Source organism: Nyctereutes procyonoides, unplaced genomic scaffold (genome assembly GCF_905146905.1).
Source record: "Nyctereutes procyonoides isolate TBG_1078 unplaced genomic scaffold, NYPRO_anot_genome, whole genome shotgun sequence".
NCBI classification, from domain to species: domain Eukaryota; kingdom Metazoa; phylum Chordata; class Mammalia; order Carnivora; family Canidae; genus Nyctereutes; species Nyctereutes procyonoides.
In genome coordinates, this window is record NW_026575035.1 from 21,666,921 (window position 1) to 21,782,257 (window position 115,337).

Below are 115,337 nucleotides of genomic sequence, written 5' to 3' on the forward strand. Positions count from 1 at the left end.
ACAGCAATAGATCAGAAGCTGTCAAATTCTCCTGTGGCTTACCAGGTCCCTCCACATAGTGAGATGTGGATTCCTTAGGTTGCTCACCTCCGTCAGAGTTGAAGGTCCAAAATACCATGTGTTTAGCACAGCAGGGCCTCCGGCAGCCAGGACAACAAATAGCATATTTCCAAAAAGGGGAAAAAGTGTTTCTTCCTCCTACCTGAGGTTACATTACTCCAATATCAAATCAGCATCTTAAGTATTTTATAGTAGCCTTCTGATCACAGTTCCAAGCTTGACTATGAGTACACAGTGTAATGTCCTGGAGAAAAGTGAGAAACTGAGGCAATTATCAAGGGGCTTGACAAGATGGCCATGGACCAACTAACTGAATTTTTCACCTAAGATCTTAGGATCCCCATGGGGAGAGATTTTCTTCAGAGGTGGTTAGCATTCTGTAGATTCAAAATGGGAAGTGCTTTTGAATTCCAAAACTTCATGCACAGTCTTTATTTTTTTAACTTCATAGGCTTTTTTTTTTTTTATTGTGAAGCAAAAATCCATTTTCTAGAATTTGAATCTAAACAAGAATAAAATTAGGGACTCCTGGGTGGCTCATTGGTTGAGTGTCTGCCCTTGGCTCAGGGCATGATCCCAGGATCCCAGATCGAGTCCCACATTGGGCTCCCTGAATGGAGCCTACTTCTCCCTCTGCCTGTGTCTCTGCCTCCCTCTCTCACTCTCTCTCTCATGAATAAATAAATAAATCTTTTTAAATAAATAAACAAGAACAAAATTATACATTGAGCAGTATGAGTATCCAAAGAGTTTATAATAAGACATTGATTTGATATGAAGTCTTTGCTCATTTTATGTATGACAACAGCCCCTATTCACTCCTTGCTGTGACAGTTTTAAAGTTCATTGCACTTACCCATTGTCCTGATCCCACTGTTTCCTTTGCTGCCTGGATCCCAGAAAATTTTTTTTAAGATTTTACTTTCACATCCTAAAACCCAGATGTTCATTAGAAAAGCAAAGTCAGACAAAATAGCAAGAAGCAAGCTCATCCATTTGTGTGGTGGCCTGAACTGCCAGGGAGGACTGAGCTCTGTTACCCATCCCCCCAGCCATACCCAGTAAGCCCTTGCCCCACCCCCACATCCCAGGGCTCCTCCTCCTTCTCTTGCCTTCAGGGTCCTTTCATTCACAGGGCTTAAAACTTTCTAATATGCTATCTAGTTCATTGATTGTGTTCATTGCTAATTCTCTTTCTCTAATCAAATAAGTCCCAGGGGAGTAGGGGGCGTTGCCTACTTTGTGCAGTAATAAATCTCATTTGCTTTGAAACTCTTTAAGGAATTCGATAAATATTTGCTGTACAAACGAATAAGTTGCCAGAAGTTAGGTACTCCTCTAATGCTTGGTTCATAAAAACTTCCTTACTGATTGCTAAATCTTTTCCTTGCTTACTTTCCTCATCCCTAGGTGCTGAACTCCGGCAAAATTTTAAACACTGTCCATGTCATTCTTGTACAATTCCCTGTGGCCCAGAACTCTTTCCTAATCTAAACACACCTATTTCTTTGATCCATTCTAACCCATATTCCCCTGAGTACCTTATGTTTCAATATATAATTCATTTACTCTTGGTTATTCACCCCTTCTAAGTAAATCCATCCTTTGTTTTATTGTTTAGGGAAACATTCAGAACCTCAGAGCCATCACATTTCAGGAGAAAGGTCTCTATTAAAATTAACATAATGCTCTATGCTTTGTAAATACACTACTGTCTTCTTGAAGATTACTGAGTTGCCAAACCATACAATCTTACGCATCTGGCCTTCTCCCTTAAAGATATCCAGATAGTAAAATCACTATAATTAGTTTGGTAATCACTCAGCACTAAAAACTCTTACTCAAGAGCTCTATTTGAGAGTATGAGGAGTTCAACAACATGGAAGTAGATAGTATTGATCTACTATTTGAGCAGATAAAAGACGAAGTATAAGATTCCTGATTTTTGAAATTAAATTTTTTTGAAATTTTTGAAATTTTGGGGGTTTTGAAATTAAAACCCCATTATTTGAATGGAGATTTCATTTTTTTTTTTTTACTTTTCCTTCTCTTGAAAAAGTAGGGATAGAGAATAAAATAAATAATATTTATTGGGGCTTCCTATGTTTCAGTCACCGAGGTTGGTATTTTACAGCTGCAGAATTAGATACTTTTGCGTTGAGCAATTTGTCCAAAGCTCATGGCTAGGATAGCTTAGGATAGTTAGGAAGAAGTGGGGTTCTAAATCTGCTCAGCACAAAGCAAAGCACACATCTTCAACCACCAGCTATATACATCCTATTCCGTACCTCGTTTCCGCAGCTTTTCACATCTTCTCTCCACTTCCTCATACCAAAATTATAAATAAAGGATTATAAATTATAAATAAAGGATTTTTTTAAAGAGTGTAACCCTAACACTAAATACTCTTGTGCTAGATGTTAGGGGTCACAGAGTTGTGAAGGGCTGGGACCTTAGCCCCTGTGGTTGACAGGACTGCAGAAGTAACCAGTCCAAGTTTCACTGTAGTGTCATCATTGTTCAGTGTTGTTTTCCCAAGAGGTAAAGAAATGCAGTCTACTGAGGTTGTGTAAGACATTTTTCAAAAGTGGGAATTATGCACAGAAGCTGTCAAGGGTTTGGAATGCTGTTATACAAGATGACATATACATCTGAAATGAAAGAAACAGAAAGACAAGATGACACTCTAGTTGCCAAGTATATGAACTATAAATTGAAAACACCCCACCCCAATCCACTATTCCCTGAGTCTTTAAGGAGCCTATGTATGTGTCAGGAAGCTCTTTAGTACAACAAAATGACAAAACCAGCCTTTTTATCCAGGAAAAAAAAAATCCACTCTGCAGATCACCCGGACCCTTTGTGTTCCTCTTCCTTGCTATTTCCTGACAAAGAGCACTGTCCTCTCTCACTAATGTCACATCTCACTATCACCTCAAGAGCAGAGAGGGAGACAGGGTTGACAGCGCACACAGAATCAGACATTTTAAAAGAACTCGTTCGAATCAATGAAAGGTTTGGTAGAGAATCTGCTATACAGTCCATGATGCTGATTAATCTGTAAATTTTCTCCTAGATTATAAATTTTCTCATTCACTTTTACATCCCCTAGAGAAGCCTTTTATCTGCGTGCAGACTCAGTAAGTGCTAAATGGCAAAATGAATAGTAATCTGAATAATAGCCACAGTCAGGAGCCACAAAAAATGGAAGGGCATTGACGAGACAGGGTCCAGCACAGGGAAAACGGGGGTGCGTGGGGCCAGGCCGCGGAGCCCTGCACTGCATCGCAGTTCCTTAGGCTCCAAGAGTCTCCTGTCTGCAAGCCACGGAGAATGCCGGTTTCACAGGGTTGGGGTGGGGTTTACATCCCCCCACCCCAACTGCAGGGTGCTGCGCCAGCATGGAGGACCATAGCAGTCTCTGCTTTTGCAGACCAGGGCGTGACTGATACAACCTGTGTGTATGATGCAGGGACAACACAATAGGCACCAACATATAATCGGGGACGGAGTCAGCTAGAGCTGCACACAGTGCCAAGGCACAGGGAAGGTGCAAAGAGGGGACACTGCATGTGAGGTTAGGGAGTTACCTGGGGGAATTGGAGTGTGGAGTACAGCTGACACGCACAAAGATTTCAGGGTGTCCGAAAAACTAGAGGTGATCCCTAAAGAGAATGGAGGACAGTTTTTGAAGGGAAGAGAAAGGAGAGGGCTCTTGATCATGGGTAGAGGGACAATCAAGCAAATAGGCAGTTTTATTCATGCATGTCATGCCCTGAACATAGATGGACAATATTTTCTTCTGAGTGACTTGGTAAATATTTCCAGTTCTTTTTATAATCTCCCTCTTCCAAAATGGATTGTCTTGTTCTTGCTGATTGGGGACTTCAGATGTATATGAAGCATCTAGGGTAGTGTGAGGGGGTGAGTGAGAAAAAAAATTATAAGGAGAAAACATTCTGAGCCAAATTATACTGTGAAATTGTAAAAGTGAAGGAGTGAAATAAAACAACAATCAATTTGGCTTTTTGTAACGGCTTCTAGCATAGATGAAGTTTGGGGAGTTATTCTAGGGGGGATTTTGAGAAGGGATCAAGTAAGAAGGTTATAGCAATTGAGATCATAGCTTTACCAAGTAGACCAAGAATTAGCTAGGCTTTCACTTATTACAAATAAATTCAGTATGTCTATTTTTTATAGTAATCTGAATAATAATCTGAAATCTTCTTTGGGTTTCACAATAACCTATTAGGGCATTTAAAAAATACATCTTCATGGTAGGAAAAGCTCTAAAAGCTGAAGCAATTTACTGTACAGGCAATAAGTGGCAGAGCCAGAATCAAACCCAGATATTTTGACTCCAGATGCAATGCTGTTTCCAATCATGTCATGTTTTACTTCTGTGTATTAAGCGGGATTTTTTGGTTTAGGTTCTGGCATTGGAAGCTTTATTTTCATCATTACTAATCTTTTATTTTTTTATTCTTCAATGCTCATTGCAATCCAGAGCCAGCGCCCTGCACCTATTAAATCACTCCCATCTTTTCTCTCTGCTGCTCATCTGTCCCATCAGCCACCAGTCCCCTCCACCCCCGCAAACTTCCCTGCAACCTGCCATCTTTCCCTCATCCTGCCAATACTGGAATATGATGCTGTGAAATGACCCTCACTTTCTTTTCATTTCTCTGGAGGGCTGTTGGTGTTGGTGGAGGAATCTGTGTTGGTCCCAAGCCTATTTATTTGTGGATTCTAAACACAGTGATAAAAGAAACCGAAAAATTAAGCCCCTGGACCTAGGTGACAGTTTTTGAGATAAGCAGATTTTTAAATGTCAATTTACAAGTTTTCCTGGAAGAAAGCAGGCGCTGTGAAACAGACTTTGCATTTTGGCGTGCTCCACCCAGCTGACCAAAGAAAAGCTCAGCATTCTGAGAGACATCCAGCAGGCTTGGGAAGTCTGGGAGGGAGGCAGACCTCACACTGACCACTCTGCATGTTCAACCACCACCAGTAGAAACCACTGGTAATCTTCCACCTGTCAAGGAAAATTTTGTCCTGTGTTTGCAACTGAAAGGCAAACCAAGCCCACCTCTTTTTAGCTCCTTTTCAGAATAATGCATTTGAAACTTAAGGAACATTTCTTATTTTCTTCTGCAAAATAAAAACAGAAAGTGAGAAATTAAAAGAGCGTTTAGGTGACTTTGTCTCATGTTACCATGTCTGATTACGTAAGTGGCTACCCAGGGAATACACAGTGTCACCATAGAGGTGGGAGGGGACTGAAGAGGAGGTGACATTAATTCTGACTAGCGGTGCTAGAGATGGGTACTAGAGACAATACATGTGAGCTGAACATAAAAGCAGCACTTAACTGCAGCTCTTGAGAGATGGCCATTCAAATTGGGAAAATCGGGTGTCTTCGGGCAATGGAGAAGGTGGCAGCAGGACACCCCACAGGGAAAGGACACAGTCGGACATTTCCATGTCTGCCTCCCTCACTGAAATCCAAGGTCCTTGAAGACACAGTCTTGGTCATGTGTGTCTAAAAGCAGACCTGTTCCCAACTGCCACAAGCCTGTGCCCTTCACAAATGTCCCCAGATCTTAGAGGACCTTGTAAACCAAGGGAAGGAATTGGGACAAGTATCCTGAGGCAATGGACAGGTCTTGGAATTTTAAGTGGGAATTATGGTATTTGCATTTTGGGAAGACTCTCCTGGCTGCAGCATTAAAAAAAGAACCGGAGTCAGGCAAAAATTTATGGAGGAAAACAGTTGAGACAAGTTGTAGTGATCTAAGATTGTTTTAAACCCTGTCTCAGCACCTCCTGAATTATTCTGCACACAAACTGGATTGGACCCTCTCCATCACAAAACACTTTATAGCTTTCCTTTATGAGTCGAATAAGGTTTAAAGTCCCAAGCATAGCATTCATGGCCCCTCATAATGTGAACCTACTCTTGTCTACATTTCTTCCTTCACCTACTCTGGTCTCAGTCAGTAAAGACTAATCTCCAAATACCCCACATGTATGTGTCCCTTTGTGTTTATTTATTTTTTCCCTTCGTGTTTATGAAGGCACTTACCCTCTTAGAAGTTTGTTCTTGCTCCTGCGGTGGCTTTCATTTCCTTCTTCCACTCAGTATCGTCAAGTTCTTTGAGGGCCAGATGGTGACTTATTCATGCATGCTCCTCCACCCCGTTTAGCCTAGCACTTTGCACATTATAGGCACTTGGCAAATATTTGTGGAGCAGAACTGAACTGTAATAGCAGTACTTGTACTTGGATTCTTTTAATATTTATTGAGCACCAGAAACCATAAATAAGAAGATCGGTCCATTTAATTACATTAAAATGTAAATCACTTCACAGAAATTTTAAGTTCAAAGTCGAAAGACACAGAATACAAATGACAAAGAGGTAGTTTCCTTACAACATCAAGAGTTCCCCAAATCATTCACACTGACAACCTAAAAAAAAAAAAAAAAATTGGGTAAAGGAAATAAATACACCCATTCCATTTTTCATTCAATGATTGTAAGGATGAAAGGGTTTTTAAAGTACCCAAATGGGGGGGCAGCTGGGTGGCGCAGTCCTTTAAGCATCAGACTCTTGGTTTGGGCTCAGGGTCTTGAGATCCAGCCCGGTGATGGGCTCTGCACTCCGCCAGTGTGGAGTTTACCTAAGTTTCTCTCCCTTCTCTCACTCTCAAATGAATAAATATTTTTTTTAAAGATCGTATTTATTTATGAGAGACAGAGAGAGAGAGAGAGAGAGAGAGAGAGAGAGAGGCAGAGACACAGGCAGAGGGAGAAGCAGGCTCCATGTAGGGAGCCCGACGTGGGACTCTATCCCGGGTCTCCAGGATCATGCCCTGCGCCGAAGGCAGGCACTAAACCGCTGAGCCACCCAGGGATCCCTAAATAAATCTTAAGAAAAAATAATCATAAAGTACCTAGTAGGATTGAGAGTGTGAGAAAAGAAACACTCACAGGCTTTGTTCATTTTGCCGGAGGGGGTGGTGGGGTGGGGTGGGGTTGTGGATACCTACAATATTTAAAATGCATTAGCCTTTTGGATAGAAATTCTATCCCTGGCATGTATTATAGAGATAAAAACAGAACAGGCAAAGAACCATACACAGTGATTGTTGTTGCTACCTCGTCTTTAACAGCGAATCCATCAGTGGGAGACTGGTTCAATGACAGTATAACTACACAAGGAAAACCGCAGCCATCAGAAGAAATGGAGTAAATCTATAATCACTGGTGGAGAATTACTCCAAAGTCTATCACTAAGTAAAAAAAGTAAGGTACCTCCAGTTTATGCACTATGCTGTTCCTTTTGTGCAAAACAAATTTAGAGGTATCCTTCATATGCATAAAAACCTTGAAAACTTTTTGACATGGGCTGTTTCTAGGCAGATTTATTTACACTGTATACCCTTTGCATTATTTGGACCTTTGAACATTACATACCTTTTTGCGTCATTAGAGCATGTTCTTCAATGTGTTCAGTTTAAAAAGCCATCCTTCCCCCAATACATACACATTTTTTAGTCAATTACCCACACTTGAAGCTTGCCAGGTATTAGGGATATAACCATGAGTAATATTACTTATAACTATATATATATGTATATATATATGACTTATATGTAACTATGAATGATACTGCTTATACTTTCGAGTAGGTAGTGATTCTCAAAAGGATTACTTTTACATATTGCACTCAGTGTGCCACTCTCTCCCACTGCATAGAGAACCTGCAATGAGATGCTTCCTCAGAGATGCATGTGAACAAGTAATTCTCCTTCTACATATTCTGCTAGTTGATAGTTGATATCAAAGGCTTGTCAGATTTGAAAATTCTCTCACTGCACCAACAAACATCCTGATACAACTGATTTATCAGGGTAATTAGATTCACTTCTCCTGTAGTGTCTTGGAAAGAGAACTACAATAGTGGCAAATTTGACAGTGGTGATGGGACTCTGCCCCTCCAGAGTGGTGCAGCAAGGTCTTGCACAATCCGGTTACAAGAAGAGTTTGCTGAAGTTATCAGGGTATGTGTAAAGATGCAAACAAAGAATTAGGGAATTAGTGAGGACAAATTGAGAATTGAACATCTTTGCCTAAGTGGAGCCACATTATGATTACATACATTAAAGATTTGCTGGTCAAAAGTCTCCAACTAGTTTGTCACCAGGAGTACTGCATAGAAAACACACTTCCAGGGATCCCTGGGTGGCACGGCGGTTTGGCGCCTGCCTTTGGCCCAGGGTGCGATCCTGGAGACCCGGGATCGAATCCCACGTCGGGCTCCCGGTGCATGGAGCCTGCTTCTCCCTCTGCCTGTGTCTCTGCCTCTCTCTCTCTCTGTGTGTGTGACTATCATAAATTAAAAAAAAAAAAAAGAAAACACACTTCCAGAAACCATTCATCAAAGAGCTATGCCCTTACCACAAAGCTACAGTAATCAAGAGACTGTGGCTAAAGACAGACATACAGATCAATGGAATAGAATTCAAAATCCAGAAATAAATTCTGACATATACAATCGATTTGCAGGAGTGCCCAGACAATTCAACAGGAGAAAGCATAGCCTTTTCAACCAAAGGTTCTGGGGACCTGGGCAGCCACATGAAAAAAAAAAAAAAAAAAAGAAGCTGATTCCCACTTCATACCATATACAAAAATTAACTCAAAATGGATTGAAGACCTAAAGAGCTAAAACTACAAAACCTCTTAGAAAAAAAAAACATGTAAAACTTTCTGAGCTTGATTAGGCAATGCTTTCTTAGATATGTCACCGAAAGCAACAAAAGAAAAAATAAATTGGAGTTTATCAAAATTAAAAACTTTCATGTTTCAAAGGACACCATGAAGTGAAAATACAACCCAGAGAAGGGAAGAAATCATTTGTAAACCTTTATCTGATAAGGGATTTGTATTTAGTAAAGAACTCTCACAATTCACTAATAAAGATACACTACCCAACTTTAAAATAGGTAAAGGATCTATCTACATGAACACTTCTCCAAGAAGATATTTGACTAGCCAATAAGCACATAAAAAGATGCTCAGCATCACTAGCTTTCAGGAAAATGCAAATCAAAACCACATTGAGATGCCAGCTCACACCCACTAGTATAAGTGTTAATGAGGATGTGGAGAAATTGGAACCCTCACACATGGTAAAATGGTGCTGCCACTTTGAAGAATAGTTTGTTAGTTCTCCCAAACGTTGAACACAGTTACCATATGACTTAGCAATCCAACTCCTAGGGACATATACAAAAAGAAATGAATGCCCACATAAAAATTTGTACACAAATGTCCAAGAAACAGCATGACTCATAGTATCCCCAAAATAGAAACAACCCAAGTACCCACCAAATGATGAATGGATACATAAAATGTGGTAAATCCATACAATGGAATGTTATTCAGCAACAAAGAGGAATGAAGTACTGATACAGGTAACATGAATGAGTCTTGGGGAAAAAAAAAAAAGTGAAAGAAGCCAGTCACAAAAGACCACATATCATATGATTCCATTCATATAAATTACCAGAACAGGCCATTCTAGAGATAGAAAAATAGTTGCACAGGTGTTGGGAGAGATGAAAAGGGAGGTGTTAAAAGGAAACAAAAAAATGTGTGCTTATGGTTTCTTTCTGTGATGGCTACCCAACTTTGTCAAATACTAAAAACCATTGCACTGTACACTTTAAATGGATAATTTATACGGTATCTGAATTGTATCTCAATAAAGTTGCTATTAAAAGAAAAAGAGGTAGGCCAGGACAAATATCTCTGGGAGCAATGTTGACATTGGTATGTGCATTTAAAGAAGCGACATTAAAATTCCAAACCCTTAAACAGCACTCTTAGATACTGAAATGCTTGTCACACAAGTATTAGTTTCTTGTCAGTTCCTATTTTAATCCATCACTTTTAGAGCAATCAATACAAATCAAGGAATTTCTCAAACAATCCATCTTTTATTCAAATAGAATCACATTTAACAATCAGGGTCATATGCCTTAAAAACATCTGACCTGGGTTTTGGACAGAGACCAACGAGATAGTTTGTTGTCAGCTGCCTTTAAAATAATACACTTGATCCAGCACCAGAAAAACAGAAGGGACACAGGCTATTTCTTTCGTTGATTTTTTAGTAAATGTTAAACTTTATTAAATAATGTTATAAAACTGTTCAGTATATGATAGACTGGATTAAAAGGTAGTGGCTATGAGAGCTGCCACACAACCCACCTCAGTCTGAATATTCTTGTTTATAGTATAAAATGAATTGAAGCTCCAGTCTCATCCCAGTGTATCACCTATGAACCCCCATACCCTTCCTTGCCCATCTCTTCCAGCGAATAGAAATCCCCATTTCTAAGAGAATCACCCTTTTTTCCATTACTGTGCTGCAGGAATACCATGCTTTCAGGTTATCCAATATATATGGATTTTAGTCACAGAATCTTTTAACTAAGCCTTTGCCTAAAAAAAAGAAAAGAAAAGAAAACCAGTTCTTTTGCATGCCATTTATTTAAGATAATCCTCCTGCATCTCTGCTTCCCTACCCAGTCATTGTGCTAACCTTATTTAAACAAAGATAAGGGAGTGAGGTTAGAGGTCTTACTTAGTACCGAGCCTGAGATTTGAGGGCCACCACACATCCACTCTCAACTTACCTTCCCAGTTTCTGTTCTGCCATTCCATCGACCACCTTAAACTCTAGGTAAGACAGTCTACAGACCGGTCTCCAAAGTTATCTTGAGCTTCCTTTCCACTATGTTGTTGCTGGCATCATTTCCCATCCTTGGGAACACCACCTTCCTTTCATGGCCAGTGTTCATTACCCAGCAAAAAAGCTCCCCTCCTTGTGTCCAGACCTTTCCTAATGCTCCCTACCTTCAGGAAGTAATGTGAACTCAGCAGCATGGCACAGCCAGCCATGCCGGACAATCGTCATGGCACTGAGAGCAAACACAGAGGACACAGGGCTAACCTAATCTCTCTTTGCAGAATTTAAGATCTGTCTGGGCAAGGCCTAGAAAGTGTTAAAAGATTACAGTAATCATTTGCTTAAAATATTCATCTGCTTCTAAATTAAATTAAAAAATTTAATGTAGTCAGTAAGGCATCTTTCCCATTGCCCCCAAGATCTCGTCTCTTTCTGCTGCTGTAGGCATAGATGGCTTCACTCCTTTCTGTCTTCTCTGGACCATGATAGAATTCTGCATGAAGGTATAAAAAGAAGAAGAAACCAAAATCAATCATATACTAAGTGCTCATCATTTGCCAGTAATTGGCCACCTCAAAAAGGAAATTCTAAAAATCAAGTGTAAAGAAGAGCCAAAAAACTAATTCTAGTACTTCAGATAATGTTTTCAAACTAACAAACAGAAGTGATTATTGCCCTAAGAATACATTGATGCTAATTGGGAAGGGAATATACTTTTAAGTATAAGAGCACAAAAGTGCGGTCCATCAAGAGGCTCTACTAAGTAATTGCTATGTGAAAGCAACAGTTAATATAGAAAAGGGAAAGGAAGTAGCTGGATCCAGTGCTCAAAGAAACAGAAATCATATACCAGCATCTCAAGAAAAATGGCACCTTTTTACCAACCAAGGGTGGTGTTGGGAAAGGAGAAGGCAGAAACGGAAGGCTAAAATGGTTATGACAGAGCAAGCTATCCATTCTGTTCATCTCCAGGAGAACTAAAGTTATAATAAGGTTATTATTTTAGGGCTGCAGCTCTTAAATATGCATAGGAAGACCCACCTATAGGAGAACTGCATTCTTACAGCCTGGAGGAGGGAGGGGAAGCAGGGGGAGGGAGCCAATAAGAGCTCTCCAGGATCCTCAGGACACACAAGAGGAGGGTCAAACAGTTAAGTTTCCCCAGTCATCACTACGAAGGTATTGTGGGTACTGACTCAGTTTGGGCTTCAGTTTCAGGCCTAAGAGGTGAGTTTTAACACAAAGCCAACCAAGTGAGGCTTACCCAGAATTTCCGGCAGTTTTTGTACTTCAAGAAGTAAGTGGAACACCTTTCCCTGTCATGGTTATTTTCATCCATACATCTGGTAGAAGCATCAGATTCCTTCAAGATGTAAGATAGGCATCATTTAAGAGAGTGGAATGGGATCTTAAAACCCCAAAACTCCAAACTTCTGAAGCCACTTCCCCCAAAGCAGGCATATGAACTCATTCCCTTCAGTTTGTTTTAATGAACATATAATGAACAGAAACTGAATTATCTTTCCAACCATCCCAGCACTCCTTCTGCCCAGAGCAGACATCTTCCTTTTCATAGTCTGGGTCAGTTTTCTGAGTATCTGATCACGGGAACTTGAGCTGGAGCAGTGACTGAGATCATTTATCCCAGTAACCATTTAACAAAGAAGCTGAGGCAAGGTGCAGGGTGCTGAAAATCACTACTGCACAGGGAGAATCAAAACCCAGTCTCCAGACGCAGAGCGCAGCTGTCCTGCTTTTCCAAGTTCTCACTCTGACTTGACTGTTTGATGTTAAGCTGGTTTCAAGATCCTAAGTAAGTCACTAATAACTGGTCTACATCAAGGCAACTTAAATTAACACCACTCATCTCAATGTATTTTTGGCTATCTCTCCCTCCATTACGTAAGTACATATACTATTATGTACGCAGTTTTAATAGATATCATTAATATGACTTCAAAACCTAAGTGAGCAACACAGGGCTGTGAGTTCAAAGGAAGGTAGGAGCCATTGGGGAATTAAAATTAAGCTGTCTAAACGGAAAGTAGATTGGATAACAAACTTCAAAGTGAAAAGTATGATTCTGAGAGGTCATCTAAAGGAAAGCTTTAAAGGGGTAGGTAATTTGCTTCACAGATCTAAGAAACACGGTCTATCTACAGAGACTTAATAAAGCTGTTGAAAACAGATCTAACATATGAAACAAAGCTAAATTTCTATGCCAAATATTTAACGAAAATGTGCATATTTGGAAAATGCATGTAGCTTCAGGGAATAGCACAGCCTGATGACTGCATTATTCCAGGGTGACAAAGCCACAAGTCTATATTGCTAGTCATACCAAAGAAATGCCAATAAAACCTTATTACTACCGCAAAACATTTTGTGCATGAGATACCTTTGTAGAAACCTTCAGGCTTTAAATAGGCAAATTCTATGGTACCCCTTATTGCAGCCAGGCTCTCTCAAGGACAAGATGAAATTATTGCCATTAACACATAAATTTCAGTGGCAGTTGAAAATATGCTGTGCAACTTTCTACTTTTGGACTAAACATTTTCCTTGGTGTTTACATATGTCTGTCTGATACTACAGCAGCAAGTAAATGCTTGCACATTATGTAAATGCAAACCTAGAAGGGATGGATTTTTGTTAGCTAAATTATCAATACCTAAAAATGCTCTAGTGAAATAAGGATACACTGGCCAGGAATATTTTTTGAATAGAAATAACTTTATTCAAGAACTCCAGAAAACAGATGCCCACAAAAATAGAACAAGCCTGTTTTTCCAAGTTAATACTCATGAAAAGTGAAAGCAAACCATCTTACCAACAAGCAAGGGTTTATGTCAGGATCTCTCAGCCTCCGTGCTACCATGGGCATCCTAACAGTTTTCTTACTGCAGGCAGATGTTGGAGAAAAGAGTTACACAGTGAATGACAGAAAATAAATCAGTACATCTCATTAGAACCATGAGTACTTAAAAATTAATTTTGGTATAATGATTATCCAGTAAGGAACTTCATACATCCTCTATATCATGAGAATAAATATTTGAATGGGTTTTTCCTTTGCATTGCCATGGTGCCTCAGGCCATATTTAAATTCATCCACTGAAACTTGATTATAATGTCCAGGAAGATAGTTCAGCTATAATTAAGTTTTAGTTTATCTTTATTTCTAAATGTTAAACTGTTAAGTATACTAACAAAACCTAAGAATATAGCATGCATTCTTTTTTTTTTTTTTTTTTTTAGATTTATTTATTTGCAAGAGAGACAGCACGTGCACAAAAGCACAGTGGAGAGTACAGAGGGAGAAGGAAACAAGCAGATTCTCTGCTGAGTGGGAGGCTTGCTTGGGGGCTCAGGTGCTAGATTCCAGGACCCTGACATCATGACCTGAGTTGAAATGCTTAACTGATTGAGTCCCCCAGGTGCCCCAAACACAGCATGCATTCTAACGATTACTTATTATATATTTGATCATTATACAAAATAAGTGTGGAGTAATTGGTACAACCCAACTTTAGCAGAAACATTTTTTTACTAAACTTACAGTGTATACTCTGTAGCCAGCACCAGGGGTGGCCAATATACCAAAAAAAACAAAACAAAACAAAACAAAAAACCCAACTTATGGCTTAGCTGGCATTCTAAAAAGCTAAAAAAGAAAAACTGAAACTTTACTTCTAGTGGCATCTTCTATTTAACCGATACATCCCTGGGTTAAAGGAAGTCACAGAGTGCTGGTCCATTCATCTTCCAACTCAAGTCTTACACATGCAACTCTGCAGAAGTCTTTATCAATTAAAGATTATCACAGTTCTCTAAGAGCCAACTAGTGATTCGAAGTCACACAGTACTCATATACATCAACTATATTCCAGGATAACTGCTCTCTATAATGGAGTTTAACTGAAATTGGTATGCCTATTATCTTCAAGACATGTCATAGAAAGGAACTAAAAGAGAAAAATTAAAAAACAATAATCGACAAACTGTTACTGCCAAGTGATTTTTTCATTTCAATATATCGGTATACTATTGATGAGCCACCCACAAATATTTTTAAATGCTCTGCACTAAGTTTAAGGGGCTGAGTTAACTTGAACTCTTGAATCCTGTTCTAGCTTCATCATCTTCCACCTAAATTGGGGAAAACAAGCAATAATGTAGTATGACCTACATAACACCATCCAATAAAAAACTGTGTCAGTCTGTATAACCAGACAAAGGTCAGAATTTTTGTATGAAACGGTTTCTACTTTTCTTGCCCTAGATGACACCATCAAACAATATCAGTCATGTTTAAAGAAACAAGGCATATTCAGGAAAATCAATCAAACCCCATGAGCTCCTAAAAAGTGGAGGTACTTCCAATCAAGACTCACCTAGTTAAGAGACCAGGATGTCCAGGCTAAACGAGATTAATCTTTGCAAAGAAGGATGGAGAAAAGTTTAGTCATTCCAGGATCCTTTAACTTTCAGGAATCCTCCAAGTAATCCTAACATTTTATGATTTTTGTTGAACAATACATGTGTATATCTAGCTAACAGAAACATCTAGGTAAAAGGGAAATTCAAGGTGCTATTCAATTATATCTAGAAGCTTCTTCCTCTCCTAAACACAATTCTTTTGGAGGCTTGACTTCTTACTAAGAGATGATGATACTAAGTAACTTACACCCTCCTTTTTTCATCCATCCTATGATGTGAGCACACAGAACTCGGCTTAGCTGTTCACATTCCTTATATATAATCTCAACAATGATCATTCACAGACAAAATCAGGTTGCGTGCCTTACATGAAAGTACACTTTCGCTGCATTGTTGTTATCATCATCAGCCAAGAATTCTTTAAAAATAACATGTAGGTAGCATCACATATAGGCAAATCAGGCTTGCAGCACGAATTTATTCTGACTTCCTTTCCTTTCCCTTCCGGATTCTAAATACAGGTCAATAGAAATTCGGATTTCTAAACGTCACCTTTGCACGAGAATCCTCACACATCAACTGGAAATGAAGAGGAAATGTCAATTTACAGTGAGGGGAGGGGCGAAAGGGAAGATCTGCTGGAGAGGACTTATCTGCTTACTTTCTGAAGGCACTAAACAAATATTCTAGAGCTCTCTACTTGCAAAGGACAGCCAGAAAGAAAACCAAAGATTTGAGGGAGGGCCGCAAAAGCCCGGCACATTTGAGGAATAACTCTAACGTCTCTTCCAAAAGGCGAACTGCTTTAAAAAGTATGTCTTGATTTCCCATCCAGTTCACATCCCCACTCTCCAACTAGCTTTGAAAGGTGAGGGGAAGGGAACGTTATTGGACACGTCCATGCCCACATGCTGGTCCGAGCCAAGGCAGGGTCAGTGGCTCTGATAAAACGCAGATGCAACTAGCAGGAAGCTGCAGCACGTTACGCGAGAACCTGAAGCCCCTAACCCACTGCTGGGTGCAGAAAGGCAGGGTCAGGAAGTCGGCATGGCCCGGCGGGGCGGGGCAGCCCGGGGAGAAACTGGAGCTGGGAGTCCGCGGCCTCGCTGTCCTCCGCGCTGCTGCCGGCCCGTCTAACGGTGGACAACCGGCACAGGTGAACACACCTTGCTCTGACCTTCAACGGAGCCGAGTCGGGCAAGGGGAGAGGGGTACGCAGGAAATTGGAAGTGGGGGTCGGCAATCAGGTCCCAGAGGCTGAGAAGCGGCGTGAAGGAAGAGCTAGGGGTGCCCAGGCAGGGCGGGGGTCACCTTCCTCGTCCCCAGCCCGAATAAGCCCGTGTCGTGGAGAGGAGGAGCGACAGGAAAGGGCCCGCGCTGAGGCGAGGCCTGGCTGCAGCGGCTCCACGCCGAAGAAGGGGACTCGGGCCCCGCCGTGGCCCAGGAGCACCCGTCTCTTCTCGCGTCCCTGCAGCCGCCGCGGAAGGAGGGGCGGGGGACCACTCACCTCGGGCGGCCGCTTCCCCAGCGCCCAGGCCGTCTCCAGCTCCAAACACGTCAATGGCTCACGCAGCTGGACCTTAAGTAGCGCGCATCCCAACGTGCTGCCCCCGCTCCCCGGCGGCCGCCGGCCCAATCAACGCGCGCCGCCGCCTGACTGACAGCCGTCCGGGGCCGTGCCGGGCGGGGGCGGGCGGGTCTCGCCCCGCCCCCAGCTGGCGGGAGGAGGGCCGAGGCGGGGGGAGTGGGCGGGGCCGAACGCGCGGCCCCGCCCCCTTCCCCCGCCCCGCCGCGCCCCCCGCGCGGCGGCCCGCCTCTTAACACTTTGGTTTGACGGACGGCGCCGCGGCCCAATCGGCGGGCCCGTCCGTGGCGGCGGCGGCGCCTAGTGGCGGGCCCCGGGGCGGAGCGCGCGCGGGGGGCGGGCACAGCGGCGGGCGGGGGCCGGGGGCGGGCCGGCGGGAGGCGGGGGCGGCGGCCGAGCAGGCCCGGGGAGGCGGCGGTGGGCGCGACGTCGGCGGCGGCGGCGGCGGCGGCGGCAGCGGCAGCTGCAAGTTGGGCTGCAGGGGCAGCGCATACACTACAATGGCTGCTGGAAAGAGGCGTAAGGAAACAATTTCCAGGCCCGCCGCGTCCAGCCCGAAATATGAGAAAAAAATTATTAGAAATTCCGCGGGCGGTGTAAAGGCGGCGGACGGGCCGGAGGGAGGATGTTAAAGCCCCGCGGTGAGTTCTCCCGGGGTCCGGGGCGGCGGAGAGGCGTTTAGCGGGAGAAATATCAGGGTTATTTAAATTATGGGACTAGCCGAGGGGGCAGAGGAGCAGCAGCGGCGGCAGGAGGAGGAAAAGTTTGTGCTACTCTCAGCCCCTGCTCAGGACCCCAGAGAGAAAAATAATAATAAAAAATAAAATAAAATAATTAAGCGGGGGTGTGAGGATTCCCGAAGTCGCTTCTGACAGGGCAGGGGGCGATGCGGCTGTAGACCCAAAGGTGAGGTCGGTGGGAAAAAAAAAAAACCCTTTATTCAGGGTCTGGAAAGTTTGAAAAGTTTTCCTCCTCCTCCTCCTCCTCCTCTCTGGTGCTGTGAATATTGTGACAGCGGCAGCGGCAGCAGCGAGAGCGGAAGACATTAGAGACCCGAAAAATAAGGGAAAAATTAATATAAATTCAGTTTTGAGAGTAAACTCTCCGCATTTTCCACCAAAACATCCCGGGGAAGGTCGCTTCCCAAAGGGCCTGGCGGAAACCCGCAGTCGGCAATATTTGGGGGGCACTTTGAGTGACTTGGGGTAACTTTGCCCCTTTTTCAAAAGAGGTTTTTCTTTTTTGGAGAAATGAATTTGTTTTTGCCCTTTCCTCAGGTGGGCGAGTCGGGGTCGGGGTGCGGGGTCTGCGGGGAGGTGTGAGCCCTGGATGTGTGGCTGCGAGGGGGGGTAGGGGGAGGGGGTGCTAAATGAAAGCAGGAGATCTGCACAGAGCAGGGACAGCTTGTTGTCAGTATCATAAACAACCAAAATGGAGGGAGAACTCAGGCATATAACCAAATAAAAATTTTTTAAAAATCGCAAAAAAATCCCTAAAAATCCGGGATGCTCCCCCTTTTCTCGCTAAAGGTAAAAGTATGAACCGCCTTTCCCCTGAAGTCCATTTTGACTTTGCAGGGACCAAGGAGTTAATATTTATTTATTTTTTAAAACTTTCGAAGGGCAAAAGCCTTTTATAACTCAACCGACAATGAGAAAACGTGAAAATCCGATGCAAGAGAAGGAGGGGAGGGAGGGGGGAGGTGGTAGTGCAGAAACTGCTAAACTTATTGGTAATGTGGACTGATCTGAGATAAGATAAACACTATATTTGCTGTTTTATAACTCTCTTTTAATGATCTTTGTGGGGTGGGTTTTTTTTTTTTTTGGTGGAAAAAAATGTGATGCCATTTTCTTAATAGAGTTAATATGTGTGATTGGAAGAATAAACCTTTCCGGCTCTAGATTGCATTTTCGTCGCATTTATGTTTCAGGTTTTGTTAGTGGCTCCCTCCTTTCTTTAAACTGGGCTCTACAGAGGAGGGGTAGAGAGGTGATGTTGCACAGAGAGACTGGAGTGCAGGACTGGAGCACCTTTTGGGGAGGGGTGGGGAGTTGCTTGGTTTCTCCCTTCCTGACCCGTTTGCTTCACCTGTTCGTCCTCAGTAAAGAATATTAAGCTGAAGTTTTCTGGTTTTACGTGTATAAAAGGATGGTGCCTCTTGCATCACATTGAAGTTAATGGGAAAGTGCTGCTGATGTTGGTTCCACGTGGGATATGGGACAGAGCAGGGCATTTTAAAGGGACAGCTTCTCTTTTCTTATGATTTTCATCACCTGCACAGAATCACTGTCTGAGGACCAAAGGCAGAGGTGCTGGGAGGGTGTGGTGATGGAAGAGCCTTTTCTTTCCATTACTCAAGTGCACCCACCTTTAGGAGTGATGGAGGGAAAAGGAGGGATAAACAGTCTCAACAGAAGATGGATATTGCGTAGATTAGTTTGTATCCAAGCTGTTCTTTTGTGTAACACACCTCCCAGGAACTTTTCATGTTACATTTCTTTGCTTTGGAAGCTGATTTTGGAAGGATTTGTGGAAAAATGGAAATAGTTTAAGGTGTGTGGTGTAATGGTATAGCATTATTGAACAGTTATGAATTCTGTGCAGTAAGATCAAAGAGCTGTGTATGCCCATAATGTGATTTTACAGCCATTTTGTAAAAGCTGTAAAATACCTAATATTCAATTTGGCTTAAGGTACATTGAGGACTTCTGGTTGAAAACTGCAGGCAGAGTGGTGGAGATTCTTTTACCCTGTAAGCAGTAGGCATTTCTTTAAGGGGGAAAAAAAAGCACATACACCAACACCATGGAAAAGTTTACTTATACCCATCCTATACATGTGCTGTAACTCTGCTACTTTGAAATTAAAAGGTTTTAAAATTCTGAGACCTATCAGTTTGCATCTTTTAAGTTGAATTTATTTGTGTTACTTAACAAGAAATGTTTACTGACCATAAACTACTCTTGACTCTAATGGTTTACATTTTCACAGTATTTTCAAAATTTAAAATACGCCAATTGTTAGATGAATTCTGTTTTAAGATTAAGGTTCATCTCAAGTAGAATTTACTTGTGTTCTGTTTTCCACAGGTATATGGAGTTCTGAAATAAATGCCTCTTTTCCTTTGTTTTTATGAGTTAGAGAAATGGATTTAAATTAGAGCTAGATTTTTAGACGTCTTATATAGAATATTTTTTACTTCCCAAACTGTACAAACAGATTATTGTTTTGAAGCCCATTGTATGTTAACATGTGTTCACAACTGAGCTCCTATCTGCACGTTTCTGTAAATACCTCCCTAACAGCATTACATTGGTGTAGTGTTTGAGTACATCATCCTGTGGTTTCTGATTTTGGAAGCAATTATAACTTTCTAAGAACTCTTTAAAACCTATTCCTATGAACCACTGTTAAATCAAAACTGATTGGAAAGTGATTAAACTATCAATGGGAAAGAGAAACTTCCCCTTCCCCAAAATAATCATCTCTCCAGAAGTTTCAGAATGCCATTAATATTTGAAATTTGAAATTTCTCTTACATTTTTATTGTATTTTGGCTGAAGAAACTTATATTAACTATAAGTAGTCAGAATTAGCCTCTGTGTTTGAAATAAATGAGACGTTTGGATCTTGAATAGTTGCCACTTTGACAAACTAGATGCAACTATCAATAAATTCAGTTTCTGTGAAAGTGAAGGAAAAATATTTCTTCCAGGTACATTAGACCATTGAGTTATTTAGTCTGTTTGGACACTTAAAGTTATGATTAGTTTGTCAACCTAAATAAAAGTGCTGATATTGTGATTTTTCCCCCCCTCTCTCACAAAGGGTGGTATAAAAGTTTCTTCGTGTTTGGGTTTTTACACAGCTACTTATGTGAATTAGAAAATGCACTGAGAGTGCACAAAGTATAAAATCTGTAATTCCTTGGAGAGTCTTATTTAGATAGGACACAGCACAATCTCTAATTTAAATTGGTTATGTTGAGCTTTTTTAATGTCTCAGATATACTGCCTATTGAACATAGCTTTTCTGAAGCTACTACTAAATTGTACCAATTTACAGAAATAACACAAGGATATAGAATACTCAAAATCTTTATTTCAGTTAGCGAAGCCTCCTACTTTGAATTCTTACTTGAAATTTATATGCCTAATTCTGCTATTCAAAATTCTATAAGGAGTTTAGCTGTTGTGGAAGATAATTTATAAATATGGGCTAATACTGATAAAATTCCCTATATGTGTGATTATTATAATCAAAATATTTTAATAAGCAGACATCTTACAGCTAAATAAATTAGTGAATTTGCTTTTATCAATATAGTTTAAAATTTTTAAGAGTACTCTTTGATTTTAATATCCTTTGATTTAATATCCCACAAAGGTGGGAATTTTTTCCTTCATTTTTAACATAATCCTGGTTGTTACTATACACATTTTGGTTGCATTCTGGAAATTTTCCTTTCTAAGGATTAAATTGTTGTTTGCTAAATGAAATGTAATGCTTCCCTGTCTTTGACATTTAAAAAGCCAGATAACTGAAACATATACCTATAGTCATCTTGTAAATTTTGTTTCAATGATCATTTGCCTCTTGAGCTGTGTAATCAAAATATTGACTCCTTCCAGGAATGTTTTAATATTTTTTATTTGGAATCTTGTTCTTTGGAAAATTAAGATATACAAAAAATTACCTGTTACACAAACATTTACGTACACACACACAAAAACCCAAGAAAAAAGTTTTACTGAATGAGTTTACTTACACTGCCTGGAATATTTGTTCTTTTTGATGTGTTTCCAAATGTATAAGGAATAAATATATTTTTTTTCTCTTTGTATTGATAACATCTTAGATTCTTTAGTTATTTGAGTAAGGGAAAAGTTTCAGAAGAAGGAAAAAGCAACTGAATGTATTCAACAGAATCCAAGATAGTGAATATGTTAAAGGTAAAAGGGCTATATAAATTGTCCCTTGAGCTGTGTTTTAAATGTTTTAAGAACCTGATAAACACCTTTTCTGAAACATCAGATACTTTGAATGTATATCAGCCACTGTGAAAAAACAAAAGGGGACCTTTAATTTCTTTAATTTTAACAGGAATTAATGTAGGCAGCATATTTAACCAATTAGTAAGTGTTTAGGTAGCCTTGTGAAAGTATTTACAAATAAGTTAAATGTGAAGGCAGGGTACATCAGATTGATAAACTGCAAAGTTAACTATGATTTTAGGATTCATGTGTGGGAATTCTTTTCCATTTTATAATAAGATCACTTGGGAGGTAACTAATTTTTACTTTTTGCATTTATTTCAATGCCTAATTTTTTTGAAATGCCTGAACCTGACATCTACTGTATTACTACTTCTCATTTATAACAGGACAACTTTGATATTTCCTTAGCAAATTTAATTTTCAAGCTTAATTAAGAGAAATTAAATGAAAATGTTTAGGTCATAATATTTTATAAAAGTATTGGTGTGTAGTTATTAACATTTGATGTTATAAGAAATATACATGTATGAAAGCCTTCTAGAAATTATAACAGAGGCATAAGTTGATTTTTACTTTTAAATCACTTGGCCTGCTGTCCAGTGGTTTGCATTCTATTCAGTTTGTACACCTGTCCCTGCCTCCACTTCCCAGAGTGATATTGACAAGGATAGAGTGTTGGGGAATTACCAAGGGTGCTTTGGTATTTTTGTTTTCTGTATGTTTGGTATTTTTGTTTTCTGTATGTATTATTGTTTGTTGTCCTTAAGGTGTTAGGGCTTTTGCTTTTTTTTTTTTTTTTAATGTTTATCAGAAAACAGAAATCCAGTTTTATAAAACAAATAATTTCTTATTTTAAAAAAGTGAAGTGGTGTGATATTGCATTAAAATTGTTAGTGTTTAAAAGTCCCAGGATGTCTTGTAAACAGAGTTACTGCAGGATCATGGTATTAAAACTAACCACAGTGTGTGTTGGGAATTTGAGATGACTGCCTAAGAGATGTGTGTCCATATGTAAAATGAGTGAAATTAGGCAATTAGGTCCTAGGTTAATAGGATAAGCAATTTGCTTGAAATGTTTCCTTGCAGTATTTTTTAAGTGAAATTTTTTCCTAACCTAAAAACAGAAAATCTAGAACTATGAAGGTGTTAGAAAGTCTTTTTGATGCCTTTTAAAAACAAGAGTTTAAATAATGAAAGTGTGTAATGGGAACATAAGAATGAACTAAAATGTCCAAAATTAATGGGAAAGAAGTAGGGAGATGAAAATTTTTGAATAAAATAAAAGTCATGGTAAATTGAAAAATTGACCTATGTGAATCAAGAATAACTAACTACAAAGCAAAAATGATAAATTTACCCCCCAGAAGGGGAGAGATAATTGGGGGGGTATCTATAGGAGAGTATTTCTGATACAAATTGCTGACTTTTGATAGCCTTTTAAAAATAGATTCCCCCAAAGCCTTTCCTCCATATCTTCTTAGCTTATGAATTAAACTAAATTAAATTCTAAGAATAATTTGTCATGGTTATTTGCAAATCTTTATTTTTAAGTAAGGAAAATTATTTTTTGCTATGTTTAAATGATTTTAGAGATTATTTTAAATGTGTACCTAAGTGAAGTGTTCTGAGAAACCTTAGAAAATATTGAGAATTATTTTCTTCATTCTTCATCAGAAAGTTTAAAGCTTTCTCTTAGGTTAGTGAAATAGATTTTAAAAACTTAGTCTAAGAACAGGGTACCTTGTGGACTTTTTTAGGGCCATTTCAATAATTTTCTACAGACTTAATAACATTTGAAAAGCTTTTCACAAGGTAATGATAAGAACATTAAGCATAGTTCTTAACTTTTGGAATGTTTTTAAGTGTATGCTGACAGTAAAAGGAAAATTTTCTTTTCTATTTATTAATTAGCAATTGATTTTCTGAAGGAGGATCTAGACTTATTATAGTGTTATGTTCCAGTGTAGAGGTTTCCTTTGGTGTGAGAAAATATTTTGAGGGTAGAGGAGGCACCTTTTCCTAAAGGACGACCGAATTCTCCATAGATTGTGAATGATGATCTGCCCTTGGCAGAGTCTTGAACTCTTCCTTTTTTGAGAATGAGAGACTCATTTTAGACTTGTAATTATCGAATATTTGAATGATTGTCTCAAGCCAATATTGAAATTGCACATGTGCATATTGATTACTTATAACCTATCTTTTGGTTTTTGAATATGAGAATATTACTTCTCAGATTAAGTGCTACAGCCAAAGGGCTGCCATCAGGTTTTTAAATATATTCTATCATTTTAATTTGTATTTAGACTTTAGAGCCTTTAATTTTGAGAAACATTTTTAGAGACTGTTAAACTAGAAATCAATCAGATAATGAGGGATTTAGTTCCTTTGGCTAAAAGGCAAAATAAAAATATGTTTTAATCAGTTTTGTTAACTTGAAGGTATATTAGTAAAAAGTTGATCGAATTGTTCTCCATCAGGAGAATTTTAAGAAACTGAACCTGGAAGATTAAGGTAGTTCAAACGTTCAGGCTAAAAAATAATACAAGTTGAATTTTAGTCTGCTACATTTTCTCAGTAATTTGATTTTATTTTCTTGTATTGTCTTAAAGCTGGAATTACATAGAGCCCACATCACTTTTCATCATGCCCTAAAAGAGTTAGAATAACAGGGTTGTTGTTTTTTTAAATCAACTTTAGTAAATGAAATGAAAATACAATTTTATTTAAGAGTATATTACCTTTTCTAAGCTTTTTGCATTTCCTAACTATAATTTCTATAACTGTTCCATCGCAAAGAAGAGATATTAGCTCCTTTACTTTCAATCGAATTTGTTCTAAATTTGCAGTTTATGAGAGTTGTCTCTTTATATAGCTGAATAGGATCTATTATAACCTTAAATACTACCAGTATATCTGATTATAAACTCCATCTCAAACATGAATTTACTTTCCTTGTATTTCTAAACTTATTTTTAAAGTAAATCTGATAAAATGTTTTTAATGTGTTTTTCTAATTTGTTACGGAGTTCATTTAATTGTATAGAGTTTCAACCTTTGTTATGTTACTTTTCTAATATTAGTAGTAGTTTATCTGCAAATTACTATTCAGATGCTTAGCGTTTCAGCTCTAAAATAGAATTAGATCTAAAAGAAAATAGGTTAATTATATCAAGAGTGGTGGAAGCAGCTCTAGTAGTTCTTATTTGGAAGAGTTTAAAGTGTTTGAAAGAAGGAAGGTGCCTGCAAATACAGGCACTCTTTGAACAGCATTTGGTGATATTTTATCCTTCTCTTTTAATGCTTCATAAAATTTGAGCATCTTCAGAGCTCCTGTCTTATAAACAAATAACTGATTTAACTATGCCTTGTGTAAAGTGTATGTATCAGGCTTAACTTTTAAGGTAATTTGCTTTAGTTTCTTTTTAAGGAAAAAATAGAAGACAAATATTCCTTAGCAATAATTTGGCATACATACATTTTAAAAGATAATACATGTAAAATACATCATCATAAATCAAAATGAAAGTAACTATCAAGTAACAGATTTAATTAGACAAAGAATGAAGGTTATAAGTATTTGGATAACTTGATGTATTGCTAAAATTAGGGAATTTTAATTGAAAGTTGTTTTTGTACCTGAATTTATTTTTATATGCCTAGAAGTTTGTAAACAAGGTGAATACATATAATTGACAGTTTGTAGAAGTTTATAAAGGTCTATCTTTTGACACAGTGAGAGTATATTTTTCAAATACAGGCACAAAACTACTTAGAGAATTTAAAATATTCGATTATTGTAGGTTTTTTTTGAAGGAAGAATGGTGACAAGTGGGTTAGAACTGTTTTTATCTATGTCACTTGAATATCCACTGTAGTTGAAATTTTTTAATCATTAAGCATTTAAGATTCTTAGGGATATTTTAGTTCATTTTAAGTAGCATTACAGATGTTTTCCTTAAAAGTCTCTTTTTGGATATTATAATTAAGACAATCACTTTAAATCTTCAACTGCTTTTATTTAATAGCAGTTTTGTTCCCAAGATCAGATTATTCTTAAAAGAAGTTTCTACCTTGAAGCACTTTTAATTACAGCTCAAGTAATCTTTTTAAATATGCACGAGGCTGCTCTTGTTTCTTGAGGTAGGCATTTATCGCTATGAACTTCCCTCTTAGAACTGCTTTTGCTGCATCCCATAAATTTTGGTAGGTTACATTTCCATTTTCATTTGTCTCTTTTATTTCTCTTTTGATTTCTTTGACCGGTTGGTTGTGCAGTAGCATGTTGCTTAATCTCCACGTGTTTGTGAATTTTTCCAGTTTTCTTCATGTAATTAATTTCTAATTTCATACTACTGTGGTTGGAAAAGATGCCTGATATGATTTTAATCATCTTACGACATTTTTTTGTGTGTTCCAACATATGATATATCTTGGAAAATGTACATGTGCACTTGAGAAGAGTGTGTATTCTGTTGTTTTTGGTGGAATGTTCTGTGAATATCTGTTAAGTCCGTCTGGTCTACTGTATCGTTTTTAAGGCCAATGTTAATTTACAGATTTTCTGTCTGGATTATCTATCCATTGATGTTAGTGAGGTATTAAAATCCCCCACTGTTGTATTGCTGTTTATTTCTTCCTTTATGTCTGTTAATATTTGTTTTACATATTTAGGTGCTCCTATTTTGGGTGCATAAATATTTACAAATGCTATATCTTCTTGTTCAAATGAACAGCCTAAATTTATACCTCAAAGAACTAGAAAAAGAACAAACGAAGCCCAGAGTTAGTAGAAGGGAGGAAATAACATATATTAAAGCAGAAATAAATGAAATAGAGACTAACTAGACTAAAAAGACAACAGGAAAGATCAATGAAACTAAGAGCTGATTCTTTGAAAGGATAAAATTGACAAGCCATTAGCTAGACTCACCAAGAAAAAAAAGAGGACTCAGATAAAATCAGAAGTAAAAAAAGGAGATGTTAAAACTGATACCACAGGAATACAAAAGATCATGAGAGACTACCATGAACAGTTATACACCAACAAATTGGATAACTTGAGAATAAAACAGATAAATTCCTGAAACTTACAGACCTCAAAACTGATTCATGATGAAATAGAAAATCTGAACAGATCCATTACTAACAGACCGATTACTCGTAAGGGGATTGAGTCACTAATCAAAAATTTTCCAGCAAACAAAAGTCCAGGACCAGATGGCTTCACTGGTGAATTCTACCAGTCAAGGAAGAATTAATACTACTCTTTCTCAAACTCTTCCAAAAAATAGAAGAGGGGGGAATTCTTTCAAACTCACTTTATGAAGCCAGCATTACCCTGATACCAAAACCAAATAGAATGCCATAAGAAAAGAAAATTACAGGCTAATATCCTTGATGAACATATTATAAAAATGTCCAACAAAATATTAGCAAACTGACTTCAATAATACATTAAAAGAATGATGATCAAGTGGGATTTATTCCAGGGAGGTAAGAATAGCTCAATAGCTACAAATCAGTCAATAATCCTATTAACAAAATGAAGGATAAAAGTCATACAGTCATCTCAGTAGATGCAGAAAAAGCATATGAAAAAATTCAACATCCATTTATGATAAAAACTCTCAGCAGAGTGGATATAGAGGTAACACGCTTCAACATAATAAAAAGCCATGTAGGACAAGCCCACAGCTGATAGCATACTCAATGCTGAAAAGCTGAAAACTTTTCCTCTAAGGTCAGGAATAAGATAAGGATGCCTGTTCTTGCCGCTTTTATGCAGCATAGTATTGAAAGTTTTAGCCAGACAAATTAGGCAAGAAGAAGAAATAAAAGACATCTAAATTTGAAAGGAAGAAGTAAAACCATCCACTATTTGCAGATGATGTGTGTGTGTGTATGTATGTATGATACAAAAGATTCCATCAAAAAGCTGTTAAATTTAATAATGAAATTCAGTGAAGGTTCAGGTTATAAAATCAATATATAGAAATCTTTTGCATTTCTATACGTTAATAATGACCTATCAAAAAGAAAAAACATTGCCATTTACAATTGCATTAAAGAGAATACCTAGGAATAAATTTAACCAAGGAGGTAAAAGACCTTTATTTTGAAAACTAGAAAATATGAAATAAATTAAAGAAGATACAAATAAATGGAAAGATATTCCATGCTCATGGATTAGAAAAGTTAATATCATTCAAATGTGCATATTACCCAAAGTAATCTATATGCAGTACACTCTCTATCAAAATTCCAATGGTATTTCTCACAGAAATGGAACAAACCTAAAATTTGTGTGGAACCACAAAAGACAGCAGATAGCCGAAACAATCTTGAGAAGAACAGAACTAGAGACATCACATTCCCTGATTTCAAGCTATATTACAAAGCTATAGTAGTCAAAACAGTATGATGTTGGCATAAACACATACACATAGATCAATGGAAAAGAATAGAGACCCCAGAAATAAACCCACATATATAGCCAATTAATTTATGACAGAGAGAGGAGCCAAGAATATACAATGAGGAAAGGACACTCTTCAATAAATGGTACTGGAAAAATTGGGCAGCCACATGCAAAAGAATGAAACTGGACCACTACCTTTTACCACATACAAAGATTAAGTAAAAATCAGTTAAAGTCTTGAACGTAAGATCTGAAACCATAACATTAGAAGAAATCATAGGCAGTAAGCTCCTTGACGTAGGTCTTTGGTGATGATTTTTAAAATATATTAAAAGCAACAGGAAAAAAATAAACAAGTGGTACTACATCAAACTAAAAAGCTTGTTTACATCAACAAAATGAAAAAACAACCTACTGAATTGAAGGAAATATTTGCAAATCATTTATCTGATAAAGTACTATTCTCCAAAATATATAAACACATACAACTCATTTGTAAAAAAAACAGACAATTCAAGTTAAAAAAATGAAGAGAGGATCTGAATAGACATTTTTGCGGAGAAGATACCCAGATGGCTAGCAGACACATGGAAAGATGCTCAGCATCAATCGTCATCAGAGAAATGCAAATCAAAATTACCATGAGCTAATCACCTCACACCTGTTAGGGTGGCTATTTCAAAGGCTAGAAATAACAAGTGTTGGCAACGTTGTGGAGAAAAGAGAACCCTGTGCACTGTCGGTGCAAATGTAAATTGGTACAGACACTGTGGAAAATAGTGTGGAGGTTCCTTAAAAAATTAAAAATGGAACTATCCTGTGATCCTGCAATTCCACCTCTGGATATTTATCCAAAGAAAATGAAAACACAGTAACTTGAAAGGATATGTGCACCCCTGTCTGTATTCATCGTAGCATTATTTATAATAACCAGGATATGGGAACAATCAAAGTGCCCATGGATAGATACATGGATAAAATGTGGTATTTGTGTAGAATATGTAATATATAATTATATATTATTATAAAATCAAATTAATATAATGTATGTTGTATATAATGGAATATTACTGAATCATAAAAAAGAATGAATCTCACCACTTGTGACCATTTGGATGGACTTTGAAGTTATTATGCTAACTGAAGTTAAGACAGAGAAAGACAAAACCCTATGATCTCTCTTACATGTGGGAAATTAAAAACAAGAACAAAGCCAAGCACCCATATATGAAGAACAGATTGGTAGTTACCAGAGGCAGGGAGTGAGGTGAGGGAGGGAGAAATAGGTGAACTGTTTTTGTTTTTAGCTTAAATAAATTTGGGGGGGAAAAGCCCCCCCAAAACAACAATAACAAAAGTGTGTATGTGTGTGCGTGTTTGTACACACATACATATACACACACACACACTTGAGATATAATGACTCTACTTAAACATTGAGTATGATGTGGTGCTTAAATTTAATCCTACTCAGTTTACCTTTTATCAGTGCAGAAGAGGAAGAGAAAGTTTGTTTTGAGAAAACTGCAATCGATCACATTCAGAGGCCGACTCAGAAGAGCTTTTCTAAAATTCAGGATACCTCTGCCAGAATTAAAAGGAATTTCTTAATTAAAACCAAAATACCCGTGTATCTACGAAGTGTTTTCATAATCAGATTCCAGACACACTTGTGAGGCTGCATTGGCCATTCAGGCAGTCTGCCGGCCACCCGTAGCTCTCAGTGCTGCCACCCTGTGTATGGCACTGCCTCTGTGCCGGACGTACTTTTCCTGTGCTTTGTATCAAGCGATCATGTCCTGAACCACTTCTGAAAAATAAGCATCCATATTACTATAAATTTTAAAGACGTTTTAGTATCCTCTGCTTCTGTGTCTAAGGCTGTACTAAGCTCGATGTTTGAAATGACACAGTTCAGAAGGATAGTATTCAGCTGCCAAAAAAGGAAATTTGGGAATTTTTAAAGGTAAACACCTTTATCTGGTCCATCACTTACTTCACTAAAATAAGGTGAGATTGTACTAGTATTTTTAAGATAGCTTGGAACTGATCAAATAAGAAAGCAGAGGTTTTGATCCTTTAAAAATGAGAGCTATTCTAAATTTTTTTTTTGTTTTAGCCAAGTTTTAGTTAAAAGTTCTTCCTACTAAAAGCAAAACCAAAATGAGCACAAAAAAGAGACTGTTTCTGTTTAAAAGAAAAAGAAACTTAACTTGATTGGTTAAATTATTCCCTGAATCATTAGCCAACATGACTTTTAAATTATATCACCCAAAATATTTTGAGTATTAATGCCATGCGTCCGTTATAAAGGACTTTGGCTGGATAACAGTCTTTGTGCTCTTACCTACAGTCTCTCATTTCATTCTTAACCACAGTGTTGTGAGATAGGAAGTGCAGGTATTATGTGTATGCAAGGAGCACTCGTGATTTCAGAAACTGGAATTCTGTAATTTTGTGTAAGTAAGTCTTTAGAATGGACAGACCATGTGAGCTAGTTATTGATACATCAGTTTGCTAGTGTAAACCTAAATTTTATCCAGATTGGAATTTATGTATTTATTTAAAAACAATTTGTAAAAAGAAAACTTTCAGTCATAACGTTGACACTAACTCAAGTTAGAAAGTACTGTATGTCTATTTATTTTTAAGCCATGTATTAGGAATAGGAGGGAAATTATAAATTTGCTAAGTTAAAGGAGGTTTTTTAAAATATAAATCCAAACTTTGTTTTATAGGATTTAATGATCTCACTAGGGGTAGTTTTCTCAGTTTTTGCTTTAAAACACATTTATGGCGAAGCGCTCCAGCTTCAGAATAATGAGTGTCTCTTTTTGAATTTTTGAGTGGTTTTAGCTCAGTAAACAATGTCATTCTTTATTGTGACAATTAAAAATAGTGTTTAGTTGATTTCAGATATTGGACTTTTGAGATAGAAATGTCACTGATGATCTTACCACTCTGGAGAATTGAAAGAATTTAATGCAGTATATGGTATCATTCCAAGTTCTCCAAAATTCCAAGTTAAGCTCCAAATCCCTATTTTAGTAATTCATGCACTTACCTCCACAGATTTAGGGAATCTAGAGACACACCCCGCATTTGACTGTGCCCATGTTTTTTACTTTGGCCGGTCCCTGCAAAGCTTTTCTCACATACCTCTCCACATCTTACCTGCCCAGTAAGTCCCATCTCAAGCCATCTTCTTTTTGATGTTTCTTTATTCTCCAAATGGGAGCCAGAAGTACTTCCTCACCCTATTAGGGTACTTATATTTGCCTTCTACCTTTTTCTTGCCTTTCTTTTATGCTTTGTGGGTGATAGGTTAATTATGAAAGAGAACACAAAGCAGTATATCTTAAAATGCGAAACAAATGGTCCAGACAGTAAAAATTATAGGTATTCCAGGGAGGAAGAGGTGGTACTTGAGGTGGACTTTGAACAAGTGTGAGTTAAGAATGGGCAGAAAGCAGGGAGGGCCTTCAGGTGAATGGTTTCCCCAGAAGTGAGGAGGCAGAAATGTGCTTGTTGTCCTGGGCCACCGGGAATACCAGTCTGACTGGGTAGGATGGTTTGTTGGGGGCAGTATAAGGTGAGACTAGCAAGGTATGCAGAGGCCTGACTGGGAGCAGCCTTGATTGCCATCCCAAGGAGTTCCCACTCTACACTGTGGAAGGCACTGTAGCTTTTTGAGCAGGGGAGGATGAGTTAGGAAAGTAAAGTCAACTCAGAATCCAGAGTAAGTGGAGTTCTTGGACATGTGACGAAAGTTACAGAAATGTTACCGTCATCCGGTAACACTGAAGCAGTGGTCCACTGCTGTGCAGTGACTCAGCAGCTTATCACTGCTAGTCCCTCCCTCACTGGCAAGTTCTAGATGTACATTCTCAAGGGACTCTTTTGCCCAAATGGAAAGCTGGCATCTCAAACTCTCAACATCTCTAAACTAGCAGTTCAGATTTCAGTAGTTTATTAACGGCCCTACCCTTCCTCCAGGCCCCTGGCCACCTTTCCTACATTCAGTTGGAACTTCAGACGTAGGTCTAGTACTTCCATTGCAGAGCCATAAAACAGGGTGGACATACAGAGGAAGAAGGAGTTTGATACCAGTAGGTTATTCTCTCCACCGAGGAGGTGGTCCTAGGGCAGCGAGTGGAAAGGGAGAACTAAGAATAAGGGAGGGGTGACCTTTCTGGACATGTGGCACACACTGTGCCCTCACCTGTAACTAGAGTCTCCCGTGTCAGGGGTGAACGGAAAGATGGTAGATGACGCTGAAAAGGGAGACTGGGACCAGCATGTCGCAGAGCTTGAATGCCACACCGAAGGGTGTTTATGCTGTTGCAAATGAGACCTCCCAAGGTTCACAGTTGGGTCCTTAGTGATACAGAGCCAGTCTTTTGGCTGTGTATCTGTTCCTCATTCCTTTGTTCAGTCTCTTCCTCACTGATTCTTAGCCCTCAGACCTTGTTCCCCCATCCTCGCACCCAGTGACCCGGCCACGGAGAAGAACTGGGGCCATCAGCACAGTCTCCCCTTTGCCGCTTGCTCTGCCTCTTGCTCTTCCAGAATAGTGGGCAATCTCCTGTGGGTAGGACTAGGCTTCAGAGGGGCCTGGGGAGTCTGCCTAGGGAGGCTGGGCCTAATGGCCTTGTGAGGCATGTATGAGTTGGCTAGAGCCAACTGAATTACTCCCATTCTGTTATTTCCCATCCCTTCCTGTCCACCTGCAACCACCTGCAAAGTATGCTCCAGTCTCCCCCTGTCAGAGGCAAAATATTGTAGATCTTTGCCTTCATCCCCCCACCATGTGTCTTATCTTGCTTTCCATAAGTGCCAAACTCACTGAAAGAGAGGTCTCCATCCAGTCTGTTTCCTTCATCTCTTTCTGTTTACATGATCCTGTCCCAGTATTTTGAGTCTGTGTCTGAAGAGAACATCCATATCCCATCAGTAGTAGCATCTTTCCATTTTGTTCCCACTGGCTTTTCTGCAGGACTTGACAGGTTTCTGAAAACTCCCTCCTCTCCTGCTCTTCTGGCCTTGCTGCTCCTGCTCTAACATGTCCAGTGTACTTTCCTCTGATGAGGCCCATTCTTTTCTTTTTTTTTTTTTTTAAGATTTTATTTATTCATGAGAGGCACAGAGAGAGAGAGAGAGAGAAAGAGAGAGGCAGAGACACAGGCAGAGGGAGAAGCAGGCTCCATGCAGGGAGCCTGATGCGGGACTCGATCCTGAGACTCCAGGATCACGCCCTAAGTGGAAGGCAGGCGCTAAACAGCTGAGCCACCCAGGGATCCCCCAGGCCCATTCTCCTAACATTTCGGCATTTCCTAGGGTTCCTGGGTGCGCTTCTCCTCTCAGCATACACTACCCCATTCCTGAGCACCGGTTTCCACTCACACCGTACCTTTGCTGGCAGCTTTGTACTAAGAAAGCCTCAGTCTCTGCCCCCCTTCCTGGGCCTCCATGACTGTGTTTCTGTTTCCACAAACATCTCCAGACCTGTGTCCAGGACACCTTTCCTCATATCTCCTGGTCAGAGGACTTTACAGAGGGCCTCTCTTGGGCCGGGTAGTATGCCAGATGCTAAGCCAGATGGGACAAAGGAGACAGATAGTAGAAACAGTTCTCTCAGCTCGTGGCAGGTGGTATGAAGGAAATAAAGCATACGAGGATGAAGAGTTGGGGGACTGGGGGAGAAGGGACCTTTAGAGAAAGTGCTCAGAGAAGACATGTTGTTAAAGGAACCTTTGTATAGAGGCCCAAATAATAAAAGGGAGCAAACCAGGAACAACCTGAGAGGGGCACTTCCAGAGAAGACCCTGACAGAGGAGCCCAGCCAGGCAGAGGCAGCGAGGTAGGGGGTGAGGCCAGAGAGCCACTCTGCAGGACTGGACTGTCTTGTGCCCTCTTTGGGGACAGCTGGCCCACACAGTGCTTAGAATTCCTCTGAGTACTGCATGGGTTGCCGTTTGCCAGCTGGTTAACACCTCGGGCCTCATTCTCATTCATGACTATTTTCCATGTAACCAGAGGGCCCGGGATGCAGTGAAGTCATCCCCTCCCTGGCATCTTTGAGAGTGCAGCTCCCTGGAACTAGTGACTCCCAGTTCACACCTTCCTCGCCTCCTCCCTCTGTTCCTCCTCTGGAACTTGGTTGCTGGGTATGACCCAGAGCAAGGTTCCCAGCCTGCCTAGCTCTTGGTTGGGGTGACACTTCTGTGCTTGCCTAGCTCTTGTTGGGTGACACTTCTGTGCTTGCATAGCCTATTCCATTCCTTGTTCTCAGACACTGTTCCCATCCTGTGCATGTCCAGCTTCCTCACTAGACTGAACCCCAACCTTCTCCTCCTTTCTCTCTCTGGAACTGCCTGGTAAATACTCCAGTAAATATCTGGGAAGGTATGCTGTGCCCTTGGGGCCAGACTGGAGGGCCATAGTGGAGGGAAGCTGGAGGAAGCTGAGAGCAATGGCTAGGCGCTTTGTTACAGGAGTGTCCTAGGACAGCATCAAGGAGGGGAAGGGCAGCAAGAAGAGGCCTGAGTGTTGCCCTCAGGAGTGGCAGCCAGCCTCTCAACTGTGAAGTGCAGGACAGCAAGTTTGGGAGGTAGCAAGGTGGCTTGTTGCATCTCTGCTGCCCCCCTCTCTACCCCCCCTTAGACCCTTCCCTTCGCAGCCTGAGCCCTCCTTCCAAGACATATAGAAGCCCCTTCCTCACCCTCAGCAAGCCTTGTGGTGGGGCTGTGGAGACAAGTACACGCACACCCCAAAGACAGACATGTGTATGGGGGGAGAGGACACACAGACACACAAACTAAACACAGTGGGGATGGGAGACCTGTACACCCAGGGATACTCTGTCTTTCTATGTATGTATATGTGAGTTAAGGTTTACTCTTCAGGGGAGGGAGAGAAAGCAGCACACTCAGCTCCTAGCCAGAGAGGGGAGAAGTACAGAAACTCTGTGTTTGTCTCTCCTCTACCTTGGGGACACCGATAACTGGGTGAGGGGCAGGGAGTGGCACACAACTAGAAGGTGGAAGCATGGGGGAGAAAGAGACAGATTCCAGGATGGGGAGGGGGAGATATGCATACCTAGAAAGGTTGGGGGATGGTAGACATAGTCATACCAGGATGAGGTGGAGACGCTCGCTATGGGGGGGCAGGAAAGACACACATACCTCCAGAAGGTGGGAGAGAACAATAACTCAGGCCAGGATGTGAAGGGAGATACTTGCACATGCACTTACCCAGCAGGTTGTGAGAGACACACTCATACTGGGATGTGGAGGGGGAGGCACCCTTATACCCAGAAGGAGCTAGACACACAACAGGCATCTGGAGAGTAGGAGGGACACTCCCCAGAGTCAGAGGAGAGACACCATATCCTCTTACCTTTAGTAGGAGAGACAGACTCCTAGAGGGAAGAGAAGGACACACACCCACCTAGGGACACACAAATATACATAACCAGAGGGAGAGGGAGTAATAGTATACCCCCAACTGGGAAAGCAGAACAATAGAAAAATCCAGGAGAGAGTGGGCACACGTGTGCACACAATGCATGTGTGTTCACACACGCGCGCGCACACACACGCCTAGGGGAAGCCACACCTACCTACCAGGAGGGCAAAGAGGCAGACATGCAGGAGGAAGGGAGGTCCACACCCAGGGGGGATGATGGTACACAGGGCAGTGAGAGGAGACATGGTGAGGGAGATGCCCATGGTGCCTGAGAAGTCACGAGACACACAGCTCACCCACGCTATTGGTGTTTGCACAACCACACCAGAGACTCAGAGTTGGGAAGTATTCACTATGCCCCTCAGTCCTGGGGAGTAATGTGTTCTGATGCCCACGCTGGGTTTTCCCAGAGGAAGATGTTATCACTTGACCACTGAGGGCACCCGAAACTCCAGTCTATACCCTTCAGGTCACACAGCTCCAGAAAGGTCACACCTTACTCCTTTTACCCCAATTAAAATACTAAAAGTTATTGTATGTGCACACAGATGGGGGTTTTTCCTTAGTATAACATACTAAGGGCATTTCATTTTTTCTGACCTACTGGTTACCTTTCCTTTTGTTCCTCCTTAAAATTTATTTAAGAAGTGGAATCTTTTTGGTTTGGTTTAGTTTGGTTCTGTAGAGTTTCCCCAAGTCTGTTTCTTGCTAATTGCATCCCTGTAGGATTGTTTGACATGTTTCTGTGGCCCCTCATTTGATGGAAGATTCAGGTTCTGCTCTTACCTCCAAACATGTTAGAGTTTCCTAGAAAAAAATGTTGGAAAGGTTGAATTTGTGGAAGAAGTGAATAATGAGTTAAGTGCTGTAAGCTAGAAGAATGACATCGATATGCATATAGTAAATATAGATATATGAAATATTTCTGGTGTAATATTTAAGTTCACATCATCAAAACTATGTTAAATACAAACAGGCTTTTTTTCCCCCTTTAAACTACCTAGGTAGTACCCAATAGAATATTACTCAGCCATCAAAAAATGAAATTTTACCATTTACAATGACATGGATGGAACTAGAGGATATTATGCTAAGCGAAATAAGTCAGTCAATCATCATATGATTTCACTTATGCGAAATTTAAGAAACAGAGGATCACAGGGAAAGGGAGGGAAAAATAAAATAAGACACAATCAGAGAGGGAGACAAACCATAAGAGACTCTTAACTCTAGGAAACAAACTGAGCATTGGTGGAGCGCAGGGTGGTGTGACCGGTGGGGTAACTGGGTGATGGGCATTAAGGAAGGCACTTGGTGTAATGAGCACTGGGTGTTATATGCAACTGATGAATCACTGAATTGTACTTCTGAAACTAATAATACACTATATGTTAATTGGATTTAAATTAAATTAACGACTTAGGCAATACCTTTGTAAACTAAATCGAAATCTCCTTTGTTTTGTATCCTACTTTTTGAAAGCCTAACACTGTGTAAATGTTATTTGCCATGTACTTTTATGGTACTTCTTCATATTCCTCAAAAGCTAGACTACTGGTGAATGGGCACCACGATTTATTTATTTAGCCTTCTCCCTTTACTGGCCATGTAGCATATTTCTGGTCATTACATAAGCAGTGATGAATGGCCTTGTACATAAAGCTTTAGTGCATCTCGGGTTTTTTGTTCCAGATAAATTCTTATGTGTGAAATGGATGGTGAAAATGATAAATGCTTTCTCTAGCTTGGCAATTGCATGGGCAGTTTGACCCCCAGGAGGACTTGAGTCACTAGTAGCAGGTGGGAGTGCCCATTTCCTTAACCCTCCCCCAAGTGGGCCATGACCACTTAAAGAAACCATGCTACTGGCTATGCTTTATTTCTCTTGTACATATTTCCCTTTCGTATGTTTCCCATCCTAAGCTGTCACCTCCTACTGCCATCATTACATTTGCCTTTGACGCCTAAGGCTACTCATCTTCCCTGTGTGAAAACTCAGCATCATTTTGCCTGAGAGATTGGCACCGGTGAGGGAGGGCACATGGCTCTGCTCCCATCATAAAAATGCATGAAATGTATGCACTTGTAACATCTGCTTTGGCTGTTCAGACCCTTGTTCCTCCTTTCTGTTTTTTCTCCCTGTTTCAGACATTACAAGACAAATGAAACATCACTGTGTAAACATACTACAAGTTCATGCTGTGGTGAGGGAGAAAAAACTCACCTGCCAAATTCTGAAATAATTGGAATTTTCAAAGCAAATAAACTAAAGAAGTAATTATTCACATTACCTAGTTCTTTTTTTAAAAAAAAATCAAAAAAAATAAAAAAAAGTAAAAAGATTCAAATCGGCACCCTTTTTGGTACCTCTAGGTAGCAACTTGGGGGGCAGATGTTGGTTGAGAAAATTAAATATTTGGAAGGTTCAAATGTCATAAGATTCTCTGACAATATCATATAAACTAAAACCACCTCATGCTTACATTACACTTTCCAGAGTGTCGTCGTCACCTCAGTGTGCTCACCTCTGTGCCTCTGAACCCCAGTGGGTCTTGCTAACCACAACTTGTGTCCTTCATTCCACTTAACTGCCCTGCTCTGCTGGAGGTGGTCTCCTCGCACTCTTGATGCCCTCAGCCTCTCCTTTTCTCCTAATGGGTTTTCGTGTGCTCTCTGCCACCCCGTCATGCTCTTGCTAGTGCTCGAGAATATTCCACTGCATCAACTGCCCTCTCCCACCTTAGTATTCCCAACCCTGGAAGAATCCTCTCCCCTTGTTTTTCCTTTTCTTGGGCTTTCAGGTGACTGGGACAGTCCCATCACCAGGTGCTTTAGAAGCAGCATACATAAAGTGGTCCTGAAAGGACAGCTAGAGTCCAAGGCCTGGTGTGATTTGGTCCTGGGTTATGCCCCCACAGCACCAACTTGAAGTTCCTCAGGCTCATCAGTCTGGGTTTCATTTGCCTGCCCTCGTTCACAACATTTCCTCTGCTGGAATGTTCTTACCTCCTTTTGCCCACTTGGCCAATGCCTGTTCATCCTTGAAAATTATGCTCAGATGTTCCCTCCCCTCTGAGGCAATGTTCATTTCTGTCTTCTCTGCCCTCCGCCTGTGTGTTGTCCGGTCTTTGGTCAGCATCTGCACATGGCCCATTTTCCTGAACCTACTCTTGTGCTCTGGGTTGCATCCTCACTAATCCATTTTCCTTTCTCAACCTGATCCTGTCAGCATGTAAACATGCCAAACCTCTGCCATCTTAAAAACACAGGGACAGAAAGCTCTGTCTTTTCTCTACCTTCCCCTTCAGCTGATTCCATTTCTCCAAAGAGCTTAGAGCCTCTGATTTCTCACATGGCACTCCTTCCTCAACCTCGGCGTCCCGTGCTGGTTCCTCCATCCCCTGACACAGTTCTTTCCAGGATTACCAAAAGCCTACATGTCTCCAAATCAAAAGGGAGTAGAATTTAGTTCCTATCATGACCACCGTCTCCATGAACTTCCTTCTTTCTTTTGCTATTATGACAGCACAGCTACCTGGTCCCGCCCCCATTCAGCGGCGGTCCTTCTAGCCTTACACTGGCCAGTCTGATCTGTCCATTCTGCAAGTAGTAGAGTTCCTCCTTTTGCCCCTCTCCGCACTCTTTCCCCTAAACACCTGTGTGTCATGAGCCGTCTGGCTCCTGTGTCTCTGTCACAGGCCATAGTCTGCTCTCATCCTTCCCCTGCTTTTCCCCCCACTCTTCAGAACCTCTGCTGGTTCTCCCTCATCTGTTAAAGATGCTGCCATTCAAGGTCTTCATATTATTGGTGTTCCTCAACTTTAGTAAAACTCTTTTGAGTGCCAACGGCTGTGGCATATGCTTTGCATGTGATTATCAGATACCATCTATCCCTTGTGCAACCTGTAAGGCTTAATTATCTCACTTTTTGGCCAAGAAAACCCAAGCTGCAGAAAGGTAAATCATTTTTTAACCACAGCATCACAGCTGGTCTGCTTGGTCCCCATAACCACCAGGCAATATTGCTTCCACAGACAGGCACAAGTGAGTCTGAACTTGCCCACCGAAGTGCCTTTTTCCTCAGTGAGCACTTCCTTTAGCCTCCTGGTCCCTCTCAGCCTGCCGTTTCTACAACCTCATTTCCCACTCCCTTCTTGAAAGCCACTGTAGGCTGCAGTCAAGGAAGAAATAACTGCACCTGCCATAGTGTCCACAGGCTCTGCAAGCCCTACCTTTGTCCCTGTTCCTCCACAGGGGCTGCACCCTACCTCCCAGCTGCCCCCCACAGGTCCATGTCTTATCTCTCTCCACTTGCCATTCGCGTGGCTCTTCCTTTCCTAACTTTGATCTCCAAAGCTTGAATGAATCATTTATCTCTAGGAATTCCCCTTATTCTTAATCTACACTTATTTGAGGACATTTTCTACCTTCTATTTTGTGTTGCTATTAATTGCAAATATTCTTTTGAGATAGCGCCCCTTCTAGATTACACACATCTTGGTGGTAAGACTGGTGACTGATTCATCTTTTTATTTTCCATGATAGTTGAATGAAATAATGGAGATCTATTTTTCCAAAACTTTATTCTTACAGCCCGTCCCAAGAGCCTCTGTGCAGATAGGGAGACTGTAATGGTGTATGGAGGAAGACGAACTTGCTAGACATGACCACAAGATGGCACAGTGACTGCAGCGTCCTGGTATCTGTTGAGGGTGGGCCAAGAGAGGAAAGAGAACGAGGTGTTCTGATTGCTGGATCCTCAAGGGAAATCAAAGAGGATTTTCAAATTTAAAGTATTCAGGCAATTCCTAATCATTCACAAAGGTAATCAAGTAGGTTGGGCAACTGTTTTGTTCCCCAGATCTGTGTGGCAAGAGGATAGAAACCTTCCTGCCCTCCCTCTTTTCTCTTCCTTCTCCTATTCATTCAACACATATTTGAGTACCTCCTTGTGCATCCACTGTTCTTGATATTAGGGATACAGAAAGGGACAGTAAAAAGCAAGATCTCTGCTGTGGTAGAGCTTATTCTCTATCCTCCGCTGAAACTCAGTGGACAATATTCAAGACAGGCCCAAGAGTTTCTTTGCTTTTTTTTTTTTTTTCCCTTGGAGTCACTTTGCCCCCTTTTGCCCGACACAATTATCTGTAGCTTTATATTACCAAATGAGTTTCAGTTTAAAATGCAAAAGGAAAAATAAATAAATAAAATGCAAAAGGACCACCAATCAGTGTATTGTTATGATCAATTTTGTGTTAACCATAATCTTCTCCCTTACTTTCCGGGTATCCCACTTGATTGTGTTTTCTTTGCACCTCAAGATACCGAGGCTCAGAAAGGTCAAAACATGTATATTGCATAGGTTAGGTACATGGGAAAATACATACTCAGGTCTCTGTATCATTCATTACCTCATGACCAAGATCAATGCCAGTAGCATTCTTCAAAACAAAAGAAAAAAACAAAAGCAAGTCCAGTATTGTGGCAGGTACCTGTAGATATATTTGACATAAACTGTGATATGGCCAAAGGTAACTGCCAAGGTGGACCTAGTATAAATTTATTCAGTTCAAATTGTGTCTAGTGTTGAGAAACATTTCTTCTGCAAGAGGAAAGCAAGAATGCAAAAGTCATACATGTATAATCATTTGGAGATCTCAGAAATCACACACTGCTTACCTTAAAACTGTGAGAAATCCTATCTACTAGAGCAACCTTCTTTGTGGTGTGTCGTAGTCAAACACTGATTTTTTCCCCCCAGTATTGGATCCCTGTCTTCTCGCTGTGCCTTTCCTCTCTACTTAATCTCTCTACCAGCCTGGCTCTGCAAGACAGGATTCATTTTCGCACTCCTGTTGCCAACCCTTGCTTCAATTTCAGGAGGATGAGGTTAGGGGATTAATCTGAGATGCTGTGTGAAAGAGACATTCCATTGTTGTTATTAGTGTAGAATTTTGGTTTACTTTTCATGTACTTCAACAGAATACATTTTTCCCTAATATATAGCTTTTTTCTCTGATTTTTTAGTAATTAAATATTTTTGGAGGTGCAATATAATTTTTTCCCACAGTTAAGCCACAGGCAAGGGGCATTCCATCCCTGGATCGTCATGATCACATATTACCAAATTACCATTTAGCTCAACATGCAGAATGACTGTTGGGTCCACATGGATCAGTTTTGTTTTAGCTGATTTGGGGTTATATGTGACTATATCCACCTATGTTGCAGAGATGAGAAGATCAAAAGTAAACTACTAACCAAACATCATTCTTAATAGTCATCTTGCATCACACGTGTGGAGTCTCCTTTACGTGGAGTATTGCCGTTGTCCTTCAAAGATTCTGTTGGCTATGATTCTAAGGAGGTTGTGCCAGGGAGGAAACAAACAAACCCAAATCCCTTATTTTTAAGTGCACATCAAGCCATTTTGGGGTAGCACTTATTTCTGAGTAACACACTGAGTATAGTAGCTTTGCATTTCGAACCCTCAGAACTATGGCAGGGACTGGACATGCATGATTTTCACCACAAGGTGAATGTTTATTCCCATCTTGCAGAGGAAAATGCTGACCAGAGATTAAGTTGTCCAGTTACACTTATGGTAAGGCTCAGGCGGGATTCAGACACTGTTGTGATTCCCAACAAGCCCATTGTCTCCATGCACTGTTACCTGTAACACCCTAGACTCTGTGATTCCGTGTAAGGTTTGTGGGGCGATGCCCTCTCTGAGTTGCAAAAGAGCTCCATAAAGACAGTTGCCAGAACCGTACTCGTGCAACTCTATGTGTACTGCTCTATGGGCAGGCAACCTTTCTGTAATATGTGTCCCTATCAGAGTGGGGTGAGGGGAGCAAGCGGGGGTGTGTCCTGCAGTGGAGAAGGGGCTGCACCAGATCCTGGTGGAGGCTTCAAGAAAGAAGACCCTGAGGCCTCACAGTGACAAATTTAAACCCCCTTTTGTTAATTACCCATCAGTAAACACCCCAAAGGCCTAAGTGAATTTATAATTAAGGAAGGTCAGCTTTCTTTGAAAAAAATGTTATCCTAAATAAAAACTGAAAAGGAAAATCCCCACTTAGTTCTGTTTCAGAAAGCAACAAAAGCACACCAAGATTGGTCATTTTCTGAATTATCTAAAAATGTGGCTGGGGACGGGAGTGGCGGGAGCAAGTTGTACAGGTACCAACATTTAGGATACTTCATAAATTAATGGTATCATTTAAAAATTTTCAGCCCTTGGGGGATCCCTGGGTGGCTCAGCGGTTTAGTGCCTGCCTTTGGCCCAGGGCACGATCCTGGAGTCCTGGGATCGAGTCCCACGTCGGGCTCCTGGCATGGAGCCTGCTTCTCCCTCCTCCTGTGTCTCTGCCTCTCTCTCTCTCTCTCTCTAGGTCTATCATAAATAAATAAATCTTAAAAAATTTCAGCCCTTGGTAACGTGACTCCTGTGAAGCTCTTCCACCAGTCTCTTTGCTCAGTCTTTCACTCTGGCTCCAAAAATAACAAATTGCCTCAGGTTACCTAGACCCCCTCTACAGTTTCTGACTCCCTCTACCTGAATACCTGCCCAAGCTGGCTAGTACTTATTCTTTTGTTATCTTGGCTGGAGTGTTACTTCATTTATTCTTTTTTTTTTTCTTTTTTTAATCAAAGGCAGGCCTACCAATTAGCTCAGCACTCCTTTCTTTTTAAGGCTACCGCTAATTAACATATTTAAAAGGTCTATACAGAGGCTGCATTGAATTGCTTCAGTGGGTACTTCCTTTGGTATTTGATAAATGGAACTTATCCCAGAACTATTTATTATTTGTAAGTCTCCGTTCCAGCTAGTATGTATTCCTGGAGGCTTTAAATAATGCAGCACGATGTGCAAGTCTGTAAAGCAACAGGTGAACTGCACTGGCTTCCTCCATGGGTGACAGCTGAGAATGTGACTCTCAAAACTGCCTAGACAGAGCCTTTCTAGCAAGGACTGAATGTGACTCTTACATTGAAGCCAGTATTCCTCTTTTCCTTTTTTGCCCCTGTGAATTGGAAGGAAAGATTGTAGTCATTTTGAGTCATTGCCCCCATAAAGGATGTTAGTGTATCAGTTCACAGAAAGTGGTTTGGGTTTTGTTTCATCTTTTTTTTTTTTTTTTTTTTTTTTTGGCACACTTCGGTAAATTCCTGAGTATCTGTTTGTCATCCTCATTAGTTTTGTTTTTTCTCAATGTGAAAACTTGGGCTTTTCTTCTCTAGCTTTACTGAGATACAACTGATGCTAAATGAACTGCACACATTTAACGTTTATAATGTGCCAAGTTGTGACCTGTATCCACATCCTTAAAACCTTCACCACAACCGACATAGTGAACATAACCATCATTCCCAGAAGTTTACTCATGTCCTTTGGTGAGTTGTCCTTCCCAGCCCACCCTCCCTCCAGTCCCCAGATAACCGCTGAGCTGCTTCCTGTCATTATAGATTAGTTTGCATTTCCTAGAATTCTATATAAACAGAATCATTTTATATGTACTCTTTTTCTGTCTGACTTCTTTCATTCAGCGTCATGATTCTAAGGTTCCTGCATGTTACTGTGTGTATGCGCATTCCTTTTGACTGCTGATTTGTAATCCATCCTATGACTCTACTACAGCTTGTTTATCCATTCACATCCTAATGGGCATTTGGGTTGTATCTGGTTTTTTTACTATTACAAATAAAGCTGACATGAATATTCATGTACAAGTCTTTGTATAGATTCGTGTTCATATCTCTTCAGTAAACACAAAGGTGTGAAATGGCTGTGTCATACGATAGGCACATGTTTAACGTTTTAAGAAACCGACAGACTTTTAAAAAGTGACGTTAGTATTTTTACCTTCTTGCCAGTGCTAAGAGTTCCATTTGCTTTACATCCTCACCCGTACTGATACAGTACTTCATTGTAGTCATTCTAGGAGGTAGACGGCGAGATCTCACTGCATTTCTGTAATGACCTATGATGTTGAGCATCTTTTAATGTGCCTATTTGCCATCCATGTACTTTCTTTGGTAAAGTGTCTATTCACATATTTTTCCCATTTTTCAACTGGGTTGTTTTCTTATTGTTGAGTTTTGGAAGTTCTTAATATTTTCTGGGTACAAGCTCTTTATCAAATCTGTGCTTTGCAGAGATTTTCTTCGAGGGGCTTGTCTTTTCATTCTTTAAACATGGTCCTTTGAAGAGCATTTTCAAATTTTGATGATATCCAGTTTATAATTTATGGGTTTTGCTTTCAGTGTTGTAGACAGGCAGTTTTTGAGTAACTGAATGTCACAAGATTTTTGTCTATTTGCTTCCAGAATTTTTATAGTTTTAGATTTTACAGTTGTGTCTATGATCCATTTGGAGTTATGTATATATATTGTGTGAGGTATGGATTCAAGTTATTTTTGTTGTTAATAGAAAACTTTTACAGCACCATTATTTGAAAAGCCTTTTTTTTGGTAAACTATTTTTTTAATATAAAAGTTGGACATTTGTAAAATACAGAGGAATAAAAAGCCTACATCTTGCTAGTCTTTAAAAATAACTTACCTAGATGAGGGTATTGTAGGAAGAGTAGTTCTAAGTGTGTACTTTACAAAATTGTACTCAGTATATCCTGTCTTGCTTTTTAAAATTTTAGCATTATATCAGTGTTTTCCTGTGTGAATTAATATTCTTTAAATGCATGGTTTTTAATGACTACATAGTAATTCTGTCATATAGACGTATATACCCCTTTTATTAGACATTATCAATTTTTATTCTTAAAATATACTTTGAACCTGCTTTTACTTAAAATCTTTGTTTCTCACTTTTTTTTTTTTTTGGCTTACATTTAGAAATTTATCAGGTCAACATATATGACCATTTAAAAGGCTTTGATTACATGTTTCCACAGAGTAGTCCAGAAAGTTTTAATGGTTTATACACCCACCAACAATGACTAACAAACTTAATTCTTATGGCAAATTTTGTTTGTTTTTTAAAAAGCATCAGGGATGCTCCTGGACACCCTCTCATGTTCTCCATGGTGTCTTTTTCACCTTTGCTCTGGCCCCGGCCAAGTGTCCCACTCCCCTTCATTCTCCTCACATGACCCTTCTACGTGGCCCTGGCAAAGTTAAGCAAACTTCTTGCATCTCTTGCCTCTTTTACCAAGACATTTACGAAGTTGAATATACATTTCTTCCAAGTCCATAAAGAAGCCCCTCTTTCATCTAAGATGAAAACTTCTCCCCTTACTTAGGCTCCCATTTTGCCCTGTCTCCCAGAATGCTCCATTTTTCTTCGCTGCCTCTTTACCCTCACTCAGCACCGAAGCTGTCCCAGGTCTTCCCCACCTGGCATCCTGAGATCCCCCTTAGCTGCCAGCCTGTCTTTTTCTTCTCTTCCAGTACACAGCTCTTTGGAAGAAAGCACCCTTTTGTTGGAAGTCACTTCCTTCTTGCTCAATTGGCAATTCACATGGGGGTATTTCTCCCACCTCCTCCTTCCCCATTCTTGCCCTCCCACCCCACCTCACCCCACCATCTTTCTTATTGAAGTGTATTGTCTTCATGCCTAAGTGGTGAGCTCTAGGCAAGAATTGCAGGGTGGTTCTAAAACTCATAGAAGCTTTGTCTTTTTGTGGGTCTCGCCATCTTTTTCTTCCTTCTCTTTGAAGCTCTATTCCTGCCTATCCCCTCTTTAAATTAAAATGGCAGTCACTAGGCACCAACATGAGTTAACTAGTAATTTGGCTTGAGTCTCTCTGTTTAAAAGTGAGCCACACAACCCTGTCTCCCTTCTTTGTATCTCCCTTGTCACTCTGGTCAGACACTTAAGGACCATCCACTTTCCTCTAGGAAATGCCCATTTTTGCTGGTTTTCAGCTCTCTGCTGTATGCTACTCCAGCACCCAACTTCTGTATCTCATTTGCACAAGCATGCCCTATACCTTCTTCCCTCCCCCATACCCCTCCCACCGCCCTGAGTGCTTGTTCTCAGGGCTTCGTAATCGGCCCACTTCTTGTCATTAGTACATGAGGATACAAGTCCCAGCCACTTGGGATTCAGTGAACTTTTCTCATTTGAATCTTTACAATGTCTATACACTACACCGCACTCCAGCCAAAGCATCATCTTAGAATCTGTAATAGGGATCCCTGGGTGGCGCAGCGGTTTGGCGCCTGCCTTTGGCCCAGGGCGCGATCCTGGGGACCCGGGATCGAATCCCACGTCGGGCTCCCGGTGCATGGAGCCTGCTTCTCCCTCTTCCTGTGTCTCTGACTCTCTCTCTCTCTCTCTCTCTGTGACTATCATAAAAAAAAAAAAAAGAATCTGTAATAATCTGTGGTGCTCATCTGTGAGTTCTTCTGGCTAACTGGTGTGCCCCCACCACACCCCTATGCCCCCCCTTTCTTTATTGTACATTCTTCAAGATAAAAATCACCAAAACTCCATTGTATTCTTTTCCTTTTCTGACCTTCTCAGGTACTTGTTTATACCATATAATAGTGTTCTTTACTGTTGATTTGTCCCCCTAGTACTGCCTTACAAGGGCAACTTTTATTTTAATTAGCAGTCACTTGGACATAAGGTATCTATCTGTCTTGTGGCCACAACTATCTTGTAGGCTCCTAGAGAACAGACACCTTGTATGTTTGCATCCTCAGGAACTTCAGATTGATGCCATATGTAATAAGTGTTGGTAAGATGCATCACATTGGTGTCAGCTACTTATCTTAATAGAGCAGTAGCCATGTATCATTGGGCATTGATTCTCTGGTCTGGGAAAATGAAGCAGATGACTTCTGCATAGAGCTCCCGGCATCCTTTTTGTCTCTCGATTAACGCCTGTAGTGGTAGGCGTTCCTTACCTGTACCAACAGAATGAAGCTGTGAGTAATCCCAAACCTTGAGTACTTTGGAATACATGTTGGTGTTTCTTTGTGTGTTGTTGAAGATGGACGTGCCACCTGTGAATTCTCTTTGAAACAAGTAATAGCTTCATCATAAAGACACACCCTTGCCTGTGAACACATGGCTAAAGGGAAACACTCATCAGGAAGGGTTTCTCCATCCGCTATTGTTTAGAACAAGATATACACCTCAAAAGGTTTTTCTGAAAATTATTATAGAGAAAATAGTCCATGTGTTTCAAATATAAATGAAGGATATAAGCAGCAATTTTGAGGAGTGACAGTAAACTGAGAGTAGTATTTGAATAAAAATATGAACAATCTAGATAACTGGTGATTCAGGGGGGGAAATATATAAACCTAGGGATATTGATTAATTTACTTTTCACTTCTCAGTGTACTGTAAATGTATTGTTTCACATTTGTTTCTAATGGGAATTGAGATAGGTTTTCCAATAAAGTAAAAAATATGATGAATAAAAACCAATTTGACTCATGTGCCATTAACCAGATTGGGTCACACTTTTGGAATTTCAAACTAATTCTTCTTTTCTTTTTAGGTTGCCCCTTGGTGCTGCATTGGCCGTTATTTGGCACCCAGAATGCTTCATTCTGTGATGGTCTATTAATAAGGGTGCCTTGTAGAGTTTGGAGCAGGGCCTCAGGTAGGTGGCTTTTATCATTATATGGCATGGCTTTCAAAGTGATCCATTATTTCAGTTTCCAAATAATTTAAGATATCGTATTAAAAGCTTTGAAAAGCATGCCACATAATAAGCATGCCACTTACTATTTTAAGGTCTATCAATATGTATTGTGTTCAGCAGGACTTTATTAAGAGTTTTAGTCTAATGGAAGGATTAGAAGACTGGCAATGAGCAGTAGTGCACAAAATGCCTACCTACCATAAAAGCTTATTTGTTCACATTCCCCCAGATAGCCTGCAGATGAACTCTTAAGCTCTTCTTTCTCCAAATCTTGCTCAGAGTAATAGACTATCCCATGTTACCACTGTGTCTTCTTTCTGTCTCCTGGGAGGAATCTGATTGACTATGGGCAGGTGGGGAGGGCTGCTCACTCTGCTTGCTGGGATGGGGCAGATACTAGAATAAGGAGCTCCGTGGGACAAGTACAGTTTGCTAGCCTTGTTGGAAAGGGGACACAGGGAACACTCTGGCATCTAGACTTCCCAGCCTGTAGGTGCAGCTCAGTGGCACAGAACCAAGGTGTAGCAATACTGGAAGTCCAGGCACCCATGGATGTGATACCAGGTAAGTCTGTCAGCAGGACCTCACACACAGGATTGAGGTTTAGAGGTCAGGACCCTCAGCACTAAGAAAGGAAGAATGATAAAAACAAATATCGCAGTGCCAAGTACCAGAGGATAGTCTAAAGGTCATAAACTCCACTGAGGGCAGGCTGGGAAGGGCCCAGCCCTGGGGACAGGAGGTCATGGCCCAAGAGTCAAGGCAGGATCTCACAGTATAATACACCAGCAGAGCTTTTATAATTAAACAAAAGGTACAGAAATTAATCTGGCTAAAATTCCTAATCACAGTATTCTATGAAGATTAAGCACTAAAATCTACTTAGCATAAACTTCTAGTCATTTTTATATTTGGTCAGTTTTTAAACATATGAAGAGATGTTAATGGTTTTTTTAGTGTTACATATTCTGAATGTTTTTCCTTTTCTACCTCACTGTTGTTTTTGAACCTGTTTTTGATGAAACTATTTTAGCAGCTGGAAAAAAGACAAAAGTTTTTCACTACTTTTATGTAGCCAACGACATTTAAGTAGATTTTTTCTCTTTTGATTCCTCTCATATCAGTAATCCCTCAGACATTTTCTCTAATATTTTCAACATCATCCTCACATTTGAATTTCACATGAAGAACATCGTCTTTCAATATTTGAATGTCACTTTGTTCCTTTTTCTTTCCTTTGAAACTTCACTGGCAATTTCCAAATGATAGGTGGTAATTGATGCAGGTTGCATGTGCTTAAGGAGCTATGGAACAGAGTATTTGAAAGCAGACATGTTCTGAGAATCCAGGCTGGCTGAGTGCATCCCAAGTGTGGGTCACCCTCTAGCCTCTGAGTAGTACCTGCCCATGTGTTCCTAGCTTTTGGCACCCCCTGATGGAAACAGGAGGGACCCCCAGGTGGTTGTAATGCTTCCCTCAGATCTACTGCTCTGCCAAAGCAAACTAACAGCTTTATCCTTCAGGGTTTGTCTTCTGAGCTTGCTTTATGCTGATTTGAAATGGCAGAAACGTCAAAACATGTTTACCTGCTTGTCCTGATTCCTGAAATCCCTTATCAGGACCATAGTTATGTTCAATAAATGTTTATCAAACATCTGCTACATGCCAGGACACTGACTGGGTGCTTGGGGTATAAGGATAAATAATAGTCTCCCTGCAGATGAATTTAGAATCCCCTGGGGAGAGACAGGTAATCTCAAGAAGAGCTTTTACAGTCTATTAGTGGTAAAAGACACCCCGAGAGGTAAAGATGTGAAGCTCATTCTGGCTCAAGTAAAATCAGTTGAGGAATGTAATCATCAAATCTCTTCTGATTGTGTCAGCCCGGGCAGTGTGATGTCCTCTGCAGGTGGAGGAGGGAGCGGCCGCCCCTCATGTGACAATTTTGCCTAGAGCTGATCCTCTTTACTCCGTTATAGGAATATATAGAAAGGGTGGTTTCCAGAAGTCGTTGTGTCCTGGATGGTCACACAGGCATAACTTAAGGAGGACAGAGTAATGACGCATAGAGAACCTTACCTGGATGGAGGCTGTTTTTCATGATACCATTAATGCAGCTCAAAATTTTGAAAAAACACACTTAATGTTTATATCTCCTTGTATACCATAATGCCAGCCTGTTTGTTCAAGTGCATCTTACTTTGAGATGACTTAAAACTAATTCTCTGCATGAGCTTTTGTAACTACATAAAACTTTCTCTCCTCATCACTTTTGTTTGAATATGTACTGTTTCTGCCTTCCCATTGGCATTTCTAGGAGATTCAGTAGGAGTGCTTAGAGAGTTCAGACATGAAACCTAGATGATGCTGTGTTTGTCATTTTAGTAGTATCAGGCCCTTGTAGTATCAACCTAAATGAATGGAAGCATTCTCCAGATGTCTGAGGTCCATCTGTGTGAATACTTTTAGAGTTGATGGCAGGCACTTTTGTTGTAGCCCCAGGAATGTAAGGAATCATTGGTCATAAAAACAACCCCTCACAATTTGGGAAATAGGCAATTTTCAGATTGGGCTGATCTGTGAGTTGCCTACTTTATACCTAGCCAGAACACCAAAATTTCGGAAATGTTTCATACCAAAAAAAAAAAAAAAAAAAAAAAAAAGAAAAGAAAGAAAGAAAGAAAGAAAACCAAAGCCAAAAAAACCCTCTAAAAATAGTTAAAATTTTGATTAAGCAAGCTTACTTGGTATTCAGATATAATTGATTCTTCGCTCTCTCCCAAGCACCATCGCTTCCCTGTGCACAAATCCCTTCACACATCCTGTTTGCAAATACTGACTAAAAGTGCCCTATGTGAAGAAAATGAAATACCCAGTGTACCACCCATGTGTATTTTTTTTAGCTTTTTATTTTGATGAGAATGTATGGCCTTAGGGGAAAGAATCCTCCATGTAGTTGTTTTTTTTTTTTTAAGATTTTATTTATTTATTCATAGACACAGAGAGAGAGAGGCAGAGACACAGGCAGAGGGAGAAGCAGGCTCCATGCAGGGAGCCTGATGTGGGACTCGATCCTGAGTCTCCGGGATCACACCCCAGGCTGCAGGCGGCGCCAAACCACTGCACCACCAGGGCTGCCCCCATGTAGTTTTTTTAAAATGAAATGCTGATTTCTAAATTATGGATCATTAAACAAGAGCTTTTAAAAGAGAAGAAAAAAATGTAACTTACCATGACATTTATGTTCTACAAAATAAATAACCAATGAAAATATTTCATATTTGGAAGGTAAAATTTATTTGAATACTCCATCAGATTGTCTCTTCCTTCTCTCTTAAGGCTAGAAATTGTAATAAACAGCCATACCCAGGTTCCAGGTGGCCCAAAGGGGAACATCCTAATTGTACAGAGAGAGAACTGATGTTGGATTTGTTGGTTCCACTTTGGAATCCATTGATTTTTTTTCCTGTCGGTTCCTTTTTTTTTTTTTTAATTTATTTATTTATGATAGTCACAGAGAGAGAGAGAGAGAGAGAAGCAGAGACACAGGCAGAGGGAGAAGCAGGCTCCATGCACCGGGAGCCCGACGTGGGATTTGATCCCGGGTCTCCAGGATCGCGCCCTGGGCCAAAGGCAGGCGCTAAACCGCTGCGCCACCCAGGGATCCCCTTCCTGTCGGTTCTTAAGAACAAATAGGTCTGCTTTGTCCCTTCACTTGTCTGTTGGTTTTTATTATTTGTATATGAAACATGAGGCTTTCTACCTATGATTAAGGCTAAATTTTATGCTAAGTTTCAAAAGAGTTGTGCTAGAGCTACCTTTTAACAAATTGCTCAAAAGTTGAAAACATGAAGTACAGTCATCCAAAACAGGCTGTGTCTTCTACTATAGGAAAATAAGCTCTGATTTTCAGTATTGGTGGTATGATATGTGTTAATCAGGTACCTTATTACAACGTGGGTGGGTCCAGCACAATCCCAGTTCTCTGCACTATCTCCTGCTTCTTTGTCCTCTTGAGGCATCATGATGCAGCCCATCTCACCATCTAACCATCCAGCCATGCTTCCTGCTCCATGCCAGCCATGGGTGCAGGTTCCAGGCATGTTTGCACTTTAGAAATTTTTATTAGGAGGAGATCCCTGGGTGGCTCAGCAGTTGGGCGCCTGCCTTTGGCCCAGGGCGTGATCCTGGAGTCCCAGGATCCAGTCCCACATCAGGCTCCCTGCATGGAGCCTGCTTCTCCCTCTGCCTGTGTCTCTGCCTCTCTCTCTCTGTCTCTCTGTCTGTCTCTCTCTCGAATAAATTAATAAAATCTTTAAAAAAAATTTTTATTAGGAGCGGGGACTGTATCAATATTATCTACTTATACGGATTCCTTAGCAATGGATCAATCAGAGAAGGCTTGTTTTCTGAAACAAAACAAATATTTTAGATTGTACTACAGTTGCTGTTGTTTTAATATAAGACTTTACAAATAGTGGGTAAGTTTCAAAATACCTTTCTAGTGGCTTAGTTTGTTGGACCAAATTTGTATCTATGCCTTAATATTTTTTACTTGAACATAGATAAGTATATTCCATCCTATGTCTTTTATGGTGATTGAACAAGCCTATCATTCATTTTGATGCTAGAAAGTACTTGCCCTGCTTTATTTTCATTCATTCAAAAAAACAAAAAATTTTTATGGGAAACAGCAGTGAATAAAACTGACACAGCTCCTGCCCCAATGCTGCAGACTATTTTTAATAGTCTTAGATTTTTATAGTTGCAAGATCTACTTCTCCTTTTTATTATCCATTAATAAGGGATTTTACAGACCTACAGAAATTGAATGATGTAAAGATTTCCACATAACATTCATGACCAGAAAAAATGTGCCAACTATGCCATTACCCTTACTTCAGTATTGGTCCTCAGTTTATGTTATTCAAAGCTCTGTTGTGTTTTGTACTTGTGAATTAAAATATTAACTGTTGGTAAGTTTCCTTTTGCAAGCTACCTTTTTATATGAAAAACATGTTTTAAGCAAATGTTGACATTTTCTGCATTGTTTGCTAACGGTGTTTTATGATTAGCATATGGGAGAATGAACAGTGCTTTGATTATCGATGGCGTTTGCCCCTAATTATCGAAGTGTATGTTTGACTTTTAATTTAAATATGAAAGAATTATTGATGCAGGTAAGTGTTGTAAAAATTCACAGCTGTTAGACAAATGACAATCAGAACTGTGGAATTTAAAGTATTGAAACAGTTTCCAGTACAGGGCTGTTCTTATGCCAGCATTCTCATAGGAATTTGTTTTAGTAGACCCTCTGATGTATGATTCATTTTTGCTTGTTTTTTTGTGTGAGTCACTGTTGTAGAATGTAAAACATAGGATGATGAACATGTGTGTGTGCATGCACACACACTGTTCTCTTTACTTACTGTTTTTATGTTTGCAGAGTTGCCCTAGGGGGAAAAAAAAGTATGTTCTCATACCAGCAAAAACTGGAAGGGCATTCTGAAGTGTTAATTTCTTAGGGCGAAATGAAATGGGTATAGGGGTATATTGTTTCACAATTCTTAGATAAAGGCAAAGAAGAATTTTAATCCTTTGGAAAGCATAATAACCGCTCTTTGACACATAAAAAAGAAAGCTAGGAGTACGCATTTTGTTGTAGACTTTCCAGAAGAATAGCTAACAATACTTTTTAAAAGTCTTTCTTATTTCTATAAAAAGGAATACATCATTTTAATTGACATCTTAGTTAGGATTACATAAATGCAGACGGTATATTTTTTAATGTTTATTTTATCAAGCCAAATAATAATGAACTCTGGCTCCTAGTTTCCTTGGTTTGGGGAAATAGTTAGCAGTCCTTTGAAATTATTGGATCACTCATAAGAACTCAAAATAGTTCAATTGAAGTTAGGGAAATTAACTGTGAGTTTGGAATTAACGTTTTGTGATAAAATGAATGAAAATGATGGCTTTATTTTATTTCAGGCTAAAATATGAAATGGGTAATTTGTAGACTGTAGTAATATTTCAAATGAAGGTACAAATTTTAAACTATATTGAAATACTTCAACTTTTTATTATGCCATTGAAGAGTCAGCATCAATGAAACTTTTATGAATGTATTTGAGATGCAATAAAATTTATATTAGGAAAAATACAAAAATGTATTGTTGACTAGTCAACTTTGGTTTGCATTTGTTTCTACCCAAATCACCGTCCATTCAGATATACTAGTTGTTATTTTAACTGTTACATAAATTACTGAAAATTTACTTTGCAAACTGCCTTTATTAAAAGAAGCAAAGTCTTATATTTGTTTCTTTTTGGGGATCCTATTGGCAGCTCTCCTAGAGATAATGGCACTATTCCCTATTCTTGTCTTTTAAATGTAATGACAGGATTTATCCACTTGCATATTGGTTTGCCAACCTACCCTTCTCCTAGAATGCAGTCATGTAAGAGTGAAATCGGAATTTTAGGGCTTATGCCCCTTCTTGACCACATGCATGCTATCAGGATATTCATCCTCTGTGAGCCTCTTACCTTAAAATGGCAATGATGATAAATGCATCCACTTCTCAGGTCCATTGAAATCCAGGGAGGTCATAGAGCTGAAAACACAGTACACTTGCAAGGTATTTATATAATTAAAATAACACAATACACACTCTCATGTTCTTAACTACCCTACCAAAACCTCAGTATGTACCCTGGGCAAGTAAGTATTTACAAAGTTAATTTTATTATTTTGCAATTTTGATGTGCAGAATTCAGTTCTTCCATTTATGCATGTCCTGTGCTTTACCAAAGAATAAAGCTTTTGCTTTAACTTTTTAAATATCTTTTATTAGTCTGATTTTTAATGTTTCTAGTTTTTTAAACTGTGAGAATAATGCTGCTTTCAAATATACCTTTAGTATTTTTGTAATGATGCTTGAATGTCCTCTGGCAAATATTTTATTTACACATCAAATTCTTAAAAAGTATGTGAAAATGTGATTTCAGGAGAAATTAATTAGATTTGTGTTTGGAACGTTAAGTAAAATTTTTTCACTTGTCATTGGCGAATCCTTTTATTATTACATTTTAACCATTTGACTTATGTTATATAACTCTCATGTTCTTACAATCGTGATTTCTGAACGTTCATCCTTTAAAATATTCAGAGCTTACTAATTTCTCTGTGCCTTGTAGTCTCTATAGTAGATAATCCTAGGGGTTTTTTGGGGGGCTTGGGGGGTTGCCTTTGACCATTCTTTTCACATTGACTGATATAATCAAGAATTATTAGCAGATTATTTTCTCTATGCATGTTTTCAGTTTACTGAAGATCCTGCCAATAGGCATTTTTTTTTTACAGATATTTTAAGATTTTTCAACAATGATCTTTTAAAACCCAATGATGCTTTGTTCTGGATACCTCTGCAGCAAACCCGTATATAACTTCCCTTGCATGCTTTGAAATCTAAAGAGCACAGAGTTATTGCTACATTTCAGCAATCCTTGCAGCATTCTGAGAATTAAATTGGCAGGTATTGCAGAAACAAAAGGGCAGCTCAGAGAAGCCCACCTTGCACAAGTATGTGCAATGTGGGCATAGGAGGTACTTTCTTCGGGAGTCAGCTATTCTTCGGTGAGGTTCCAGATGCACCAAGTTTGTGTCTTCCATAATATTAGTAAGCTTAATGAAGTTTTGATCCTTTTGGTTTACAAACAGTAACCCTAATATCCATTTCTCTCAGTAGGCAAGTTAGATTTAAAAATTTAAAAATTGAATTTGGGACAGAAGTGGGGAGTCATTCAGCATCACAAAATGCCATTTATATAGGTAACACTACTTTACTTTTCATTTCCGCATTTCATTTGGTCATGTAAATGTGCTTAGAACTAATAAAAATTTGCAACTGGTGAAAATTAATGCATGACTTGTCAGCAGAGTATGGAATGTAAGCATGTGCCATGAAATTGCAATTCTTTCATTCTTTATTTTCCATCATTTACATACTGATTCCATTTAGCGTGTAGTCCATTCTTATTTTTTGTTTCACAGATTAGCCAAAATGGGAAGGACTGGATTCCGCTCTCTTCCACGAAGAGTCAATGGGACTGGCTAAGATCAAGGTCTGAGGCTTTTTCCATCGGTCATCAGGTATGCATTGAACAAGAATTACTAAAATTCTATGCATGTGTCTTTAAAATATATGATATGTATATTATGAATGTTGACTTTTATTCAATGTTGAGCTCACTACCTTATATTATCCTATAATTTTAAATGCTCCTATAACTAATTTGAGTTTTGTAATATATTGAGTTGAAAAGATACTATTAGCCATGAAAAAATTTCAGCTGGTCTTAGAAAAGTGTAATATTTGAAATTTGTAGTCCTTCATTGCTCAGTATGTACATGCAAAGATGGCACAATTCATTTGTTACTCCATATTGAGGATCACCAACTTTAATACAGTCAAATGTTTATGTATTGTTTCATGGTATACTTTCAATACTTTTTTTTTCATTAACTCAGAAGTTACCTTTTTTCTTTTTTTCTCAACTGGAATTCTCTGCCCCTTATGCTTGGATCTCTTAACACAACAATGACAAATACAACCAATCTTTGAAATATCTCCCAATACTAGGTATATTCAGGGACTTAGACGCTTGGCATTCCTTGTTGATTTTTACAGTTGACAAATTCATCAGCTTATTTCCCACAGTGCTCTAAAGAGGTACATAAAAGCATCATGTTAGGAAATCATATAGTCAAAATTACTGTTTTTTCCTGCTTTGGCAAGGTACTTTCTAGCAGTTTGTGGTGTCATTGCCGGACACAGCAGGAGAGCTATGTATAGATATTTCTGAGAGAGAGAGAGAAGCTATCTCTTGAATGGGAATATAATAGGAAAAGTACAAGTCCCTGAGATTCATGAAATCTAAAACCAGGGGAGCATATTGTGTTAGCATTAGTAATGTCAGGTGTGTCAACTGTGTTAACGTCACTTTTAAACTGCAGAGGAGATACGATTTGCACAGCTTGCAGGAAGGCCTTGTCTGCGTCTGCCTACTGATGAAAGGGTACATGAAGCCAACATGGTTAACTTACCCTAAGGCCTTATATTTTAATCAAATGAGTGGATAATTGCCCTATTTTGCCTGTTGAGTGACAGCCTCTACATTGAATCACAGTGGGATCTGTTGTAGCATACACTTAGTTTTACAGAAATTAGGTTAAATTTAGAGCCCCTGCAAAAGTATACCTGGAATCTGCAGGAGTCAGCATGACATGTCTAGCTCGTAAAGGCAACCGAGTATCAGTATGATGCCAAAACAAGGAATATATAAAGAAACTGACTTTTGTTTTCTTTTCTAAATACATTATAGGATAAAAAAAATCCAACTGAGTAGTAGTTGATAACAGTCATTTAGCCACATGCATTTTCACTTCAAACAGCAGATCTTTTTTAAGAGAGACTGTAGGTCTCCTCATCTCTATGTCGCTTAAAAGTATGTTGCTAGATTGGCACTCAGGAACCTTGAGTCATTCATGTCAGGTGGATCTTTGGGGAGTAGGTTTCTTACTTTGAGAAATACAGCTGATAATATTTACTATCTCTTACCCATGAATTTTCAAAGGCTTCAATCAATTGAAAAATTTTTGTTCAAGTAGATGTACTCTTTACCATACGATATGTGCATTCCATTCTTCCTCACAGCACCCCTAATGAATTGAAACTCTGACACACCTTTTACCTGAAACGCCTCCATAATGATGTGTCCACGCACAAGTATTGTGCTCCATGCCAAAAGTCGCACTGGTGTGCCGCACACGGGTTACAGGTGTGCCAAAGACTGATCCCCTCAGCTCCTGGGGCGGCCTGATGACTCTGGCTCATCCGCTAACCTCAGTGTGCCCCATGAACAGAATCATTTTCTGTGATGTGCAAAAAGGTGAGGAAAATTACCTCAACCAGATCTTCCTTTCCCCTCCAAATGATAAGCCATGATCCTCACCTCAGATAACTTCACAAGGTGTTACCATTTCAAGAATGTGTATTGTTACGAAGAGAAGTCATTTCTGCTCTTGACTCGGAAATCCCTGTGTGGGTGATGACACTGATATAAAGAGTAAATTTCTACTCTGGGTACGTGGTGCCTTCAACTCTTTCAGGCCTCCCGTGTCTGCATTAAGGACTTCCTCCATGGACCAAGTGGTTCACAGGGTGCCTAAAAGAGTTTTCAGTCTCTTAATCTATATTTTTCTATCACATGGAGCCTGACTAGAATTGACTCACACAAGTTTAAATGATTTTCTGACGTTAAAATATTTGCAGAAACATTTTTCTGTCCTTAGATTTCTGTTGTCTGATCCCTTGTCAAAACTGAAGATTAATAATGCCACTTTGAGTGTCATGTTTTGACGCTTCCTGAGAGTTCCTGAAATCACTACTACTTTCCCCAAGTACGACATTTGTTAGGTGGAATTTCTGGGGTGTGTGAACTGTTCATTCTGAGCAATGCATTAATGTGTATTTTGGCACATATAAAGAAACCTACAGATATTACATTAGACCAGCTGAATCCATTTTATGGTTCCTTTTTGAATTCAAAAGCATCACATAGCAAATAAAATTTTTAAAAATTAAATTTAGTTACAAACTAGTTGTTTCTTATTTTTTTTTCCAGTCCCTTTTTGCTTTCTTTTACGACCACATGAAACTTGAGAAGCCACCTAAAGCTAAATCATTTAGTGGAGTTGGGCAGTTCCCAAGTGTCCAACAAGAAGGCCTGCTTTAGGCTGCGATGGCCACTGTCATTCCTGGTGATTTGTCAGAAGTAAGAGATACCCAGAAAGTCCCTTCAGGGAAACGTAAGCGTGGTGAAACCAAACCAAGAAAAAACTTTCCTTGCCAACTGTGTGACAAGGCCTTTAACAGTGTTGAGAAATTAAAGGTTCACTCCTACTCTCACACAGGAGAGAGGCCCTACAAGTGCATACAACAAGACTGCACCAAGGCCTTTGTTTCTAAGTACAAATTACAAAGGTATTACACTCTATTTGTCTTTCAGATTATATTTTCTATTATGTTGGCCATGTGAAGCCGTTGTAAACGTATATATTTGTATACACCTTCTTTAGCTGCTTTGCAGAGAGGAAATGTTACGTAGATTAGACGGCTAGTTTTCGTATTCTAAGTCACATACTTTGATGTGTTAGTTGTCTTTGGGTTTTTTGTTTGTTTGTTTTTTTTAATGAAATGCTTAATGAGAGTAGAATTTCCGTTTGTTCAAAGAAATTACAAGGAAAGGGTCTGGACGTTTACGTGAGTATGTTCAGTCTCGCTCATTTGTTTGTGTAGTAATAGCTAAGAAACAGCGAATACTGAAGTGGCAACTTCAGTGGCTCATGCAGTGTTTAGGGGTACTGACTGTCCTTGTAGCGCATGTTAAGTTAAAGTGTGTCCATTATCAGGGAGCCTCTGTTGTAGCATAGCAGTTTAGCTTCCATTTGAAAAGTGAATACGTGCCATTTGTGTTGTGATACTTACAGAATATGTCTGTGTTTAAAGGCACATGGCTACTCACTCTCCTGAGAAAACCCACAAGTGTAATTATTGTGAAAAAATGTTTCACCGGAAAGATCACCTGAAGAATCACCTCCATACGCACGACCCTAACAAAGAGACGTTTAAGTGTGAAGAATGCGGCAAGAACTACAACACTAAACTCGGGTTCAAACGTCACCTGGCCCTGCATGCCGCGACCAGTGGTGACCTCACCTGCAAGGTCTGTCTGCAGACTTTTGAAAGCACGGGAGTGCTGCTAGAGCACCTTAAATCTCATGCGGGCAAGTCATCTGGTGGGGCGAAGGAGAAGAAGCACCAGTGCGAGCACTGTGATCGCCGCTTCTACACCCGGAAGGATGTCCGGAGACACATGGTGGTGCACACAGGAAGGAAGGACTTCCTCTGTCAGTACTGTGCACAGAGATTCGGGCGGAAGGATCACCTGACACGACACATGAAGAAGAGTCACAATCAAGAACTTCTGAAGGTCAAAACAGAACCAGTGGACTTTCTGGATCCATTTACCTGCAACGTTTCTGTGCCTATAAAAGATGAGCTCCTCCCGGTGATGTCCTTACCTTCCAGTGAACTGTTGTCAAAGCCATTCACAAACACTTTGCAGCTAAACCTCTATAACACTCCGTTTCAGTCCATGCAGAGCTCGGGACCTGCTCACCAGATGATCACGACTTTACCCTTGGGAATGACATGCCCCATAGATATGGATGCTGTCCATCCTTCTCACCACCTTTCTTTCAAATACCCATTCAGCTCTACCTCATATGCCATTTCTATTCCTGAGAAAGAACAGCCACTAAAGGGGGAGATTGAGAGTTATCTGATGGAGCTACAAGGTGGCGTGCCCTCTTCGTCCCAGGATTCCCAAGCATCGTCATCTAAGCTAGGGTTGGATCCTCAGGTCGGGTCCCTCGATGATGGTGCAGGGGACCTTTCCCTGTCAAAAAGCTCTATCTCTATCAGTGACCCCCTAAACACACCAGCCTTGGATTTTTCCCAGTTGTTCAATTTCATACCCCTCAATGGCCCTCCCTATAATCCTATATCGGTGGGGAGCCTCGGAATGAGCTATTCCCAAGAAGAAGCCCATTCTTCTGTGTCTCAGCTGCCCCCCCAGACACAGGATCTTCAGGATCCTGCAAACACCCTAGGTCTCAGCTCCCTGCACTCTCTGTCAGCAGCATTCACCAGTAGCTTCAGCACAAGCACCACACTGCCACGTTTCCATCAAGCTTTTCAGTAGAAGTCCAAGACGTGGACTGCTGACAGCAATCTATATGTAGCCCTGACTTAGATGACCATTTTTATTTTAGTGCCTACTTTAAAACAGCATAAAACTTTCTGCTTTTGTACAGTACCAGTTTTCATTAAGCCAGTATGAAATAGAAACAAGCTTTATAAATGAGCTTCAGAACCATTTGTGTTCAGTTATGTTTACCTGGGTATTTTTGTCCACACTCACTGCCAATTGTCATAGTTTAAGATGATTTTTTCTTCTAGGAAAGCCATTATTAGCAGTAAAGTCTTATGAGTCCCATGTTCAAATTACTTTAAGATCTTAAAATTTTCTGTCTAGCAACAGTGGCTCTACCTTTTGACATTTTGGCTCACTAAAGATCTTTACAATAGAATGTACAGTTTCTAAAACGTGGATGAATAACCTGAGAGCTTTTAAATTTTTACCAGTCTCTGAATGGATTCATAAGTAAATGTTTCAAAGGAATTAATCCAGTTTGGAGAGATAATAGATGTTTCTTAGATACACCGTAATTTCAGGTCAGTATATTTTGAAGACTTTGCTATTGTCTGGCTCAAATATTTGCCGTCTTTATTATACACGTATAAGGAAAACAAAACCTAAACACAAAGCACCAGTATTTCTAGCAAAAAGAGACTCCTGGTGAGGTGACAGTGGCATTCCATGGTATTCAGTAGTTGACCTTAAACTAGCACACGGGATGTTGGCAACATATCAAAGTTGTTCTTGTTCCAACTTAACAGCATGCATCGTGTTATGGCTTGGGAGTCTTCAGAGTCAGTGTGTGGCTAGATCTCTTTAATCTTTTCTGCCTTGTAGGGCCAAAGGGTGGGTCAGGTGCAGCCAGCAACTCTATCTTAATTGTCAGTTCGCAGCTAATCCAGAACCGAGAGCCATCGTGGAGCACAGATGTGAGGGGTCTTTATCCCAGAGTGGCCTGTCTTCTCTCCAATGGTGATGGTCTCCTAAGAAGGAAGATGTGAAGCACTTAGTTCAACTTGCGAACTTGTCTAGGGATCCTGTCCCTTGTTGCCAGGCTTAAAAACTAGACTCTTTAGGTGTAAAGGAGAAGCATGTCGCTTACATCACTCCTTGCTGAATTTAATACAGTTTTCTTTCCCAGAAGAGCCAAAAGCAGAAAATAAAACAGCCCTACCCTCATGGTATCTTTCTTATTCAGTATCGATTTCTCTCTCCTTGCTATTTTTGGAGGGAGAATTTAAAGTTAAATGCATTAGAAAACTCTTCGAGGAATGACCACAAAGTCTTAAGTGGCTAAAAATATATACAGTAAAACCCCACTTTTACACGTCTCTGGGAAATCAGGGGAGTGTTGCGAATCAGTTGAATCTGTAGAAGGGGGAGGAAACCAGAGCAGAACAAGCACTGTCTTAGTTAACGTGAAAGCAACAATCAAGAATATTGTGTTCACTAAATAAAGTAGTACGGGCTTTCCTCAGAGTAGACAACCACCATCATCTGTTTGAAGGTCAGATTATACTTTTCAGAATATTGGTTGCAACATCAGCCTACGAAACATATCTATTAAGCACTTGTTAACACCTTATTTTGGGACCTGTCTGTTGGGGTGGGTGTGAGGGGGAGGGTTTATAGAAGAGTATATATCTCTTAAAAAAATATTTCTGAGCACTCATTAGCCCTATATGGAAGCTTCTTTGTTTATAGGGCCAATTATCACTGCAGATTGCGATGTTTACCAAGAATTTCTAAAAATGAGTGCAGATTACTGAATATAATACATTATTTAAAATATTTGGGAGTAGTATAATTTGTGGAGAAATGTAAATTGTAATAATGTAAATGGGGGTTTCACTATATATATTATACACACACACACACACATATATCGCACTTCATAGAATCAGAATTGCTCTCTTAAGGGAGCTGTGACTCCCTGATACTCTATCATGCTCCTATTTTTTTTTTTTAAATTCTAGGAGCAGTAGTTTTTATACTTATGTATTTAAATTTTATTATAAAAAATTACATTTTATAAAAAAAGTGTGTTCCAAAGGCATTAAAATTATATATGTTTTAATAAGGAAATACATTTAAAATTTTTCAAACTGCTCCTAAGCTTTTGATTAGGAGAATATTTGCTCTGAAAGTAGGCTTTTAGCTCTGCTTTATTACTGCTTCCTCTAGTTTCTATGAAACAGATTGCTTACTTAAATCATTAGTTGAATGATTAGTGTTCAATATTGCTTTAATCACCATTTAAAAAAAAAGGAAAAAGAAATTGGTGACAGCACAAATAAATAGAAAACCTATTTTTACATAGAAGTCACAAATACAAGTGTGGAAGCACTACTTTACTTTGTCTAAAATGTGTTTAAGGAGAAGTCAAATTAATGACCTGAGACGTTGGCCTTAGTAGGCTGTATTTCACTGCTAATAAACAATTAAAAAGGGAGTACCAGGATTTATTTAATAAAGCATTTTGGAAATGGGGAGTGGCACCATACATGTATGTATATTTTTAGCCTAATTGTCACCCTGCCTGGAATTAAAATACGTGGAGGCACATCTTTCAGGGCACCAGGGTTAATATTGTAGAGTCTTACTAATCTTCATGTGAACCCCTCTTTGCCTGTTGCCGCCTCATAGACTTGAAATAACACTTTCCAAGGAAGAGAGAATTCAGCTCATGTTTTTCAAATTGACTATATACTGGTCACTAAACCCTTTTTGAGAGAATTTCTGTTCAAGACGAGGCAGATTCACTTATTTTAATTGCACAGTGCTCTAACAAGGATGTGATGCAGAACCAGCTCTTTTTTTTTTCTAGAAAAAGATGTGTTTTTACATCAACTGGATGTGATTAAAAATTGCCAATGCTGTTTTCATTCTCCCCATGGCCAGAATCATCATCCTTGAAATTTCTAGTAGTGCCTTTGCTTGATTAAAAAAAAAAAAAAAGGGATTATCATTAAGTAAAAATATTTCAGTTTAGAATTTGGACCTCAGACAAGATATTGAACCTCATTCAGTTTGAACTTCCACACGTGTGTACAAAGTCACCAGGCACAAAAGCATGAGTGTGGAAGGGCCTTGCGCTGTAAGCAATATTATCCACTGATACATGCAGATAACATCTTTAGTTATTGGCCACTGTTAAAATTCGCATTTTCAAATCCTCTTATTTACCAAGTGCAGTTTTCAAAGTTTCAGTTCTCCTGGCTGATCGCACGCCACTCTTTGTGCAACTTTTTAATTAGTGTTTCTTCCAAGCTATGTATTTTTGCCTATTTGTTACTTGTGCTTTATTATTCTTAGTCATTTGTGGAATAGAGTGATATATTGTGTTAATTTGGACAGTAGCGGTTTTTAAAAACCATATACTGACTGAAACATGAGCCAGAGCTGATTGCTTTATTAAGCTAATAATGAATGTTAAAGAGTACATATTTCAGGATCATTCATCTAGTAAGCAATACACATATATAGGCCAATATTTTTTTAAAAAATAGAGCTTGGTCAACCTCTATACTACACATATTACAAGATATAGCACTTTCAAAACGAATCTAAACCTTTACAGAAACTTTCTTATAGGTTATGCCTTTTATTTTAAGACTTATTATAATTTGTTTCAAGTGCCATTAGATGATATATATGTAGGCCTTTGATATATAATGCTTTGTGTTCAAAAATGGTAGATGTATATTAAACAGGTACATTTTTACAGTGTTTTCTTATCAATTTGCTATATTGCACAGAATCAGTGTGTGTCTTTTCATAAGGTTTTACAATGGTTTATTTTTTTACAAGGTTTACGTGTTTCAAAACACACTGTCTTCCCAGTATGTAAATTAAAAATTACCAGTTCCCCCAAGTTGCTTCTAGCCTACTGAGATCCATGTGACATTGGAGGAGGTCTTTTAAATGTCGAGTATTCTTCATTAGCAATAGCAGACTGTTATCTCTGACAAATAGTGCCTACGTTGACTTTACGTCTTTTCTCACACTGTGTCAGAAGCCATGTCTACAGCACAGTCTGTCGTGATTATGTAGATCCACAGAAGTCGCCTTGTGTAGTTTTGTGCTAAAAATTACCCCTACAAAGCGCCTTTTGGATCACATAAAACAAAGCAATCCCACCAGCGTTGGTAAAGGCACACTTAGATCATCACCCTTAGGCCCTTCTCTGTTATCACCCCTTTGAGGATGGAAAGGCAGTGTCTTTGATAAGCTTATCTAGCTCTAGAAATGACAGAACTATTGCTAATGTATAAAACACTTCCTTGTATAAGCTTCAATGGTACAGATGAACCAGAATGAATGTTTATCTTCTCAGAAACACTCCTTCAATATCATGTTGGATCATGCTGCTAACGTAACTTGGGATACAACTCTTCATGGTGCTACAAACTTCTCTGTCTCATTCAGTCATATTTTTTTAGCCATAGGAAAAAAAGGACTCCAGTAGGCGTAAAGGTGTACAATATATTTTTATACTGTGACTTGTCATTAACAGACTTTTACACCACCCACCACAATGTATTCACGTGCACTTGCAAAAGGAAATCTTGGACGTGCAAATGTTATCAGAACAAACCCAGCTTTTGTCCACAAGGTGACTATAACTCAGAATGAAAAGTGGGCTTCATAATATGGTGTGGAGTGAAGAACATGCTGTATGTTACTAACAGCCCTTTGAATTTAACAAAAACTGGGAATCCATTAGGAGATGGATTGCGTCATGCCTGAACATAAGCTGGACTGCTGAAATTGTATTTTTAGCTGATGAAAAAGTTTTTGGACTAGTACTCTAAAAAATGTTCTAATGATAAAGTTTTGAGTCAAAATAGAAAAATCTGCATTCCAGGCTGAATTTTGTATATTTTTATTGCATTTAAAATCGCTATTCTGTGATATTGGGAAATCAAGTGGCTTATCATGTATATCATGTACTTAAAATGTATTCACAAACTACTGTTGTATTTGTATAAAATATAGACAAAGATCGTATTTTTTTTGTGTGTATAAGCTCTGTAAAATAGCAATCACATTATGAAGCTGCAGTGATACTACATTTTAAACATCCACATCCAAAGAAGCAGGCTATTTATTGTCCAGTTACCCAGATATAAAATATTAACTTGCTGCTAATGAAACAATAGTACTGCAGCTTCTTGTGGCCTACAGTGTTATGTTTGCTGTAAGAAAAAGATATGTGAACTCCACAAAATATATGAATAAAATTATAGAATGGCTTTAGATAATGTAGATCTTCCTGAAATTTTAATAGATGATATATTTCTATTTGGTATAACTTTTTCTCTTCACTTTGAATTTTAAATATTTTCTCATTCGTAAATATACGATTCTAATAGCTGGCTCTAGGACAATACTTTGTTGTTGAAACAAAATGTAAAGTTCCAGGGTTTCTTTTGTTTTGTTTTAAAACTTTTGTACCTTTAAAGGAAGGATAGAAACTGTAAATAATAATAATAAAAGTCAAAAGATCATGCATCAGAATTGTAATCCAGATGAGCATCCAAAAAGACTTCCAAAAGGCAATTAGAATGTATAAATCAGTGTTTCTTGTTCATACGAGATAAGATTGGCATTCAGTATTCCTTTAACACTTACTGTCTGCCAGTGCTATAAATGATCCTTGGAGAGGTTCCCTTTGGGCTCTTTGTCTAAAATTTTGCTGAAAACCCTCCTTTGACAGTTATCTGTACCAAAACACACACACCACTTCGTCTAAAAGTCATCAGAGAAACAGTGATGCAGCTTCAGAAAGAGCGACATTACCCAGAGATTCGGTTAATAATCTGAGCGGGAGTCAATTGCAGAAATGATTCCTTGTATATCTAACAGCACCTCTTTCAGTGTGATAGGAAAATTGCCTCTTTACCTTTGGCTGTCCTGTGTAAGGCTCTCCTGCTTTCAGAGAGAGAGGAACCAGTGATTTCCAGTATCAGCAGTTCCTCTCTTCACGTGCTAACTTTCAGAAAATCGAGAAGCATCCCTTTGTTAATTCTTAAGGTTAACACTAAATACATTTTATTTTATTAAAATTCATGCATGTGAAATATTTCGAGGACTTTATCAAAATAAGATGCTTAGTTACAATACTTTAAAAAAGGACGTTTGGGATTAATTCACTTAAGGTATAATCTCCCTTACGGAAAAGTAGTTCGAAATGCAGTTTGTCTTTTGTATCAGACCCAACGGGGCTAAAAGACTTTTTCACTTGTGTCACTGTTAAACGAGAAAGTTCATACTGATGGTTTACCATTGAGGGGAGACAAAATTTCAAGTCTGGCTACAGACAGCTTGGGTTTGGCTGCCATTTTTCCTCAATCAGACATGTCCTCAGCAACAGGCACCACTTTGTGCTAAGTCCTCGGGGTATTCCAAAAGAAATTGGCTTTATATTGCAGTGTTACTGCAACTGCCGGAAAGCCAAAATATTGTATTGAGCCATACCCAGTTACTCTTTTTGCAGATCAAAAATGGTCAAATATTGGCAATGTCAGCCTAAAACTAAAACAAAACCCAAGATGTCTTGACTTCACTTGCATTCTTTTCAACACAGAGGTCAATAATAAATTTTTCTACTCTGAAGATGTTTGACTCTTGGCTAGTGTGGATGGTTAATTTTATGCGTCAACTTGGACGGGCCTGGGTACCCAGATTAGACGTTGCTGCGAGGTATTTTTTTAGGTGTGATTAACACTTATAATCAGTTGACTTAATGGGGGCGCCTGGCTGGTTAAGTCTGTTAAGTGTCTGACTTGGTTTCAGCCCAGGTCATGATCTCAGGGTCGTGAGATGGAGTCCTGGGTGGGGCTCCAGGCTTAGCGGGGAGTCTGCTTGAAGATTCCCTCTGCCCCCTCCACCCCACTCTGTCTCTCTCAAATAAATAAATCCTTAAAACACTACCCTCCATAATGCAGATGGGCCTCATCCAATCGGTTGAAGGCCTTAAGAAGAAAAGACAGGTTCCCCAGCAAGAGGGATTTCGGCCCCCAGACTGCCTTTGGACTCAGGCTGCAACATCAACTCTTCTCTGGGTCTGCAGGCTGCTGGCCTGCCTGCAGATTTTGGACTTGGCCAACCTCCATCATCACAATTTCTTCAAATAATACATATACATATGTGAATATGTTTACACACATCCGATTGGTTTGGTTTCTCTGAGGAACCCTGTTTAATACAACTAGTTTCAACTTTCATTCTTTAGTTGTGATGATTTTACCTTGAAAGTAGTAGAAATATTTTCCTCTCTGATATGCTTATGCCAGAGAATATAAATTCCCAGGTTCTGGCTGCTTTAGAAAAGACACACACACAAAAGAGCACAGTGCTTAATAGAGATTGTGTCCATAAAGAAGTCCTCAGAATCTCCTTTTCTGTACTGTTATTTGGGTTCCTATTACTGTAGATGAAAAGGATTCTCTCCCAATGAACAAGTTTCTTAAAAATGTGAACAGGCTAATGTTGCTCCACTCAGTAGAAGCATACTTGAAATGAAGACCAGTATTTATATACATGCACATATGGGAATGTTTGTAAATTGAATCTTTTTTTGAAAACAGGCAGACAGTCCATTTATAATAAAAACCACTTACAGAATAAGAATTAGGGTTCTGAGGAAATGAGAAAAGTATAATGGTTCCTCACATAAACTATGGAATTTTCTGTTTTATGATACTGGAATTTTTGCAAAGGTTTACCTTTTGGTTTATTTCATTTGTAATTAGAGAACTCTAATCTTTTGGCAGGGCGGTGGGTGGGGTGGGGGGGGCTTTCAAAGCGTCAGTGCATTCAGTATTGTTGGAATGATGTTGGTAAACTGCCCTGTTTCTAAAAATACATAATCTGTTATTAACATTCACACACCCCTGACGACATTTCTAAGAAGGCTCCTGTAACCAGATTTTCATGCCCTAGGAACGTTCATTGTGTTAGTAGGTTAATAGCCTAAGCCATGCCCTATTTCACATTTCAAGGTATGTCAGCTTTTCCCACCCCAGAATTAGTGGTGCTTAGTGGCTGTCACAGATACACGCCCTTTGAAAGGTCACAAAGACTATGTTGCTGAAAGACTTCAGGCAAATGAGTTCAATTCATCCCATTCTCTAAATTACCTTTCGCAGGAATAAAGTGCTACCTACTGTGGTATTTGCTTTTGTGAATTCTTTCGTGTGGTATTTCCCTATTTACTTCTAGTAAGTCAGTACCAGTCAGTGATCTGAATGACCCTGAAAATTCTTGTCCATTCTTAGCAGTCTGCCTGTCGCCTCCTCCTCCTCTTTCTCTTATTTTCATGTGAAGTTACTCCCTGGGCCCCTCCATCCCTCTGCCTTCACCGCTTCCTTTCTTTGCTCCTGCTTATGAATCCACATGCGAAAAACCTCATCATCTTCCACCCCCTTTTTAAATGATGGCTCTTCCATTTCTTCTCTGGCCTCACCCACAGAAAAGTAACTTTTTCTCTGAATGTTTATTACAGCATATGAGATCTTCTCGATAATAGGTATATCTTTTTAACTCTTCTAAGCAGTTAAGGGCAAAACCCTGTTCACACCGTCCCCTGCACACATATTTATTGGCTGAAGGGTAATCAACCATCTTAGTAATTAGGACCTGTTTTTTGAAGGAAATACTCTTTCAAAATATGAGCCTAGAAAACTTTGTGTTAATTTCATCACTTGAGTTACCTTTGTGGTATAGAGAAGTTTATTTGATACACTAGAGATTGTGTGATCACACTTAAAACTTCCATTTTGTTCTTCCCTCTTGCACCAAACCGAGCACATCCCACAATAACGTATGATTTCTTCAGAAGTAAACTGCTCTAAGTGCTTTCACTACAATGAACCAAAACTAAGAACCTCTGAGAACTCTAATTCTTATACATTTATCCTTCAAAAGCTCTCACCATGGAGTCTTTGGCTCTATTTAAGATTTCTGGAAGGTGAGTGACCAGGTAACAGGCATCAGTAGCTGGAGTTCTTAAGATCTTTTTCATCAAGTACTCCAATAAGTGCTCGTAACAGAAATTCTCTCTCTTTGAAATCTCCTTCGATGTTACTCAAACTTTAATTTGCTTTTTCTCCTTCACAATTAGACCACTGAATAAAAAGCCACCACTGAAGGGGAAACTTCTTGTTCGCTTATGCTGCACAAACAATGAAAATCAATTTTCCTTTAAAAAAAAAAAAGTCAAACTCTAAACCTAAAGCTGACCTTGGAAGTTCTCCCCTTGCCTTTACATATTAGTCCAGGGAGTGAAGGCTGCTGCCCAGGGCCACACAGCTACACGAGGCAGGGCCCTGGGGTCTCCCCACACAGCCCCGAGCTCCTTCTGCTTGCAGGTGGCTAAATTTCCCCACCCCAGCCAGCCTTGTTTGGGAGATAACGCCACTTAGGGGAGAGGTGTCACCACCTGCAAGGCCACAAGCAGAAATCTCTTAAAAGTCTTGTGCTTTGCCTTCAAGTTTCAAATTCTGGGAAGATAACAAAAACCACATGGCTTTGCTTCCCTTGTCAGGGCTTATTACTATCTTCATTTTACACGAAGAAACCAAGGCTTGGAGAGATAGTGACTTGGAAGTGGTGGGACTTAAACCAGGTTTTTTGACCCCAGGTCTTGTGTCCTTAACTACTCAAGTTTCAGGACAGCCAATACCCAGGCATCCAGAAGGAGAGAGGAAAGTGGAGATTGAGCATTGGGGAGACAGCACTCTCAAAATACACTGAGAATCCCCCCACCCCACCCTGAGCTGAAGGAAGATCCAACATGTGAGATTAAAAAAAAAAAAAAAAAAAAGTCTGTTCCACCAAGTCAAGGAAAGTATACTGAATATTTTCACAACAAACAACCTAGCAACAAAATAGATGAAACATTTTTAGAAATGCTAGGAGACTTTGGTTAAGCCACAGTCTTACTTAAGAAAATATGGGGAATTATGAGAACAAATGAAAAAAAAAAAGGTTCCAGATACCTACAATTTGAAAAAAAATCAAAACTGACATCAGACTTACCTAAAAAATTATATGATAGAAGCCAGTGGAGCCAACCAAGTTGTCAGACTGTTCAAGCAAAATAAGACTTCTGACGTGGAGGCTTTTAAAAAGTAAATTGTTCTCTTTATTTAAAGGGGAAGAAGCTACAAATAACCCAGAAAAGCAATAATGAAATCAATATGGACATCTCAAGAAAGCAGAAGCTACATAAGTGGTGAACAATAATGCTAACAATTTGGTTAAATCTGAAGTATGATTGTTTGCTGGGGAGCAAGCATTTTTGAAAGAGAAATATGACTGTAAATCAGATGCCTTCAAGTGGGAATGTAGTCACCACTCACGTAACTAGGCTTACATATCAAGGTCTGATCACACTTGGAAAGAAATCTTGGGAGACTTCTACATGAAGCTATATAACAAGTACTATGGAGTGAGATATGGAACAATCCAGTTTGGTAGGGAGCGATTTGGTGCCATAACAATACTGGAGAAGCTCAACTTTTTACAGAAACCTATAGAGAACCCCAAATTCTCACTGTTAGGAAGAAGAAGGCAGGACAAGATGATAGCTATCCTTCAGGCATCAAAATTAAATAAATCCCAACGCAGTAATTCAGATTTGGGGAGACTGGATTTGCCCTACGTATGTATGACCAGCACCCCCTTCCCAAGTTTGATTCCTGACAAACAGGATCCATTCACCCTATAATAGTTGACTGGGCACCTACTATGCATCAGGCATTACTCCACGTGCTGGCAATACAGTATTGGACACCAAGTTCTATTTCCATGAGCCCACATTCACTAGAGTGAGTTCCCAAGGAGTGAAAGCCAGGCTTCCCTGCTGCTGGCCACAATGCTCCCCAAATACACTCAGGATCATGCTAAGAAACTACACCTCCTTGTTTGCTGCCAGCATGTGGGCCTGCATCTCAGAAGTGGACATTGTGTCCACCAAGCCACAGCTCAGTGTCCACTGACACCCACCACCGCCTCTTCAGAGTTTGCAGATCCACTTGGAATGGCTGAAAAGGAGAAGCGATGGTGGTGAAGAGATCACACTCATAATGACAACTGGGGGATGACCTGGGAAGGGGACTAGCCCACTTTATACCCCTCCCTCGCTGGTGCCCATCCAACCTGGAGCACTCCATCTTGATGGGGTTCCAGCTTCCAGCCTCCTGAAGTGCTTGGTGCCAGCGCGGCTGTGAGAGAGATCGCCCGCTAACGGGGCCGGGCACGGCCAGCCAGCCCAGGGTGCCAGTGTCAGGAGCAACCTGGAGGCCGCGTGCCTGCTGCCTGCGGGACAGCGGCAGAGGCCCCTCAGGGAAGGAGGACGTGCTGACACAGGCAGCACGCAGGTCGGGGAATTAGGAGCCCGTGAAGGTCAAATATGTAGTTTTGAGACTTTCATGAGACTTCAGAATGGGTCCGTACTGAGCCACTGACAACACACAATACACCCTCCCTGATGCTAAGATATTTCAACAGGCATGGGAGAATTTTGAATTCTCCCCAAATTCTTAAATTCTGATAAATATTGCCAGATCGCCCTCCAAAACAGTAACACCAACTTACATGTGTTTTGTTTTTTTTTCTAACTGTTGATGAAGGTGAACATTTTTAAATAGGAATTTATTCTTCAGGCAGCCCCGGTGGCTCAGCGGTTTAGCGCCGCCTGCAGCCCAGGGCGTGATCCTGGAGATCCTGGATCGAGTCCCACGTCGGGCTCCCTGCATGGAGCCTGCTTCTCCCTCTGCCTCTCTCTCTCTCTCTCTCTCTCTCTCTCTCTCTCTCTCTGTGTGTGTGTCTCTATGAATAAATAAATAAAGTCTTTAAAAAATTTTTAAAAAAGGAATTTATTCTTCTCTAAGTTGCTATTTATATGTGCTTATTTCTCCAGATGGATGTTACTACCATAATGTCACTTTCTTCATTAGGAGCTTGAAATGTACCCAAGGATTTGGGGGCATAAGAGGAATGCATATTACTATTGGTGCAAGTTCTCAGCTAACTATAAAATTTGTAAGTATCATTAGCAAAATTTTCCAAACAAACATTACTAACACAACTCATCAAAACTTATTAATTATATCTAATGCATTAATATTAATCATTGCTTACAATGATATTTAAATGAATTTTTGCTTAAGCATTATTTCATAAGAATGCGAATGTTGGGCAATGTTTTTGTTTCCTGATCTTGATCAGTATGAGCAATGCTTTAGTAAGCATTCATGATCATAAGTCCTTATTAATCAATCTATGGGACAAACTCTCAGAAGGGGTTGAAGACTATTTGAAATCTTAATTTTAAGAGATGTTGCCAAATTGCTTTTCAAAAACGTTATATTGTTCAGTTGCTGTTAACACTTCACATTCCTACAGCAATATGCAAAAACACTATCTCCTACCGCCCCAACCAGTAAGTAATAAGCATTTGGTTTCCTTTTAGTTTTGCTTGCCTGATGGCAGTAACGAGATAGGATTTATTATTTTCTGTAACTCTATGTGACTATCTAGTGAAATGGTTCGTTCGAATAGTTCCTTTTTACATTCTGTGATTTTCATTTGGTTCTTTTCTATGATTTTTCTTTCTCTGTGGAGATTTTCTATTTGTTTGTTTAGGGAGTATATTTATTCTTATTCCTTTGAGCACAGATTTCAACCTCTTTTCTTCTAATTCTAGCCACAGCTCCTTCTTAGGGTCAGCCTCCATCAATCACCCTTTTTCTTGTGTATGGCTCACAGATTTCTTCTTTGTATTTCTAGTAATTGTGTGATTTTGGTATGTTTCTCTAAAGAGCTTTGGGTTTGTTTGTTTGTTTGTTTGAGACTTATCTCCTCTAGGGTGGGCTGCAACTGATATAGAGGTTCTTTTAGCTTAAATGGGGCTCTTTGGGGTCTGCCCAATAATAAATAGATGGCTATTTCAAGGATTAGAAATTTGGGCCAGTTTATACACAGAATTTGGCTCTTGCTTGATAACACTCTTTTCTGGGATTCTCCTTGTTCACCTTTTCAGCTTCTGTATTCCCTTCAAACTCTGTGTCTGGTTTTTCAACTCAGTAAGAAGCAGAGTTTTATCTGAGTCTTAGTAGTCCCTGGGAATGTAATAAACTTGGAAAGTGAATTTTATTTGCTTTGGTTTATAATACCTGCATCTGAAAATGCTATGAAATCTGTTAGACCTTAGAAAAAGTTCCTCAATATTATGTGTTTCCTTGGTTTATTGTGTATGGCCTTTGCCTACAATATGAAGGGTTGTTCTTTTTTTCTATGTAAACTGCCTGGATAGCAAATATTTTGTATGATTACTAGATCATATGATAAGCATATGATTAATATAATAACCAAGTTTTATACCATCATTCAAAATGGCTGTACCATATTTTTCATCTCCATGAATAAAGAGGTCTTGTTGCCCCACATCCTCCCAGGGTTTGATATTATAGGATGTTTGAATGTTAACTGGAATTTCATTGTTTTGATTTGCATTTCCCAATGATAATGATGTCGAGAACCTTTTCATATGCTTACTGGCAATTATGTATCATGTATAGTAGAAATATCTGTTTAAATCCTTTGCCCATTTTTTAAACCGGACTTTATGTTTTTTATTAAAGTGATTATTTTCTTATGGTTGAATTTTAAGAGTTCTTTATGTATTTTAGATTTAAATCCTTTATCAGACAGGTATTTTGCATAGATTTTCTCTCAGTCTGTGACTTGTCTTTTAATTAAGTATGTCTTTGAAAGAGAAACTTAAAACTTTTGTAAAATCCAATTTATATGTCTTTTTCCTTCATGAATTGTACTTTTGGGGGGGTAGTATCTAAAAACCCAACCTAAGGCTGTGCAGATTTCCTCCAAGATTTCTTTTAAAACTTGTTTAGTGTTATGTTTTACATGTAGGTCTATGTTCCATTTCTATTTAATTTTTGTATAAGATGTGAGGTTATGTATTGAGATCCTTTTCTTCCATTTTGTTTGTTTGGCATATGGACATCCAGTTATTTTAGCACCACTTGTTTATTTCTGGCCTCTCTATTCTGTTCTGTTGACCTGTCTCTTTCTTTTCACCAGCATCACATTGTTACAATTATTGTAAAAGTCTCAAAATCAGAAAATGTGAGTCTTCCAAGTATATTTTTCTTTTTCAGAATTGGCTTAACATTCCTTTTGTTTTTACATACATTGTGTAGATTGTATACATTTTAGAATCGGCTTATTAATATCTACTAAAAAGCTTGCTTGGATTTTGATTAAGATTTTTGAATATATAACTCAAATTAGGAAGAGTAGATACCTTTCAAATACTGAGTCTTGTAATATATGAACCAGGGTATAGATCTAATCATCCAGATCATCTTTGATTTTTTTATTGGTACTTTGTAGTTTTCTGCATACAAATCCTGCACATATTTTGTCACTACTTTCTTTGCTATTATTGTAAATGGTATTTTTTTAGAATTTCAAATTCCAGTTGTTCATTGGTGGTGTGTAAGAATACACAAAATATTAACTTTGTCTCCTGTGACCTTGCTAAACTCATTTATTAATTCCAAGGGATTTTGTGTGTGTGTATATTTGGTGGGACTTTCCACACAAATAATCATCTGTGAATAGACAGTTTTATTTCTTGCTTTCCAGTCTCTATGTCTTTTCTTTTTCTTGTAGAAACTAGGACTTCCAGTATGATATTGAATAGAAGCAGTAATTGAGAACATCTTTGCCTTGTTCTAGATCTTAAGAGGAAAACATTCAGACTCTTACCATTAAATATAATATTAGTTGTAGGGCTTTCATGAATACTTTTTATTGGGTTAAGGAAGTTCTGTCTATTCGTAGTTTGTATAATTTTTTAAAAAATCATGAATAGATGCTGTTAATGCCTGTTTTGCATTTACTGATATGATGATGTTTTTTCTTATTCAGTATACTAATATGGTGAGTCACAGTGATTGATTTTGAATGTTAAACCAGCCTTGCATTCCTAGGATGAACCATACTAGATGTGAGATAGTATCCTTTTGTTATATATTGCTGGATTTGATTTGCTAATATTTTGTTGGGGATTTTTGTGTCTGTGTTCGTGAGAGATGTTGTCTTGAAGTTTTCTTTCCTCTGGATATATGAGAAAAAGTGTGTGTGTGTGTGTGTGTGTGTGTGTATACATAGATGATAGATGATAGATAGATGATGATGATAGATAGATGATAGACAGATAGATAGATAGATGATAGATAGATAGATATTCTCCATCAGTTTACAGTTATGCATCCAAAAATTTCAACCAAACAACTCAGAATTCAGCCTAGCATTTTTCATACATTAACTGCTTTCTTCAACAGTAAGAAACCTGGCTCTCATTATCCACAATATATTTACTTATCCAGTTATGGAATACACATAAAGTAGTTTCATAATTGCTCACCCACACTTACTAACTAGAGCACAATATTTGTTTACAGTTCTTGTGGTCTTTAGCCTGTGGGCATATATTCAAAATACTGTGTTCAAAGTTATCCCTCATGGCCTTTCAGTGTGGTCATGTTATCCATTTAGAATATATTTAAGTTCATTTGTTTCTGTATTCTAGTTTTTTGTTATTTCCCACTCTTGTTAATATTTTCTTTAAGTATGTGAAACATTAACATAGTTCTAAAATTCAGAACATATTAAAAAGTAAATCAAAGAAATGCCCCTTTGTCATCACTTCTATTCCAGTGCCCTCATGCTTTCCACCCAATTTTCACCCATTAGCCTTGGGAAACAGTCTCATTAGTTTCTGGTCTATTATTTCTAAGTTTTGTTTCTTTCCCTTTTTTTTTCCATGAATAATCAGACACATGTATATTTTCTTATCTCCCTTCCTTCACTGATCTACATTTTGCATTTTCAATGGGATATCACTCCATGTCAGTTGATAGAAATCACCCTTATTATTTATTTTACTTGTAGTACTTTGTGTGGATGTGGCATAGCTTATTTAACCTCTCTCCTATGTCTGGGCACTTAGATTGTTTTCCATATTTTACAATTACAAATAATCATGTATTTTAATGACTTTGTTCATATACATTTTCATATTGCGGAGTTTTATCTACCAAGGTAATTACAGAAGTTGGATTGATGGGTCAGAATGTAAGCACATGTGTAGCTTTTTTGATTTTGTAAATTCCTCTCCAAAACAGTTGTATCAAAGTGTATTCCCATTTATGTTGCTTCTAAGAAGTTATTTTTATACTTTTCTCCAATATATATAGTTGTTTTCCTGGAAAGTTTGGCCTGAATTAAGTATCTCATTATTATAGAAAACAAGAAATTGCTTGAGCATCAATCTTAAATATGGGATGACAGTTAGTGACCATTGGACATTTCAGGCAACACCCCACATGGAAGACACAGAGACCAAAATGGCAAAAAAAAAAAAAAAAAGAAAGAAAGAAAAGAAAAGAAACTCATGTGAAACAAAGGCAATGAGGAACAGAAAATAATTTTTAATCCTTTAATTAATATTCTCAGGAGTATATTTTTTTCACAAAAGACATAAAAAAACAGTGTGTGTATATATGAGTAATATAAAGACAGTTATACGTGTATGTAAGTACACATACACACACACACAGACACACACACATATTCATGTGTATTTCCTAACTCTACCTCTGAGAGGGCTTAGAAGCAGTGATACTTACTAGCAGTGATCACACTAATAACCAGATCTTGGTTTCTTTTTTTTTTTTTTTTAATTTATTTATGATAGGCACACAGTGAGAGAGAGAGAGGCAGAGACACAGGCAGAGGGAGAAGCAGGCTCCATACACGGGGAGCCTGACGTGGGACTCAATCCCGGGTCTCTAGGATCGGGCCCTGGGCCAAAGGCAGGCGCTAAACCGCTGCGCCACCCAGGGATCCCCAGATCTTGGTTTCTAAGTACCATTCTCCACTAATCAGTTCAGAGGTCTTTGGACTGCTTCTAGGACTTGAAGCAAGAAAAGTACAAGACATTCCTGGAACATCTTGTACCAGAAAGTAAGGAAATGTTCATAGGATGATATGGAACATGTGAAAAATGACATAGGAGCCACCTTAAAGTGGCACCCATTGGCCTAATTTGGGGAAATTGGGGCAAAAATAAACAAACAGTAACATTTGGAATCCATGGAATAAGGGAACATAAAAGGTCATGATGATAGAATTATTTTTTTAAATATTTAATTTATTTATTCATGAGAGACACAGAAAGAGAGAGGCAGAGACACAGGCAGAGGGAGAAACAGGCTCCACACAGGAAGCCTGATGTGGAACTTGATCCCAGGACTCTGGGATCACGACCTGAGCCAAAGGCAGGCATCTCAATGATAAAAATTAAATGAATAAATATAAATAAGTAGAGAAATGGGATTCCAGCTAATTATTGGAGAAAAAGAATGATAAAATTCAAAAACTATGAACTGGCAACTCCCATAGTGCTGAGTAATTCACAGTGAAACATCAATGGGTATAAACTAGTGAGATAAGCATTGATGAGAAGCAGCATATTTGGCAAGATGGCGGAAGAGTAGGGTCCCCAAGTCACCTGTCCCCACCAAATTACCTAGATAACCTTCAAATCATCCTGAAAATCTACGAATTCGACCTGAGATTTAAGGAGAGAACAGCTGGAACGCTACAGTGAGAAGAGTTCGCGCTTCTGTCAAGGTAGGAAGACAGGGAAAAAGAAATAAAGAAACAAAAGGCCTCCGAGGAGGAGGGGCCCCGCGAGGAGCCGGGCTGAGGCCGGGGCGAGTGTCCCCAGGACAGGAAACCCCGTCCCGGAGGAGCAGGAGCTGCACCAACCTTCCCGGGCGGAAAGGGGCCCGCAGGGAGTTGGAGCAGGACCCAGGAGGGCGGGGATGCCCTCGGGCTCCCGGGGACACTAACAGACACCTGCGCCCCGGGAGAGTGCGCCGAGCTCCCTAAGGGCTGCAGCGCGCACGGCGGGGCCGGAGCAGCTCGGAGGGGCTCGGGCGGCGGCTCCGCGGAGGGGGCTGCGGGGCGGGAGCGCGAATCCCACAGCGCAGGCCCCGGAGCACAGGGCGCCGGGACACAGCCCAGGATCCGGCCTCCCCCCGGGACAGGCAGAGGCCGGGAGGGCCCAGGACAGCAAGGACGCTCCTGCCCCGAGCTGAGCAGATCAGCGGCCCCGCCCCGGAGCCTCCAGGCCCTGCAGACGGGGAGCCCCGTGGTGACTGCGGGAGCTGACTCCAGGGCTGCAGAGCTGGCCCCGCCACTGCGGTTGTTCCTCCTGGGGCCTCACGGGGTGAACAACCCCCACTGAGCCCTGCACCAGGCAGGGGCAGAGCAGCTCCCCCAAGTGCTAACACCTGAAAATCAGCACAGCAGGCCCCTCCCCCAGAAGACCAGCTAGACGGACCAGTTCCAGGGGAAGTCAAGGGACTTAAAGTATACAGAATCAGAAGATACTCCCCCGTGTTTTTTGTTTTTGTTTTCTTTTTTCTTTTCTTTTTGATTTCTGATTGCTTCCCCCACCCCACCCCTTTTTTCACCTTTCTTTCTTTTTCTTTCTCTTTTTCTTCTCTTTTTTCCTTTTTTTTCTTTTTTCTTTTTCTCTTTTCTTTCCTTCTCTCTCTTTCTCTCCTTTTCCCAATACAACTTGTTTTTGGCCACTCTGCACTGAGCAAAATGACTAGAAGGAAAGCCTCACCTCAAAAGAAAGAATCAGAAACAGTCCTCTCTCCCACAGAGTTACAAAATCTGGATTACAATTCAATGTCAGAAAGCCCATTCAGAAGCACTATTATACAGCTACTGGTGGCTCTAGAAAAAAGCATTAAGGACTCACGAGACTTCATGACTGAAGAATTTAGATCCAATCAGGCAGAAATTAAAAATCAATTGAATGAGATGCAATCCAAACTAGAAGTCCTAACGATGAGGGTTAACGAGGTGGAAGAACGAGTGAGTGACATAGAAGACAACTTAATGGCAAAGAGGGAAACTGAGGAAAAAAGAGACAGACAATTAAAAGACCATGAAGACAGATTAAGGGAAATAAATGACAGCCTAAGGAAGAAAAACCTACGTTTAATTGGGGTTCCCGAGGGCGCCTAAAGGGCCAGAGGGCCAGAATATGTATTTGAACAAATCCTAGCTGAAAACTTTCCCAATCTGGGAAGGGAAACAGGCATTCAGATCCAGGAAATAGAGAGATCCCCCCCTAAAATCAATAAAAACCGTTCAACACCTCGACATTTAATAGTGAAGCTTGCAAATTCCAAAGATAAGGAGAAGATCCTTAAAGCAGCAAGAGACAAGAAGTCCCTGACTTTCGTGGGGAGGAATATTAGGGTAACAGCAGACCTCTCCACAGAGACATGGCAGGCCAGAAAGGGCTGGCAGGATATATTCAGGGTCCTAAATGAGAAGAACATGCAACCAAGAATACTTTATCCAGCAAGGGTCTCATTCAAAATGGAAGGAGAGATAAAGAGCTTCCAAGACAGCCAGGAACTGAAAGAATATGTGACCTCCAAACCAGCTCTGCAAGAAATTTTAAGGGGGACTCTTAAAATTCCCCTTTAAGAAGAAGTTCAGTGGAACAATCCACAAAAACAAGGACTGAATAGATATCATGATGACACTAAACTCATATCTGTCAATAGTAACTCTGAACGTGAACGGGCTCAATGACCCCATCAAAAGGTGCAGGGTTTCAGACTGGATAAAAAAGCAGAACCCATCTATTTGCTGTCTACAAGAGACTCATTTGAGACAGAAGGACACCTACAGCCTGAAAATAAAAGGTTGGAGAACCATTTACCATTCGAATGGTCCTCAAAAGAAAGCAGGGGTAGCCATCCTTATATCAGATAAACTAAAATTTACCCCGAAGACTGTAGTGAGAGATGAAGAGGGACACTATATCATACTTAAAGGATCTATCCAGCAAGAGGACTTAACAATCCTCAATATATATGCCCTAAATGTGGGAGCTGCCAAATACTTAAACGAATTATTAACCAAAGTGAAGAAATACTTAGGTAATAATACACTTATACTTGGTGACTTCAATCTAGCTCTTTCTACCCTCGATAGGGCTTCTAAGCACAACATCTCCAAAGAAACGGGAGCTTTAAATGATACACTGGGCCAGATGGATTTCACAGATATCTACAGAACTTTACATCCAAACTCAACTGAATACACATTCTTCTCAAGTGCACATGGAACTTTTTCCAGAATAGACCACATACTGGGTCACAAATCGGGTCTGAATCGATACCAAAAGATTGGGATCGTCCCCTGCATATTCTCAGACCATAACGCCTTGAAATTAGAACTAAATCACAAGAAGAAGTTTGGAAGGACCTCAAACACGTGGAGGTTAAGGACCATCCTGCTAAAAGATAAAAGGGTCAGCCAGGAAATTAAGGAAGAATTAAAAAGATTCATGGAAACTAATGAGAATGAAGATACAACTGTTCAAAATCTTTGGGATGCAGCAAAAGCAGTACTGAGGGGGAAATACATCGCAATACAAGCATCCATTCAAAAACTGGAAAGAACTCAAATACAAAAGCTAACCTTACAGATAAAGGAGCTAGAGAAAAAACAGCAAATAGATCCTACACCCAGCAGAAGAAGATAGTTAATTAAAATTCTAGCAGAACTCAATGAAATTGAGACCAGAAGAACTGTGGAACAGATCAATAGAACCAGGAGTTGGTTCTTTGAAAGAATTAATAAGATAGATAAACCATTAGCCAACCTTATTAAAAAGAAGAGAGAGAAGACTCAAATTAATAAAATCATGAATGAGAAAGGAGAGATCACTACCAACACCAAGGAAATACAAACGATTTTAAAAACATATTATGAACAGCTCTACACCAATAAATTAGGCAATCTAGAAGAAATGGACGCATTCCTGGAAAACCACAAACTACCAAAACTGGAACAGGAAGAAAGAGAAAACCTGAACAGGCCAATAACCAGGGAGGAAATTGAAGAAGTCATCAAAAACCTCCCAAGACACAAGAGTCCAGGGCCAGATGGCTTCCCAGGGGAATTCTATCAAACGTTTAAAGAAGAAATAATACCTATTCTACTAAAGCTGTTTGGAAAGATAGAAAGAGATGGAGTACTTCCAAATTCATTCTATGAGGCAAGCATCACCTTAATTCCAAAACCAGACAAAGACCCCACCAAAAAGGAGAATTACAGACCAATATCCCTGATGAACATGGATGCAAAAATTCTCAACAAGATACTAGCCAATAGGATCCAACAACATATTATTCACCATGACCAAGTAGGATTTATCCCCGGGACACAAGGCTGGTTCAACACTCATAAAACAATCAATGTGATTCATCATATCAGCAAGAGAAAAACCAAGAACCATATGATCCTCTCATTAGATGCAGAGAAAGCATTTGACAAAATACAGCATCCATTCCTGATCAAAACTCTTCAGAGTGTAGGGATAGAGGGAACTTTCCTCGACATCTTAAAAGCCATCTACGAAAAGCCCACAGCAAATATCATTCTCAATGGGGAAGCACTGGGAGTCTTTCCCCTAAGATCAGGAACAGGACAGGGATGTCCACTCTCACCACTGCTATTCAACATAGTATTGGAAGTCCTAGCCTCAGCAATCAGACAACAAAAAGACATTAAAGGCATTCAAATTGGCAAAGAAGAAATCAAACTCTCCCTCTTCGCCGATGACATGATACTCTACATAGAAAACTCAAAAGCCTCCACCCCAAGATTGCTAGAACTCATACAGCAATTTGGTAGCGTGGCAGGATACAAAATCAATGCCCAGAAATCAATGGCATTTCTATACACTAACAATAAGACTGAAGAAAGAGAAATTAAGGAGTCAATCCCATTTACAATTGCACCCAAAAGCATAAGATACCTAGGAATAAACCTAACCAAAGAGGTCAAGGATCTATACCCTAAAAACTATAGAACACTTCTGAAAGAAATTGAGGAAGACACAAGGAGATGGAAAAATATTCCATGCTCATGGATTGGCAGAATATTGTGAAAATGTCAATGTTACCCAGGGCAATTTACACGTTTAATGCAATCCCTATCAAAATACCATGGACTTTCTTCAGAGACTTAGAACAAATTATTTTAAGATTTGTGTGGAATCAGAAAAGACCCCGAATAGCCAGGGGAATCTTAAAAAAGAAAACCATATCTGGGGGCATCACAATGCCAGATTTCAGGTTGTACTACAAAGCTGTGGTCATCAAGACAGTGTGGTACTGGCACAAAAACAGACACATAGATCAATGGAACAGAATAGAGAACCCAGAAGTGGACCCTGAACTTTATGGTCAACTAATATTCGATAAAGGAGGAAAGACTATCCACTGGAAGAAAGACAGTCTCTTCAATAAATTGTGCTGGCATCACTTGCCATCAGGGAAATACAAATCAAAACCACAATGAGATACCACCTCACACCAGTGAGAATGGGGAAAATTAACAAGGCAGGAAACAACAAATGTTGGAGAGGATGCGGAGAAAAGGGAACCCTCTTACACTGTTGGTGGGAATGTGAACTGGTGCAGCCACTCTGGAAAACTGTGTGGAGGTTCCTCAAAGAGTTAAAAATAGACCTGCCCTACAACCCAGCAATTGCACTGTTGGGGATTTACCCCAGAGATTCAGATGCAATGAAACGCCGGGACACCTGCACCCCGATGTTTCTAGCAGCCATGTCCACAATAGCCAAACTGTGGAAGGAACCTCGATGCCCATCGAAAGATGAATGGATAAAGAAGATGTGGTTTATGTATACAATGGAATATTACTCAGCCATTAGAAACGACAAATACCCACCATTTGCTTCAACGTGGATGGAACTGGAGGGTATTATGCTGAGTGAAGTAAGTCAACCGGAGAAGGACAAACAGTGTATGTTCTCATTCATTTGGGGAATATGAATAATAGTGAAAGGGAATATAAGGGAAGGGAGAAGAAATGTGTGGGAAATATCAGAAAGGGAGACAGAACATAAAGACTCCTGACTCTGGGAAACGAACTAGGGGTGGTGGAAGGGGAGGAGGGTGGGGGGTGGGGGTGAATGGGTGACGGGCACTGAGGGGGACACTTGACAGGATGAGCACTGGGTGTTATTCTGTATGTTGGTAAATTGAACACCAATAAAAATTAATTTATTAAAAAAAAGAAAATTAAAAAAATACCTTCCCACAAAATATTTATTAATTACAAAAAAGAATAACTTTGCAATAGGGAAACCAAGTGGACAGCAATTTAAACAACTGTTCTGAGTTAACCTCATCAGTAATGGAACAAATCAATAGCCTGTAACTGACCAAATTTAAGCTCATCAGGAATGGGACAAATCAATAGACTACAATGAGAAGAATGCGATAGCATTTTCCTTCACTGATATTCCCACCACAATTTTATAACCTGAATTTAGTCAAGGGGAAATATCGGACAATCCCAAACTGAGGGATATTCAACAAAATACTCTTCAGATGTGTCAAAGCCATGAAAGATGAAGAAACGTTACGAAACTGTCTCAGATTAAGAAAAACTAAAGAGACTTGATAGCTGGGTTAGTTTTCCATTGGTGCTGTAACAAATTACCACAAAATGAGAGATAAACTCGAGAAAGACCTACACAGATCCAGGACTTGCTGGCTTCAAAATCAAACTGTTCTTATTCCCATGATTTCTAAGATATCCAATTTGAGAAAAAGACTGCAAAGAAAAGATCAAATGTAAAGGAAGGACTGTAAGTCCCTTGTTAATATTTCAGTCCCTTGTTAATATGCTCAACCAGACAAAATGCCTTCTAAGGATCTTGAGATCCTTACTGCTTTAAACAACAGCGTTTCTAAGAATCTTCAGTTTGTTGTCCCTCAGCAGCCTAAGTGGAAGCCCACTCAATGACACTTGTGGAAATAATTTTTTTAATGGACTGGATTTTGTAAATTGATTCACAGGGAACTCGTAATGTTTTTAAAGGGATCATATCAGCATGAAATGAAGGGTTAGGAGGCAGTGCCAAAGGAAGAAGAATCCTTAAGTGTGTGTCTCACAGATCCTCTCCATTAAATGGTAGGACTTCTAAGAATCTTGAGTCTGTTGTCCCTCAGTCGCTTCATTTGAAGCCCAATCAATGAGATTTCTGGGTGTGTATTTCTAGAAGTTGATTTGTCTAAAAACCCCACAAAATATTTAAAGGCATTTGATCAACATGGACTGAACGGAACAGAGGCAGTACAAAATGAAGAGGACTTTTTACTCTCAAGACTCTTTGGGCAAGAAGCAAGCTGCCACAATTTCTTAGCTGCCAACAGGGCTGCATTTTATGGAAAAGAAAGGCTAACTCAGAAGGCAGAACCAGGACCCAGACCTAGGGTGAATCATCCCACATGCTGGACTGAGCTTAGTCGAGGCAACAGGTGCCTCACTGGGCTTCAGAACTGTACGGACTAGTGATTCCTGTGTGCTTCCTTCCTATTGTTCCCTTTTATGAATGAGAATTATTCTCCCATAGGGCAGTTATTCTATACTTGTCCCACCTTGTTTGTTGGATGTTTAGTTTTCAGGTCTCAGATTGAGAGAGGCTGTACTTGGGATGCTGTCATCAAGAGCAGCATTGAGGGCAGCCAGGGTGGCTCAGCGGTTTAGCGCCGCCGTCAGCCCACGACGTGATCCTGGAGACCTGGGATAGAGTCCCACGTCAGGCTCCCTGCGTGGAGCCTGCTTCTCCCTCTGCCTGTGTCTCTGCCTCTGTGTGTGTGTCTCTCATGAATAAATAAATAAAATCTTAAAAAAAAAAAAAGGAGTAGCATTGAGGCCAGCATCCCCTGGAGCATACTCCACATCTGAACCAAATTTAGAAAACAAGATTCTGGACCTCAAACCTGAGTCTGTTCTGTAACAGATGACACTTTTAGGGATATTGGGAAGATTGTATGTAATTTGCATATAAGTACATAATTTGAAGCAGAGAGTCAACTGTGGCACATTTAAAACATGCCCACAAAATCTTTGATATTCCTTCTATCAAATGATGAGATCCCCTTTACTTAAACTGTAATGACCTTAGTGACTCAGTTCTAAGAAAAAGAATGCAGCATAAATGCTGTCTGAGAACTGTAGGGCTAGGTCATAAAAATGATACAGCCTTCTTTTGGCTCAGTCTCTTAAGATACACACCTTAAGGACTTGAAGTACAAGTCCTTAAGTCACACACCTTAAGTGCCCTGAGCTGGCTTTTAGAAGTCCATCTGCCTAAAAGGTACCCTGAAGAAAAACTACATGAACAAACAGGAGCACAAGGAGCCCCAGTCCCAACTATTTATTCCCAACCCAGATACTTGAAGGTGAGTGAACCTCCACGTGGTACCATTCCTCGGTTTTCCAACCACAAACTGGCCCCTTTGAGCCCTGCACTATTGCAGACTCATGAAGAAAAGAGAGAACATCAATGCTGCTGCTGTTTTCAGCCACTACATTTGGGGATGCAATAAATAACCAGAACAATTAACTATTGATCATCAAATACATTTGAAGTTTCTTGCCACATTGTTACATAAAAATAATTTTCTTTCTTTCTCGGTGTTAGATCTCTTCATATGTTTTGTAATTTGACTAACAGTCTCATTTTGAGTGAGATATTTGAGGTTTGTTTTTCTCTTCTCCCTGTTTTATTTATTTATTTATTTATTTATTTATTTATTTATTTAAGAGGTTGAGAGCACAAGCAGGGGGAGTGGCAGAGAGAGAGGGAGAAGCAGGCTCCCTGCTGAACAGAGAGCCCCATGCGGGACTTGGCTCCATCCCAGGACCCTGGGATCATGACCTGAGCCGAAGGCAGACAGATGCTTAAATGACTGAGCCACCCAGGTACCCCATCTTCTCCGTTTTTGGCCCCTCACTGTCTGCCTGTTTTACAGTTGTCTCCATTCAAGGTCCCTTCCCTATGACCCCTAGTTCACAATAGTTCTTATAATATTTGATTGGGCTACTGTCACATGATGATTAATTGGTCACATTACAGGTTCATCCCTTAGGCATGATTTGGTTCCTAGTCTCAGAGATGGTTGTGTCTGTCATCCCTCCAGGCTCCCCACTTCCATAAACCCATAGCCCTACATGGTAGACAACAGCTGCCTTTAGGGAGAACGAGGCATCTCCCCTCTAGCTCCTGACCTCAAGCAGGATCCTGGCTTTTGTCCCCCTCATTTAGGTATAAAACTTTCATAGAAGTACCCAATTTACCTAGGATCCAAACGGCTGGCAGCCACTGCCAACCTGTAAATCCAAAACCCAGGTAACATGTGGTTTCAGTGCTACACACTGCTTTGCATTTCTGTACTGTGTGTGGTTTCTAGGGATGTTATTTTGTCTTTCAGCCAGATCATGTCTTTTTTCCTATATTTATGTGTTGTCTATTATCATTATGTGTTTAGGGCAGACAGAGGGCATTGAAGCATGACATCATTGCCCCATAGTGACTTGTGGTTCCCTTCCTGTTCCTTCAAGGAGAGCTAGGCCATCGTTTGCCATTGGGGTGGTTCAAGTCAGGCACTTGTTCATCACATGAGGACACTAGTTGCTACAGAAATTAAATAAAGGCTTTACTTGACTCATATAGTTCATACTTGAGAACTGCATGAATATTAACACAGCCCAATGTATCTGTCAGACAAAGATTTCTGATTACTGTCTCTGCCCTGCCATCGGTTATGGGAAATACAAGCTATGACCTTGATCACTTATCACTACTGACATTGCAGAGCCCACTTCACCTGCCCCATCTTGTACTAGAATTTTTGGCTTAGAGGGAACAGCCAGGAAGGCACTTTTTGAAGATTCTGGCACTTCCCTTGCTAGCTTGACACATTCTCCAGCCTTGTTCAGATGTGCAAGGATTCAGAAAATATAAGAACCATGTAACCTCTCTGAGGTAAACACTTGGAGAATCTTCAAACTCTAGTTTCAAACCAGTACATGAGATGAGAGGCAGAGCAAAACGTGGTGAGCACTAGACTCTATTATAGATGACAAGAACGTCACTTGGAGCTCATAATGTAAGTCAAGTAAGTATTCTTGAAATAGAAGAATAATTTTAGACTGTGCCTAGACATCTTAAACTATTTCAGCAAGGCCAGCAGCTAGGCAGAGATAAGCACTGGAAAGGCTTCGTTGGTGGGAAGAGGTAGGAAAGTGTCTTAGGGTGAGAAGAGTACATTTATTATTTTGTTCTAATGTCATAATGGGAAAATAATTGTGATTTCAAGATCACAATGGTAATTGCTAGGAGCACTAGAAAGGACAGCAGAACTCTGAAACTAATGAGGGAGAAAGTTGACCAAGTCAGTGAGAATAAGGAAGGGAGGGGCGCCTGGGTAGCTCAGTTGGTTGGTTAAGTGTCTGTCTTCAGCTCAGGTCACAGTCCTAGGATCGAGGGTCCTGCGATCGATCGAGCCCCACATCAGGCTCCCTGCTCAGCGGGCAGTCTGTTCCTCTGCCCCTCTGCCCACTTGGGCTCTCTCTCACTCTCTCAAATAAACCAAATCTTTTTTTAAAAAAAGAGTAAGGGGCAGCCCGGGCGGCTCAGCGGTTTAGCGCCACCTTCAACCCAGGGTGTGATCCTCGAGACTGGGATCGAGTCCCTGTGTGGAGCCTGCTTCTCCCTCTGCCTGTGTCTCTGCCTCTCTCGTACTCTCTCTGTGTCTCTCATGAATAAATAAATAAAATCTAAATAAATAAATAAATAAATAAATAAATAAATAAATAAGGAAGGGAAAAAGAAAAGAAAGACAAATATAAAATATTAAAATAAGCTAGAAAATTTGATTTTTATCCAGTTATGACATCAAATGCAAATTGTATGAATCCCTAAACAAAAGACTTTTTAAAAAGGAATATATTTTCTATTAAAACCTGAGAGAGGGAATCCCTGGGTGGCTCAGCAGTTTGGCGCCTGCCTTCGGCCCAGGGCGTAATACTGGAGTCCCGGGATTGAGTCCCACGTCGGGCTTCCTGCATGGAGCCTGCTTCTCCCTCTGCCTGTGTCTCTGCCTCTCTCTCTCTCTCTGTGTGTGTCTCTCATGAATAAATAAATAAAATCTTTTAAAAAAGAAACAAACCTAAGAGAAAAACAGCTAAAGCTTCTTGTCATAGAATAGTGGTGAAATCTGAGTTTGCTTATAAATATTGGGAAAAGACTGGCTAAATGGAACTAGTTAATGGAAATGAAACAAATTAATAAGTGAAAAAAGAGAATTAATTGTAAGTTCATAAAACCTGCAAACATGAGAAAATTAGTTAAGAACAAACCCCAAAGTTAAATGTATACTAAATATAAATTTAGAACATCAGTTGTGAATGCAAATGTAGTAAGTGGGTTACTTTCTCCTATAAAAAGATACACACTGTCACAAGGGAACTTTTAAAACTTATAAATGCTGTTTACAAGAAACACACTTAAAGCCAAGGGATAAAGTAAGATTAAAAATAAACGAATTTTCCTTTTTTTTTTAAGACTTATTTATTTTAGAGAGAGAGAGAGCAGTAGAGGAGAGGCAAAGGGAGGGGAGGGAGAAACTCAAGCAGACTCCCTGTTGAGTGTGGAGCTTGACATGTGGCTCAATCTCACAATCCTGAGATCATGCACTTAGCTGAAATCAAGAGTCAGACGTTTAACAGACTGTGTCACCCAGAAGCCCCAAACTTCTCCTTTTTTAATATCCAGGAGGATGTAAGGAAACTAAGAAGGACCTATATTGATGATACAGCAAGAAGTGGCTCTTGATAAGATAGAAAAACAACAAGAACAAAAGACAAATTTTCTGAGTCTATAATTTTACCCATTTCCAACTACAGGGGGGTGCCAATGGAAGTTGTGCTCAAAAGTGTTTCATCATATGCTGCTTATAACTTTATTGTAATTTCTCACATTTAACTCCTTACCTGAGTATTTTTTATTTGATGTTTCACAGTAGCTGGTGTTTTTTTTTTTAACTCTGTATCTATTTTTGGACAATAGGAGGAAAATAAAAATTAAGTCAACATATTTTTTTATTTAATTATTTATGGGTTCCATAGTAACAATGCTATAAATATTCTTCCTGGTATTGGGAATGAAAATTGGCAAGTACACATTACAGTTATCTATATATGTGAGAATAGTAGCAACAGTCCAATGTTTAATGATTAAATTGGTTAGAAAGATAATCAGGATGGACAGATAAAAAGACAAGTAGGTAGGAACAGAAATAGACAGATGATAAATGATAAAGTGGATCTGATCCTCCCAGTAATGTACCTTCAAAGTCAGACAATAACAAATTAAGTGTATTAGTAGGCCCAACACCAGGAGGAATGATACCATTTATATGTAGTATGTGGCATTCTTTATGGTTTACAAACACTTCCACAGTCATTACCTTCCTTCATCCTGACAAAAGGTAGGGCATGTATTATCTTCATTTTACAGATTATAGATAACTGTCAGATAAAAAAAATGAGAAATAGATACTGAGTACAAACAAAAAAGTCATCATAAGTGGCATTATTATTATCAGAAGACATAGATTTAATATTAAAATCTTCAAAAAGGAAAAACATAAAGTAACAATGCATAATTTTTTAAACAAGATAGAATAGTTATAATTTTGTTGCACCAAAAAGGCATGGTAGCTAAATATGTAAATGGCAGTTAGAAATGCAAGAACTTCATTCTAAAAATTATATTAAAATGAGTGCAATAATTCTCTCAGAATTAGATACAAAAGATAAAAATAAGAAAGGACACAACATCAAATAACATAATCGAACTGGATGTGATATTAAATGAAACTCTATCATTTGAGGGGATCCCTGGGTGGCTCAGTGATTTGGTGCCTGCCTTCGGCCCAAGGCGTAATCCTGGAGTTCAGGGATAGAGTCCCGCATCGGGCTCCCTGCAAGGAGCCTGTTTCTCCCTCTGCCTGTGTCTCTGCCTTTGTCTCTCTCTGTGTTTCTCATGAATAAGCAAATAAAATCTTTAAAAAAAAAAAAAACTTTATCATTTGAAAAAGGAATACACACACACATATGTGTGTGTCCAGAAATCACAGAATCTTTTATGCATTTGGTCAAAAAGAAAACACATTTTTATTTTATTTTTTTAAAGATTTATTTATTTATTCAGAGATCGTGAAAGAGAGGCAGAGACACAGGCAGAGAGAGAAGCAGGCGCCATGCAGGGAGCCCAACTTGGGACTCGATCCTGGGTCTCCAGGATCACACCCCGGGCTGCAGGCAGTGCTAAACCACTGCGCCACCGGGGCTGCCCAGAAAACACATTTTTAAAAGTATAATTGTTAGGGCCACAATTTCGTAATAAAATTAGAAATAAATAATAAAAGTAAAACTTTAGAAAATCTGTAATTCCTTCAAAACTAAAAAATATCCCAAATATTTGTTGGACTAATGAAGAAATCCAAACTGAAATCGCAACCTACCTTAAAAAAAAAAAAAGTTAAGAAAAGGAGAATTTGTCATAGCAAAACCTCTGAGTCACAGTTTAAGTTGTCCTGAAAAATATTTGACACTTGTAATTCCTTCATTATTAAAAGATAAAGACAGAAAATAAAGAAACTTCGTGTTTATCTATGGGCGAAACTGGTAGTTGTCCTTCAAAATCAATTCTCTCCTCTTACCACAGTAAAAGAGTAGCTGGGCATGTGGCACGTCTAGCTGGTGCCCAAGTACACTACCTTCTCATGAGTCCCTTGCAGTTAGATGTGGCCATGTGACTAAATTTTCAAATGTGAGTGGAAGTGTTATGTTCCACTTCTAGGAACAGGGAGCATGCCTCTCCCCCATTTTCTTTCCCCTCCCCACCAGCTGGAAGAAGGCATGGTGGTCACCCACTTTTGATTGTGTATACAGAACACTGCCTTAAAGCAGTATCAGCCATGTTTTTCTGAAAAAGGCCAAAGAGAAAATATTCTAGTTTTGTGGGCCATCTGGTCTCTCATGACTACTCAGTTCTGCTGTTGAAGCTCAAAAGTAAAATATAGGCAGAAGGTAAACAAAGCAGTGCGGTTGCATTGCAATAAAACTTTACTCCTAAAAACAGGTAACAGTAAGGAACGTCCTTCATGTGGTATGCTGGCCCCCGCCCCAGAGAATGGCAGAGTTTTCCCATTTGCTTATGTTCCTGAATGACTTTTTGGAATAGGCCACTTACCCACCTGAGATTATTCCATGAAAGAGAATAACAAAGAAGTCTTGGGATCATACCCTGCTCCAAAAATTTAGCCATCATCCTAACATGTAAATTTTGAATTGAATTGTTGGCATTACTTTAGATCTTGAAGATTTTTCATAGGTCTTTTCCCTAAAAGTCTTTTCACTTTATGTTTTCCATATAAGTCCTTGATTCATTTTTAGTTAAATTTTGTATAAACTGTGAGACTTAGCAAAATATTATTTTTATTTGTTTGCTTTTAGTTTTTTGCTCTTAGATGTCCAATTGCTCCAGCATTCATTTATTGAAAAGGTTATCTTTGCTCTTTTGAATTTATCTTGAGTCTTTGTCAAAAATTGGGCATATTTGTGTGGATCTATTTTTGTGTTCTCTGTTCTGTTCAATTGATCTGTGTGTTTATTCCTCCAATACTACAGGGTCTTAATTTCTATAGCTATATGATCAGTCTTGAAATGGAGTAGACTAATTCTTCTGATTTCATTCTTCCTTACCAAAACTGTTTTAGCTCTTCTGGCTTCTGTACATTTCTATATACATTTTTGAACATTCTTTATATGTACAAAATGATCTTGCTGGAAATTTGATAAGAATTGTATTAAACCTATCAGTTTGGGGAGAAATGACATCTTTACAATGTAATATTCCAATCCCTGAACATAGTATATGTCTCCATTTATTTAGGCCTTCTTTGATTTCTTCCATCAATATTTTATAGTTTCTAACAAACAAATCCTGTACATGTTTTGTTAGATTTACATGTAAATATTTCTGGTTTTTTTGAGAGACTGTAAATGGGACTGTATTTTTAATTTTGGTGTGCATGTGTTCATTGCTAGTATGTAGAAATACAACTGATTTTTGTATGTTTATCTTGTATCCTATGAACTTGCCAAACTCATTAATTCTAAGAGTTTTGAGTAGATTTTTGAGGTTTTTCTATATAGATAATAAACATGTCGTCAACATATAGGAGCAATTTTATTTCTTCCTTTCCAATCTCTGTGACCTTTCCTTTACTCTTCTTACCTTATTATATGGGCTAGAACTTTCAGCATTTTGTTAAATAAGGGTGGAAGAGCAGTCATAAGGATCATGTCTTATACCTTATTCCCAATCTTAAGAGAAATACCTCTAGTCTTTCACCACTAAGTATACTATTAAGTGTAGATTTTTATAAACGTACTTTATTAAGTTGAGGAAGTTCCTTCTATTCCTAATATGTGAAGAGTTTTATTATGAATAAATCTTGAATATTTCAAATTTTTTCTGCATCAATTAATGTATGAATGTGACTTCTTATTCAGCCTGTTGATGTGGTGGACAATATTGTTTGATTTTCAAATATTGAACTAGCCTTGCATTCCTTATATAAATATCACTTGGTCATGGTGTACAATTCTTTTTGTAAGTTGCTGAATTCTATTTGTTAATATTTTGTTAAGGATTTTTGTATCAATGTCCATGAGGAATATTGGTCTATAGTTTACTTTTCTTATACTGTCCTTGGTTTTGGTATCAATGCAATACTCACTTCATAAATGAATTAGAAAATGTTCCCTCCTCTTGTATCTTCTGGTATAGATTATGCAGAGTTTCATACAATTTTTCTTTAAACCTTTGAAAGAATTCTCCAAAGAAGCCATCTGTGACTCAAGAATTCTTCTGGGAAAGTTTTAAAATTCAGAATTTAATTTCCTTAATACTTACAGAGCAATTCAAATTATGCATTTCATATTGGGTAAATTATGGTAATTCATTTTTTGAGGAATTGGTCTACTTCATTTAATTTGTGAAATTTATATATAGAGAATTGTTTGTAATATCTCTCATCTTTTTTATGTTTGTAAGATCTGTAGTAACATTTCCTATTTCAATCTTGATATTGGTAATTCGTGTCTTTTTCTTATACGTCAGTTTTACTTGAAGTTTGTCCACTTTTTTGATCTTCTCAGAGAGCTAAGTTTTGTTCAGTTAATTTTCTCTATTGTTTTTCTGCTTATAATTTCATTGTTTTGTGATCTCTTTTATTTCCTTCCTAAGCATCTCTTGGGTTCATTGCTCTTCTTTTTCTAAGTTCTTTCTTTTTTAAGATTTTATTTATTTATTCATGAGAGACACACAGAGAGAGAGAGAGAGAGAGAGAGAGAGAAGCAGAGACACAGGCAGAGGGAGAAGCAGGCTCCATGCAGGGAGCCCAATGTGGGACTCGATCCCAGGACTCCAGGATCACACGCTGGGCTGAAGGCAGGCGCCAAACCGCTGAGCCACCCGGGATCCCTTTTTCTAAGTTCTTGATGTAGACCATTAATCTGAGATTTTTCTTATTTTATAATGTGAACATTTAGTGTTACAAATTCTTTCTTAGCACTGTTTTAGCCATGTTCCACAAATTTTGAATATGCTGTATGCATACCAGTTCAATGTGTTTTTTTTTTTAAATTTCCTTTGAGATTTTTCCTTTGAAACATGGATTATTTTCAAGTGTGTAATTTAGTTGCCAAGTGTTTGGAGGTTTTCCTGTTATCTTTTTGTTATTCTATTCTAGTTTAATTATATTATGATAAGAGAACAGACTCTGATTGGTTTCAATTTTTTTACATTTGTTGGGGTTTGTTTTCTGGATTTAATCTTCTTGACATATTCCACAGACACTTGAAGAGAATGTGTATTCTGTTTTTGTTAGGTAGAATATTCTATCTATGTCCATTTGAAATAATGGAGTACAAAGAAATATGTTGAACTATACCGTGAGTATGCAATCAGTAAAATCCAGGCTAGTGAAAGTCTATAGATAAAATGGCCCACATGCTTCAAAGGATAATTTGTAAAGAAAAAAATGGGATAGAGAGGGAATCTGCAGATTAAAGACCTTAAAATACATAACAGGGTAAATAAAAATAATGTGTGATATTATCCATAGGGTCTGGGAATGGACACTATGGGTGATAAAAACCATTAAATACACACACACACACACACACACACACACACACACACACACACACATATACCATGGAAGTGATTACTATAAAAGTCAGGGTAGTGGTTACTTTGGAATAGAGAGGGTTATAATGGGATACACGGAGGGGTTACTGGGATGGCTGGCAACATTTTATACATTAGCTGGTAGTTTTATTTCTTGACTTGGGTGGTAGTTACAAGCAGTGATGTGTTGGTGTTTAACAACTGGCTCTCCAAGGGGAAAAGAAAGTCTGGACTTGTAGCATTTCCTGATTTCCATCATGTAAACACTACCACCATGGCCAATTTTCAAGCTACCAACATGATGTCATTGTATGAGGAGCTGGGAAGAAATTGCACAAACATCTCTGTGGGGACTGTGAACCAGCTCCAGCACAGCACTGGGAGGCTGTGTTCCTTGTAATAACTCACTGAGCTGTACATTTATTTTTTTAACATTTTAAAGCTAAAAAGATAAAAAGATAAATTTAAAACAATAGCACTAGATGCTAGGATGGAACAGGAAATATGCAAAATGAGCCTTGACCATCTTTTAGTGTCAGAAAGAAAGGAAGTGCTCAAAATAGAAATAAAGAACCTGTAATGATAGGGGTATGTCAAAGGGATACAGTAATCAATTTAAAAGGTTCCCAATGGTCAAAGCTGGAATGATTTGAGCAACAAGATAAAGTAGTATTGGATAATAACCCAAAGTGTAAAGTAAATATCCATGACTGCATACTGATATAAATAAATGATTGAATATGGGGGAGAACAGATACATCTGTTGTGCAGAAGAATCCAAATAATTTATGTATATATGCAACCACATAATTCCTGCCTCTTAAGGAAAGGCTGCACATAGTAACTTCTTTCCAATGAGTACAGTACGGAAAAGGAGGGGCACTTAAAATAGTGACTTCGCAGTAGAGAAACATAAACACTACCTCAGCTATGTGAACAAGGTCAACATCAACAGAGATAAGTCATGTTGATATTTTACATCTTTGGTATGATATGATGAAAATGGCACTTTACTTCGTAGTCTTCCTTCCAAAAATCCATAACCCCAGTCTAATCATGAAGAAAACATAAGACAAATCCCAAATGGGGGATATGTTACACAACACTCTTTAAAACTGTCAGGATCAGGGGATCCCTGGGTAGCTCAGTGGTTTAGCACCTGCCTTCCACCCAGGACATGATCCTGGAGTCCCGGGATCCAGTCCTATGTCAGGCTCCCTGCATGGAGCCTGCTTCTCCCTCTGCCTGTGTCTCTGCCTCTCTCTCTCTGTGTCTCTCATGAATAAATGAAAAAAATCTTCAAAAAAAAAAAAAAAAAAAAAACAACTGTCAGGGTCATCAAATACAAGGAAAGTCTAAGAAACTGCCCTAGGCAAGAGGAGCCTAAGTAGACATGATAAGTAAATGTAATGTATCCTAGATGGGATCCTAGAACAGAAAACAGACATCAGATAAAAAAACAAATAGGGTCATCTGAATAAAGTATGGACTATTGTTAATAATGTACCCATACTTGTCATTAAATGTGTATGCTGTTAGTAATAGGGGAAACCAAGTGTGGATTATATGGGAACTCTCTGTACTATTTTACAATTTTTCTATAAATGTAAAACTGTTCTAAAATTAAAAGTCTAAAGTTAAGTAGAATTTTAAGCTCTCTGTATACTCTGCATCTCTTCCTTATGAAAACCACATATTCAGGCTAACTCATGTCTCCTAAAACTTGTGACTCCAAGCCTCAAATGGGTACTCCGTGATGTCTGGCAGTCTTACTATCTTGTCCTGAACAAATTTCTCTGCCTTTCTCCAAGCCACATTTCCTCACTGCTCACATCTCTTCCATACTGCTCCCCAGCCCAGTCCCAGCTAGTGGTCCTGCTTCGTGTTTTACCAAGAAAATAGGAACAAACAGAAGAGAATTTCCACATGTTTTGACCACTGAATCTAACCATCTACCTCATCTGCACTCTGCCTTCCCTCCTGTTAAAATAAATGAACTGTCCATACACCTAAGACCAGTTACTCCATTTCTGCACTGGATCCCATCTACCCGCCCCCCAACACACACACTTCATTAAAGTAAAATCATTCTTGTCCCCCTTTGTATAGGATCGTTACCACCAACAATGTGTCGTGTAAATGTGGTGCACTATCTTGATCCCATATTTCCCTCCTGCCTACCCCCTACTTTTCTATTCTTTACAGCAAAGGGCTCTAAAGGAATTATCTATATTCACCATCACTAGTGTTTTAAAATATAGCACATTAATAGGAAATTTGAGGTATGGTAAGGCCAACAGATCAGAAAATGACTACCATTGAAAAGATAGTTTGTTACTCATAGTTCCTAAAGGCAGATGAATGTTACGCCATCAGGGGCCCCTGGGGAAGCACTGGGAGGTAAGGAGGCAGAGAGAGAGGGAGCCACTATGGACCAGAGCCTTATTGTGGCTTCCTCAGGAAGGAACAGGGCAGGCAGGATAAGCAGGCTTAGGATTGCTCCAGTGGGCTCTGGGGCTCAAAGTATCCCTGGTTGTCTGGTACTTGGCCCTGGGTGATCTGGAGAGAGGATAATGGCCCAGAATGTGAGAGGTGGGGATATGGGCTCTGGACCAGTTGGCTTATACTTGAAAAGTATGCTCAGGAGCGCATTGTTTAGTATCTCTAGGAACCGGTAACCCTGAGCAGACCATCCAAGATCAGTAAGGTCCCAGATGCCAAGCAACAGCATGTAAAAAACACAGTCAGGCTTTCTTCCTACTACTATTGGCTTCTACATTCTGGTAATAACACCTTAATCCTCCTGGATGTTTTTCTTACCTCAATGGCCACTCCTCACTTTCCTCTGGTGGATCTTCCTCCTCAGCCCAACCTTCAATCTTCATAAATAGCCCCAAAGTTTAATGCTCTTCTCATTTCTGTCTTCACCAGTCCTCATAAGGCATGCTACATGGACCCCTGTGGTCTCTGAGAGGTCCCCCCTCAGGAACTCCATGAAATGAGAACTGAATTTCCTGTTTCACTCAGTTGGTATTTGTGCCTATGATGCAAAAGGAAAGGCGGGCAAAAGTGCTGGTACCTTAGCATGAGTCAAGGCAATAGTGCCAAACCTGCTAGTAGGTATTCTTTCTTCATTGCCTAACACTCACAATAAAAACAACAAAAGAGGCAGTTTCACTTACAAATATCTCCAATATGGTACTAAAAAGTTTCACTTATATGAAATCTCAATATGTTAATAATCTGTGTGATTAAATAGGAAACTTTGCTTCCTTTTACTTATTTATTTTTTAGAATTACTACCTTTTATTTATTTTTTTAAATATTTTATTTATTTATTCATGAGAGACCCAGAGAGAGAGGGAGGGAGGCTGAGACATAGCCAGAGAGAGAAGCAGGCTCCATGCAGGGAGCCCGATGTGGGACTCGATCCCGGGACTCCAGAGTCATGCCCTCAGCTGAAGGCAGATGCTTAATCCCTGAGCCACCCAGGCATCTTGAATTACTACCTTTTAATAGCCTAATTATCTATACCTGTGTCTATATCTATATATTCATCATTACCCAGTCATTCATTGATGGATACTTAAGAAAGTAATCCTGTCTGCCATTTTAGACATCATTGGATGGACCTTGTGAGCATTCTGCTAATGAAATACATCAGGCAAAGAAAGATACATATTGTATGATCTCACTTATTTGTGGAATCCAAAGGGAAAAAAAACTCATAGAAAAAGAGACCAGATCTGTGGTTCCCGGAGGCAGGAGGTACAGGATAGGGAAGGGAGAATTGGAGGAAGGTGGTCAAGTATACTTCCAAGTATAAGGTAAAAAATAAGTATGAGGGTTGTAATATACAACATGCTGACTAGAGCTATGCCACTGCTGGGTGGTATGTGAAAGTCATTAGAAAAAATCTTAAGAGTTCTCACCACAAGGAAAAAAATATTTTTTCTTTTTCTTTTTTTGGGGGGGATCTATATGAGATGATGGATGTTAACTAAACTTATTTTGGTAATCATTTCACAATATATGTAAGTTGAATCATTACACTGTACACCTTACACTTATATAGTGCTGTATGCCAATTATGTCTCAATAAAATGGTGGGGGCAGTACATACTGGAAAAAGGAAAGTGAGCTTAAATAGATTGTAACACATCAATATAATGGGTAATATATAGATAAAAACCAATCGGTAGATCTCTGTGCACTGACATGGAAATTCCTCCAAGATATAATGTAAGTAGAAAGTAACATTCAGAACAAGATGCATATTGTACCACCTTTCGTGTAAAAATAGAGAAAAATAATAAAAAATAATAATAATGAGGCTCTGTATCAGTGTCCACTTGGATATGCATCAACTCTTAAAAGATACATAGAATCTAGTAACAATGGTTTCCATGGTGAGGACAGAGACGCAAGCAGGAAGAGGCAGACTTTTCCGTGTCTATCATTTTATACTTACAGAAATATTACCTATTGGAAAATTAAATAAATACACCTTTTACATTGTGGAGGGTGCAGAATATAAAAGATAGATTCTGAGCCCAAAAAGTTTGAGAACCTCTGATCTCACACAAATCCCCGGTGAACCCGGGGATGGTTCCAGAACCAGTTTGCCATAATCTCACGTAACAAAAGTGAAAGAATTCTATTCACATTATGATGAGAAAACTCTTACCCTTTAGGGTGATGTCCTTAAGGAAAGCACAGTGGACTAGGTACATATCCTCATCAATAACCACAACAAAATAGCAAAATACCGACCAGGCGGTTACAAGGGACCACTATTATAACAACCTTTGCAAGCCCTAAACCCCTCAATGAATATAAACAGGCATTATGTTTCAGCTCTTCCTCTTGAATCCAGGTCCTTCCTTCTCCTCCTATCCTCCCAGCAACTTTTCCTTTTTTGCCCCATCTGGCACAAACTAGTCTAGAAATCCCTGGCCCTGGGCTGCCTGGGTGGCTCAGTCAGTTAAACCTCGGACTCTCAGACTGTTGATTTTGGCTCAGGTCATGATCTTCAGGGTCCTGGGATCCAGCCCCACTGGGCTCTGTGCTGAGCCGGGAGTCTGGGCTTCTCTCTCTCTCCCTCTCCCTCTGCCCCCCCACACCCGCTCTCTTTTTCTCTCTCTCAAGTAAATACATAAATCCTTTTTAAAAAAGAATAGGACAGAACTCCCCAGCCCTAACTTTGGCGTGGCACAGGACAGGAAAGTACCCGGTCAGCTGGGGTCAGGGAATGCCAGTTGTGTCCAAAACTGTGAACCACCACCTGGTCTTTTGGCTGGTGGAGCCTCCCTGACCGTCTTACCCAAGTCACATCACCTTCCTGAGCATTCCCAGGGCATTGCTTGCACTTCGTTCTCGGCCTTCTGCATGTCCCATCTGCTGGTGTGCTTAGTGGACGGGAAGCCTGCCTCTGTGATCACGGTCCACATCTTTCCTTCAGCCCCACTCTTTTCCAGCTGGACCTAAAACCACAAAGTTCTAAAATGATCCTGAACCTCTGGGAGTGCCTTATGGGCCAGCAGCCCTGGGCAAGGGGCAGGGGGGGCTCCTCTAATTCGAAGGTCAGTGTTACTAGAATGCCCTCCCAGTTGGCTCCCTTCCTCCAGGCTTGCTTGGATCCAATTCATTTTCCAGTAACTACCAAAAGAAACTTAGTAAAAATGCAAATTTCATCATGTCCCTGAGGCCACAGGGTGGAACAGAGGTAGCCACCAGGAGGGTGTTCTGCTGTGCAGCCTTCACGCCATGATTTGGAGTGAATTTCTGAGTGGTTTAAAAATTGGGGAGTGATCCTTTTTAGACCTCTTATGATTGCTATTAAATCATAAATTTCCTGCAATTAGCAGAATGAAAGGACCAGTCAGTGATGGCGGCATTTTTCAAGTCAGTAGAGTAGTCCTAACACCTGTGCATTCGATAGATGTCTGACAGACTAGCTGGTGGTCTAGGGAACTCTGAGTGCCTACTCCACCCACCTCCAGGGATCAAGCCAAACCAACAATTCTAGATAATGAATAGCCCCAATTACTTTCCCATTAACTGCTGGAATTTGGCAGGTGCCCCAGAAATATCTTGAGATATTCAGTCAAAATTTAAAACCACAGAGGATACATGAAGGCGACTCCAGCTCTGGCCTCTCTAGCCCTGCGTATATGTTAGTATCCACTTATCCAGTACTGAGAACTAATGAATAGGTACAATGGATTAATCTATCTTAGGTTCCTATTCTGAGCCCAAGGGTCTACATATATTTATCATTCTCCTGATTTCTTCCCCATCACTACAGTACAGGGTGAAGGAGATGGATAAAGGTTTTTAAATTTTACGTTGTATCATTAATTGATCACCTTTTAATAAGATTTCATGAGTCCTAGCTGAATATGCTTTCCTAGACTTTTCAAAAAACCTATAGAAATTCAATTCAAACAACTGTTGAGCAACATGGAGAAAACATGCATCCTATTCATAAGGGAGAAGGCAATGCTCCTGGTTTAAGAGTTTCCTTTACAGTCTCCAGCTACTCCTCAGAACCAGAGATTTTTCTAAAATCATAGCTCTTAGATTTGGACTTCTGCTCAGCCCATAACATCCCATAGGTATTTGCTTTCAGAACAGAAAGAGTCTGGATTGCCAGATATTTGGCACCTGCCTGCTGGCCACATTATTGAACTACCACTATTAAAAGGTTAAGAATTGTTCCAATTGGTGCCAGCACTGTTGAAATGCCTCCCCAGCTGGATAAGCAATTGTGGCAATATCTCCTCACTAATCCCTATTATCCCTTTGGGAGATTCCAATCTAATCACATAATCCAGAAGTTAAGCCATGAGATCCAACACTTCCAATCTTTATATAGTGAGAGGTGCTGAGATACTTCTTATAAAATGAACATCACTTTCTCTCTTTTTTAAAAAGAAATTTTTATTTATTTATTCATGAGAGACACCGAGAGAGGCAGAGACATAGACAGAGGCAGAAGCAGGCTCCCTGTGGGGAGCCTGATGCAAGACTCGATCCCAGGAACCCCAGGATCATGACCTGAGCCAAAGGCAGACCCTCAACCACTGAGCCACCCAGGTGCCCCACCATTCTCTTAAGAACACCTTCTACAGGGGCGCCTGGGTGGCTCAGTCAATTAAATGTCCAACTCTTGATTTTGGCTCAGGTCATGATCTCACGGTTATGAGATCAAGCCCTGCGTTAGACTCCATGCTGGACATGGAAGCTTATTAAGATTCTCTCTCTCCCTCTCCTGCTCTCTCGCTTGTGCTCTCTCCCTCTAAAATAAATAAATAAAATATTTTTTAAAAATAAAACCTTCTATAATCACTGAGTTTCAAACTTCCTGTTTTCCCAGCCATCTCCTTCAAGAGCCCCAGCAGACATTGTGAGTGGACACTGGCCTAAGCAACCTAGCTAATCCTACTATGTCACCACCATGAGAAAACTTGGCTCTTGGACACCTGGGCCATTTCCCCACCTATTCCTTGTGGCTTCAACCTTACAGGTAGGAGTAGAGCCCCACTCAGCAGAATCCCGTAAGAACTCAGGGCAATTAGCTCCTGCTGGGGGCAAGGGCACCGTGGAGAAGTCTCTCCCACTCTATTTCCTAAAGGCCAATAGCTTTGCTGTCATGTTGTTGTGGGGGGAATTCATTACTAGTGCATACACTGTTTTCCATACCTAGGGATAGATACATGATACAGACATAGATAAATACCAATTTTCTCCATAGGGACAGTTAGAATTTGCAGTATCCAAATCAGGAGTTCATATTTTAGAGTTAGAGAACTAGCATGTCAAAATTATGGTGGAAATATATATCAAAAGGTTAAAGAAACATAAGAAATCATTGGTGAAATGGATGTCTTCAAGACATTGCCTAATTATAGATTTTATGGACTCTATGATGCTTTGAATGAATGAACAGAATTCAGATAACACAGAAGCCAAAGCAGGGCTGAAGAATCCCTCCACTTCCAGAAGACTTGATGGAATGACCTGGCTACCAGGGTGGAGGAACAAGTGTCCTCCAAGGAGTGAATCTGCCATGCACGGTGTCCAGGGGACACTGTGAGGGACTTCCCATAGCCTTCTATAGGACTCAAGACTTTTTCCAGATGTCAGGTGCTGCCAACAGAATCCTCCATCATCACCCTCCTTTCAGAATGGCCTCAGTGCAGAAGCACCACCTTGGCTACTGTCAGAAGCCCCTTCCACGGGGCAGTCCACATTCAATAACTGGTCAGTGTATGTGTACAAATTCCTCACCCCCTTGCCCTCATTTGGGACACCTCTGTATGACCATCCTAGTTCTGGAGCAATCACAGGACTTCCCTCATAGCTCCTACTGTGTATCTCTGCACAGCCCCACTTCCATTGATCCCAAGAACAGTCCATAACAAACACCTTGCACAAAAATCTCCATGTCACAGTTTTTTTCCCAGGGAATCCAACCTGCTACAGTTGAGTCAGTAGTGGTCTACTGGCACTGAACCCCTCCTACTTGCTGATAGTTAGGGCTCTTGGTATGAGATAGATGGGTTCTGATACAAAGTAGCAAAGCAACCATTGTAACTATAGCTGTGGTGAACTGAGATGGGATAGGTCTAGTTTATCTTTCTAGTCATCCTGTCAAAAATATGGAGTAAACAGTAGGTATAGAAATAGTAGAATCAGGTGGAAATTTGCTAAATGCAGTAGACTCTGTGACAAAAGCTGAATAAAGTTTGGGAGTGATTAATCAGCAAATTAAGTGTGAAAGCCAGAGGGCTTTCTTGGTGGCATAAAAAAAAGACACCTCCTAGAGCTAGAAGAGTATCAAATATATTTATTTGAAAATACCTTTTTTTTTTCACACTATGCCTTGCCTTCTTTTCTTTTTTAAAAGATTTTATTTATTTATTTAAGAGAGAACACATGAACAGGAGGGGTAGAGGGAGAGAGAGAAGCCGGCTCCCCACTGAGAAGGGAGCCTGATGCAAGGCTTGATCCCAGGAGCCTGGGATCATGATCTGAGATGAAGGCAGATGCTTAACTGACCAAGCCACCCAGCTGCCCCTTCCTTCTTAACGGTATCCTTTGAATTGATTCATAATTTCCACATCCCATTTAAAAAATCTTTGCTTAGGGATCCCTGGGTGGCGCAGCGGTTTGGCGCCTGCCTTTGGCCCAGGGCGCGATCCTGGAGACCCGGGATCGAATCCCACGTCGGGCTCCCGGTGCATGGAGCCTGCTTCTCCCTCTGCCTGTGTCTCTACCTCTCTCTCTCTGTGTGTGACTATCATAAATAAATAAAAATTTAAAAAAAAAAAAATCTTTGCTTAGTCAAAGATTGTGATTTTTTTCTGTTGTTTTGTTCTGATTTACAATCTTCTCTTTATTATTTCTTGCTATTTCTAGGTCAAGATAAAAGGGTAAATCAGTAATTTTAGACCTTTCTTTTTTCTAACATAAACATTTTAAAACAGTAATGTTTCCTCTAAACACTGCATTAGCTGCAAATAAGAAAAAAGTGATATATTGAGATTTCATTTTATGCCATTCATTATTCTGGATGTTCGTGTGAGGTGTTTTTTGAATGAGGCTAACATTTAAGTTGATGGACTTTGAATAAAGCAGATTACTCTCCATAATGTGGGTGGGCTTCATAAAATCAGTTGAAGTCTTTAACAGAACAAAGACTGACCTCTTGCAAGCAAGAAGGATTCTTCCAACACATTCCCTTTGGATTAGAATTGCAAATCTTACCTGAGTCTTCAACCAGCCAACCTACTCTGCAGATTTGGGACTTGCTAACGCCTGTATAATTGCATGAACAAGTTTCTTAAAATAAATCTCTAGATAGATAGACAGACAGACAAGCAGACATCCTATTTGTTCTGTTTCTCTGGAGAACCATTGTTCAGTTCTTCTGTATTCCTGATCATTTTTTATCTACTTGTATTACCAATCACTGAGAAAAGAGTGTTGATCTCTTCAATTATGGGTACTCCTTTCAGTTTTGTCTTTTTTGCTTTATTAATTTTGAAGCTCTATCATTTCCATTTAGGACTATCATGTTCTCTTCATTCCTTTATCATTTTGAAGTGTAGTTGGTAATTCCTGTTAATAATTCCTTCATCTAAAGTCAACTTTTTCCTATTCTTAATATAGGCATGCTGGTATTCATTAGCCCTTCCACCATATTTCATTTTCCATTTTTTCACTTTTATATTATATGTATCTTGACAGTTAAATTAGGTTTCTTATAGATAACACAGAGTTTGGCCTTAGTACTTTATCCAGTCTGACAATCTGTGCCTTTTAATTGGACCATTTGCTTTTAATGTAATCATTGATAGAATTAAGCTTAATTTGGTCGTTTTACTATTTGCTCTCCATTTCATATCTACAATTTGTCCCATTTTTCCTGCCTTCTTTTTTGGGTTTTTAAGACTTAAAAAAAAATCTCCTCTATTGGCTTGTTGATAGCTTGTCATATTGTTTCAGTGGTTTCTCTAAGGTTTCAATATACATCCTGATTACAGTCTACCTGCATATCACATGTGACTTCAGTCATCATGTGAACCTTACAACAACAGGTTTCCATCTTCCCTTCCTCCTTTTGCGCAACTGTTGTTATGCTTTCTACTTCTACATGTCTTAAACCCAACAAGACATTATTAATATTGGTTTAAGTACTTGATTGCATTTTAAATAATTTTTTATTTTAAAATTTTGAAAAAGATTTTATTATTTATTTGACAGAGACAGAGAAAGCAAGAGCAGGGGGAGGGGCAGAAAGAGAGGGAGAAGCAGACTCTGCTGAGCAGGGTGCCCAACATGGGGCTTGATCCCAGCACTCTTAGATCATGACCTGAGCTGAAATTAGATGCTTAACCAACTGAGCCCTCCAGGTGCCCCTCTTAAAGTCTCTTTCTAAAGTGAGAACATGTAGCTACACATTTACCATTTCCAATCATCTTTATCCCTTTGCATTTGTCCAGGTTTCCATCCACTATCATCTTCCTCTCACTCTAATGTATGTCCTTCATCACTTGGATTGTGCAGAGAATGTCTACAGAGAACAAATTTTTTCCATGTCTGGTTGTCTGAAGAAGTCTATTATGTCTCCATGAGTGATATTTCTGCTAATGATTCCTAGATAGAGGACTAGTTTTCTTTCTCTCCATAGTGTAGAGCCTGTTCCATTATCTCCTAGATCATATAGTTTCTGATCAGAAGTCTGTGGAAACAGAAGAACGGAATAACAAACCTTACTGAGACCCCAGCTGAAAGCTTGCTTGATTGTACTGTTCTGGAAGCCTCCAAGCTAGGAGAGCCCAGCTAAACTGCACTTAGATTCCTGACCACATAAAAACTGTGAGATAATACACATGAGATATAAGCCCCAACTAAGTCCTGGGGCAATTTGTTAGACAACAAGAGATAGCTCATTCAGAGGCTATCCTAAAGACTTCCACAAATGAAAAATTAGTCACATGCAAGGCACCCAGAAAAAAAAGCACTAAACATCTCATCAGCTGCTTTCAAAACTGGGAAAATTGATTTCAATATACAATTTGGACCAGCCAAATTAATGAAGTGTCAGGATAAAATACATTATCAGACATGTAGGGATTGGGGAAAAAATGGATCTCCTGTATACTGTTTCTCAGGAAGATGGTGTTCCACCAAAACCAGACAAGAGGAAGGTGCGGAATGCAAGAAAATGGATCCAAACCAAGGGAGAGGCAAAAAGAATTCCAAGAGTAAAAAATAAAAGGCAAACCCAGGATGATAGCTATATAAGAGACTAGAAAAACCACCCACTTGTTCTCCCATAGGAGCATGGCAGAAGTGTGCCAGAATAGGTAAATACCCAAATACACAGCTTGCAAAGTTGGAAAGGGTTGTCTCTGGGTAACAAGTGAGAAAGGGAGACTAGTGAGCACGGCTCCTATTTCACCAACTTGTGGGGAAATTCTATATCTCACTCACCATGGGGACTCCCTTACATCCACCATTTCCCCAAAGGTAATTTATTTACTGCATCACATAATTGATGTGTCCCCAGTATCTTGCTTCATGCAGAATTAGTTCTAAGAATTCAAATGTTGTTATTTGAGCCCCCAGCTCTGTATGACCACAATTTGGCTCTGCTTTATTCTGTGTTCACTTCTCTCAGCTAGGCACTTGGTCTAGACAACTCCTGAAACTGGGACTCACTGAACCAATCATTTGGGCCATGAGAAAGAGGATATGATGATTAGCTAAGCCTGAAGGCCCTAATAAATTAAATGACCACCCTTCACCACTGGAACTTATGGAAAAGTGAGAGTCCAAAATGACTTAAGTGTGCAAACATCTCAAGTGGGCCAGGCAGGCCTGGTGATACTGTGCTAGTTTTACCCTTCTCAAGATTAGCATGAGAATGGATTTATTGTGTTCCTTAAAAAAGGAAACTACCCTTGAAAAGTCTGAATGTGTGGAGAACACATTTGAAAGGGACTATTATGAGGACATGCAAAGCAGGAGTCTTTGGAATCCTGTACCACAACCTAAACTATAAACCTGAAATAGCACAAGGGCTCTTGAGGATGAAAAGTCATCACAGCTGAATATAGGAACTAGATGCACCATGGTAGTTCACACCTCCATGTCCTCCTTAATTCTCTGGTTTTTGCCAGAGATAGGTCCTCTGGTGAGCGTAGGGGATATTTGTCACCTTTTGGTTACAAAATACCCAGTCCTTCCCAACACACTTTGGCTTCTTTTTGAAAAATTACTTCTCCCCCAGTGTTTCATGGTCTGGTTGAAAGAGTACATCCAGGTGTCTACCTGCTTCCCACAAGGGAAGCCAAAGGGTTATTTATGTTCTTTCCCCCATGCTGGTACAACCAGGAGGACAGAAAAGTGAACAAAATTGACCTGGGCTGCTCCATCCTAAGGCTCAAGATTACAGTCCAGTAGTCATGTCCTCGTCATACTTTTCTATCCATCCCATTACATTGGTTCATGCTTCCTAGCTCTGTACAAATGTCTTGGTTCTTGCTCACTTCTGAGCATGGTTCTTCAGGCTCCCACAGAGTCTGTGATCCTATAAAATCTTTCTTTAAAAAAAAAAAAAAGATTGTATTTATTTATTCATGAGAGACCCAGAAAGAGAGAGGCAGAGACATAGGCAGAGAGGGAAGCAGGCTCCATGCAGGGAGCCCAATGTGGGACTCAATCCTGGGACTCCAGGATCATGTCCTGCGTCAAAGGCAGACACGCTTAACCACTAAGCCACCCAGGCATCCCCTGTAAAATCTTTCCAATAAATTTCTCTTTGCTTAAACTTGGCTTAAAAATGGCTTCTACCATTTTTTTTGAAACTAAGAACCCTAATACTATGGATACTGTGGATTATAGTAAACTGAATGAGGCTGCTCCTGCTGTGTCAATGCTATACCTAATTTTGTTTCCATATCTAAAGATCATCTTAAATCCCCCTAATTTTTATAAGCTTTTATGAATCGAGCTAGTATAGTCTTCTCTGTGTAACACCTCTGACAAGCAATAATAATTTGATTTATACACTCCCCAGTTTGTGCCATACTGCAGTGCAATGGAATTTAAGCCTGTTGCCTAAACTAGATAAATGTATAATCACCTATTGCATTGATAATATATTGATTGAGGTGGGGGGAGGATGCAAACCTGGACGACAGCCTGTAGACTAATTATGCAAGATACAAACCAAACAATAAAGAAGTATAAGTTGAGAGCACTGGGAACCCGAACGAACCCATTCAAAATGAAAATGTATTATAATCTCAGGTCTTCTAGTACTCTTCCCTGACCCTGCTTTCTCACTGGAGCTGCTGTTGTCCAAAGTTGGAGCTGTGATTCTGCTTCACCTGGATCAACGCTCTTGCTAATGTGCTAAATCAACACTACTCCTTCTGGGGGAAAAAATGACACAAGCTACAGAATGTCTTCTATGGGGTCATCTGGGACAAATTACTGTGTAACCAACCCCCTTCCTTGGGTTGGGCTGCATGCAGGGACCAATATGGACTCAAGTGATTAATAACATCTGGCCACATAATTAAACATTGTCTGTAGGGGAGAGCTGGGTCATATGGGATTATACTCAATTATGGAAGGGACTAAGCTGTTAAGCTGTTCTTTTTTGGTAATTATTAAATTAAACATTTTTCAAATGTGTCAATAATTGGGATATATGAACCCTAAATCAGCCTCCAGTTGATATGTCTATGGACATAGTTAAAATTATACAGTAGTAATTTAGTAAGTACAAAAGCCTAAATTGAGGGAATATATATTTCACAAGTGTTCACTGGTATCCTAAGTTTATGCTCCAGGGAATCAAACATTCTACTCATCCCTCCCAGAAGCACCTGCAGCTCCCATATGACACAGGTGCCTTTTCCCACACACTTCACTGTTTCATAGGCAACTTCTGTGTATGTACGCACCCGTATGCGCGCGCGCGCGCACACACACACACACACACACACACACACATTCTCAAAGATGTTCTCAAGTTGCCTAGGTAAATGGGTTGCTGATGTTGCTAAATTAAGTTCCTCCTATTTGTTCTATAAAAAATGATGGAAAGAGCAAACAAAACTTAGAGATTCAAAGACAACCAGGGGGTTAAACCATTGATATATGTATGCTTCTCTATTTCTTCCTTCTGCGTACAGATTAGTAGTAAATTACAGGGTCAATTTAAAGTTTGAGATCACAATTTTTATCTCCATAAGAATTTGGCATGGTCAGCGGAATCTGTAGCAACAGGGAACTTCAGCTCAGCAAGGAAAGCTGCATTCACTTAATGTTCATGAGCCTCTTGTCTCCCCCTCTTCAATTGCCCTTTGCTATCCCAGGGTGGCATGTTTGGACTCCAATACACAACTCTGTTTCAGCAACCTCTAGTCTCAGGTAAGAATCATATATTAAATTTTTGCCTAGCCTCTCTCTCTCTCTCTCTCTCTCTCACACACACACACACACACACACACACACACACACAAACACACACACCTTGTATCTTTCCTGTAACAGCAAATAAAAGGATTTAATATCCTGCTTTCTTTCCTAGGCTGCATGGACAAAACATGGCTACCACCATGTCTAAATGTCAGGAAGGCATGTCCCGCTTTCCTCAGATAGCTCTGGACCATTTATAGCACATGGTCTGCAAGCTCTGCAATAGGTATGTTAGAGATGACTCCAAATTTCAATTTCTACTGGGACTATGGTATCTTGAAACATCTGAAGGAAAGCCAGAGTAATCACCATGCCAATGAGACTGATTCATGGTGTGCACGGAAGAGGAGATGAGAATCTGACACAAGTTGCCAAGAAAATGGCAAAACCTCATTAAAGATGTTGAGAGAAAAACCAAAGGGAAGCCTTCCAGAAGGTTCTCTTTCCATTGCCTGCCCAAGTATGACCTACTGAGACTATACCCCAGCCTCCCATCTCAATGAGAGTTAAAGACCTTCTAATAATGGGTTCTTCCTCCTCCAGAAACATCCAAAATCAGCGTGTGTGGGGTTCCAAGTTTCCTGATGTTCTGTTTCCAGAGATGTGAGCCAAGGATGCCAAGAGCTTTACTATAAAGTGCTTTTTAGTTTCATGCAAGATTAAGCCTTAAGGCATTAGCCCCAAATCCTCAAGCTGGCAAGGAGGCACACTCTAGAAATAATTATAATTTTTTTTTGTCTGTTAAAGGTAGAACATTTGAGTACTTCAGAATAGATGAAAATAATGTGTATCTCTCCTTTGATAAGTCCAGCCTGCAGAAGGCCAGGTGAGAAATGAGTTGTTTGTATTTCAAATTTAAAAAGTCTTAGTCTAACAAGAGGCATTGGGAAGATACATTACATATTTTATATAAACATAGATTTAAGTCTTATATTTTATAAGTCTTAGTCAAATAAGAGTCATTGAGTAAGGCAATTTTTTAATCAATAAAAAGAGAACTACTTACAATTTTATATACAACCTACCTATACAGACACACACATAAAACAATTCTCTTTGTACAAATGCCTTACTTCCAAAAAGCCCTTGGGGTACTGCGATTGTCAAGAGTGGTCTGCTTGGAAACTTCTAAGGTTCTGTTGCTTTGATTATATATACAACTTTGTGTTTACTCCTTTGGTTGAATGTGTGTAAATATAAATGTATAAAGCTAAAACAAGAATGGGTTTTAAGCAAATACAGCTATTTTTTAAAAGCCTAGTCTTAACCTCAAAAAGAAATACAACTTATCAAAAGGCTTCTTAAAAACTGGAATTGTACACTGTAATTAAAAATTAGGATAATAATAACTTTGACCCAAGTAGAGCGACTCTCAGACAAAATCTTTAAAGCTTATAAAATTTTATCTGTGGTGGCCATGAAAATGTGTCTCTCAGATCAATGAATGCAGAAAGTATTCCTGGCCAATAGCCCCAGAGTAAGCTGTCCTTCATCTGAAATTGACCATAATGTCTGTACTGAAGCCATGCTTCCCAGCACTGCTCCCAGCCAGTGCCTCTGTGTGCAGGGACGCAAAAGCCAGCCCATTCCCAGGAGACACGGGATTCCTCTAAAGGGCAACTTTGACTTTAGGATGTCTCATCCATCATCCTCAACATTCTTAGGACACACTATAGGGAACTACACTATGGACTAAAACTCTCCCACCTCACCTTCCTTTTCTCCCCGTCCTTCCCAAGGGTCAGGACTGCATCACAGGCTGAAAGCTCTCCAGATACCACCAGCACCCTCCTCGTTTCCCCCTCAGAGATGTTCCTCTAGCAAGTCTCTTGCGCATCTAATCTTGCCTTGCTGTTCCTCAGAAGCACGGGACTAACACGGCATCCTTTCTTAATAATACAGAATCCTAAGATACTACATACTTCCTTAAAATCTTCTTGGAAAAAAAAATTAAAGATTTTTGGCACTGGACTGTGATAAAACCAACTTAGAGGGGGCACCTGGGTGGCTCAGTGGTCAAACATCTGCCTTTAGCTCAGGTCATGATCCCGGGCCCTCATATCGAATCCTGCATCAGGCTTCCCTCCCCCAGGGAGCCTGTTTTTCCCTCTGCCTATGTCTCTGCCTCCTCTCTCTGTGTCTCTCATGAATAAAAAACAAACAAACTTAGAGAATCACTTGGATTTTACACATTTTAAATTTCGGTATAATGTGATATTATTAAGTTGGTAGAAAAATGTCACGTACTACATAAGGAAGCTAAAAAAGGGAATAATTAATTGTAAAGTTTTTAATATCATCTCATATTTACGGAACATATAAACAGATGTAGGTTCTACTATTGCCAGAAATTGAATAGAAGACAGAATTAGTTGCCCAACCAGAACTTGTATATATGAATCGTATGCATATAATATTACATTTGGTCATCACAAAAAGACCAGCTGGTAGCTAAATGAAACTTTCATACAGAATTTGGGAAATTAATTTGCTTGATTTGTGCTTTACTCTTCATCTCATAAGATAGACTGTTAATTGATTTCTACCATCCTCCAGGGTCTGAATATCACATAAAAAGAAAACATCTTGGCTGAAAGTCACCACCTTCTAAGAAAATTGCTGATAACCTCTCAGAATTGAAAACAAATTAAATCATACTAATTACAAATGGCATATACATATATGGACATGCTATATATTATTACAAAGACTCACAACAAATTATTATGAGTGACTCTACCAGACAATAATTGGACTACACATCCTTAAGTGTAGGCATTAAACATAAGGATAAAAATAACTGCAAAGAAATCTTAATCTTTATTTAATAATTGTCAGACAACATTAGTAATTATGTTAATTTTGTTTGGAATCAAGATTTTAAATATAAGAAGGAAATTATGAAATAAAAATGTTTTAACTAGGAACTATAATGTTAGAACTGAATTAGAAATATCAATATGAACACGTTTTTTAAAAAAGTATGTTTTCTAATTCCATGAGCTAAAATGAGCTAGGGTCAAGGGCCTAAGAGAATGAACCTAATGTGTAAACTTTACTATTATGATTTCTAATCCTGTATCTCCAGGATACCCTGGAGAAATGGCTGATTCTGGGGTACCTGGGTGGCTCAGAGGCCAGAGGCTTATTATGCTCAGTCATGATCTCAGGGTCCCAGGATGGAGCCCCACTTTGGGCTCCCTGATCTGCAGGAAGCATGAATCTCCCTCTCCCTCTGCCTGGCACTCTCCCTATTTATGCTCTTTCTCTGTCAAATAAATAAATAAAATCATAAAAAAAAAAGAAAAGGAAAGGAAAGGAAAGGAAAGGAAAGGAAAGAAAAGAAAAGAAAAGAAAAGAAAAGAAAAGAAAAGAAAAGAAAAGAAAAGAAAGAAAAAGAAAAGAAAAAAGAAATGGCTGATTCCATGTCTAGGGTATGGTGGGTTAAAAGCCTGGGTCAATTTGTTGTATCAGTAGATGAGAAATAATACAGATTAATGAGACTGTGTCAAAAGAACACAAGTGTCTTAATACCCAGGGGTGCATTAATTTGAGCAATAAGAGACAATGAGTGTTACATTTGGTTAAATCACACTGAATGTCTGAAAAGCCATGAGTCCATACTGATATACAAGAAAAAATTGGCATACAGCTGAATAAAGGTGGTGAATTTAATAGCCTATATTACTTCTGAATCCTTTATTCCAATATGATGTTATTTTGATTCATTTACTTTATCAGTGAAAAAATATAGAACTCAGTAAATATTAAAAACATAATTAAAAAGTGTTTTCTGGTTTAAAGGAGGATGCCAATATAATGATCCCAATAAGGTGTAACTGTATGTTGAACAAAGATATTCAAGATCACCAAATTTCAATCAAATATCATTTCAAGTATCCATAAGCATTTTATGGTCTTAAGAATATGGAAAAATTGCAAGATACCATTAAACTCAAAGATCTTTAAAACTGATTTGAAAGGCATTTGCTAAGGTCTTAATATCCTGTTAAGTTGAAAGGTAGAGAAATTAGAAGTTAAACACTACAGAAGTAAAAATATACTTAAGAGCCGAAATACAAAATCCAAGTAAACAGCCCAGGTAAGAGCCACCAACCTCTGTGAATGCACAGAAGAAGCAGGTAGCGTGTGCAGATAACACCCAGAGACATGATCCACGCAATCCACAGCATTACTGTCTGGCAAGCGGGAACCTGTGTGTATTTCAGATTTTAGACACTTGTAACATGTGGGAGAATTTGGCCTATTAGAGTGATGGCCTGTATCTCTAATTTAAAATGTATAATTCAATAATTTGTTTAGATTGGTGATTCTAAATTAAGATATGACTATGTACAATATTCAACCTACTATAAAAAAAAGCTTGAGATTCGTCACATTCATTGTTTAATTCAGTAAACTTATTAAGTATTTAATATTCAGGATAGATTAGGGAGAACTTAGTGACAGCTTAGCATATATTAAATAAAGCCAGTGAACTTTTGCCACTGGCCCAAATTATAAGAGGCTGTATCATAATCAACCCCTATCTGTTTCAAGAAAGCAATTTTATTAACAAAAAAACATGCGAGCTGATAAATACGACTATTGGCCAAAGTCATGTATATGAATGGAAATATACGTAAAGTAAAATTAAGGCTGCCTGGGTGGCTGAATAGGTTAAGCTACGCCTTGGGCTCAGGTCCTGATCCCAGGGTCCGGGGATGGAGCCCCGCCTCAGGCTCAGCGGTGGTCTGGTTCTCCTTCCTCCGCCTTCAAAGGGTTCCTTTCGTTTGTCTGAGCTTTAAGCCCCCACAAAACCTGGATCTGCCCCTGAGCATATTATCTTAGAAAAACC

General features: G+C 39.5%; 2 protein-coding genes and 1 long non-coding RNA gene across 5 annotated transcripts; 1 reads left to right on the top strand and 2 right to left on the bottom strand.

Moving 5' to 3' along the window:
- Positions 1–11,157: 11,157 nt before the first annotated feature.
- CHCHD7 (coiled-coil-helix-coiled-coil-helix domain containing 7) lies at positions 11,158–16,837 on the bottom strand. Of its 2 annotated transcripts, XM_055318452.1 has the most exons (5): positions 16,769–16,828; positions 15,216–15,256; positions 13,652–13,721; positions 12,086–12,184; positions 11,158–11,314 (listed from the first exon to the last, which is right to left on the bottom strand). In XM_055318452.1, exons 3-5 carry the CDS (start codon positions 13,703–13,705, stop codon positions 11,210–11,212), a joined length of 258 nt encoding a protein of 85 aa, XP_055174427.1. In that variant the 5' UTR covers positions 13,706–13,721; positions 15,216–15,256; positions 16,769–16,828; the 3' UTR covers positions 11,158–11,209. The 2 variants fall into 2 exon arrangements, with proteins under 2 accessions (XP_055174427.1, XP_055174428.1); XM_055318453.1 differs by lacking the exon at positions 15,216–15,256 and having other exon boundaries at positions 16,769–16,837.
- A 495-nt stretch (positions 16,838–17,332) lies between these two features.
- On the top strand, positions 17,333–61,670 carry PLAG1 (PLAG1 zinc finger). 2 transcript variants are annotated; one of them, XM_055318398.1, is made up of 4 exons: positions 17,333–17,487; positions 56,414–56,512; positions 59,047–59,405; positions 59,931–61,670. In XM_055318398.1, exons 3-4 carry the CDS (start codon positions 59,164–59,166, stop codon positions 61,186–61,188), a joined length of 1,500 nt encoding a protein of 499 aa, XP_055174373.1. In that variant the 5' UTR covers positions 17,333–17,487; positions 56,414–56,512; positions 59,047–59,163; the 3' UTR covers positions 61,189–61,670. The 2 variants fall into 2 exon arrangements, with proteins under 2 accessions (XP_055174373.1, XP_055174374.1); XM_055318399.1 differs by lacking the exon at positions 59,047–59,405.
- An 86-nt stretch (positions 61,671–61,756) lies between these two features.
- On the bottom strand, positions 61,757–100,855 carry LOC129505379 (uncharacterized). The gene is made up of 3 exons (XR_008663514.1): positions 100,814–100,855; positions 98,297–98,516; positions 61,757–62,168 (listed from the first exon to the last, which is right to left on the bottom strand). It is a non-coding gene; the product is annotated as an uncharacterized LOC129505379 (long non-coding RNA).
- Positions 100,856–115,337: the final 14,482 nt, after the last annotated feature.

Bases quoted from the DNA above. Each gene is read 5' to 3' on its own strand.
- CHCHD7 (XM_055318453.1), bottom strand. From the start codon at position 13,705: ATGCCCATGGTAGCACGGAGGCTGAGAGATCCTGACATAAACCCTTGC. The intron at 12,185-13,651 runs GTAAGATGGTTT...TACATCTTGAAG, and splicing joins ACATAAACCCTTGCTTGTTG to GAATCTGATGCTTCTACCAG. The intron at 11,315-12,085 runs GTAAGCCTCACT...ACCTTCATGCAG, and splicing joins AAAACTGCCGGAAATTCTGG to AATTCTATCATGGTCCAGAG.
- PLAG1 (XM_055318398.1), top strand. From the start codon at position 59,164: ATGGCCACTGTCATTCCTGGTGATTTGTCAGAAGTAAGAGATACCCAG. The intron at 59,406-59,930 runs GTATTACACTCT...CTGTGTTTAAAG, and splicing joins TCTAAGTACAAATTACAAAG to GCACATGGCTACTCACTCTC.